Consider the following 135,727-nt stretch of genomic DNA (forward strand, 5'->3'; position numbering starts at 1 on the left):
GCAAATGGTAACCAAAAGAGAGCTGGGATGGCTATACTTATATCAGACAAAATAGACTTTCAGTTGGAATCTGTCACAGAGAATAAAAAAGGTCACTATTATGATGTGGCCAATTCATAAAGAAGATATAATAATTGTAAATATATATGCACCAAACACCTGGGCACTTAAATATATAAGGCAAATATTAACAGAACTGAACGGAGAAATAAACAGTAATACAGTATTAGTAGGGAACTTCAATACCCCATTATCAACAATGGATAGTTCATCCAGACAGAAAACACTACAGAACAAATGAATATAATGGACATACATAGAACATTCCATCCAACAGCAGCAGAATACATATTTTTTCTCAAGCACACACGGAACATTCTCCAGGATAGATCATATGTTATGGCACAAGTCTTAACACATTTAAGAAGACTGAAATCATATCAAGTATCCTTTTGACCACAATATTATGAAAATAAAAATCATTAACAGGAGGAAAATTGGAAAATTCACAAATACATGAAAATTAAACACACTCTTTAACAAGCAATGGATCAGAAATCAAAAGGGAAATCAAAAAGTATCTTGAGAAAAATGAAAATAGAAGCAAAACATACAAAAGCAGATGGGCTAAAGCAAATGCAGTTTCAAGAGGGAAGTTTATAGAGATAAAAGCCTATATTTTTTTTAAAAAAAGAAAGATCTTAAGTAAACTACCTAACTTAATGCCTTAAGAAACTAGAAAAAAGAAGAATGAAGGCCAAAATCTGCAGGTGGAAAAAAGATAACATTAGAGCAGATATAAATGACACAAAGACTAGAAAGACAATAGAAAAGATCAATAAAACTTTTCCTTTGAAAAGATGAAGTTGAAAAACTTTTAGCTAGTCTAATCAAGTAAAAAAAGAAAGATAGGGCTTCCCTAGTGGCGCAGTGGTTGAGTGTCCGCCTGCTGATGCAGGGGACACGGGTTCGTGCCCAGGTCCGGGAAGATCCCACATGCTGCAGAGCGGCTGGGCCTGTGAGCCTTGGCCACTGAGCCTGTGCTCCGCAACGGGAGAGGCCACAACAATGAGAGGCCCGCATACCGCAAAAAAAAAAATAAAAAGATAGGACTCAAATAAATAATGTTATAAACAAGAGAGAAGAGTTCCAATATTGCAGAGCAGGCAATGAAGAATTTGGAGCAGAAAGGCAGTAAATAGTTGGTACAGTATTTATAAATCCCTCTAATACATTAAAATTAAATAAAAGTAGGCTAAAATGTGGACTGATTAGAACATCATGAATCATGGATTATGATTAATCCACTTTTGTCCAAAGAATTTTTAAAATTTAATTCCTGGAAGAATACAGAAGAAGTGACAGCTATAGTTACCCCTGTGTAGGGAAAGCAGATGGTTATAGGACTAGATATTAGGGAAGATTTTATTTTCACGTTATTTTGGGTAATTTTTGAACTTTTATAGTATCTGCTTTTATTTCCCATTTTTTTAAACTACAAAATTAATGTAACAACAGAACAGACACACACTTTCATGGTTGGGAATCTACCAATAGAAACATAAGAATGACAATCTAAGAATGTTTATTGCACGATCATTTCTGGTGAAAAAGAAGTAGAAACAATTTGAATGTCTACAGTAGGGAATGGCTCAAAATACTGGCATACATCCCATAGTAGAAATATTCTGAAACTTTAGAAAGAATGAGTCAGATTTACAGTATTGGCCTGGGAAAATGTCCATGATTATTTAAGTGTAAAGGGCAAAATGCCACGAAATATGTCACTATAGGGGGTAAATCCTTTCACAGACATGCAATAAAGCCTTCATATGTGCAGATATGTTCGAGCACGAAGAAAGAAGCAACACACATACATATTGGTTATTTCAGGGATTTGTGGGAGGGGAAGAAATTGTTTTCATTTTATTTCTGCCCCACTTCACTGGTTTCAGTGAAAACAAATAGTTTTATAAAATTTATTTCCAGTATTGATCATTACAATAATTCAGAAATAGCACTGATACCAGAGCAATTTTTTCCTTTTAATAACTTTTCCATTTTCCCACTTGAAAAAAAAAAGAGTTCAAAGATTACTAAAATAAATTAATACTAATGAAACCCAGTATTTTACCAACATTTTCCTTAAAGAAGAAAAAAGTATATCCCCCAAAATAATTTCATGATACTAGACTAGGATGGGGAGAGAGGAAAACTTACTGAAGTCTCAACAGTATGAAGTGTCTGATGTACATTAAATTGTAAGCCATGGTTAATGGCCTTCCCACATTCATATGGTTTCTTCCCAGAATGAATTCTCTGATGGTGTGAGAAGCTTGAATGGTAGCTAAAGGTCTTTCCACATTCCTTACATTCAAACGGCTTCTCACCAGTATGAATTCTCTGATGTTGAATAAGGTGTGAATGAAGTCTAAAGGCCTTACCACATATACATTCATGAGGTTTCTCACCAGTGTGAATTCTCTGATGTCTTTTGAGGTGTGAGCACTGCCTAAAAGCCTTCCCACATTCCTTACACTCATAGGGTTTCTCACCAGTATGAATCCTCCGATGTACAGTAAGTTGTAAGCCATCACAAAAGGCCTTCCCACATTCACTACATTCATAAGGTTTTTTGCCGGAATGAATTTTCTGATGGTGAGAGAAGCTTGAGTGATAGCTAAAGGCCTTTCCACATTCTCTACATTCATAGGGTTTCTCACCAGTGTGAATTCTCTGGTGTATTGTAAGGTGTGATCGATGTCTGAAAGTCTTTCCACATTCTTTACATTCATAGGGTTTCTCACCAGTATGGAGTCGCAGATGTTCAGTAAGTTGAAAGCCACGAATAAAAGCCTTCCCACATTGCTTACATTCATAGGGTTTTTCACCAGTATGAAGTCTCTGATGTTGAGTAAGCTGTGATCGCTGCCTAAATGCCTTCCCACATTCCTTACATTCATAAGGTTTCTCACCAGTGTGAATTCTCTGATGTAGAATAAGTTCTGAGCCATAATTAAAGGTCTTCCCACATTCTTTACACTCATAGGGTTTCTCATGACTATGAAGTCTCTGACTTATGGTAGGGGATGATTGATGCCTGAAAGTCTTTCCACATTCTTTATATTCAAAGGGTTTCTCACCAGTATGGAGGTGCAGATGTTCAGTAAATTGAAAGCCACAAATAAAAGCCTTCCCACATTGCTTATATTCATAGGGTTTTTCACCAGTATGAAGTCTCTGATGTTGAGTAAATTGTGATAGCTGCATAAAGGCCTTCCCACATTCCTTACATTCATTGGGTTTCTCACCAGTGTGAATTCTCTGATGTAGAATAAGTTCTGAGCCATAATAAAAGGCCTTGCCACATTCTTTACATTCACAGTATTTTTCACCTTTATGAATTCTCAAATGTTGTTTAAGTTGTGAGCAATGAATAAAGGACTTCCAACATTCCTTACATTCATTGCACTTGTTACTATTTTGAATTCTCTGTTGTTTAGTAAGGTATGATGTATCAACAGTTTCTGCACATACCTTACATTCAGAAAGTTTTTCTTTAGAATGAGTTTTGTGAGGACTAAAGAATAAATTGTAACTGAAGTTTTTTCTACATTCTTTACATTCAAAGATTTTCTGTCTATTATAAAATTCCTGAGTGAACAAAATATGTTGGCTAAAAATGGGCATGCGTTCATGGTTGATAATAAACTCCCTGAAATAGCCCTTCTGTTTTCCCTGTTGTCTCTCAAACTGACTTTTGCATGCCCAAATATCTCTGAAAATGGATTTCTCAGGACTATGGCTTTTAAATGGTCCCATGATAGCCCATTGGGATGATTCTGTCTCATAAATGTTTCTTTTTGGAGATAACTTCTTGGCCTCACACTTGGACACCAAGTCTGAAAGATAAGAAACACATTTTAATTGCTAGTTTTGTGTTACAAGAGAATTGAAATACCTCTGGTAGAAAAGAGAGAGAATTGAAAATAAATACCATCATGCAATTGAATGAAAATAGAGTAAGGAGAATGCAAAGAAATGAAAGCTCATGAAAAAAAAGTGAGGGAGTTAATTAACAAGTCAAGTCAGTGGTTCTGAAATTTTGATCCACATCAGAATCGCCTTGGGAATTTGTTGCAATTATGGATGTTTACAAAACATTCTAGATCACCTGAATCAGAGTCTACGAGAGTCTGTATATTTTAACACTCTCCACCAGGCCAAAGGATTATGTGATATCTGCTAGTTGTCCCCAAACATCTATTATTCCCCTTTTGTACACTGATTGAACCCTTGGTTTTTAGTTGAGAACAGGCTGCCCAATATAAACATTGCACTTCCCAGGACCCTTTGCAGCAGAATATGCCATGTAACTGGATTCTGCCAAAAGAAATGCAGAAGTATTATGTAGTAGCTTCTGAGAAGTTTTTTAATTTTTAAAAAATTTTATTTATTTATTTTTGACTGCCTTGGTCTTCGTTACTGCCATGGGCTTTTTCTAGTTGTGGTGAGCAGGGCCTACTCTTTGTTGCAGTGCACAGACTTCTCATTTCGGTGGCTTCTCTTGTTGCAGAGCACAGGCTCTAGGTGTGTGGGCTTCAGTAGTTGTGGAATGCGGGCTCAGCAGTTGTGGCTCACGGGCTCTAGAGCGCAGGCTCAGTAGCTGTGGCGCACGGGCTTAGCTGCTCTGCGGCATGTGGGATCTTCCCAGACCAGGGATCGAACCCGTGTACCCTGCATCGGCAGGTGGATTCTTAACCACTGCACCACCAGGGAAGTCCTGAGAACTTTAAGAGTAAGCTTGCCCACACCCTATATCTGTTATTCTTCTGATTCCTCAGCAAAGACAGCTGCAATGTGCATTTGATGTCATGTCTGTCACAGATGATTTTGCAGAACAGAGTTGCCACTCCAGCCTGGACTTTAATGAAAGAGAAAATTAACCCTCTAAATAGTTTAAACTACAATTATTTGGGGGTCTCTGTCACATACAGCCAAATCTATATCCAAACTAATACAGCCTTCCATTGAACTGTTTGAGACCAACAGCTACATAAAGCATTCTATGCTAATGCAATTTATTTTTCCATTTTCCTAATGATGATCATTTGGGTTGTTTCCAGTTGTTGGCTATTATGGTTAGTACTGCTATCAACATCCATGCACATTTCTTTTGGTGGAAACAGGACTCCTTTCTTCTAGGTGTGAAATTACTGCATCAGATGATATGCATTTGTTCAGCTTCAGTTGACACTATGCAACAGTTTTCTAATTTACAATTCCATCACACTCTAAAAGAGTTCCTGTTCTTCATATCCTCAGCAACACTTGTAATTGTCAATCTTCTTTTAAGCATCCTGGCAGATGTGTTGTGATATTGGATTGTGGTTTAATTTGTAATTTTGCAGGCTGAATACTTTGCCATATGTTTATTGGCCAACTGGATATCTTCTTTAATAAATTGCCTATGCAGGTGTTTTGTCCATTTTTATTAATTTTTGGGGCAATAAAATACATACAAAATCCACCATTTTAACCATTTTGAAGCATACAATTCAGTAACTTATAGTACATTCCCACTGTTGTGCAACCATCCGATCCCTAATTCCAGAATATTTTCATCATGCCAGAAAGAAACCTCACACCCATGATCATGTTCTATTCTCCTCTCTGCCCTGCCCCCAGCAACAACCAATCTGCTTTATGTCTCTGAAATTGTCAAGAAATTTCATAAACACGAAATCATACAATATGTGACCTTTTGTGTCTGTTCTCACTCAGTATGTTTTCAAGGTTCAGTGATGCTGTAGCACATATCAGTACTTCATTTCTTTTTATGGCTGAGTTATATTTTATTGTACAGATAACCATATTTTGTTTATCCATTCTCCAGTTGAGGGACATCTGGGTAGTTTCTGGGTTGTATTTTTCTTTTTGATTTGTAGGAATTCTTAATTTATTCTGGATATAACCAACTACATAATGCGAGTATCTTTTCCCACTCTGGGGCTGGCCCTTTCTCTCTCCTAATACTATGTTTTGATAAAAAGAAATTCTTAATTTTAAGATAGTCTAATCCCAAGTTCATAAAAATATACTCATATAATCTTCCAGAAGCTTTTACTATTTTACCTTTCATATTTAGATCTATAATCCACCTAGTGGATTATAGAAATCACTATGAGGTAGAAATCAAGTGAGGTAGAAATCAAGACTCTTATTTTTCAATAGATATCAGCACCACTTACTGAAAAGACCATCCTTTCCCTGACTCTGTGTTATATCAAATGACTTTGTATGTTAGTCATTTTCTCTGTAATCCACTCCAATAAATATTTCAACTCCCATAGCTCTGTTGAAACATTTCTAGCTAAAGTAACTAACAAAATTACTTTACCAAAATCAGTGCTCAAATGCCAGTCAACACTCTATTTGACTCATTAGTAGCACCTGACACAACTGATCAATCCCTTTGCTTCCTGTATACCATATTCTCCTGGTTATCCTCCTACCTCTCTACTTATATTCAGTTCCCCTTAATGAATTCTCCTCCACTTCCTGACCTCTAAATGTTGGAATGTCCCAGAACTCAGGCTCTGGCCAGCCCTCAATCTACACTCTTTCCCTTAATAGCAGTCTGGCTTAAATACCAATAATATAATGCTAAGTCTTAAATTTATACCTCTAAAAAATTTTTTTTAATTATGATAAAATACACATAACATAAAATTTACTATCTTACCCACTTTTAAGTGTTTAGTGCAGTAGTGTTAATTATGTGCATACTGTTGTGCAACGAATCTCCAGAACTTTTTCACCTTGCAGAACTGAAACTCTGTACCCATTAATAACTCCCCATTCTTCCCTCTTCCAGTTCCTGGCAACCACCATTCTACTTTCTGTTTCTATGGATTTGACTACTCTAGATACCTCATATCACTGGAGTCATACAGTATTTGTTGTTTTTCTGAATGTGACTGACTTATTTCACTTAGCATAATGTCCTCAAGGTTCATTCATGTTGCAGCCTGTGTCAGAATTACACACACACACACGCACACACACACACACACGACCACCACACCACATTTTGTTTCTTCATTTGTTTGTTGATGAAACCTAGATTGCTTCCACCTTTTGGCTACTGTATGTAATGTTGCTAAGAACATGTGTGTACAAGTATCTGTTTAAGTTGGTAATTCTAGTTATAATTTTTTGAGGAACCACCATACTCTTTTCCCACAGTGGCTGAACTATGTTACACTCCCACCAGCACAAGGGTTTCACTTTCTCCACTGCCTCACCAATACTTGTTATACTTGTTTTTTGACTGTAACCATCCTAATGGGTGTGAGGTGATATTTCACTGTGGTTTGGATTTGCATTTCCCCAGTGGCTAGTGATGTTGAGCATAGTTTCATGTGTTTGCTGGTCATTTACATATCTTTTTTGAAGAAATATCTATTCAAATCCTTTTCTCATTTTTAAAATTGAGTTGTTTGTTTTTCTTGTTTTTGGTAGGAGTTCTTTATATATTCTGGATATTAACCCCTTATCAGATATGTGACTTACAAAATATTTTTTCCTATTCCATAGGTTGCATTTTCACTTTATTGTGTCCTTTGATGTCTATACTTCTAGCTTTTATCTTACCCCTAAGCTCCATATTTATCACCTAATTGCCTAGTTGAAATCTTCATGTAAATATATAATAAGTACCTCAACCATAACATGTCCAAAGAGAACTTGCAAATCCCTTTTTTAGATTCATTCATACTCCAGCTTAACCCATCTTAGTAAATGCAACCATCTTTTACCAATAGGTTAAGCCAAAAGCCTAGTTTTTTTCTTCTTACTCAACTTACAGTCTATTAGCAAGCATGGTCAACTTGTTCTTTAATATATATATAATGACATAATCATTTATCAGCACCACTTCTATTACAGTCTAAGCTACCATTGTTATACTACTGCAGTAACTCTCAAATTGGTCTCCTGCTCTCTTTCTTGTTCCACTAAACACATCATATCTTAGTGACAACACATAACTTTTGCTCTCAAATGCCTCTAATAGTTTCCCATCACATTTAGGAAAAAAATATAATGCTCTATAAGGTCCCCTCTTACCAAAACGTGTAGGATACAACTAAAGCCACATTTAGAGGAAAATCTATGGCCTTAAATGCAAATAGAAAAAAGAAATTCTTAAAGTCAATCACCTAAACATCTATTTCAAGAAGTTAGAAGAAGAATAGCAAACTGAGACCTCAAAAAGTAGAATAAAGTAAAAAACAAAGATAGGCAGAATAAATAAAACAGAAACAAATATATAATAGGATTTCTGGCAAGACTGGTCAAGAAAAATAGACTACCTTACAGATTAAATGTTAATTACAAAGAAAAAAAATACAATGGAGTAACCTGGCAAACACCACCCAAACCAAGTGATCAAAGGTAACAACACTAATAATGGGACAGAATGACATTATGTGCCTCCGTAAATAATACACTGAGAAAGATAGGTCACCAGTACAATAATCCTACCAAAAATGTATAGCCTGAGTTTAATCTGGAAGAACCTACAAATATTCTCTAATTGAAGGACATTCTTCAAAAATACCAGCCATAAAATCCAGAGAAAGGCTGAGGAACTTTTCAGATTAAAGTAAAGAGAAATGTAATGTGAGATCCTGAGTCAAGTGAAAAGGACAATATTTGGAAAATTAGTGGAATATAATACAGACAATAAATGAGATAATAGATTTAGATAAATGTAAAATTTCCTGAATTTATGAAATGTAAGAGAATATCCTTGCTCTTAGGGAAGATAACTATTTAGGGTAAAGAGACTTAAATGAAATAATAAGGAAAATATGACAAAAATATTACCAGCTGGTGAATCTAGGTGAACAGCATATGGGAGTTTTTTTAGGTTATTTTGCACCTGTTCCATAAGTTTAAAATTAATCCAAAATAAATTTTTATTTCATAAAAGAGAGAAAAGGTACAAATAACCAATCTTAGGAATGAAAAGGGAAATATCATTACAAACAAATGCATCCTCTTATAGAGTTACATTCTACTGGGATAACATCTAATAAATGATTAGTAAATGAATTAGTAAGTCAGATGGGAAAAAAATGCTATAGAAAAATAAAGAGGAAAAGAGATACAAGGTTATAATGGAAGGTTTGAGATATATGGCAACAATTTTCCTCCAAAAAGAATCGAGACTAAAGGTATCAGCTTTACCTTCTGAGGGGCTGGAAACTAAAGGTCAGCCACATGGGTAGCCAACAAGGAGCCCCAATACAAATTCTGGACAGTAAGGCTCAGGTGAGTTTCTCTATTTGGCAATATGCCCAAATGCATATTGTTACACATAGTTGATGGGAAAAGTTAGCACTGTCCATGACTCCACTGGGAGAGGACAATGGGTAGCTCCACACTTGGCACTCTCCTAGGCTCTGCCCTATGTACTTCTTCCTTTGGCTAATTTTAATCTGTATCCTTTTGCTGTAATAAACTGTAACTGTGAGGATGATAGCTTTCAGTGAGTTCTATGAGTCCTTTTAGTGAATTATCAAACACAAGGGTGGTCTCAGAAACCATTGAAATTGCAATTGATGTCAGAAGTGAGGGAAGACTCCTGTAGACAGCTCCCTCTAATTTTCACATGAGACCATAATAAAATCAAATTATAAAAGAAAGACAACAAGAAAATCTCCAAACACCTCCAAATAACACACTTCTAAATAATCTATGGGTGAAATTACAAGTCTCAAAGAAAAAAAATTTTTGAAGGATTATAAGGACATGTATATCCTTTATATACATGGATATATATATATATATAATTATATATAGATAATCCATCATAATGATACTAAGAACACCACATATAACTTTACACTCATAACTTTGACTTAGAAGAAATATACCAATTCCTTGAAAATCACAAACTACCAAAACTCAGCCAAGATGAAGTAGGTAATCTGAATAGTCCTATAACTATTATAGAAATGGAATTTATAATTTAAAATAGATCCTGAAAAAGAAATATCCAGGTCCAGATGGTTTCACTGGTAAATTTTACCAAACATTCACCTCAATTTCTTCCACGAAAGGATGAAAAGGGAACACTTCCCAACTTACTTTATGAGGCCATTATTATTCTTATACCAAAAGCAGGCAAAGGCAGCATGCACACGCACATGTGTGCACGCACGCACACACACACACACACACACACACACACACACAAAGAGAAAACTACAGGCCAGTATCTCCCATAAACTTAGATGAAAAAATCCTGAATTAAATTTTACCAATCAAATTCAGAAGTGAATAAAAGGAATAATATATCATGACTAAGTGGAATTTTTACAGGTGTGAAAGGCTGGTTCTGCATTCAAAAATCAATGTAATCCATCATACCAAAAACTAAGAAGAAAAATCACATGATCATATTAACATTCATTAAAAAAAAAACTCAGGGCATTAAAAAGAGAGGGGACCTTCCTCAACCTCATAAACATCATATACAAAAAATCTACTGCTAACATCATACTTAATGGCAAAAGACCTTACCCCTGAATGCTTTCCCTCTAAAATTAAGAAAAGAGGCAAGGATGTCCACTGTTACCACTCTTATCCAACACAGAACATATTTCTAGCTAACAAAAAGGCAAGAAAAAGAAAGGGCATAGGTTGGAAAAGGAAAAAAAAAAAGACTCTGCAGATTATATGATTGTCTACAAGAATGAATCTACAAGGAAAAATTAGTACTAGTTAGTATTAGTACTAACTAGTACTAATAAGTGCATTGAGTAATGTCATAGAATACAAGATTAACATACAAAATTGGCCGAATTTCTGTACACTGACAATGACCAAATAGAAACCAAAATAAAAATGCAATATCACTTACAAATGCTCCAAGATTAAAATAAAGAAATACTTAGGTAAAAAATTAACAAAACATGTACAGAAAATATATGATGAAAATTATAAAATGCTAATAAAAGAAATCAAAGGAAAAAATCTTGGAGAAATGCTGTGTTCATGGATTGGAAGACTCAACAGAGTAAAGATGTTAATTCTCTAATTTCATCTATAGGTTTAACATAATTCCTATTTAAATCTCAGCAAGTTTTTTTGTACATAGATACAAGCTTATTCTAAAATTTATATGCAAAGAAAAAGGCCCCAAGGATAGCCAAAATTTTTTTTGGAAAATAGTATAGTGGGAAGAATCACTCTTTCCAATATTAAGGCTTACTATATAACTGCTGTAATCAAAAGTATGGTACTAGCAGAGGAGTAGTTACAAAGATCAATGGTGCAGAACATAGATCTCAGAAATGGAGCCACACAAATGTGCTCAACTAATTTCTGATAACGGTGAAAAAGCAACTCAATGGAGGACGGATAACTTGTTGAAAAAAATGGTGATGGAGAACTAGACATCCATAGGTAAAAAGTTAAACCCTGACCTGAAGTCTCACATCTTCTACAAAAAGGTACTCAAAACGGATTACAGATTTAAATGGAAAATGTAAAACTATAAAAGTTCTAGAAAAAAACATAGAAAACCTTTAGGACCTAGGACTAGGTGGTGTTCTTAGACTTAACACCAAAAAACAAAACCAAACAAAAAAACAACAACAAAACCCCCTAACAATTCATAAGATTTAAAAGATGAATAAAGGCTAGACTTCATCAAAATTAAACTTTTCTCTGCAAAAGACAATGTTAAAAGGATTAAAACACAAATTATAGACTTGGAGAAATTATTTCTTTAAGTCACATATCCAACAGAGGCCTATTGGGTTGGCCAAAAAGTTCCTTAGGTTTTTAAGTAAAAATAAAAGACACAGTTTTCATTTTCATCAAGAACTTTATTGAACAACGTATTCACCGTTTTGTTCCACTACCTTCTGCCATTTTCAGGCAACTTCCTAATTCCATCTTCCCAAAACTTTTTATCTTTTTGAGCAAAGAACTGTTCCAAGTACCTTTTACAGTCTTCCAGGCATTGAAATTTTTTCCATTAAGGGAATTTTGTAAAGACTGAAATCAATGGAAATCCGAAGGTGCAATGTCTGGTGAATACGGTGGATGAATCAGAACTTCCCAGCCAAGCTGTAACAGTTTTTGTCTGGTCATCAAAGAAACGTGCAGGGCTTCCCTGATGGCGCAGTGGTTGAGAGTCCGCCTGCTGATGCAGGGGACATGGGTTCGTGCCCCGGTCCGGGAAGATCCCACATGCCGTGGAGCGGCTGGGCCCGTGAGCCATGGCCGCTGAGCCTGCGCATCCAGAGCCTGTGCTCTGCAACGGGAGAGGCCACAACAGTGAGAGGCCCGCGTACCGCAAAAAAAAAAAAAAAAGAAAAGAAACATGCAGTCTTGCGTTATCCTGATGAAAGATTATACGTTTTCTGTTGACTAATTCCAGACGGTTTTCATTGAGTGATGCTTTCAGTTGGTCTAATTGGGAGCAGCACTTGTTGGAATTAATCGTTTGGTTTTCCGGAAGGAGCTCATAATAGAGGACTCCCTTCCAATCCCACCATATACACAACATCACCTTTTTGGATAAAGACCGGCCTTTGGTGGTTCACTCTGCTTGCCTCATGATCTCTTCCATTCCACATTATTGTACAGTATATATTTTCCATTGCCCGACACAATTTGTTTTAAAAACAGAACGTTTTCATTACGTTTAAGTAGAGAATCGCATGCGGAAATACGGTCAAGAAGGTTTTTTTCGCTATGTGGAACCCAAATATCAAAATGATTAACATACCAAGCTGGTGCAAATGATTTTCAACGCTTGATTTGGATATTTTGAATATGTCGGCTATCTCCCATGTGGTGTAACATTGATTGTTCTCAATTAATGTCTCGATTTGATTGCTATCAATTTTAACTGATCTACCCGACTGTGGAGCATCATCCAGTGTGAAATCTCCAGCACGAAACTTCGCAAACCACTTTTGTCATGTTCGATCAGTCACAGCACCTTCTCTATACACTGCACAAACCTATTTTTGCATTTCAGCTGTGTTTTTACTTTTCTGGAAATAATAAGGCATAATATGCCGAAAATGTTGCTTCTTTTCTTCCATCTTCAGTATCAAAATAGCTACACAAAAATTCACCAATTTTGATTTTTTTTAAAAATGTACTCTGATATGACAGGTATCACAATACAATCTAACAAAACTGTTTTGAATGAAGTTAAAGACAACTAAGTGCACTAGAACCATCTTACAGAAAAAACCGAACTGTTTGGCCAACCCAAAAGAATACATAAAGAACTTTGAAAACTCAACAGCAAAAAACCCCAAACAATCAAATCATAAAATGGGCAAAAGACATGAACAGACATTCACTGAAGAGGATACACAGATGGCAAATAAACATGATTTTCTATTAAGGAAATTCAAATAAAAACTATAATGAAATATCATTACCCACCTATCAGAATGGTTAAAATGAAAAACTGATAACACCAAGTGCTAACTAGGATTCAGTGAAATGCATCATTCATACACTGCTAGTGTTTGGCAGTTCCTTTCAAAACTAAAAATGAGCTTACCTTACACCCAGCAATTGCATACTTGAGCTTTATCCCAGACTTATTTTCAAGTACAAACTTCTACATGAATGTAAGGAACACATACACACACACACACACATATATATATATATACACACATGTGTGTATACATATATATTCCTTACATTCATGTTATACATATATATATGTATGTATATATATATATAAGAAAAAACCAATCTCAAAAGGATACATACTTCAGGATTCCATTTATGTAACTTCATGAAATAACATAGTTATATAGATGTAGAATAGATTAATGGTTACCAAGATTTAGGAATAAGGGAGAAAGGGATGGGTGTAGCTATAAAGAGATAATAGGAGGGAGTCTTGTGGTGATGGTACTATCTATTTCGATTGTTGGAATGGTGATACAAGGCTATATGTGATAAAACTACACAGAGCTATACATACGCACAGAAACACACATACAAATAAGTGTGTATATAAGTAGTGAAATCTGAGTAACTTCTATGGATTATACCAATGTCAATTTTTCAGTATGATATTGTACTATAGTTGTGTAAGATGTTAACACTGGGAGAGGCTGGAGGAAGGGTACATGGAACTTCCCTGTACATTTCTTTGCAACCTCCTGTGAATCTATAACTATTTCAAGGTAAAAGACTTTTAAAAAGAAATCACCACACCATACATGCAAAAGGAAAGGCCTGGCCAGGTATCAAAAATTAGTAAAAAGAATAACATCTTACATGAAAGCAAAACATTTAGGAAAGTATATATCATTTTTCCATGTTTCACCTCTGTATTAGTTTCTTAGAGTCAATGTAACAGTGTACCACAAACTAGGTCGCTTAAAACAACAGAAATATACTCTTTTCATAGCTCTGGAGTACTATGAGTTACAGACATCATCAAAGACCTCTAATTCAGCGGTCCCCAAACTTCTTGGCACCAGAGACTGATTTTGTGGAAGACAATTTTTCCCCGGGGGCGGTGGGGGATGGTTCAGGCAGTAATGCAAGCAATGGGGAGCGGCAGATGAAGCTTTGCTCACTCTCCCGCTGCTCACCTCCTGCTGTGCAGCCTGGTTCCTAACAGGCCGTGGACCAGTACCGGTCCATCAAAAGATGCAATCAACAGAGCTCAACCCCCGCAGCCCAGGGGTTGGGGATCCCTGCTCTAACTTGTGGAATGAACCTGCTCTTAGCCTTCAGGACCCTATACTTTCCTAGGGTCCTACTCCTTCCTTTCTAATCATCCCTCTACCAACTCCATCTCCTCAATGTAGTCATTTCCTTTAATTTTCACAATTTCTAATCAATTAATTTTTCCTAAATATTTTATTAGAAAATATATTCATATGTTCTCGATCCACTACTAGATTAAAAATGTCTTTATAACATTTAAAAAATGTATTCTCATCACCTAGCAAAGCAACTTGTATGAATTTTTTTTAAAAATTAATACTCTGGGCTTCCCTGGTGGCGCAGTGGTTGAGAGCCTGCCTGCCAATGCAGGGGACACAGGTTCGTGCCCCGGTCCGGGAAGATCCCACACGCCGCAGAGCGGCTGGGCCCGTGAGCCATGGCCGCTGAGCCTGTGCGTCCAGAGCCTGTGCTCCTCAACAGGAGGTAGTGAGAGGCCTGCGTACCGCAAAAAAAAAAAAAAAAAAAAAAAAAAAAAAAATTAACACTCTGTTGACTGCATCTTTTTTTTTTTTTTTTTGCGGTACTCGGGCCTCTCACTGTTGTGGCCTCTCCGGCTGCGGAGCACAGGCTCCGGACGCGCAGGCTCAGCGGCCATGGCTCAGGAGCCCAGCCGCTCCGCAGCATGTGGGATCTTCCCAGACTGGGGCACGAACTCTCAACCACTGCGCCACCAGGGAAGCCCTGATTGCATCTTTTGATGAATAGAAGTTTTTTAAGTTTGATGTACTCCTATTTGTCTATTTTTGCTGTGCCTTGGTATCATAGCCCAGAAATTACTGCCAAATCCAATGTCATGAAGTTTTTCCCCTATATTTTCTTCTAGGCATCTTATAGTTTTGGGTCTTAGATTTAGTTCTTTGATCCACTTTGAGTTAATTTTTGTATATGGCATAAGGAATTTTATTCCTTTGCATGTGGGTATCCAGTTTCCCCAACACCATTTGTTAAGAGTACAGTCCTTTCTCCCATAGAATGGTCTTGGCACTCTTATCTAAAATCATTTTGTCATATATCTGAGGGTTTATTTCTAGACTCTCTATTCTATTCCACTCATCTATATGTCTGTCTTTATGCCAGTACCACATTGTTTGATTACTGTAACACTGCAATAAGTTTTGAATTCAGATTTTCCCTAATTATTCAGTCTAATACAACCTTACATTAACCTTATAACCTTAATATAACCAACATTCTTACCAGTTGGCCTACTCCTCACAACAACTTTCTGCTTCCTGATTATAGCTCACTCACCTGGGAACTGTTCTCCTATCACTTCCCTCATAACCATCCAGGGCTCCTTCCCTTGCTCCAATGAGGAGATCACAGCTGGCTTAGAAATAGAAAGTCCTGGTTATAAGAAAAGAAATGGAGATGAGGTGGAAATGAATGTATTCAAATACTGTGTTTCAGAATTTATTTTAAAAAACCTATAGGATAAGATGGTACTCGATAAGGTCTAGAGAAGAAAGAAAAGTGAAATTCTCATATACAGGTAAACTCAGGATCATAAGAAACAAAACAAACAAATAGATGGTAAAATGCTATTTAAGTTATATAAGCTTTCACTCCTTATTTTCCTTTGAGAAAAAAAGGAATTTCCTGAAATACTTATTCTCAGATACTTTTCCATGTTAAAGGTAAAGTTCTTAGAATGTAACTTCCAAATGCAAATTGTTTACATTTGTTGCAGTAAATAGAACAGTGTTCATTTGAGCTGTAAATGTCTCAGTCCATTACTACACTAATTGGGAAGGCTAAAGAGCTTTGCACCCAGGACCCATGTGCTTAGTTTTATCTACACTAGTGCATCTGCACATTAGCACAGTGCGAGTGAAACAAAAGACAAAGCCTGGTTTCTTTGACTATGCTATGCTTTAATGGTACAGAATTTCAATTCTGCTCCTTAATTTTCAAGGAAGAAAGTCAATTATTAGAAAGGACCAGAGTAAGATGTGAGGATAGAGAAAATGAAGGTGCAACTCCACTGGGCTGTGCTCATTTTTACACAAAGAGAAAATCCATCTAGCTATTTGAAAGGTAGCCCTAAAATTCATAGTGGAGAAAGCAGAAATTCCAAGAAACAGATTCTGAATTATTAGAGGCAGATAACTTTACCCAGTGAAACCAAGTTGCTATAGTTCTCCAACATCACATCTTTGTACAAATTCCGCTGTGCAGGGTTCAGGCATTCCCATTCCTCCTGAGAGACATCTATAGCCACATCTTTGAACATCACCAACCCCTAAAATGACAAATCACAGTACTGTTTTTGAAATTATAAGAAACATTTTTCAAAAGGAAGAAGCACTGCTAAAAGAAGGCACTGCAGGAAAGGGATGGTACAGTGAGTATATAGGCTAAGGCTGGAAGCTTGTATGGGTCAAAAATAAATTTAGTGAGACTAAAGCAGAGTGCCCACATACTCTTAAACAATTCAATTTCTGCACACACATCCTCTAGCATAGGGTGGAAAACTTCTGTTAATCACTCATCTAGAAATTTAGAAAATAAATAGAGGTTCCCAACTAAGTTAAATAGTTGTAAATTTTTCCAAAATTTCTTATGAAAGTCTCCAACTTCAGAAAAAGGACCTGATGATATTTCTTCCTCATTATGACTAAGCATTTTTACTTTTAATGCAAATTCTTTAGTAAACACCCAGTGCAGACTATATTTTCCAAAGATGGACAGAGCACATCTCCCTTTCATAACCTTGATATGCCCACTCACTAGCAGGCCAGTAGCAGCGTTCAGCCCTGCAGCAAACCATGTCAGGAACTGGTCCCATCCACCAGCATGCCGACACCAGATATGGGACCCTCAGCCCCACAACCACCCACTCCAGAACCTGGCTCCACCCACCAGTGGACCCCACTGTCAGCAGTCTCGTGATCCAGCTCTGCCAACCAGTGCCCATCGGCCTCTGCATAAGACAGGGCCTGGCAGACAACTGGACCAGGAGCCAGCCACACCAACCAGACTGCCCATAGTAGTCAGCCCACCACAACAGAAGGACCCACGCAGCCCAAATATGGGGCACCCCTAGACTATATAGCTCTAGTGCCCAGAGGGGAGAGTGCTGCTGGGACACAGAGGACGTCTCCTACAAAAGGCCACTTCTCCAAGGTTGGGAAAGGTAACCAATCTATCAGAAACACAGAAATAAAAACAGCCAACTGGGCAAAATGAGGTGACAGAGAAACATCTTCCAAATGAAGGAATAAGATAAAACCCCAGAAGAGGAACTAAGTGAAGTGGAGATAGGCAATCTACCCTATAGAGAGTTCAAGGTAACGATTGTAAAGATGTTCAAAGAATTCAGGAGAAGATTGGATAAACAGTGATAAGCAATAAGTTACATACAAGGGAACTCCCATAAGGCTATCAGCTGACTTTTCAGCAGAAACTCTGCAGTCCAGAAGGGAGTGGCATGATATATTTAAAGTGATGAAAGGAAAAATCTTAACCAAGAGTACTCTACCTGGCAAGGCTTTCATTCAGTTTGATGGAGAGATTAAAAGCTTTACAAACAAAAGCTAAAAGAGTTCGGCACCACCAAACCAGCTTTACAAGAAATGTTTCTCCAAGTGAAAAAGAAAAGGCTACAACTAGAAACATGAAAATTACAGAAGGAAAAATCTCATCTGTAAAGGCAAATATACAGTAAAGGTAGTAAATTAGCCATGAAGCTAGTAGGAAGGTTAAAAGACAAAAGTAGGAAAATAATCTATATCTGCATTAAGTAGTTAAGGGATATATATGCAAAACAAAAAGATGTAAAATATGATAAAAACAGGAAAAGTTGGGGAGGGTGCAAAATATGCAGAGTTGTTAAAATGCATTTGAACTTGAGAGATGAGTAACCTAAAATAATGAGAGAAAGAGAGAGAGAGAGAGAGATGGAGGAAGAAAGAAAGACTGCTATGTACAGTGTGGGGAATATAGTAGATAACTCTGTAATATTCTTCTATGGTGACATACCATAACTAGACTTATCATGGTGATCATTTTGAAATGTATAAAAATATGAAGTCATTATGTTGTGTAACAGAAGCTAACAGTGATGTTAGGTCAGTTATACTTCAAAAACAAACAAATTCATAGAGAAAGAGATCAGATTTGCAGTTAACAGAGGCAGGGGGTGGGGAGGGGGATTGGATAAAGGTGGTTAAAAGATACAAACTTCCAGTTATAAGATAAATAAGTACTAGGGATGTAATGTACAACATGATAAATATAATTAGCACTGCTGAACGTTATTTATGAAAGTTGTTAAGAGAGTGAATCCTAAGAGTTCCCACAAGAAAAAGAATTTTTTTCTATTTCTTTATTTTTGTATCTACATGAGATGAAGGATTTTACTAACTATTGTGATAATCATTTCATGATGTATGTATGTCAAATCATTATGTTGTACACCTTAAACTTAAACAGTGCTGTATGTAAATTATATCTCAATAAAACTGGAAGAAAAAATGCTGAAAGAAAGCTGTCAGGCTATAATTCTATTTCCAATTAAAATCCCTCAAAATGAAGGTGAAATAAAGCTTGGAGTTTTATTTTTGCTGCTGTTGGGTTTTGTTGTTGTTGTTGTTTTTGCGGTATGCGGGCCTTTCACTGTTGTGGCCTCTCCCGTTGAGGAGCACAGGCTCCGGACGCGCAGGCTCAGCAGCCATGGCTCACAGGCCTAGCTGCTCCGCAGTATGTGGGATCTTCCCGGACGGGGGCACGAACCCGTGTCCCTTGCATCGGCAGGCAGACGCTCAACCACTGCGCCACCAGGGAAGCCCGGTTTGTTTTTTTGAGAGTAACAAACGTTGCTACAAAAAATGTTAAAGGAAGTTTTTCAAGGTGGAAAAAATTTATACTAAGTAAAAACTTCTATCCACAGAGAAATGAAGAGTGACAGAAATGATAAATTCGGAGGTAAATAAGAAAGATATTGTTTTCATCTCATAATTTCTTTAAAAGATAATTGACCATTTAAAGAAAAAAAAAACTGGGAATTCCCTGGTTGCCTAGTGGTTAGGATTCTGGGCTTTCACTGCCATGGCCCAGGTTCAATTCCTGGTCAGGGAACTGAGATCCTATAAGCTGAGTGGCACACCACACCCCCACAAAAAAAAGCAAGAAAGAAAAAAAGAAAAAAAGCATGTGTAGTTTAAAAGTATTTAGAAATAAAATATATGATAGCAGTAGTAAAAATGATGGGAAGGGGAAATGGAAATATCCAGTTTTAAGATTTTTGAGTTATGTATGAAGTTGTATAAAATTATTGGAAGATCTAGTAAGATTTTTTTGTTTTTAAAATCACATTGGAAATCTTAGAACAACCCCCAAAACAATAAACAAAACAAAACAAAACAAAAATGGTACAGCTAATAATCCTATAATGGAGATAAATGGAATACAAAAAAATACAGGATCAGTCCAAGAGAAGGCAGGAAAATAGGAAAAAAAAAAGGAAGAAAGGATAGATGATAAGATGATAGATTAAAACATAATCATTACATTTAATTTACATGGTCTATCTAGAAGTCAGCAAAACTTTTCTGAATAGGGTCAGGTAGTAAATATTTTAGGCTCTGTGGATCACATATAGTCCCTATAACATATTCTTTTTTCTTTACTTATTTATAACCCTTCTGAAATGCAAAAACATTCTTAGGTTGAGGGCCAGAGGAAAACAGGTTGTGGGCTGGATTTAGCCAGCATGCCATAGCTTGCTAAACCCTGTGTAGACACTTGAAGGCAGCGACTGTCAGACTGGGTAAAAAAGTAGAACCAAAGTATATGCTGTTATATGAGATACACTTAAAATAGGTTAAAATAAAAGGATGGGGCTTCCCTGGTGGCACAGTGGTTGAGAGTCCGCCTGCCGATGCAGGGGACACGGGTTTGTGCCCCGGTCCGGGAGGACCCCACATGCCATGGAGCGGCTGGGCCCATGAGCCATGGGCGCTGGGGCTGCGCGTCCAGAGCCTGTGCTCTGCAACGGAAGAGGCCACAGCAGTGAAAGGCCCGCGTACCGCAAAAAATTAAAATTAAAATTAAAAAAATAAAAGGATGGAAAAAAGATATGCAATGAAGAAAACGGTAAAAGAAAGCTGAATCAGTTATGTTAATAAAGAGAACAGAATTCAAGACAAAGAATATTACCAAAAGGAACATTTCATGATCAAGGGGTCAATTTGTCAAGAGGATATAGCAATCCTAAATATGTATGCACCTAATAATACAGCTTCAATACCATAAAGCAAAAACTGACAGAACTGTAACAGATCTACCATTGTATCTGGAACTTTCAACTGTCCTCTCTCAGTAATTGATAGACCAAGTGACAAAAAAAATTAGTAAAGATATAGAAATGTTGATCACCACTACAAACATTTGACCTAACTGATAAACACTCTACCCAACAGTATAATGCCCTTTTTTTTTAATTGCACATTGAGCATTCACCAAATTGTCCACATTTTGGACCATAAGACAAATCTCAATAAATTTAAAAGGATAGAAATTACAGAGTATGTTCCTCGACCATCACAGAATTAAATTAAAAATGAACTATCAGTAAGATCTGGAAAAGCTCCCAAATATTTGGAAGTTAAAGAGCACTCTTCTAAATAACCCACGGGTGAAAGAAGAAAGGGAATTTTAAGCTAGAAAAATAAGAGAAAATTAAATCTAAAATATACAGAACAAAGGAAAGAATAAATAAGATCAGTAATCAGTGAAACAGCAAGGGCAAACTAGAGAGAAAAACCAGTAAAACTAAAAGCTGGTTCTTTGAAAAGACCAATAAAATTGACAGGCTGCTAGTATACTGATCAAGAAAAGAAGACATAAATTATCAATATCAGGAATTTAAAAGTGTGCATTACTGTAGATCTGACAGGCATTAAAATGATAATAAGGGAATATTATGAACAACTTTCTGCCAATAAATTTGACATCTAAGTTGAAATAAACTAATTCCCTGAAAGGCACAAATTACTAAACTAATTCAAGAAAAAAAAAAAACCAAAGTCCTTTATCTATTAAAGAAATTAAAGTCTCCCCATGAAGAAAACTCTAAACTCAGATGGTGTATTAGTTTTCTACTGATGCTGCACGTATCACCACAAATGCAGTAGCTTAAAACAACAAATTTATGATCTGTTGGTTAGAAGTCCAACAAGGGTTTTACTAGACTAAATCAAGGTGTTGGCAGGGCTGTGCACCTTTCTGGTAGCTCTAGGAAAGAGTCCATTTCCTCACCTTTTCTAGCTTCTAGAGGTTACTTACGTTCCTTGGCTCATGGCCCACTTCCTCCATCTTCAAAGCCAGTAATGTTGCATTTTTTTAACCGAAGTATGCATATTCCATACGCACATCCTCTTTGGGTTATCTTCAGATAACCCAAGATAATCTCCCCATCTCAAAAGCATTAATTTGGGGGACTTCCCTGGTGGCACAGTGGTTAAGAATCCACCTGCCGGATTCAATGCTGGACACAGGTTCAATCCCTGGTCCAGGAAGATCCCACATGCCGCAGAACAGCTAAGCCCGTGTGCCACAACTACTGAACCTGTGCTCTAGAGCCCGCAAGCCACAACTACTGAGCCCACATGCCACAACTACTGAAGCCTGTGTACCTAGAGCCCGTGCTCTGCAACAAGAGAAGCCACCGCAGTGAGCAGCCCGTGCACCGCAACGAAGAGCAGCCACCGCTCGCTTGCTGCAACTAGAGAAAGCCTGCATGCAGCAACGAAGACCCAACACAGCCAAAAATAAATAGATAAATAAATAAATTTATTTTTTAAAGCATTAATTTAATCATATTTGCAAAGTCTCTTTTGCCACGTAAGGTAACCTATTCACAGGTTCTAGGATTAGCACGTAGACAGTTTTTTTTTGAGGGGGGCTCATTATTCTGCCTACCACAGATGTTTTTTGCTGGTGAGCTCTATCAGACAATTAAGGAATAAATAATACTAATTCTATAAAAAAAACTCTTCCAGAAAATAGAGGAGGAGGATGCAAGTCCTGACTTATTTTATAAATAAAGGAGGAATAAAGACATTTTCACATAAAGAAAGCTGAGAGGATTTGTCACTAGAAGATACAAACTACAGGAAATGCTAAGGAAATGTCTTCAGGCCAAAAAGAAATGATATCAAACAGAAATTCAGATCTCAAGAAGAGAGAGCAATTGAAAATGGTGTATATGTGAATAAATAAAATGTATTTGCAAAGAATCAAATACAGTATTTTTTTCAAGAGTCTATTGAATTTCCTTTGTTTCTGTGGATTTTCCCCTTTTCATTTTGTATATTTGTGCTTTCTCCCTTTTCATTCATGATTCAAAGGTTAGTGATTTAACTTATTGATTTATCTTATTAGTTATAATTTTTTCCTGTTTTGTAACACATGTAATTTTTATCTTGTAAATCCCTTCCAGATTTCTTTCTACTTATTTTTAACTTACAAATTTTCATTATTTTTTGTTAGAAGCATTTAAATCTATGACTTTTCCCTTAGAGTCCTGCTTTAAATTCCATGGGTTCCAATATGTAGTGCTATCACTGACATGAGAAATTTTTCACTTTTTAGATTATATTTCTTCTTTGATTCAGCAGTTACTAAGACAGATTTTATAAACTTCTGGTAAGAATAACAATTTTTCTGATTCTGTAATTAAATTCTAGTTGTATTTCACTGTGTTCAGAGAATACTGTCTACCATTTGTACTTTCTGGGCTTTACTACAGCCTAATATTTTGTCATTTTCTTCTGAATGGTCCATGGATACCTAAAAAAATGCATATTCACTACTATTAGCATTTCATGTATATCAATAAGATAGATTTGATGGAGTATGTGATTTAGTACTTCAATATCCTTAACTAAATTTTGTCCACTTGTCTTGACTTTGACTAAGACGGTTAACTAATATCCCCTACTGCTGGCAAGTATCTATTTCTTCTTCTATCTGCTTTTCTATTTGTTTTAGGAAAGTTGCTGCTGTAATATTTTATATGTAGGTAATTCATAAGTATTTTAGCTTCACTTTGAAATTTACACTTTAGAATTATGTAGTGTCCTTCTTTGCCATGTTTTTTAAAAAAATATATTTATTTATTTATTTTCAACTGTGTCAGATCTTAGTTGCAGCACGTGGGATCTTTCCTTGCAGCGGATGGGCTCCAGAGTGCATGGGCTCTGTAGTTGTGGTGTGCAGGCTGCAGAGAGCATGGGCTCTGTAGTTGCAGCACACGAGCTCTCTAGTTGTGGCATGGGCTTAGTTGCCCCACAGCATGTGGGATCTTAGTTCCCCAACCAGGGATGGAACGCGCATCCCCTGCATTGGAAGACGGATTCTTAACCACTGGACCACCAGGGAAGTCCCTCTTTGCCATGTTTAATTGTGTGATGTGGCCTAAAGTTTAGTATGTTTTCCTTTAGTTTTCATTTGCCTGGTATAATTTGTCCATCCTTTTATTAAACTTTCTGAATCACTGAATCACTTAAGCATCTGATGCAGAGAGTTGAATTTTTCTTTGTGACTCAATCTGAAAGACTTTTTCTCTTAATAGGTATGTTAAAACTCATATCCAGGGACTTCCCTGGTGGTGCAGTGGTTAAGAATCCGCCTGCCAATGAAGGGGACATGGGTTTGAGCCCTGGTCTGGGAAGATCCCACATGCCATGGAGCAACTAAGCCCATGAGCCACAACTACTGAGCCTGCACTCTAGAGCCCATGAGCCACAACTGCTGAGCCCACGTGCCACAACTACTGAAGCCCACGTGCCTAGAGCCCATGTTCCACAACAAGAGAAGCCACTGCAGTGAGAAGCCCGTGCACTGCAATGGAGACTAGCGCCACTTGCTGCAACTAGAGAAAGCCTGAGTGCAGCAACAAAGACCCAACGCACCCAAAAATTAAAATTAAAACAAAACAAACAAACAAAGAGAACTCATATACAGTCACTGATTGATAAGACATATATTTGCTCTTTCGTCTTAGTTTTACCATACAATTATTTTGTTCACTACATATACACAGTCATCCCTTGGTATCCACAGGGGATTAGTTCCAGGACCCCCGCAGATACCAAAAGCTGCAGATGCTCAAGTCCCATGTAAAATGGCATAGTATTTGCGTATAACCTACACACATCCTCCCACATGCTTTAACTCATCTCTAGATTACTTATAATACCTAATATAATGGAAATGCTATGTAAATAGTTGCTTGCATGAAGCAAATTCAAGTTTTGCTTTATGGAACTTTCTGGAATTTTTTTTCTTGAAGATTTTCAATCTACAGTTGGTTGAATCCATAGATGTGGGACCCACAGATATGGAGAGTTGACCATATATATATATATAATGTATATACATACATACATATGCACATATATATGTGTGTCTTAAGTCTTGTACTATATAAGCTGATTATTTACTTTCTGTCTCTTTCATTACAAGTCAAGTTCCACAAGAAATGATTTGTATGTGTCTGATTTTTACCCCCCACTGATTTATTCCTAGTTCTCTAAAAGAATGCCTATCACATAGTAGATATTCAATAAATATTTGTTAAATCAGTTCATCAAACCAAAGTTCTGACAAGAAGAACATCAATATTTCCCTCAAAAGGATACTATTTCTGTTCTTTCCTTATTCTGGCAGAAGACTCAGCATATGGGAAATAAGTAATGATTTACTGAATGAGTATATAAACTGGTTAGAGAGATGAGCAAAAAAGGAAGATCCTATATTTTTGGCACAATCACTTACTCACTCACTGGCAAGTTACTGTGTGATATTCAGTTAGGTAACAATATCAGGATGAAGAATGCAAATATTCACATGACCTATAGGAAAAAAAGAGGACTACTTCAATGAGGAACAAGAAAACAACAACTTACATGGGCCATGGCTTTTTTTTTAGAATTCAATGTATTTATTAGTTGTCTTCTTAGTTCCACTTTAGAAGAAATTCACAGTCCAAAGAAAGTGTTGCTGAATGAGAGGGGTTTAAAAATAAACAAAAACAAACATGAGATGATCTTGCCTCTGAGCTCCCAATGTGCTAACTTAGAATGACATTTCCCCCACTTCACATCTCTTACTCCCAGACCCCATACACACATACATAAAAGATCAGAGAAAAGATGAACCAATCCCAACCTTACTCAAAGCAAGGAGGGAATCCAGCTATGGATTCAAGAAAGACTGGGCCCAGGCTCTTTAGCAGGAGTGATCTAGAGAGGCAAATCAGTGTCCCAACACTATGATAAAATCAAGCCAACTGGCCTGCTCAGACCTACCCTGACCAGATTCTCACTGAATTAAGAGGAAAAAGAAAAGGAAATGGACCTTATGAAAAGGTCAGGGAAAGAGAAAATGACTCAAAAGATGTAACAGATCTTTGGTTATATCTAACATTCTTGTGTAACAGGAACTTCAAAAACAGACACTAAAGCAACACTGAAAAGAAGAAATAGAACAAAGATGTCCGGAGCAAAATAAATACTTGAGTCTGAAGTACCGGTGAGAATTTAAAAAACCACATCCTGGAAAATCTTCTGAAATTCATCCCTAAATACAGGCAAAAAAGACCTAAATATCTTTTAATAAGGAAATACAAAACAATGTGTATTGTGTTCTAATCTTTGGGGAAAAAATACTCATGAACATAAGCATATATGTATGTACACAGAGGGTGAAAACATTTGCAATAAAATGTTCAGAGTGGTTGAAGAATTATAGATAACTTTTACTTTAAATGAAGTAATATAACAAAGGAATTTTGAAGGTTAATGTGAAAATTTCAGGTAAGATGCAGCACCTAATCATCTTAGACACTGTTTTTGGATGTGCAACAGTGCCATTCTTTCCTCCAATTAGAGGTGTTTCTAAGGGGAATGGCAGAAGTAGTGAGGTAGAGAAAAATTATGAGATACTAGGTTTTTCTGGAAGCTCAAATTTTGTGTGACCTTGAGTGTGGTGTGGAGTAGATGTTGTCTGTGACCATGAAGACTATGTTTCTCTGATTCTTGGTGATGTGTGTGAGCTCTTCAGATAACTGTGGAGGACACCGACTAAGTGGGCATACGGTTAGTTGTTTGTTGTTGTTTCCTTTCTTTTTCTTTTTTTTTTTTTTTTACTATATAAGTCACTTTGAGGTCGTATGATGATGATAAACACGGGGGGGATGGTGGGATTATGTGGCTTTGGCTTTATGACGTGTGTATGAATCTATAGGTGCCTACTGGAATGTCTTCCTAACTACCTGATTACGGTGAGCCTGGGTTTAAATGTTTGTGTAAATGTGCTTTTCTTTATATAAGTAAATGGGGCTTACACAAATAGTCACCCGCAATCATGATCATAAACACATACAAACTCCATTTACACACATGGCCAATGCACAAAATTACAACGGTCACAAAAGCACGAATCCAGTTGCTGTCACAACAAACAGCCAAATACCCTTAGTCATGAGACTAATTTCCGTCACGCACGCACAGACTAACCTACTCTCCCTAGGTCTGCTCCCGCACTAAGAGGCCTAACACTCCAGACACTCCTCTTGCCCGGTCCTGGGGCTACAGGATTCCTCACCTTCAGCATCCTCAGGAGGAGCTCTGGTCCAAGTTTTGATTGGACTTCCCGGCGAAGCCGCACGCCGAGCCCTGCCTACTCTACCCGTAAAGGGTAGCCCTCAACTGCCTCTGCGGCCGACCATTCAACCGACGTTCTGACCGGAAGTAGCTTTGGAAAGCCGTGTCCTCTGGGAAACTTAGTCCTAGAGGAAGGAGCCCGGGAGGCTAAAGAGGTAGGTCTTCCGCCCGACTTCCGGCCGCACCTGCGCTGTTTCACTCGGGCTTGGAGTGACGACACAACCACCCAGTTTGCGTGGCTCACACCTGGGTTTGGGGGTCTGAATTCGGAACCTCAGATTTCTCTGAGGACGGATTTCAAACCTGACACGGTGGCTGTCCCGACCCTCCCAATGTGCACGTTCGCGGGCTTAAGAGAACTGTTGTCTGGTGCGGAGAGATCCAGCCTCTGGATGGTTCTCTCCGCGGTTGCGATGCGAGATGTATTCTGTGAGTCCGTTACGTATGCGGGGGTGCGTCTCATCGAGAGGCAGATGATTATGTGACACCGACTGTGAGGGTGTCATGCGTGAGGAAATCTGTATGTGAAAGTGGATGTGCTACATATTCGTGTAGGTTCAAGCAGTGAGCTCGGCCACGTGCAGTGATTGTGAGGTGGCATAATGTGATGTGACTTACCTGTGAGTGGTGCTTTGAGACCGTGTGATTGATTACGCATGCTTGCGGGTGGCGTGGCTGGCTATGCTGGCAGTGACCTCACAACGTTCTGTGGAAGGCTGTCTGTGCTGGGTCCACCTATGACTACCGGGAGGGTTTAGGTGTGGCGAGTGTCCGCGGGTTAATTTCACCAGCGAAGGGAGGAAGCTGGTCTGTTGGAACTAGGAGGGACCCAGTGGATGAATCACAGATCCCTGGGGCAGGCGAGCTGGTCCTGGGCCGTTCGTGGGTGGGTGGGGGGGGGTGTGAGGTGACATTGTGTGTCTAAGTGTGTGTGACAGGCTGGAATTAATCCAGAGGGGTGGAAACTAGTACGATTATCTGCGATAAGGGACACATCTATGGTAAAGCTTTTTAATCTTGCTGAGGCCAGAAGCTCCATCTCTTAAGTGTGAGGAGATATAGTATCTGTGAGAACATGTGGTTTGTGACTGTACCTTAGATGGTTTGCACTTGAGCCTATCACTGGGAGGGGTGTTGAGTGAAATATATAAAGTATGTGAAAGTGGTTTGTGACTGTACCCAAGTCTCTGCATATGGCAGTAAAAGGGCTGGTGATTATAACGTTGTGACTTTGATGTTTTGAGTATGATTGAGTGGGAGGTCATGCAACAGATTTGGTAGAGGTGTTTTTGTGTGTGTTAGAATGCAATTTATGCAAGTTAAGATCTGGATGGAAGACAGTGTGTGGTTGTGATCTGAATTTAGAAACTGTGAGAGACTGCAATATTATGTGTGTGAGATTGAGCAGAGGTGATACCTACTCTGAACCTCACATATCTCTAAAAAGATAATAATGGCTAAGCTTCCTGAAGCATCAGAGTTACTTGAAAATTTAAATTTCCAATGGAAATTCTTTTAAATCTAAGAAGAGTTAAAACATGACTTTAAAAATATAAAATAATTTATTGTGATGAAGAATGCAAAATGACCATGAAAGGTTTTTTAGTTGGTTTGTTTTTTAATTTCTGTTATGTGGTTACTGGGAGTATGGTTGATATTCTTTGGTGGAAGTGAAATAGATGGGAAGTCTACTAAATTCTTAACTTGATCTGTATAAGTGGAAGAGTTCTAAGTCAAGAGAACAAAAGCTTAACTTGAATAATAAAAACAGAGAGTCATGGCCGCTCAATTCCCAGACTTGACCCAGTGTGCAAACTTAGAACCCCTTTAATGAGAGACGCTGCTCCATTGCCAAAAATGTATACTGTTAATTTTTCCCCTAAGCTTTCCCAAAAGAACCTACAGGCTTTACCAGGATAACTGTATGTTGAGGAAAAGGAAATAATCAGACCTTTCAGGGATTACTGGACGATGGCTCTGAATTGACACTAATTTCAGGAGACCCAAAACATCATTGTTGTCCACCAGTCAGAGTAGGCGCTTATGGAAATCAGGTGATCAATGAAGCTTTAGCTCAAGTCCATCTCACAGTGGACCCTGAACCCATCCTGTGGTTTTTCCCCCAAGTTCTGGAATGGATAATTGAGATAGACATACTCAGGAACTGTAAGAATCCCCTCACTGGCTTTCTGCCCTGTTGAGTGAGGGCTATTATGGTGGGAAAGGACAAATGGACAACACTAGAATTGCCTCTACCTAGAAAAATAGTAAACCAAAAGAAACACTGCATTGCAGAGATTAGTGCCACTATTAAGGGCTTGAAAGATGCAAGGGTGGTGATTCCCACCACATCCACATTAAACTTGCTTATTTGGCCTATGCAGAAGACAGATGGATACTGGAGAATGACAATGGATTTCATAAGCTAAACCAGGTAGTGAATCCAATTGTAGCCGCTGTACCAAATGCGGTTTCATTCCTTGAGGGAATTAGCACATTCCCTGGTACCTGGTATGCAACCATTGATCTGGCAAATTTTTTTCCTCTCCATCCCTGTTAATAAAGACAACCAGAAGCAGTTTGCTTTCAGCAGGCAAGGCCAGCATTACATCTTCAGTGTTCTACCTCAGGGCTATACCAACTTTCCAACCCTATGTCGTAATTTAGTTCATAGGGATCTCGATTACCTTTCCCTTCCACAAGATGTCACGCTGGTCCATTTCATTGACGGCAATATGCTGATTGGACCTAGTAGCAAGAAGTGGCAACTACTCCAGACTTACTGGTAAGACATTTATTTGTGTGTCAGAGGGTAGAAAATAAATCCAACAAAAACTCAGGGGCCTTCTACCTCAGTGAAATTCCTAGGGACCCAGTGGTGTGGGGCATGTCAGATACCCCTTCTAAGGTGAAGAAGGATAAGTTGTTCTTATCCTTATCTGGCCCCTCCCATAACCAAAAAAAGAGGCGCAAAGCCTAGGAAGCCTCTGGATTTTGGAGGCAACATATTCCTCATTTGGATGTGTTACTTCCATCCCTTTACTGAGTGACCTGAAAAGTTGCTAGTTTTGAGTAGGTCCCAGAACAAGAGAAGGCTCTGTGACTCTGCAACAGGTCCAGACTACTGTGCAAGTTGCTTTGCCATTTGGGCCATATACCCCAGCAGACCCAATGGTGCTTGAGGTATCAGTAGCAGATAGGGATGCTGTCTGGGGTCTTTGGCAGGACCCTATAGGTGAATCACAGCATAGGGCCTTAGGGTTTTGAATCAAAGCCCTGCCATCCTCTGCAATTAACTACTCTCCTTTGGCGAAACAGCTTTTGGCCTGTTACTGGGCCTTAGTAGCGACTGAATACTTAACCATGGGCCACCAAGTTAACACGCGATCTGAGCTGCCGATCATGAACTGGTTGTAATCTGACCCACCAAGGCATTAAGTTGGGTGTGCACAGCAGCAATCCATCATGAAATGAAAGTGGTATGTTGATCAGGCCAAGCACACCCTGACAGCACATGTAATCCTCCTACTGGGCAGAATTTCAAGCAGTGCACCTGGTTACTTATTTTTCTTGGAAGAAGAAATGGCCAGGTGTACAATTATATATGGATTCATGGGCTGTGGCCAATGATTTGGCTGGATGGTCAGGGACTTGGAAGGAACATGATTGGAAAATTGGTGACAAGGAAGTCTGGGAAAGAGGTATGGACCTCTCTGAATGGGTAAAAATGAAGATATTTGTGTCCCATGTGAATGCTCACCAGAGAGTAACCTCAGCAGAGGAGGATTTCAGTGAAGTGGATAGAATGACCCATTTTGTGGATACCAGTTTCTTTCCTCAGTCATCCTTGTCATCACCCAATGGGCTCATGAACAAAGTGGCCATGGTGGCAGTGATGGAGGTTAGGCATGGGTACAGCAACCTGGTCTTCCATTCACCAAGGCTGACCTGGCTATAGCCACTGCCAAATGACCAATGAGCAGAAGAAACCAACACTGAGTCCCCAATATGGCACCATTCCCTGGTGGCAGGTTGATTACACTAGACTGTTTCCATCGTGGAAGGGGTAGCATTTTGTTCTTACTGGAAGAGACACTCTGGATACAGACTTGCCTTTATTGCACATAATGCTTCTGCCAAAACTACCATCTGTGGACTTGCAGAATGCCTTATCCACTGTCATGGCATTCCACACAGCATTGCTTCTGGTCAAGAAACTCATGTCACAACAAATAAGTGCAGCAATGGTACCATTCCCATGGAATTCACTGGTCTTACCATGTTCCCCACCATCTTGAAGCAGCTGGCTTGAAAGAACAATGGAATGATGTTTTGAAGACTCAGTTACAATGCCAGCTTGGTGGCAGTATCTTGCAGGGCTGAGGCAAGGTTCTCCTGAAGGCTGTATTTGCTCTGGATCAGTGTCCGATATTTGGTGCTGTTTCTTCCATGGCCAGTATTCACAAGGCCAGGAATCAAGTAATGGGAGTGATACCACTCACTATTATCCCTAGTAACCCAATAGTAAAATTTTTGCTTTCTGTCCCCACAACTTCTGTTCTGCTGCCCAGAGGTCTTAGTTCCAAATGGAGGGATGCTTCCACCAGGAGACACAATGATTCCATTGAACTGGAAGTTAAAGACTGCTACCCAGCCATTTTGGGCTCCTTAACCCTCTGAATCAACAGGCAAATAAGGGAGTTACTGTGTTGACTGGGGTGGTTGATCTTGCCTACCAAGAGGAAGTTGGATTGCTACTCCACAAGGGAGGTAAGGAAAAATATGTCTCAAGTACAGGGGAACCTTTCCAGTATCTCTTAGTATTAACAGGCCCTGTGATTAAAGTGAATGGAAAACTACAACACTACTCAGGCAGGACGACTGATGGGCCACATTCTTCAAGAATGAATATTTGGGTCACTCCACCAAGTAAAGAACCATGACAGGCCGAGGTGCTTGCTGAGGGCAAAGGGAATATGGAATGGGTAGGGGAAGAAGGTAGTTATAAAAATGCCAACTATAACTGTGTGATCACTTTCAGAAATGAGGACTGTAGTTGTCATCAGCATTTCTTCCTTATTTTGTTGTATTTGTGTATGTGTGTATAGTAGATATCTTTGTTTTCTTCCCTTTTTTATCCCTTTATCATTGTAACATAAGATGTACTGACCTTTTATCATTGTATTTAAGTATTATTAACTTTACATCATAATATTTAAGTTATGAGATATCAAAGAGAAGAGTAAATATCAACCAAGGACTTTGCAACCTCTTCTGGGCAGAGGATTAATGTGTTTTTTGGTTATCTGCAAGATATTTCTATGATATTAGGTGGAAGTATGACCTTGTTATTGTCTTTATTCGGAGATTAAGTATGGCTTAAGGAGATGCATATACGTGCCAGGTTGTCACAGGGTAGATTTATGATGGCTAATTTTATGTATCAGTTTGGCTGCGCACAATGCGGTCAAACATCATTCTGGATATTTCTGTGAAGATGTTTTTTAGATGAGATTAACATTTAAATCAGTGAACTTTGAGTAGAGCAGATTACCCGCCATAATGTGGGTGGGCCTCCTCGAATTAGTTAAAGGCCTCAACAGAACAAAGACTGACCTCTCCCAAAGCAAGAAGGAACTCTGCCAGCAGAGAGATTTCAGATTTGAACTGCAGTTGTTCCCTGGGTGTTCAACCTGCTGGCCTGGCCTGCCGATTTTGGATTTAACAAGCCTCCACAATCTCATGAGCTGATTGCTTAAAATCTCTCTCTCTCACAACCTTATGAGCCAATTCCTTAAAATCTCTCTTAATCCCCCCCCACACACACACACATACACACACATCTTATTGGTTCGGTTTCTCTGGAGAACACTAACTAATACACTAGTCTAAGTATTTTACATATATTGTCTCATTTAATCCTCATGAGAACCCTGTGAGGGAGGTATCCTTATTATTCCCAGTAAACCGATTTTTCAAGTGAGGCACCAAGAGCTGAAATAACTTGTGAAATGTCAGAGTTCCTGAGAGATAGAAGCAGAATTTAAATTCCAAAGTCCTCAGCTTTTAACTGTTTAACTACTAGATTCTACCATTTTCCAACTCTATATCTTCTGCTCTGTATCCTGATTCCATGTCCTAATTATTGTGAATTCACAGGAATTCTGGGTATAAATGAATTTTTTCTAGTCAAGCTTATAGTTTTGAATCTCTTGATATTGGGTCCAAAAGGAAACTAATGGAGCAAGGTGATTTTCTCACAGGATATAGGGAATTATGGCTAATATTTCAGAAGTGAAATAAATCCCCCATCAAGAAAACAAAAAACAAAGCAGCAAGACCAAGCTGTGAGCCTCTTAGCTCTCCTTCTCTAGGCAGAACACCCACAGGCATGCTTAGAAACCACGTTTGTTGGAAGGAAACATAAATCATTCATATCTGACTGTGTTTAGAATACACTGAGCTGTAAATCTAACCTAAAGACTTACAACAGTGAGTTTTTTTCACCTATTTTTGAAGAAGTTCCCTTTAACAAAATTCCTTAAAGCATATATTCTAAAATCAATACATTGTTCTTATAAAGAAATTATACTTAAGTTTAAATTTCTGTAAGTTATCTCATTGTGAGGAAGTTCTGGAATTTATTAAACTAGTATATCCTTGCTGGACTCAGAAAGCTGAACCATGGGAGAGAAATTCCTTGTATATGCTACCTAGCTCTTGTGTCTGATCCAACCTCCCTTTTTTCCCAGGGTCATGTGGGACTAGGCTTTTTAGAGTTGGAGTGTTTTTGTCATTTGCAGGACTGTTGCTTCTGAAGATGTCCATCAAGTTCTCCCAGGTGGAAAGTAAGTGCCTGAACTCTGCTTGGAGGGATGTAACCACAAGGATGTGATGTTGGAGTCTGGTTTTGCCAGTTTAGAGTATTTCCCCTGATTGTTTATAATCTGCCTGCTGGAAGTATTTTCCTTCTGGAGGAAATCTCTGGAGAGCCTTTGAAGAACTGATCTGACATTTGTATAACTGGAAAGAAATAACTGCGTTTTGTTTTTACTGAGGCTTCATTTTCTTGACACCTAAGGTGATCTTATCTTCCTCTGGCCTTTCTCTTCCTCTTCCTTGATTGACATCACCACCACAGACCCAAGTCCCACACCTTTTTCTATATATAGCACTTTATATCGCTAAGCCAGATGTGATTTCCTCATTGGAGAAAAGGAGATAGCCCTGAATGGTAGAGAAAGCAGTGAGTAAACCAGCTCCAGAAAGAGAGATGCCATTGCAGGTAAAAGTTCAGCTGATATGAAGAATCAGAACTTTAAGCTGAATCTAATGTTGAATTCCTAATTCCCAGTACTTTAGAAAGTGACTGTATTTGAAGATGGGGCCTTTAAGGAGGTAATTAAGTTAAAATGAGGCTGATAGGATAGGTCCTAATCCAATCTAACTAGTGTCCTTATAAGAGGAGATTAGGACATATAGAGAGACATACCATGGATGGGTGTGTAGGAGAAAAGGCCATATGAGGACACAGTGAGAAGGTAGCCATCTGCAACCCAAGAAGATACCTCAGGAGAAACCAGAGCTGCCAACTTGTTGATCTTGGCCCTCCATCCTCCAGAACTGTGAGAAAATTAATTTCCGTTGTTTAAGCCACCCAGTCTGTTGTATTCTGTTTATGGCAGTCCTATTAAACTAATACAGGAGTATTAGCCCTTTATCTGTGATAAAGATATTTATTTGTAAGTTGTCTTTTGATTTTATGTGTTTTTAATTATAGTCAAATCTTTGAATATTTCAAAATTTTCAATATTTTCTTTTTTTTTTTTTTTTTTTTTTGTGGTACACGGGCTTCTCACTGTTGTGGCCTCTCCCGTTGCGGAGCACAGGCTCCAGGCATGCAGGCTCAGTGGCCATGGCTCACGGGCCCAGCCGCTCCGCGGCATGTGGGATCTTCCCGGACTGGGGCACGAACCCATGTCCCCTGCATCGGCAGGCGGACTCTCAACCACTGCACCACCAGGGAAGCCCCTCAATATTTTCTTTTACTGCATTTATTTTCTGAGTCATAATGAGAAAGTTCTTCCTTACCCGGAGGTTAAACTGGAATTCATCAATGCTTTCTTCTAGGACCTATATTGTTTCATATTTTTATGTTTACCTCCCTGATCTATTTAGAGTTTATTCTTGTGACAGGATGTGAGGTATGGATATAATTTTTTTTTCCAAATGGCAAACTGCTTGTCCCAGCTATGTATTCATATTTTAACTTTTTATTTTGAGATCATTGTAGATTTATATGTAGTTGTAAGAAATAATATAGAGAGATCCCACATAAACTTCACCCAGTTTCCCTCAATGTTAACTTCTTGTAAAAAAAAAAAAATCATGACCAGGATATTTATATTGATATAATACACAGTACTTCTTCACATTTTGCCAGTTTTACATGCACTCATTTGTATCTGTGTTTCTGTGTATATTTGGTTCTATGCAATTTTATCACATATGTAGAGTCATGCTATTATAGACACTATATTGAGTAAAAGAGGCCAGACACAAAAGAACCTACTGTATGATTCCACTTATACAAAGTTCAAAAACCAGACAAAACAGGGCTTCCCTGGTGGCGCAGTGGTTGAGAATCCTTCCAATGCAGGGTACGCAGGTTCGATCCCTGGTTGGGGATCCCTGGTCAATCCCACATGCGGTGGGGCAACTAAGCCTGTGTGCCACAACTACTAAGCCCGCCTGCCACAACTAGAGACCCCGCACACTACTACTGAGCCCACACGCTCTGGAGCCCATGCACCACAACTAGAGCGCCTGCGCACCACAACTACAGAGCGCCACAACTAGAGAGAAGACTGCGCGCTGCAACGAAGAGCCCACGAACCACAACAAAAGATCCCGCGGGCCACAACTAAGACTTGAAACAACCAAAAATGTAACCATTTTTTAAATTAAAAAAGAAAGAAATCATTCATGTTCAATAAATGGCAGATCTATGTTTTGAATCCACATTTCTTTAACTACAAAACCAGTTCTCTTTCAATTCTGACTTTTATCCAGAAGCCCAGATTTTGTTACATTGAGTGAAACCTGAGCATGCATAATTTATTTAAACAATTTCCACTAGATTGGTAGATTTAAAAGACTGACGATGCCCTATATTAGTAGACTAGACACTCTCATACTGTGTTGTATATTGGTGAAAGTTTAAGCAGGGCAATTAATAAAGATGTATAAGCAGGTTTTAACTACGAAAGCCTCATTGTCAATATTTCTGAGACTGTCAAAAAGATATAATTACACATGTGCACAAAAAGGAGTGTGCAGTAAAACACTGTAAAATAATGAGGAAAAGCTGGAAAGAACTTAAATATCCTACAATAGGGAAACAGTTTAAAAAGTTATAGTATATCCAAACAGCATACTCAAAAAATTATGACACAGTTTGTCATTTGATGACATGAAAAGCTGTTCACTATATTAGGTTAGATGAAGAAGATAGATGACAAAACAGTATTACAGTATAATTCTGTTTTGAATTTCAAAATCCTATATGGCTATATCCATGTGTTAATTCACAGAGGAATAGGTGAGATGATTTGGAACAAATAAGCTGTTTCTAGATGAGCTTTACTTTAAGCTTTTCTGTATTCTTCAAATTTCTGAATTAAGAATCTAATTTTATAATCAGAAAAAAATAATAGAGCTAATCCCTCCCTCTTTGAGAACAAAAGAAATGATAGGAGATATGAATATAATACATGGAGTGTATTGTTGTAGTTGTTTGAATTCTGTCTTAAGAGGCCTGAACTTTCTTCATAGACATGAAGCCTTTCAAATTAGTGACTCAAATACTACCTTAAAGGTCCTAAATCTTGACTCCCAAGATTTTATACACAATGAATTCCTCTTACTGGTTGCCCCTCAACTAGGCTCAGATTTGCTGGCCGACCTCTCCACTAGCCTTAGAAACTAACAAGGAAACCACATTTGCCTTGGAAATAAATTAATTAATTAATAATAAAACCTGCACATAGGAGAAGAAATGGGATTTAGGCCTGATGTGGTTAATTCAGACCATTCCGTTTATCATCAGGCAGAAAAGGAAGTTGAAAAAGTAACCTGAAGTATTAGGAGGATGACACTTTTGAAACAACACAGCAGAGATGCCCATTTCCATCTCCAGGAATCATACCAATCCTTCAAATAGCTAAGCACCCTAGAGAGTCACATTCCCCAATGAGTCATACTGATGAAAGTTAAGATGACTCCAGAATGCAGATTCTGAATTGGAAAATGGAAAAGAGATATTGTAATCAGGGAGACTCTGTTTATTAGTTAAATAAATGTACATTGGTCCTATATCACACCTATATTGAACAAATTCTTCTGAGTGGGGTGAGTCACCTATACACACTCAGCAGAAGTCAATGCCACATTCTTGAGTCTACATACGCCTGAAATGACAGGAACCCATGTTCCCCTTAAGGTCCTGGAAGGGAATGTAAAGTTGGTGAAGATGTGGGAGTTGGACAGGAAGAAGAAGGAGTTGCTCGGGAAAGTTATTGGTTAAATAAATTATAAAATAACCATGTAATAGAACACTTAGATACACAAATGCAAAGTTGTAGAAAATTTAGGATATGGAATATTTTCAAGGTATAACATCAGTAGAGAAATCACTTAACAAAGCAGGTTGACCAATACAATTGTATCAGTATAGGGTGATAGAAAATGTCTAGAAGTTTAAACAGCAGTTTCAGTTATCTATTGCTATGTAACCACCCCCAAAAGTTTGTGGCTTAAAACAAAACCATTAATTAGCTCATCATTCCGGGGGTTGGCAATTCGGGCTTGGCTTGGCTGAGTGGTGCTTCTGCTGATCTCACTCATGTGACAGCAGCCAGCTGGTGGCTTGGTGGGGGCTGGATGGACCAAATGGTCTCAATGAAACATCTGGCAGTTGTTGTTAGCTTGGCCTCTGTCTCCAAGTGATCTTTTGTCTTCAAGCAAGCTAGTCTTAGCCTTTAGTACCTGGTGGTCTCAAGGCAGGAAGAGGGAAAGAGCAAAAGCTGCAAGACCTCCTAAGGCTTTATCTTGAAAGTCTCACTTCCACCACATTTTATTAGTCAAAGTACATCACAAGGCCCTGCCTAATTGTAACCTAACCATTTCAGGAGAAGGAGAGCAAATACTTCCCTTTTCTGAAAAACTAAAACAAAGAGAATAACAACAACAAAATCCCTGACCTTGAGCTTGGTTTTCAGATATGCTCTGTAACGTTTTCCTTTCCCCAGGGCTTTTCTTTCAGAGAGCTGCACTGCAGGGGAAGGGTGAACAGAAGGGGAGTAAGGACTCATGAGACACCAGACCTTTCTTAGAGCATGAACTGGCTAAACTGGAAGAAATTCTTCAACACCACCCAAGCTCAGTCATCTACCACACACATACTCAGATGCAAGTAAAGGGGAGATGGGAGTACTACTAACCTTTCTTAGTATCAAAGGGAAAGGCCAGGGTCACTGATAACCAGAGCTGAAACTTTCTCTAAGTTCACAGCAAGTTTCCTGGGGAGACAGCTTTGGAAATGATGTGGTTCTGAAACATGGAACTTGACCTCAGCTCCCAAAAGAGATCCTCTGAGGAAGGAATCCTACTCCTAGGCTCTCTACAGGTCTTCCTAGGATTCTGCCTAAGGGACACTCCCAGCCCCAAAACTCATTCCAAAAACAGGTTTGTGCTTTCTTGCTTGTATATAACCTTTATCCCACCACTCAAATATCTGACTCCCCTTTTTGTGACTGTTTCTCTGCAGCTGGTGTCCTGGCTATAAAGTGGGAGAAAAGAGAAAGCAGTGATAAAAGGATACAGATACTAAGAAACAATAGAACCTAAAATTGGCCCCTAGGCAGGCAACACTCACTCCACTGATATCCACTTTTGCGTTAAGCACTGGAGTCTGGGCACTGGAGGTGGAAGTGCTGACAAAAGCAGCTCAGGCCGTGCTTCAGTGCAACTCTGGTTAATACAGGCATCGTCGTCTTGACAGGCACAGATACACTCTCAGGGAGATCTTCAACAGATCGCCTCAGTCCCGACGTTAAATCGGAACTGCAGAAATGAAGCTCTACCCCGTGACACAACCAAACTCCCACCCGGTCACAAAATTAAAAGCCTCTTCCACCATACTAGGTAACAACAGCATCGTCTTCTGAAGGGCGGTCTCAAGCCCCACAGTGTCACCTACCTCAACATCACAGCCGATCACGGTCACCCAAAGGGTCCCGCATCTTGCACCAGACACGGCCTCATCACCGCACACACACCCCGCCTCGTTACTGCCACAAACGCTCACACACTCTTATACACGCCTACACAGTCCTGAGCTCCAGGCTCCACACGCCCTGTGTGCGCCAGAGGGTGGGGGCTTCCTCACCGTGAGTCCCTGCCGTGCCCAGACTCAGGTTACCACTCGGAGCGCGACGACTGAGAGGACCTCAGAAGGGAATCAGAGATGAACCAAATATCAAAGTTCTTTTCAAAAGCAGCCCAGGGGCTGTGGGAAATGTAGTTCAAGGCCGCAAAAACCCGGATGTCGAGAAGGCGCGCCTGAGACGCAGCGGCGAAGAAGGAGCCGCGGAGCCTCTTGGGAGGTAGAGCCCGCGCTGGAGTGCGCAAGCGCAGATGGCTGGCCAGTAGGCGAAGGTGAGCCTGGTGGGTCCTGCTGGCGCTGGGCAGGCTGGTGATTGTGGTACCCGGTGGGGATTGCCGAGCAGGGAGGTGGGAACCAGGACTGGGAAAAGCGAGGAAAGAAGACAGAACCTGGGCTGAGAGAAGGCCGGGGAGGAAAGTGAGGGGGGAAACAAGAACCTAGGCAGGGGAAGGAACTGGGAGCCAGGGCTGGGAACGCCGAGGCGGGTGTGAGCTCGGCCTGGCACACACAGGCGTTCTGTTTGTGTAGCTTTTTGTGCCTGGTCTTGTGTGTGTGTGTGTGTGGAACGTGTGTTACTCTGTGTAACGTTATGGAACCTATTGTTTATGAAAGTGAGAGGGTCTCTGCGTGTGTCTAATTTTTAAATTAGGTGCGAGTAGATTTGTGTTTGAGACTGTATGCGACTTTGGAGAGGCAACAGTAAGGGGTTTGTGAGTAAAATTTTGCAGCTTTGTGTAGAATTATGTAATGGGCTCCGAGAGATTATGCATGAATTGTGTCTATGGGATTGGGATTGTGTAGTGGATGATATAACTGTGAATATGTCAAATTTTGAAGTATTTGTGCACACAAGTAATTGCACAATTCACGGTGACTAGGAATGTGTCAGACTCGTTGTGTGACTGAGATGGAGCATTTGAGATTGAGTATTTGAGAAAGTAGATGCAAGACTAGTTAAGTACTATGTATTGTTTATATTGTCTGAATATTGTCCATTTTATATGCCTGTAGAATTTGACTCTGGCAATTAGACAAGTAGAAAAAAAATAGAGATTTTAAAAACGGAGAGGAGGAGGTAAAATTAAAATAATTTTCAGATGGAACAATTGTATATTGTGAAACCCCATATTGACTAATAACCAGTATGATGACATAAGTAGAACATCATTAGGAGAACACAAAAAACTTTCTCCCATAACTGCTACTCTCAGAATTTCTATTTGGGTGAATTCCTGGACAGTAAAGTTTCAATAATTTCTTCAGTCATTATGAAGATAAAAAATTTGTTGAACATTTAAACACAAGATCAGTCTCATTTAGCTGAATAAAGTATTCACTGTAGAAATCAATACTTCTAAATTTTTTAAATTTAATTTTATTTATTTTTTAAAATAAATTTATTTATTTATTTTTGGCTGCATTGGGTCTTCGTCGCTGTGTGTGGGCTTTCTCTAGTTGCGGCGAGCGGGGGCTACTCTTCGTTGCGGTGCGCGGGCTTCTCATTGTGGTGGCTTCTCTGTGGCAGAGCACGGGCTCTAGGCACACGGGCATCAGTAGCTGTGGCACGCCGGCTCAGTCGTGGCGCTAGAGCTTAGTAGCTCTGCGGCATGTGGGATCTTCCTGGACCAGGGCTCAAACCTATGTCCCCTGCATTGGCAGGTGGATTCTTAACCACTGTGCCACCACGGAAGTCCCACTAACTTGTTTTGTTTTGTTTTTTTTTTTACATCTTTATTGGAGTATAGTTGCTTTACAATGGTGTGTTAGTTTCTGCTTTATAACAAAGTGAATCAGTTATACATATACATATGTTCCTATATCTCTTCCCTCTTGCGTCTCCCTCCCTCCCACACTAACTTGTTTTAAAAGCAAAAGCTCTCCCTCCTGTTGGAAGTCTGCTGCGCTAAAAAAAACATGATCAGTTTCTTCTCTAATTCCTCAACCTCTATTTTGTCCCCTCTTTACTCCCTCTAGATTGATAGTCTGCAGCTGGAATGGATTGGGAGCTGGAAAAGAAAAGTCAGGGACAAGAAGAGGCTAACATGACTGGTACCGTTATAATTTAGTGTAAGTCATATTTACCTTCTGAGAGACCCCACTACTGGGAACTTCCAAATACAGTTCCCTTTTCATGGGCATGGCCACTTCTCTAGATGCCTCCTCTTGGCATGCAGTGGCCCACCTACTCTGGTAGGTCTTGTTCTCTCCCATCAGTCCTCTTGGACAGGATCCAAACCAACCTAGGCATGCTCCATCCGTGGGTTCCATCTGGAGCTCAGGTGATAATTAGCCACTTTAGTCACCACCACCCTGCTCCCCCCGACCACTGCCCAAATCCTGGAAACATGTACGTTTCCCCCCCAAATTCTCTCACCACTTTGATTTATAGTGGCATCAGTGACTGAGGAGCCCCTTGTTTATTATAAGGGAGTGAGAAGCACCTACTTTTCTTACCCCTAGAAAACTATGTTCTAAAAATAATTTGCTCTCTTAAAGAGACATTCCCTTTTCTCAGCCTCTCGAAGTAGGAGGTAAATTAATGGTAGCAAAACGTTACAGTCAGCTACTTTACAAGACTTTATCTTAGAATGAGGGACAATTGAAAGATTGTTTTGCCTATCATCTTTGGGGCATCTGAGTCTGAGGCAGAAAAATTTCTAAGTTACCGTCCTGTTCAAAACAATGACAACAGTTAGAAAACTCAGAGGTTTGCTAGAAAAGACATTAACAAATCAACAGGTTTCATATATGTGTCTGTGTGTATGTGTATATATGCATCAAAAAACTATGGAAAGTTGCCAGTGGCCATCAAAATACAAGATACAAAAGACAGCATGATGTATAAAAAAATTTTTGATGGGACTCAAAAATTAAAGACTTAAATAAAAGGACCAGGGACACATGATAAATTGTCAAAACTCCCTAACATTTCATGGAGTTTCATTAAAATTTCAGTAAAATTTTTAAACTTTCTGAAGTTCTTAGGAGAAAATGAACAAGACAAAAATTGTTAAAGAAAAATAATGAAGGAGGAAGTAAGCCTACCTGATACTAAAACATGTTTGTTTGTTTGCGGTACGCAGACCTCTCACTGTTTTGGCCTGTCCTGTTGCAGAGCACAGGCTCCAAATGTGTAGGCTCAGCGGCCATGGTTCACGGGCCCAGCCACTCCACGGCATGTGGGATCTTCCCAGACCAGGGCATGAACCCGTGTCCCCTGCATTGGCAGGCGGATTCTCAACCACTGCGCCACCAGGGAAGCCCCTAAAATATGTTTTAAAACTGTAATAACTGCAGAGTAATCCTGGCAATTAAATGAACAGATCAGTGGAACTAAATACAAAGTCCAGATACACTCAAATATATAAAGGAAATAAAGTGTATGATAAAGAAAAACTATAAAAAATATTTTAAGTAATTATAGAATTAATTTCCTTCCTTTAAAAAAGATCTAATATCAATCCAGAAAATAAAAATAAGTTAATAGAAAAGTGAAAAAATTGAGACCTTTCACAGACAAGAAACTAAAGATGGATGGCGGTGGTGGCTGCCGTGGGGAATTTGCTGCCTGGCATGGCCTGGCTTTTCTTTAAAAAACAAACAAAAATTAAGGTGCTTTTTAAACATTGTGAATAGAAGTTTATCTTCTCTCATAATAAGAAAAATAAGAACTAGAATCACAGTGTATACCTTGGTAAGCATCAGGAAGTTTGTATCCATGGTACTCATGAGGGTATGGGGTGACAGGAATTTTCACGTATTGCTGGTCATGATGTAAATGGTAGAGCCTTAATGGAGAACAGCTTGGAAGTAGTTAATAATAATAGGCAGGTTAGGAGAGAAAAGATAGTTCTAGAGAGGTGGGGGCTTGCCCAAAATCTAACCCATTACCCCAGGAGCCTGTATCTCTGGCTTTGGGGATAAAATTTTTGTCTAGCTTATTCTCCCCCCATATTGGTGTGGAATATATAGAGTGAACAAGCACCAAAGCAAGGGAAATGGAGTCAATCTTGAGTCGTAAGTCATAAGAGAGCTTAAAGGCATGTGTAGTGGCATGTGGCTTCTTTTCATCTTGCTTTTGCCTTCTTAGGAAGCGCCCCTTTTCTAAAGAGGAGCCCAAAGGAAGACTGGTCATCTCTTGCAGATCTCAGAACCATGGCTCAGGTGAGATGATGGTTCCTTTCTCCTTTCTGAAATAGTTTTTTGTTGTTGTTTTTAAGAATATTTGAGCATTTCCCTTTCTTGTACTAAAATCCTCCTGTTTATCTTCCCCTTCATGAAAGCAGTCCCCACTTGTTCCCATATTGGTCAGATAAGCCTTTACCTTCCACGAGTGCTCCTTCTAATTTTAAGCAGTGTTCACACATTAAGTGGGTATAATCATTCAACATCTTTTCTCAGTGTTCTTCCAGAAGCAGTGCTAGAACAAAAATGCATTTCCTCAAATTAAATAAATGAGAATATATTACTTCATGAACCTGTCTTGCAAAGATAAAAACAGGGGCTTCCCTGGTGGTGCAGTCGTTGGGGGTCCGCCTGCCGATGCAGGGGACGCGGGTTCGTGCCCTGGTCCGGGAGGATCCCACATGGCTCGGAATGGCTGGGACCGTGGGCCATGGCCACTGGGCCTGCGCGTCCGGAGCCTGTGCTCTGCAACGGGAGGGGTCGTGGCGGTGGGAGGCCCGCGTACCGCAAAAAAAAAAAAAAAAAAAAAAAGATAAAAACAGTCAAGATGGAAATGGAATTGATAGATTGCTATTAGTTAAGTGGCAAGAAGTCCTGTCTTGAGGCTTTGAGACTAGAGCTATGCTTTGGCAGATTATGCAAAAACCAAGAATCCTGTATTTCTCCTCCCGGATCCTTGAGTTCTGCTCATAGCTGCTAATAATTCCTAAAAATCTGTGGTATGTGTTATAGATTTATTCCTATTTTTCAGTTTCTTCTAATTTTATGTTCACATGCAAGGAAGTAAATGAATATACTTAGATCACCATACTGAACTAAAAGTGTAACTCATGAAATAGTCTGCTCTTGATTTCAAAGACATTATTCTGGTTCTTTCTTTCAGAAAATTCATCTTTATGCCTGGACCTCTTTTTTTTTTTAATTTTTATTGGAGTATAGTTGATTTACAATGTTGTGTTAGTTTCAGGTGTACAGCAAAGTGAATCAGTTATACATATACATATATATGTCCATTCTTTTTTTAGATTCTTTTCCCATATAGGCCATTACAGAGTACTGAGTAGAGTTCCCTGTTCTATACAGTAGGTTCTTTTTTTTTTTTTTTTTTTTTTTTTTTTTGCGGTACGCGGGCCTCTCACTGTTGTGGCCTCTCCCGTTGCGGAGCACAGGCTCCGGACGCGCAGGCTCAGCAACCATGGCTCACAGGCCCAGCCACTCCGCGGCATGTGGGATCCTTCCGGACCGGGGCACGAACCCGTGTCCCCTGCATCGGCAGGCGGACTCTCAACCAGTGCGCCACCAGGGAAGCCCCAGTAGGTTCTTATTAGTTATTTTATGTATAGTAGTGTGTATATGTCAGTCCTAGTCTCCCAATTTATCCCTCCCCGCTTTATCCCCTGGTAACCATAAGTTTATTTTCTGTATCTGTGACTCTACTTCTGTTTTGTAAATAAGTTCATTTGTACCCTTTTTTTTAGGTTCCACATATAAGCGATATCATATGATACTTGTCTTTCTGTGTCTGACTTCTCTCATTGTGACAATCTTTAGGTTCATCCATGTTGCTGCAAATGGCATTATTTTGTTCTTTTTTATGGCTGAGTAATATTCCACTGTATATATTGGACCTCTTAAATACTGGTGTTCTCCAGATTCTGTATTGGTTCTCTTCACTGTATAGTCTCCTGTTCTTATTCACAATCTACGACTGTTATTCTAATGATGCTCAAATAATTTTAATGCTAAATCTCTGTTGTGGGTGTCAAAACTGTATCCAACCTCCAACTAGATACCACCTCCTGTGTCTTCCACAGATACTTCAGGCACATGCCCAAGATTTACCTCATTATCTCCTACCATTTTAGTCTTCTTTATCTTCCCCTCAACCTGCTTATGGGCCCAGCCCCTACCCACCTGCTAACACAGCTAACTTGAGTTAAGTATCTCTTTTCCACTGCACGACCATTTAGTGGTGAATCTTATTCCTTATATTTCAGTTCCCTTTATCTCCACTGATATCATCATGGGTGTCTCTCTCATACTGGTAACTTATCTTCCCGTTTAACACCTTTGCTCCTTTTCCCATCCTCCAAGTGCTCACCCCAGTGCTCCCTTATGGATGTTTGTGTTGCTTACACTTTTCTGTTTAACTCTGTGTGTGTGTGTGTGTGTGTGTGTGTGTGTGTGTGTGTGTGTGTGTGTGTTTTAAAATATACATGAAATAGGGCTTCCCTGGTGGCGCAGTGGTTGAGAGTCCGCCTGCCAATGCAGGGGACATGGGTTCGTGCCCCAGTCTGGGAAGATCCCACATGCCACAGAGCAGCTGGGCCCGTGAGCCATGGCCACAGAGCCTGCGCGTCCGGAGCCTATGCTCCACAACAGGAGAGGCCACAGCAGTGAGAGGCCCGCATACTGAAAAAAAAAAAAAAATTGTGAGAGCTAAAATATACATGACATAAAATTTTATCATTTTAACCATCATTAAGTATATAATGTAGTTCCATTAAGTACATTCACAATGTTGTATAGCCATCACCAGTATCTATTTCCAGAACTTTTTCACATCCCAAACAGAAACTCTGTACCAATGACATTAAACAATTAACTCTTATCTTACAGTTTTCATAGAATTAGACCCGAAACACATTTGAAGAATGTTTAAGACAATCTATTAGGGGAGAGGAAAATATTAAAATATGCATTAATAGTTTAATTCAAGAATAGTAATCAATAATGATAATATAGTTTTCTAATTCATGAATATGAGGCACATCTCCTTTTATTTAGATCTTTAAATTCTCTGAGTAATGTTTTTTTGTTATCAGTATACCAATCTTGCAAATGTTTGTTACATTAATACCTAGGTTTTATGCTATTGTAAATACTATTCATTTTTATTTCAAATTCCCATTGTTCATTGCTAGTATATGAAAATGCAATTGATTTTTTTATATTAACCTGCATTCTCAACTTATTCTAGTAATTTTTTGGTAGATTCTTTAGGATTTTCTACATAGATAATCATGTCATATGTGAACAGTTACTGTTTTCCTTCTTGCTTTCCAATATGTATTCCTTTTATTTCTGTCTTGCTTTATTTACTACATTGTCTAGAACCTTCAGTGCAATGTTGAATATAAGCGGTGAGAACAAACATTTATGCTTTATTCCTGACTGAGGGGAAAAGCATTTAGTCTTTGACAAAGTGTAACATTAGTGACAATTTTTACTTAGATGCTCTTTATCAGATTTATCAGGTTGAAGAAGTTCTAGTTTGCGGATCATTCTTATCACAAATGGCTGTTGAATTTTGTCAAAAGATTTTTTGTGTCTGTTGGTTTTTCTGCATTATATGGTTTTTACCCTTTTTAAATTAACATGGTGAGTTATATTGATTGATTTTGAAGCGCTAAACCAGCTTATCCCTAGGATAAACCCCACTTGGTCATGATAGATTCTTTTTTCATATATTGCTTGATGAATTTACAAGTTTTTCTTGCAATATCTTTGTCTAGTTTCGGTATCAAGGTAATGCTGTCTTACAGAATGAGTTGGGAAGTAATATCTTATTTTCGGAAAGAATTTGTGTAGAGCTGCTATTATTTCTTCCTTCAATGTTTGTTAGAATTCACCAGTGAAGCCATCTGAGCCTGGAGATTTCTTTGTGGGAAGGTGTTTAACTAGCATTTCAATTTCCTTAATACAATTATGGCTATTCATGTTATCAATTTTTTTTCTCTTCAGTGAGCTTTTATAATTTGTGTCTTTCAAGGAATTGTCCATTTCATCCAAGTTATAAAATTTATTGTCACAAAGTTGTTCAAAAATCTACTCTTTTTATCCTCTTGATGTTTGTACAGTTTGTAGCAATGCCATTGATTCATTCCTGTTATTGGTAATTTGTGACTCATCTTTTTCCTTGGTCAGTTGGCTAGAGGTTTATCAATTTCTCTGATTTTTCAAAGTACCAACTTTTGGTTTCATTGATTTCCTCCATTATTTTTCTGTTTCCTGTTTCTTCATTTCTCCTCTTATATTTTTATTTACTTTCCTTTTCATTACTTTGGGTTTAATTAACTCTTCTTATTTTGTATATGGGAGCTTATATCATTGATATGAGACTTATTTTTTCCGGTAGAACATTTAGTGCTATAAATTTCCCTCTAACAAATTTAGACATGTTGTATTTTCATTTTCATTCAGTTGAAAATATTTTCTAATTTCTCTCACGATTTCCTTTTTGACCCATTTGTTGTTTAGAGGAAGTGTGTTTAATTTTCAAATATTTGGGGATTTTCCAGATAGCTTTCTGTCATTGATTTCTAGTTTAATTTTGTTACAATCAGGGAACATGCTGTATATGATTTCATTCTTCTTAAATTTATGGAGACTTTTTTTGTACCATCTGATGGATGTTCTGTGTGCACTTGTAGAGGATGTATATTCTAGTGTTATTGGATAGAGTATTCTCTAAATAATCAGGTCAAATTGGTTGATTAGGATGGTAAAGTCTTCTGTATCCTTATTGATCTTTCAGTCTATTTGTTATAGCAGTGACAGAGAAGAAAGTCAAAATCTTACATTATAATTGTGGATTTGTCTATTTTTCCTTTTCAGTTCTATCAGTTTTTACTTAATATATTTTGAGGTTCTGTTTTTAGGTGTATTCATATTTAGGATTGTTATATCTTCTCATGAATTGACCCCCTCTATCATTATAAAATACCTTACTTGGGACTTCCTTGATGGTCCGGTGGCTAAGACTCCACGCTTCCAGTGCAGGAGACATGGGTTTGATCCCTGATTGGGGAACTAAGATTCCCACACCCTGCACAGTGCGGACAAAAATAAATAAGTAAATATAAATAAAATAAAATGCCTTGCGTAATCCCTGATAATATTCTTTGTTCTGAAATCTATTTTGTTTGATACTATTGTAACCATTCTGGCGTTCTTATGATTAGTGTTTATTTTTATTTTTTTGTTCGCTGTGTTGGGTCTTTGTTGCTGCGTGTGGGCTTTCTCTAGTCGCGGCCAGCAGGGGCTACTCTTCATTGCAGTGTGCGGGCTTCTTATTGCAGTGGCTTTGCTTGTTGCAGAGCACAGACTTTAAGTGTGCATGCTTCAGTAGTTGCAGAACATGGGCTCACTAGTTGCAGCACACAGGCTCTAGAGCTCAGGCTCAATAGTTGTGGCACACGGGCTTAGTTGCTCCATGACATGTGGGATCTTCCCAGACCAGGGATTGAACCTGTGTCCCCTGCGTTGGCAGGCAGATGGATTCTAAACCACTGTGCCACCAGAGAAGTCCTTATTTTTAATTTTAATTAATATAAAATGAATTAATTTTAATTAATTTCCAAAAAATGTCTTAAATGTCTTTTAATCTAGAGCATCTCCCTCCATTTCTTTCTTGGTTTTTTTTAGTTGCAGTGTAGTTGATTTTACAACATTACATACATTTCAGGTGTACAACGTGGTGATTCACAGTTTTAAAAGGTTAAACTCCATTTATAGTTATTACAAGTATTGGCTATATTCTGTGTGCTATACAATATATCCTTATAGCTTATTTATTTTATACCTAGTAGTTTGTACCTCTTAATCCCCTACCCCTAGCTTGTTCCTCCCTCCTTCCATCTCCCCACTGGTATCCACTAGTTTGTTTTCTATGTCTGTGAGTCTTGTTTCTGTTTTGTTGTATACATTCATTTTATTTTTTAGATTCCACGTATACATGATAATGTACAGTGTTTGTCTTCCTCAGTCTGACTTGCTTCACTGAACATAATACTCTCCAAGTCCATCCATATTGTTGCAAATGGAAAATTTTCATTCTTTTTTATGGCTGAGTAATATTCCTCTCTCTGTGTGTGTGTGTGTGTGTGTGTGTGTGTGTGTGTGTGTGTGTGTGTGTACACACCACATCTTCCTTATCCATTCATCTGCTGATGGGCACCTAGGTTGCTTCCATATCTTAGTTATTGTAAGTAATGTTGCTGTGAACATTGGGGTGCATGTATCTTTTCAAATTACCATTTTTATTTTTTTCAGATACATACTGAGGAGTGGAATTGCTGGGTCATGTGGTAGTTCTATTGATAGTTTTAGTTTTTGTTTTTCCTAGTGGCTGCACCAATTTACATTCCCACCAACAGTGTATAAGGGTTCCCTTTTCTTCACATCCTTGTCAACATTTGTTGTCTGTGGTCATTTTGATGATAGCCATTCTTACAGGTGTGAGGTGATACCTTATTGTGGTTTTGATTTGCATTTCTCTGATGTTAGTGATGGTGAGTATCTTTTCATGTGCCTGTTGGCCATTTCTGTGTTTTCTTTGGAAAAATGTCCATTTAATCTAATGCCCATTGTTTAATTGGTTTTGTTTTTGGGTTTTTTTGATATTGAGTTGTATGAGCTGCTTATATTTTGGATATTAACCCCTTATTGGTCATATCATTTGCAAATATTTTCTCCCATTCTATAGGTTGCCTTTTCATTTTGTTGATGGTTTCCTTTGCTGTGCAAAAGCTTTTAAAGTTTAATTACGTCCTGTTTATTTTTACTTTTGTTTCCTTTGACTTAGAAGACAGATCCAAAATAATATTTCTACAAATTATGTCAGAGTGTTTTTCTGCCTATGTTTTCTTCCAGGAGTTTTATGGTTTTAGTCTTACATGTAGATCTTTAATCTATTTTGAGTTTATTTTTATATATGGTATTAGAAAATATTCTAATTTTATTCTTTTACACATCCAATTGTCCCAGCAACCCTTATTGAAGAGAGTGTCTTTTCTCCATTGTATATTCTTGCCTCCTTTGTCATAGATTAATTGACCATAAGTGCATGGGTTTATTTCTAGGCTCTCTATTCTGTTCCATTGATCTGTGTGTCTGTTCTTATGCCTGTAGCATACTGTTTTGCTTACTGTGTTTTTAGTATAGTCTGAGGTCAGGGAGTGTGATATCTCCAGATCTGTTCTTCTTTCTCAAGATTCTTTTGGCTATTCGAGGTATTTGTGTTTCCATACACTTTTTAAATTATTTATTCTAGTTCTGTGAAAAATGTCATTGGTATTTTTTTTGTTTTCTTTTGGCTGCACCACACAGCATGTGGGATCTTAGTTCCCTGACCAGGGATCAAACCTGCACCCCCCTGCATTGGAAGCACAGAGTCTTAACCACTGGACCACCAGAGAAGTCCCACCATTGATATTTTGATAGGGGATTGCATTGAATATGTAGATTGCCTTGGGTAGTATGGTCATTTTAACAATATTAATTCTCCCAGTCCATGAACGTGGTACGCCTTTCAACCTGTTTCTGTTATCTTCGATTTCTTTCATCAGTGTCTTAATACTTTTTCAAATACAGGTCTTTTACCTCAGGTAAGTTTATTCCTAGGTATTTCATTCTTTTTGATGTGATTGTAAGTGGAATTGTTTCCTTAATTTCTCTTTCTGGTAGTTCATTGTTAGTCTATAAAAATAGAACAGATTTCTGTATATTAATTTTATATCCTGCAACTTTACCAAATTCATTGATTAATTCTAGTAGTTTTTTGGTAGCGTCTTCAGGATTTTCTATGTATAGTTATCATGTCATCAGCAGTGACAGTTTTACTTCTTCCTTTCCAATTTGGATTCCTTTTATTTCTTTTTTTGTCTGATTGCTGTGGCTAGGACTTTCAATACTATGTTGAATAAAAGTGGAGAGAGTGGACACCCTTTTCTTGTTTCTGATCTTAGAGGAAATGCTTTCAACTTTTCACCATTGCGAATGATGTTTGCTGTGGGCTTATCATATATGACTTTATTATGTTGAGGCATGTTCCCTTTATATCCACTTTCTTGAGAGTTTTTTTTATCATAAATGGATATTGAATTTTGTCAAAAGCTTTTTTTGCATCTATTGAAATGATCATATGGTTTTTATTCTTCAGTTTGTTAATGTAGTATATCACATTGATTGATTTACGAATATTGAACCATCCTGGCATCCCTGAGTTAAATCCTACTTGGTTATGGTGTATGATGCTTTTAATGTATTGTTGAATTCAGTTTGCTATTATTTTGTTGAGGATCTTTGTATCTGTGTTCATCAGTGTTATTGGCTTGTAATTTTTTTTGTGATGTCTTTGTATAGTTTTGGTATCGGGGTGACACTGCCTTATAGAATCAGTTTGGAAGTGTTCATTCCTTTGCAATTTTTTGAATAGTTTGTGGAGGATATGTGTTAACTTTTCTTTAAATGTTCATTAGAATTCAGTTGTGAAGCCATCTAGTCTTGGAATTTTGTTTGTTGGGAATTTTCTTATTATTGATTCAGTTTCATTACTGGTAATTGGTCTGTTCATATTTTATATTTCCTGGTTCAGTCTTGGGAGATTGTGCATTTCTAAGAATTTTTCCATTTCTTTTAGGTTGTCCATTTTATTGGCATAGAGTTTTTTGTAGTATTTTCTTATGATTCTTTGTATTTCTGTGATGTCAATTGTAACTTCTTTTTCATTTCTGGTTTTATTGATTTAGACCCCTTCTTTTTTCTTGATGAGTCTGTCTAAAGGTTTATCAATTTTGTTTATCTTTTCAAAGAACCAGATCTTAGTTTCATTGATCTTTTCTATTGTTTTTGTTTGTTTGTTTTTAGTGTCTATTTCATTTATTTCTGCTCTGATCTTTATGGTTTTTTTCCTTCTACTAACTTTGGATTTTGTTTGTTCTTTTTTAGTTCCTTTAGGTGTAAGTTTAGGTTTTTTATTTGAGATTTTTCTTGTTTCCTGAGATAAGCCTGTATTGCTATATACTTCCCACTTAGAACTGTTTTGCTGTGTCCCATAGACTTTGGATCATTGTGTTTTAATTTGTCTCCAGTTATTTTTTTTATTTCCTCTTTGATTTTTTTCACTAATCCATTGGTTGTTTAGTAGTATATTATTTAGTCTCCACGTTTTTGTGTTTTTTGCAGTTTTTTTCCTTGTAGTTGATTCCTAATCTCATAGCATTGTGGTCAGAAAAGATGCTTGACAGGATTTCAGTTTTCTTAAAGTTACCATAACTTGTTTTCTGTCCTATGATGTGGTCTACCCTGGAGAAATGTTCCACGTGCATTTGAAAAGAATGTGTATTCTGCTGCTTTTGGATGGAATGTTCTGTATATATCTATTAAGTCCATGTGGACTAATGTGTCATTTAAAGCCCTTGTTTTCATATTGATTTTCTTTCTTTGTATAGACACATTGATGTATGTTAAAGTACCCTACTATTATTTTGTTACTGTCAATGTCTCCCTTTATATCTTAATATTTGGTTTATATATTTAGGTCTTCCTATTTGGGTGCATGTATTTTTACAATTATTACATCTTCTTGGATTGATCCCTTGATTATTATGTTTTGTCTCTTATAACACCCGTTGTTTAAAAGTCTATTTTGTCTGATATAAGTATTGCCACCTCAGCTTTCTTTTGATTTCCATTTCCATGAATGCCTTTTTCCATCTCATGTTCAGTCTGTGTCTTTATATCTGAAGTGAGTCTCTTGTAGGCAGCATATACACAGGTCTTGTTTTGTATCCATTCAGCCACTCTATCTTTTGATTGGAGTATTTAATCCATTTAAATTTGAACTAATTATTGATATATTCAATATATGTTCTCGTTGCCATTTTGTTAATTGTTTTGGGGTTGCTTTTGTAGTTCTTTTTTTGTGTGTGTGTGGTACGCGGGCCTCTCACTGTTGTGGCCTCTCCCATTGTGGAGCACAGGCTCCGGACACGCAGGCTCAGCGGCCATGGCTCATGGGCCCAGCTGCTCCACAGCATGTGGGATCTTCCCAGACTGGGGCATGAACCCATGTCCCCTGCATCGGCAGGCGGACTCTCAACCACTGCACCACCAGGGAAGCCCTGTACTTCTTTTTTGTTCCTTCTTCTTTTGTTATCTTCTCTTGTGACTTGGTGACTATCTTTAATGTTATGTTTGGATTCCTTCCTCTTTTTTTGTGTGTGTATCTATTATGGATTTTTGTTCGTGGTTACCATGAGGTTTCTGTATAGCAATATATGTACATGTGTGTGTATATGTATATGTATATATGTATATTGATTGTTTTAAGTTGCTGATCTCTTAATTTCAAATGCATTTTAACAACCTTGCATTTGTTCTCTTCTCCCCTCACAATTACTGGTTTTGACATTATATTTTACATTTTTTTTTGTTTTGGATATCCCTTAACTGCTTATTGTGGATATAGATGATTTTACTACTTTTGTTTTAATCTATTAGCTTTGTGCATGGATGATTTAATACCTTTACTGTATGAGAGTTTTCCTTTTGTAATTTTCATGTTTCTAGTTGTGGTCTTTTCTTTTTTGCTTAGAGAAGTCCCTTTAAAATTTCTTGTAAAGCTGTTTTGGTGGTACTGAACTCTTTTATCTTTTCCTTGTCTGTAAAACTTTTGCTCTTTTCACTAAATTTGAACAAGAGCCATGCCAGGTAGAGTATTCTTGGGTTTTTTTCTAGCTTTTTCCTTTTCATCAGTTTAAATATATATTCTGGCCTGTAGAGTTTCTGCTGAAAAGTCAGCTGATAGCCTTATGGGAGTTCCCTTGTGTGTAACTTGTTGCTTTTCCCTTGCTGCTTTTAATATTCTCTCTTTATCTTTAATTTTTGCCATTTTCATTACAGTATGTCTTGGTGTGTTCCTCTTTTGGTTGATCCTGTTTGGGAATCTCTGTGCTTCCTTGATTTGGATGTCTATTTCCTTTCCCAAGTTAGGGTAATTTTCAGCTATTATATCTTCAAATATGTTGTTAGTTCCTTTCTCTATTCTCCTTCTGGGATGCCTGTAATGTGAATATTAGTGTCCTGATGTTGTCTCAGGGGCCTCTTAAACTTTCCTCATTTCTTTTCATTCTTTTTTCTTTTTTCTGTTCAGTGGCACTGATTGCCACTACTCTGCTTATAGCTCACTGATCTGTTCCTCTGTATCATTTAGTTTACTGTTGATTCGTTCTACTGTATTTTAGATTTCATTTATCGTATTCATCATCTCTGTTGGGTCGTTCTTTATATTTTCTAGCACTTTGTTAAAGACTTCTAACTTCTCGCTCTATGCATCCATTCTTCTCCCAAGTTCTTGATCATCTTTATGATCAGTATTTTGAACTCTTTCTCAGGTAAATTGCCTAACTCCCCTTCACTTAATTCTTTTTCTGGGGTTTTATCTTGTTCCTTCATTTGGAACATGTTCCTCTCTCACCTCATTTTACCCAACTTGCTGTTTTTATTTCTGTGTATCTGGTAGTTTGGTTACTTTTTCCCAACCTTGGAGGAGTGGCCTTTTGTAGATGTCCTTTGTGTCCCAGCAGTGCACTCCCATCTTATCACCAGAGCTGTATGCTCTAGGGTGCCCCCTATTGGGTTGCATGGGTCCTTCTATCATGACAGGTTGACAACTGTGGGCGGTCTTGTAGACTTGGTTGGCCTCCGGTTTGGTTGGTTGCTAGGCTTTGCCTTGTGCAGAGACTGCTGGCCGCTGGTTGGTTGGGCAGGTCTTAAGGCAGCTGTCTGGGAAACCCCAGATGAGCCCAGGGCTAGTGCTAGCTCACTGGTGGGCAGAATCCAGGAGACCCTGGGGCTGGTGTCCACTATTGGTGGGTGAAGCCAGGTCCTAGGGTCTGGCAGCTGAGCCCAGGGGTCCCAGAACTGGTGTCTGACCACTGGTGAGAGGGGCCATTTTCTGACACTGCAGCATGAGGCATGTTCCAAAGTTTGAGTTGGCCTGCTAATGGGTGGGGTCAGAGCCCATCCAGTCCCAGGGTAGGTGCTGGCCTGCTGGTGGATGGGCTGAGTCTACAGGCTACAGGCTGTGGTTGTCTGACTGGTGTCCACCTGCTGGTGGTTGAGACTGGTCCCAACTCTAGAACAGGCTCGCTGGTGTGTGGAACCATGGATTCTGGGGCTGGTTCCTGCCCACTGGTGAGTGGAGCAGGGTCTGGTTGCAGGGCCCTGGGGGCCCTGATTCTAGTGCCTACACACTGGTGTGTGGAGCCAGGTCTTGGGACCTCTGGTGGGCAGGACCATGTTCAGGGTCAACTGTGGGGTTAGGAGGTCTTGAGGCAGCCTGTCTGCTAGTGGGTGGGGCTTTGTCCCTACCAAGTTAGTTGCTTGTCTTGAGGCGTCTATGTACTAGGACCTTTGGGCTGTTGGGTGGAGGATGGGTCCTGAGGCTGATAAGCTAGAGGGAGGAATCCAAAATGGAGGTTGCTAGCACAGTGTCTACATTGTAGAACAAGCTCCCCAAAATGGCTGCCACCAGTGTCTTGTCCCTAGAGTGAGCTGTAATTGCCTCTGGCATTTTTGGGAGACTCTCCAAGATGAGAAGATAGGTCTGACCCAGGCTCCTTTCAAATTACCACTTCTGCCCTGGTTCCTGGAGCATGTGAGATTTTTGTCTGTGCCTTTAAGAGTGGAGTCTCTATTTCCCCTAGCCCTCTGGTTCTCCTGAAAGTAAGCCCCACTGGCCTTCAAACCCAAATGTTCTAGGAGCTTGTCTTCCTGGCACAAGACCACTGGGGTGGGGGAGTCTGATAATGGGGCTCAGATCCCTCACTCCTTGGGGAGAGCTTCTGCAATTATAATTAGTCTCCCATTCATGGGTTGCCTACCTGGGGGGCTGGAACTTGACTACATCACAACCTCCTACACATCTTGTCATACCTTCTTTATCTGTAGATCTTTTCTTGTAGGTGCCAGTCATTTTCACTGATCATTGTTCTGTAAATAGTTGTAATTTTGGTGTGCTTGTGAGAGGAGGTGAGCTCAATCAGGGTCTTTCTATTCTGCCATATTGGCTGATCTCTTTCAATTAGTATTTACATAGTATACCTGTTCTCCATTCTTTATACTTTAACCTACCTATGTTTTAATATTTATAATGAATCTGTTACAGAGAGTATATATTTTGGTATTACTTTTGTCTCCAGTCTGATACTCTCCCTTTTCTGGGGTGGGGGGGGCGGGGCTGTGCCGCATGGCTTGTGGGATCTCAGTTCCCCGACCAGGGATTGAACTCAGGCCATGGCAGTGAAAGCCCAGGATCCTAACCAGGTAACTCCTGATACTGTACCTTTTAATTAGAGTTTTTAGTCCATTTTCATTTAATGAGTTATCAATAAATTGTTTAAATATACCATCTTGCTATTTTTTTGTTTTCCCATTTGTTTTTTGATTGTTGTCCCTGTTTTTCTTTTGTTTGTTTGTTTTTTGGCTGCATTGGGTCTTAGTTGTGGCACGCGGGATCTTTGAGGCATGCGGGATCTTTTCTTGTTGTTGTTGTGGCATGTGGGCTCTTTGTTGTGGTGCATGGGCTCCAGGGTGTGTGGGCTCTCTAGTTGTGGTGCACAGGCTCCAGAGTATGTAGGCTCTGTAGTTTGCAGCACGCAGGCTCTCTCATTGAGGTGCGCAAGCTCAATAGTTGTGGCACACACAGGCTTCGTTGCCCCGCAGCATGTGGGATCTTAGTTCCCCAATCAGGGATCAAACTCATGCCCCCTGCATTGGAAGTGGACTTCACTGGACCACCAGGGAAGTCCCTCAGTATCTTTAATAGTTAAGGGTTTTCAGATTTTTTTTCTTTTGGTAACATGTTTTTTAAGTTAAAATATTTGTCCATTTCATCTACATTGTCTAATTTATTGCCTTTAATTTGTTTATAATTCTCTTATCCATTTAATATCTGTAGGATCTGATAATGGCCATGTGTAACATCCCTCTTTATTTCTTAATCCATCTAACTAGAGGTTTTACAGTTTATTGATATTTTCAAGGATTTGGCTTTAGGTTTCATTGATTTTCCCCTATTGCTTATTTATTTTCTATTTTACTGATTTTTCCTTTTTTCCTAACTATTTCCTTTACTTGCTTTGGGGTTAGTTTAACTTATTCTTTTTTAAAGCTTCTTAAGATAAAAGTTTAAATTATTGATATTAAATCTTTCTTGTTTTCTAATATAAGCATTTAAACTTATAACTTTCTCTTTTAGCCTATTCTAATTACATCTTCAAAATTTGATCTATTTGTATTTAGTTTAATATATTTTATGAAAAACAATTTTTAAATTTTCTTTGACCCTAAATTGGTTACTTGGAAGTGTATTGTTTAATTTCCAAACATTTGGGGCTTTTCTAGATATGCCATTTTTATTGATATCTAATTTAGTTCATGTGTGGTCAGAAAACATACTTTGTATGATTTGTCTTAAATCTGTTGAGACTTGTTTGTGTTCTATCTTGGTGCATAGTCCATTTACTCTTGAATAAAATGTGTTGTGAAATTATTGAAAGTGGTGGTCTATAAATATCAAATGCGTTAGGTGTCAGTATTCTTTAGAGATTCTAAATCTCTACAGGTTTTCCCCCTTTTGTCTAGTTCTCTCAGTTACTGACAAACATTAACACCAACTATGATTTTAGACTTTTTAAAATCTCATTTTACTTTTGTCAATTTTTGCCTCATGTTTTGAAACTGTTATTTAAGTACATATACATTTGTAGTTGCTATATTTTTCTCATGTATTTACTCTTTTATTATCAGGAAATGTTCTTTTTTGTCTGTAGTGGTAATACTCCTCAGCTTCTTTTACTATAGCCCCATCAGCTTTCCCATGTTTAATGTTTTTATGTTTTTTTCCTATCCGTTTATTTTAAACCTATTTGTGTCTATGGTATTTAAAGTATGTCTCTTGAAGACAGAATATATTTTGAGTCTTGGTTTTTTACACATTTTAATAATCTCAGTCTTTTTGTTGGAGTGTTTAGTCTTGTTGGAGTTAGGGCTGCCATTTCACTCTTTGTTTTCTGATTACCTAACCTGTTTTATTTTAATCTTTTAACCGTACTTTATATTTTAGTGCAGTTTTAGGTTCAGACAAAATTAAGCAGAAAGTACAGAGAGTTTCCATTTATGCCCTTACCCCCTGACACATGCATAGCTTTCCCTACTATCAATATCTTACACCAGAGTGGTATGTTGTTAAAATCAATGAACCTACAATGATACATCATTATCATCCAAAGTCCATAGTTTACATTAGGGTTCATTCTTGGTGTTATATATTCTATGGATTTTGACAAATATATAGTGACATGTATCTACCATTATAGTATTATACAGACTAATTTCACTGCTCTAAAAATCCTCTGTGCTCTGCCTATTCATCTCTCCCTCTCCTCTATAATATGTGGCAATGGCAACCACTGATTTTTTTAAATTTTTTTTTATTTTATTTTAATTTTTGGCTGCATTGGGTCTTCGTTGCTGAGCTCAGGCTTTCTCTAGTTACAGCAAGCAGGGGCAACTCTTTGTTGCGGTGCATGGGTTTCTCATTGCGGTGGCTTCTCTTGTTGCAGAGCACAGGCTCTAGGTGCATGGGCTTCAGTAGTTGTGGTGCACGGGCTCAGTAGTTGTGGTGTGCAGGCTCAGTAGTTGTGGTGCACGGGCTTAGTTGCTGCATGGCATGTGCGATCTTCTTAGACCAGGGCTCGAACCCATGTCCCCTGCATTGGCAGGTGGATTCTTAACCACTGCACCACCAGGGAAGTCCCACCACTGATCTATCTCCATAGTTTTGCCTTTTCCAGAATGTTATATAGTTAAAATCATATATTATGTAGCCTTTTCAGATTGGGCTTCTTACATTTAATAATATGCATTTAAAATTACTCCTGGGCTTCCCTGGTGGCGCAGTGGTTGAGAGTCCACCTGCCGATGCAGGGGACATGGGTTCGTGTCCCGGTCCGGGAAGATCCCACATGCCATGGAGCAGCTGGGCCCGTGAGCCATGGCCACTGAGCCTGTGCGTCCGGAGGCTGTGCTCCACAATGGGAGAGGCCACAACAGTGAGAGGCCCGCATACCAAAAAAAAAAAAAAAAAAGATTACTTCTAACCTGTTTTTGTGCATCTGTTCCTATATCCTGTTTTATTTTGTGTCAAGCAGTACATTTTCATAATTAATTTTTATTTCTCTTTTGAGTTTGTAGTTATATCAGTTTGCATTATTTTTTTTGTTGTTGCTTTAGGGATTACAGTGTGTATCTTTAACTTAATCATGTTTTACTTAGAGATAGTACTGAATTACTTAAGGTAAAATATGTCAACTTGCAACATTGTATTTTCATTTATTGTCTTCCCCATGGTTTGTTTTTTTGTTCACCGTGTGTGTGATATTTATATTTGTAATAAATGGTGTTAGAATGCCTACTTTAAACCAAGGGTCTACAGCCCAGAGGCTAAAAACAGTCTGCTATGTGTTTTTGTACAGATTGTGAGTTTAAAATAGTTATACTTTAAATGTTTGAAAAAGTGCAAAATCAAAATATTTCTGACCTACATAATCAATATATTTCTCACCTACATAACTTATGAAATTTAAATCTCAGTGTCCATACATGAAGTTTTATTGAAACACAACTTTGCTCATTCATTTTATATACTGTCCATGGTTGCGTTCATACTAAAACAGCAGAAAGTGTTCACCAACCCCTGCTTGAAACACTCATGTTTTTTAAATAAGGAAGGAAATGAATATTTATAGTCTTTTATATACAATTTTTCTCAACCTCTTCATTCTTTTCTAAAGACCTTGTTTACCATCTGATGTCATTTTTACCTTCAGCCTGAAAACCTTTCTTTACCATTTTTGATAGTACAGTTTTGCTAGTGATGAATTCTCTCAGATTTCTTCTGAAAGTAGCTTTATGTTGACTTTATTTTCAATAGGTAATTTTGCTCAGTACAGGATTCTTGGTTGATGTTCTCTTTGGCTTTTAGCAGTTTGATTAGGATTTACTGAGTGTGGTTTTCTTTTGTTTTTATCCTTTTGGGGTTCATTAAGCTTTTTCAATATGTAAGTTAAGTTTTGCTTACTTTGAATGTGTTAAGCCATTATTTCCTTAAAAATTATTCAGACCCTTTTTTTCCCCCTATTTTTCTGGGACTCCAATTACACTTCTGTTGGATTACTTTGAAATTGACCCACTGCTCTCTGTGTGTCTATTCATTTTTTCTTTTTCTTTCCTTTTCTATTCAGATTGATTAATTTCTGTTGATCTAGTTATATATAGGCATACCTAATTTTATTATGCTTTTATTTCACTTTGCAGATATTTCATCTTTTACAAATTGAAGGTTTGTAGCAATGCTGAGTTTAACGCAAGTCTATTGGTGCCATTTTTCCAACAGCATTTGCTCACTTCATTTCTGTCACATTGGCTATTCTTCAGTATTTCAAACTTTTTCGTTATATTTGTTATCGTCTGTGATCAGTGATCTTTGATGTTAGTATTGCAAAAAGATTACAACTCACTAAAAGCTCCGGTGATGATTAGCACATTTTAGCCATAAAGTATTTTTTAATTAAGGCATGTTCTTTGTTTTTTAGACATAATGTCATTGCATTTAATAGACTACAGTAGAATGTAAATGTAACTTTTATATGCACTGGGTAACCAAAAAATTCGTGTGACTCACTTTATTGCAATAATCGTTTTATTACAGTGGTCTAGAACTGAATCTGCAATATCTCTGAGGTATGCCTGTATTTACAAGGTTACTGATTGCTCCTTTTTCTATTTCTAGTCTGCTACCTACATAGTGAAATTTTCATTTCAGTTACTGTACTCTAGAATTTTCACTTCGTGCTTTTTTAGCAGTTTATGTTTCAAGATTCCATGCCAGGTTTTTCATTACTTCTTTAGATACATTTAGAACAGCTGTTTTGAAGCCTTTGGGGCAAAATCCAATACCTGGGTCCACTAGGAATTAGTTTCCATGAACTTTTTCTGAATATGGGTCATATTCCCTCTCTTCTTTTTCTGTTTTGTTTTGTTTACATGTCTAATTTTTGCTAGAAACCAGAACGTCATGAGTAATATATTATAGTAATCTGAATTCTGTATGTCTGTTTTTCTGAGGATTATTGTTTTTTGTTGTTGTTCTAGCAGACGATTAACTTGCTTGGAATCAAACTTCAAACTCTGCCCTCCCTGCCCCTCCACCTCCACCCCAAGTATGAAGCAGCTGATAGCTAGGTCCCTTAAGCTCCCACCTGCTGCTTTTTACCCTAGTCCCATGATGGGAGGTAGATTCCCACTGTGTTCATGTACTTTAGCTCTCAAAGAATTTGGTATATATTTATACTTAGATTTGGGGCCTGACTTTCTACATTCTCTTTCTTTCAGTGTTTCACCCCTTATACTTCCTGCTGCTTTTTGTTAACTCCAGCTTCTGACACCTCAGTCCATTAAGGCTTCAGTTTTCTTCTGCTTAAGCTATGAGCAGGTTGTGGAATGCTGTTAATCAAAAATGCAGAAATCTCCAAATCTCACTAGGTACACTTCTGTTTTTCAAAACTCTTTGCTGGTGTCTTTCTGTTTGCTCTTTGCTAAGCCTCCTGTTATCTCTCTAACAATTGCTTAGTTTAACTATCAACCTGGAGTTATGGCAGAGTTTATACTCAGATTTGGGGTCTCATTTTTCCTGTAGTTCTCTCACTTCCAGAATTTATCACTAAATCTCCAGCTCATCTGCCAGCCCTCAATTCTGTCCCCTGTCACCTTTGAGGAAGCTCTTCACCTGAAGAGCTATGGGCTTTGGGGTACCTTCATGCAAAAAAGCCACAAACCGGGCTTCCCTGGTGGCGCAGTGGTTGAGAGTCCACCTGCTGATGCAGAGGACACGGGTTCGTGCCCCAATTCGGGAAGATCCCACATGCCGCGGAGTGGCTGGGCCCGTGAGCCATGGCCACTGAGCCTGCGCGTCCGGAGCCTGTGCTCTGCAACAGGAGAGGCCACAACAGTGAGAGGCCCACGTAACGCAGAAAGAAAAAAAAAAAGCCACAAACCTAACAATTCTTACTCATTGCTGCCTTTTAAGGATAAACTCTCCTCCAATTTTTGCTTGACCAATTCACTCTATTATTACTGGATGCCCAAAGTCACTCCTATGCATTTTAAAACTATATTCTTCCTGCATAACACATTAATCTTGAAGAGGAAAAAATTTACCTCCTCAGTGAAGCCTGAAAAATTGTTCTGCCCTTGTAATACATTGTTATCTTGTACATACTTCTGTTACAGTACCCATAACACCTTCTTGTAGATTTGTGTTGATACATACTTTCTTGAAGGTATGTGTTACATGCTTTGAGGTTGTAACTTCTTGTGAACAGGGACAGCATTTTGTATATCTTGGCACCCTAGTAAACAAGTCCAATTTGGGGTTACAAAGTGACTTCACAATAAACATTTTTAGAATGAGTTATTAAATAAATTTGGTGGCAACTACTTCTACCTTGATTTTTGTTTCCCTTACTACTTAAATCACAAAACAAGAAAAATGGTAGGCATTCTTTACAAGTTTTCATAAGAATGCCACAAAGGAACAGGATCAAAACTAGTCTCCAATTTCTCGTCAATTTGTTCTGATCACAGTCCCAAACCATTACAGGGATCAGTGTCATTCAAAGATGTGACTGTGGACTTTAGTCAGGAGGAGTGGCAGCACCTGGATCCTGCTCAGAAGATGCTATACATGGATGTGATGTTGGAAAACTATTGCCACCTCGTTTCTGTGGGTAAGAAAAACTCTCTTTGAAACTTTCAGTAGCATGCATTTCCTTTCAAGATGCCTAAAATATGTGTGATCTTGATTTCAGGGATAAGAGGTGATGCATTCTTTTTGGTTGACAGAAAGGATTATTGTGTCTTCACTTGCATAGTGCAAGGTGTTAAATTTACTGTTATACGAAGGAGTATCTTAATTTGCAGTACTGAAAATTCACCTTATTGATTTTTCAAAGGTATTAACGCCTAAGCAACTTAATCCAAATCTTCCCTTAATCAGGGTGTCACATGACCAAGCCTGACGTGATCCTCAAGTTGGAACGAGGAGAAGAGCCATGGACATCATTTACAGGTCATACCTGTTTAGGTGAGTTTCTGACTTGCAGGCAGATGAAATCTGTGGAAAATAAATTTAAAGTGGTCTTGTGTTGGGTGACACTTTTGAAATATTTTGGTAGTGTCTTTTTAAAGGTTCCTAACCGTTGAAATGACTGTTGTGCCTGCAAAAAAATTAAATCACTTTCAAATGTCACTCTCCCTATATAATAGACTTCCTTAGTTTGCTTGGTGTTATCAAAGATAGTTGCCACTCTTAATCAAAATTAAGCCTTCCTTCTTTTAGATCTTTTTCCTTCCTTCTTATAGATCTTTTTTCTTGATTTGTATCCTTTTTTAGCTTTCTCGGTCCCTTATCTTTTAGCCATTGAATAGATTTCTTTTAGGCATTTTTAAATCTATCTTTAAGAAAGAAAAAATTCTTGGCTAATATTTCTCTTCTTAGTTGCTTTTTCTTTTCCTTTCTTTTATAGTATTTCAGATTTGTTTGCTATGCTAACTCTAAGTTCCCATTCTCACCAAGAGTCTAGCTATTAATTTTAAAGCTCACTCACCTTGGCCCAGACTGATAATTCCATGGTTACCATTTTCTTCCATTAAACTTTCATGGTTCGTTGTTATATGGCTGATCATCTTTCCTGAAATCATCCCTTGGTTTGGGTAAAACACTGAATCATTCTTATCCTGATTCTCTAAGTGATCATTTATTTCCAACTTACTCTGTTTTTTTTTTACCACTCTGGCCATATTGACTGGAACAGTGCCTCATACATAATAGTCACAGAACTTCTTTTTTTTAAGGTATATTGTTTCATTGGACTCTCAGTCTTATTTCTCTAATTTGTCCTCAAGAGATCTACCTTTCAATTATATTAGTCTCATCCACTCTCAGAACTTAAGCTCCTTGTTTTATGTGGAGAACCTCTAATACCAACATACTCGGCACAGTCCTCCCACCTTCACTCCAGTCCTTCACAAGTTCTGCACTATGATGCCTCACCCCTTTTGTGACAATAAGTTGAAAATGAAAATCACCAACTTTCCTAGCTCTTAAATTCATTCCCATTTAACTCTTTCCAAATTATTTTATTACTGCCTTGATACCAGCTTGATTGTCTCTGTCATAATCTCTTGTGGATCTCTTCACAATTTGTGTTTATCAGCCCGTGAAATATATTTACATCCTCCCATATTTTCATTTTTTACTCACATCATACAAAATGACTACCTTATTTAATGTCTTGCATATGGTAATTACAATTTGTTTTTGCTATAATTTTTGTCCTAATTTTTTCAATTTATATTGTTAACTTTCCTGACAAGCTATATCATCACTTGTTCCCCACTACTTATTATTATAGGAAATTGAAATTCTTCTTCATACAAGGACTACTATAATAAGCCCTCATCTGGTCTTTTCAACTTTATTTCTCTCTTTTGTGGAAAATGCTTGCTAATTTCCTCTTTATCTAGTCTCCTAAATGTTCTCTATACATGTAGGGTCTGTCATGATGTCTGTACTTTTCATTGTGTTCACCCTTCTGTATAGTGTATATCTTTGAAGTCTTGAGATTTCTTCTCCTTTCTATTCCTTGACTACTCCCCAACATATCCACCTTTCCTTTTCCTGAATTTCCATGCTGCTTACTAACTGTAACACACACAGCTCTTGGATGTTATATAATTTGATACTTGATTGTACATTGTTTATGCTTAAGGATTCTTTCTTTCAAAGACAAGATCCTCTGTATCTTCTTTGCCATAGTATACAACATTTTAAGTAGTCAGTAGTTGCTTCATTTTCTGTTTATGGAGCTGTACAGGGGAGATCTCTTTTTCCTCCATTCATAAAGTATGTACTGATAAGTCCTTTCAGAAGTACTTGCTCAGGCCATGGTTCTGTACATTGTGATTCAAATGGTTGGATTCTAACAAACACTACCTATCTATGATGTGCAGTGTTAATGTAAACTCAGAAGAGTACAAAGGCGATAACCAATAAAGTATTCCTTTATGAGAAAGGATTACTGTCAAAGTCTGCATTTTTCATGAAATATTTATGACACAGTGTAAGCTTGTAAAAAGATTTGTTAAAATTTTTTTTCTAGACCATAATTATTTTCAAGTTATAAAGAAGTAATGAATAAAGTGGTGGTGGGATATATGTGAAGGGTTTTGATATCATGGAGTAGTAACATTTTCTTGAAGATTATCTAAATATGATTAGAAATAAGACTGGAAGGCAAGTCAACTGATTAAAAGAACATGAGCAAAAGCATGTGATTAGGGATAAGGGAGGTATTTATAGGGCAGTAAATATTAGGCTTTGATTGTTATGGGTGAAATTATTCAGATATGTGGACAACCCTGAAAACTTGTTTGAATATAAAAAGTAAGTCTAAGTAATGTAAAGTTTTGTTTACAGGAGAAATTCCTTGTGTGTTAGTATTGTGGGTAATGGACTCAAGGAAGAAATAGATTTTTGAACCTAGATTTAACATTGTTTCACTAGATGTGGATGATTGCAAAGCAAAAGAGTCAAATATAGTTCTAAATTTATAAGAGAAATAAAGGTTAAGATTAATGAGTGATTTAGAACCAGAGTGAACAATCTTTCTGGTCCCCCATATGGAAAACTAGGGTTAAGAATGTTACCGTATTGGGGAAAGACTTGAATCTTTCTTTAAACCTCTAAGTTAGCACTTAAAAAGAAGAATAGTTATAATTAATGATCATGAGAGTTTTGTTATTGAACAATTCTGAAAGAAAATAATAACAACAGCAACCTGAATACACTAGTGAACATACCCCTAGTCTGTTTTAAAGTTCCTGTTGGAAGTGTTTTCCTAGTATTTCCCTCACAAGAAAAAATGATCCCCAGCTATATAGAGGATTATAAACACTAGGAAAATAGTTGATGCTTAGAAAGATTCATTGGTGGGTGTGTGGAAAGAGGGTGGTGGAACAACTGGAAGTATTTTACCTTACAGTCTAGGGATGAATATTTAAAAGTATAGGCTCAGGGGGATTCCCTGGTGATCCAGTGGTTAGGAATCCACACTTCCGCTGCAGGGGGCATGGGTTCAGTCCCTGGTCAGGGAACTAAGATCCCACATGCCACGTGGTACGGCATAAAGAAATAAAAGTATAGGCTCTGATCTGTGTCCTCCAAATGCCTTCCTCTAAAATTCTCCCTGAACAAACTTTTCTGCTAATTTTTCTTGTTCATCCTACTTAAATCTTAATGCTCTTGAAAGGTTCACTTCATTGCCTCTGAATCCACCTATCCAAGCATAAATTCCTCTTCCACTATTCTTTTGTCTCTTCTCCTTACTGCTTCGTGTGTTTGTTTCACTTTCTGTATGAAGTTCTGGTGCAAAATGCAAATGTTACTAGTGTTCATTACTTATTTTTCATCTTTTTCCACACTGAGGCAGAGTTTTTAATTTAGGTTCCATGTCTTTTCCCAGGCAAGGAATAATTTGTCCTTGGTCTTTTTTGGCCTCATGTACTAGACCCTATTACAATTCCTTTCGATAGCAAATATGTGAAGATTCACAAGTTGTTATTAATTATATTCTTTCCTAGAAGAAAAGTGGAAAGCTGAAGACTTTTTAGTGAAATTCAAGGAACAACAAGATAAATTTTCTAGATCAGTTGTATTAATCAACCACAAAAAACTGATTAAGGAGAACAGTAGTGCATATGAAAAGACATTTACTTTAAGCAAAAACCCTATTAATTCAAAAAACCTACCTCCTGAATATGACACTCATGGAAAGATTTTTAAAAATGTTTCAGAATTAATCATCAGTAATCTAAGTCCTACAAGAAAGAGACTTAGTGAGCATAATGGATATGGGAAATCACTCCTCAATACTAAGCCAGAGACAGCTCACTCTGGAGGCAAATCCCATAATCAGTGTGGTAGGACTGTCAGTCATAATGAAATGATTATGCAATATCATGAGATGGAAACTTCAGCACAGTCATTTGGATATAATGACTGTGAGAAATCCTTCCTTAAAAAAGGAGGCCTAATTACACATAATAGAGCTTACAGAAGGGAAAAACCATCTGAATATAATAAAAGGAGAAGAACAACCAATATTGAAAAAAAGCATATATGCACTGAATGTGGGAAGTCCTTCTGCAGGAAATCAGTATTGATTCTGCATCAGGGAATTCACACAGAGGAAAAACCCTACCAATGTCATCAATGTGGAAATTCATTTAGAAGGAAATCATATCTCATTGATCATCAGAGAACTCACACTGGAGAGAAACCCTTTGTTTGTAATGAATGTGGTAAGTCCTTCCGCCTAAAGACAGCCCTCACTGATCATCAGAGAACACATACAGGGGAGAAATCATATGAATGTCCACAATGTAGGAATGCCTTCAGATTGAAGTCACACCTCATTCGTCATCAGAGAACTCACACAGGAGAAAAACCATATGAGTGTAATGACTGTGGGAAGTCTTTCCGCCAGAAGACAACACTCTCCCTACATCAGAGAATTCATACAGGAGAGAAACCCTATATTTGTAAAGAATGTGGGAAGTCCTTTCACCAGAAGGCAAATCTTACTGTACATCAGAGAACTCATACAGGGGAAAAGCCCTATATTTGTAATGAATGTGGGAAATCCTTCTCTCAGAAGACAACCCTCGCTCTTCATGAGAAGACTCATAATGAAGAGAAACCTTATATTTGTAATGAGTGTGGAAAATCCTTCCGCCAGAAGACAACCCTTGTGGCACATCAGAGAACACATACAGGGGAAAAATCCTATGAATGTCCTCACTGTGGGAAGGCTTTTAGAATGAAGTCGTACCTCATTGATCATCACAGAACTCACACAGGAGAGAAACCATATGAATGTAATGAATGTGGGAAATCCTTCAGTCAGAAGACAAATCTCAATCTACATCAGAGAATTCATACAGGAGAGAAGCCCTATATTTGTAATGAGTGTGGGAAGTCTTTTCGCCAGAAAGCAACCCTCACTGTACATCAGAAAATACATACAGGGCAGAAATCCTATGAATGCCCTCAGTGTGGGAAAGCCTTTAGCAGGAAGTCATATCTCATTCATCATCAAAGAACTCATACAGGAGAGAAACCATACAAGTGTAATGAATGTGGGAAGTGCTTCCGCCAGAAGACAAATCTCATTGTACATCAGAGAACTCATACAGGGGAGAAGCCTTATATTTGTAATGAGTGTGGTAAGTCCTTCAGTTATAAGAGAAACCTTATTGTCCATCAAAGAACTCACAAGGGAGAAAACATGGTAATGCAGTAATAAATGATGTGATTTCTTTGTGAAGCCTTTCTAAGTTATTGTAAAACTTTAGTTTTTTAAAAAAGCATGCTTAACATGTGAATAAGGTAATTTTAATCACAAATGTAATATTATTAACTTAATGTACTATACCACATAACTATTTATCTACTGTTTACTAGCATATGAAATGGATATGATCATTGATATTGAACTCTTATCAGCAATGAAGCTAATTTTTTACGTTTTCAAGTTCTCCTACTGACTCAGTTTATTTTTTTTAATTCTTATATAATACATGCAGAAGCAAGATACAAAGTGGTTTTAAGTATCAGTCTCCATAAGAGGAAGAAATTATGAAGTATATTTCTCATTGCACTCTGCGGAATAAAAGTTAGTTGTTACTTCCCCAAAGATTACCACTTCCCTGGCTTTTAACATGAAATAGTTTTTGCATGTCTTTAAACTTTATATTTTATTATACATTACAAATTTTTTGTCTTGTTTCACTCAACATATTAAAGATTCATACATTATTGCATGTGGCAGTAGTGTATTCATTTTCATTCTGTATACTCTTCCATTTTAAGAATATACTGCTATTTATCCTCTTGATGGATATTTGTATTTTTTATAATTTTGTGTTGTAATAAAAATACTACTATAAATATTCTTGTATATGTGTGTGTGTGTATTTCTGTTGATTTTATATGAAGACTGGGATTACTCAGTCCCAGGGTGTACGTAAAGTTTTTTCAGTTATGTTAGATACTGCCAAACATCTCTCAGACCTTTCTCAATGTGAGATGATTCAATTTGGAGAGTAACAGCTCTGTAATTCAAGTGGAGAAATGTCATTCAACTGGAGAATTCCTACTAAAAAGAAATCCTTATAATGTTATAATTGTGAGAAGGCTGTTAGTCATGAATATATGAATGTAATAAATGTAGAAAGACCTTAGCTGTGGCTTAAACCTTACACAAAATCAGAGAATTCATATTGGAGGGCATCCTACAGTTGTCGTGATTATAGGGGTACTTTTAGCAATAGCTTATGTCTTTCACCATCAAAGAATTTATACTAAAGAAAGGTTAAGAAGGAACATAGATGAATAAAATTTGGGAGTATAGGAGTCTATTCCCTTTAATAGAATTATGAAAAATATATATAAGTAAGCCTATGTATAATATAATAAGCCTATGTAAAGTAAGCCTTTTATACCTTGATTTATCTCACAGGAAATGTGGGTCTCGAAAATCCCAAATGAAAAATCCCTGGAGATTTTGATGTGTGAGAGTTGGAAATCTAAGATAATACCATCTATAGCATCTTTTCTGTGAAAATAGTAAGCTCAACAGCAATTTGAACAGTGTTACTAAAGGCCTTTCTTGAGGGGGATTATTCATAACCAATATTCATAACCATACATGAAGTTATTGTAATAAAATTCAGTAGAAATTTAAATAAACTGTTTTTCCCCCCAATTCAGTAGAACTGTAAACTGTATCTAAGTAAGTAGGAAAATAATTGATAGTTCAAGTATCTTACATTAAAAATGTACACACAACAGGCCATCTGGCCTATAGAAAGGGGCACCAACTGCCAGTGGATTGTAAATGGAAACATGCTTGTCATTCCAGGTCTTGCAGATGATTTCAGAGCAGAAAAAGAACAGTGGGTGATGAAGCAAATCAGACATGAAAAAAATTTAGACTTGAAAGAGACGTACGATAAAAGATAAAATGCCATGTCTGACTGGACAGAACTTTGAGAAATATAGCCTTAACTAATAGTTATTATTTATGTTTAGAGTTTTTTTTTTCTAGTGTGTAGGCAGGATGAACATATTAGAATAAAATACCTACAACAAGTAAGATTACAGGATCTATATTCAGAGTTATGAGAACCTAGAAATTATTTCATTTGAATAAATCTGTGTTTGTAGATGAGTAAAAATATATGCTAACGATGACGACTACCAAAAGAACTGCATTCACAACCAAGGATGCAAGCCTACCTCTTTTTCCTGAGTATGTAGTGAGTTGGAAGCAAAACCCTCCACCAGCAAAAAGATTTTTGACTCACTGAAGGCTAGGATGATGGTTAGCATTTTTTAGCAATAAAGTATTTTAAAATTAAGGTATGTACATTGCTTTTTTAGACAATGCTATTGCACACTTACTGTAGACTACAGTATAGTATAAACATAACTTTTATAGTATAAACATGACATACTGGGAAACCACAAAATGCATGTGACTCACTTTATTGTGATATTTGCTTTACTGTGGTGGTCTGGAGCCAAACCCACTATATATATGTGTATTATATATGTATATTAAGGCCACGTTATGACGGACAACATATAGTTGGGGTTTTTAAGAAATTCCAGTTGGACAATGTCTTAATACTGGTTTTAAACCATTTGCATTTAATGTATATATACTGATATCGTTGGGCTTTAACTCTAACATTCTTTCCTGTATCCCCCCTCTATTTTTAATTCCTCTGTTTCCCTTTCTTGCTCTCTTTTTCATTTGAATATATTTTATTATTCCATTTTAATTTATCTATTTAGCTTTTTACTATTTGTTTATTTTCTTTAGTGGTTCCTCTGGGGATTATAATACACATAATATATATAATTCACAATATACTTTGAGTTAACATTTTAGTACTGCATGTTGAATATGGAAACATTACCACCATATTTGTCCCTTTTAGCCTCCCCTCTTTATATTATGATTATCATATTTACTATATCTACATCCATTACAAACTTCATCAGAAAGTGTTATATTCCTTGCTTTTTATCACAGTAAATTTTTAAATTATTTTTAAAAACCAATAATTTTATTATTTATTCAGCAATTTGCCATTTCTGTTGCTCTTTACTTATTTCTGAAGTTTCAGGTTTTTCTTTGATATCATTTCCCTTGCATCTAAAGAGCTTCATGTAGCATTTCTTTTACAGCAAGCCTGCAAGTAACAAATCCTCTTTGTTTCCCTTTACCTAAGAATATCTTTTATTTACCCTTCATTCCTGATAATTTTCACGGATAAAGTTTGGGGTTGACATGTCTTTCCTTAAAGCACTTAAAAAATGTTGTTGCACTATCCTTTGGCCTTCATACTTTCTAATGGGAATTAAGGGATTGTTCTCCTATATGTAATGCATCAATGTTCTCTGGAAGCTTTTGAGATTTTTTTCTTTGATTTTCAGCAGTTTGGTTATGATGTGTCTCAGCAAAGGTTTCTTTTAGTTTATCCTTTTTGTGGTATGCTATATTTATTGAATCTGTAATTTTAAGGTCTTTTACCAAACTCGGTAGGTTTTCAACCATTGATTCTTTAAATACTTTTTTCTTCCTGGCACTCCATTTTGTTGCTGAGCCCATCAAGTAAGTTCTAATTTTCACTTTTTCAGTTCTAAAATTTCCTTTTATATATCCGAGAATTATATAATAAAAAATTTAAATGTTTAATTTCCTTTTGGTTCTTTTTTTATAGCTTCTGTTTCTCTGCTTAGATATTCACTCAAGAGTTCACCTTTACATCTTGGAACACGGTTCTAATTCTAATGTGGATCATGTCAGTATTGGTGTCTTTTTCTTTTCCATTGTGAGTTTTAAAATTGTCCTGTTTGTTTGTATGTGGAGTACATTTTTATTGTTTCCTAGACATTTTGAATAATTTGATTCTCTGAGTCTAGTTTAAATTCTATGAGAAACATAATTTAGGTTTGTTTGTCTTAGCAGGCAGTTTATTTAGATTCAGTATGCAAGTTCCAAACTACTTTCTGTGCCCTGGGGTTCCAATGTCATTTCAGTTTTCAAAGAATTTGAAAATTGGAATTCAGTGTGCATTATCTTTTATGTGCTTCACCCAGTACCCACTCTGAGACCTGGTTGATGGTCCACCTGGTTCAGTTCTCAAGGTCTTTGGTATGCTGCCTAGTGTCAGATCTACACATATGCACCCTCGAGTTCATATAATACTTTAAGGGATCCCTAACTTGAGTTGCTCCTCTCCCCTATCTCACTAGAACTCTTTAGTTCCCAGAGGACCACTTCCTGGATCTAGTTAGAGCAACAGGGCTTTATTTAGCCTTCCCATTCTGCTGTGGCCTTCCCACAGCTAGGGCTTCTTCCAGTGCCAATGAGTGAGAGAATAAAGAGGAAAAAAGCAATGGGATTTCCTCCACCTTCTTTAGAACAGACTTCCACTAGTAAGATAGGATTCCCTTTCCTCAGGGTTTAAGTATTTGCTGGCAGCTGCTGCTACCACCACCTACCCAATCCAGGACTGCAGCTTTCAGGACTAGTGTTTGCCTGCAGTGAGACCAGAAAGAAAAGAAAAACAACATGGATTTCTTCTACCTTCTCTGCTCCACAAAAACCCCTTCTCCCACTCTTCCAACTATAGAGAGTTTCTTATGGAGCTCTTTCCATCCAAGTTTGGCTCACAGTTTTGGGATTCAGGTTGTTTCAGTTCAGACCAGCACACCACCAGATCAAACTTTCAACTTCTTGTTTCCTTCTCAGTCTGTCTGCTAACATTTACTTTTCAGTTTTCTCAGCTGCCTCATCCATTCTGTCTATGATTTTAGTTGTGTTCAGTGGGAGAGGCAGGGTGGAACATGCTAACTATCTTAACTGGTACTGCTGCTTCTTTTTTTTTTTCCTTTTAAATTCTTGAGTTTGGATGCATCTTGCTTAAAGAGCTGGAAATAGAGTGCAATCATGTGGTACGATTATGTCAAATTCTGAATGGTGACTGATAGGCAAAACAAAAGTTCTGCCTCTCAAGTCATGATTTCCTCCGTGTTTGGTTTCATTTTGTTAATATTTTCCTTAGAATATTTGCATTAATATTCATAAGCTCATCTAGATCTTTTAGAAACTATCTTGATCCAGTGTTTAGACTTCTAGTATGAGCTTGTAAAATTCTTTTAGAGATTATCCGTAGTTTTTACCTGATATTTAAGTATTGTTGTGTGTGTGTGTGTGTGTGTGTGTGTGTGTGTGTGTGTGTGTGTGTGGTACGTGGGCCTCTCACTGTTGTGGCCTCTCCCGTTGCGGAGCACAGGCTCCAGACGTGCAGGCTTAGCAGCCATGGCTCACGGCCCCAGCTGCTCCGCGACATATGGGATTTTCCCGGACCGGGACACAAACCCGTGTCCCCTGCATTGGCAGGCAGACTCTCAACCACTGCGCCACCAGGGAAGCCCTAAATATTGTTTTAAAGAGAGGTTTTGGACCAGATTTTCATTTTCCTGCTATGTGTATTGGACTATGCAGATTTCTACCTCATCTTGAGTCAATTTTAAAGAAAATACTTTCTGTATATAATATTACTGATATTTTTAAACTCTCCATAAATATATGTGTGCTACCTTATTAGTGCTGTCATATTTCTCACCTTTACATTGATCAAATTTATAAGTCTAGTTTAGATCAGTGTTTTTTCCACAAAAATAAATTAAGGAGGTTTTATTGCTTCTTCCACTGATTTCCAATTTTAACTGTATGAACTGTTTTCTTCTGTAGTTAGGTTAATTTGTTCTTTTTCTGGTTTCTTAGGTTTGATTACATCATCAGTTTTATCAAGTGTCCACTATGTGACAGACACTGTTTCAGAACTAGGATTATAATAGTATAGTCACGTGGGGCAATGATGTTAATCGTTGAATGATGATGCAAAAACAGTTCTGGCCCTATGTCTTGATTTCCCACATTTGTTAAAGGGTATTAGTGTTCTTCTAAGATGATTTTGGTCACCTCATACAGGTTTTGTTATGTAGCAACTCATTATCACTCATATCTGAGTGGTATCCTGTTTTAATACTGGTTTTCTCTTTGAATCAAACAAATAAAATATAAATTTCCAAGAGGAGGTTAGAATCACTCCACACTTTCTAATTGTAAGAATAAAAAAGAACCTTTAAAATGGAGAGAGTTGACAGTCACCACCTTAACCATATGATCAAATTTAGCCTCATTTTATCAATATGTACCTTGATATACAATACAAAATACTTTACATCATTTATGAAATAGTCTTGCAAAATTGTTTGATCCAAACTTAATCTTCTCTCTATACTTAGTTTCCAATGTAAATGGCAGAATTAATTAAATGACAACATTAGGAAACGAGAACAACAATCGAAAATATGGAACATCCTACAAGACTACTGCATGGACTCTAAGAAGAAAAAGTAATGGAAAAAAAAAAGTGAAGAACTAAACTAGCCTAAAAGAGACATATCAACTAAATGCAATTTCTGAACCTAGAGTTGACTCTAGATAAAAAACGAAAGCAAACAACTGTAAAGTCAATCTTGGGACAGCTGGGAAAACCTGAATGTGTGTCACATGATATATTTTAGAAGATGTGGTTATAGTATGGTTATGTTGAAAATTATAGGAAGATAAACCAAATATGACAAACTTTTAGCTATTAAACTAGGTGGGGGGGCAGGGTGGTAAATACATGTCCATTGTACTTTTCTAACTTTCCTGTTTGTTTGAAAGTTTTCATAATGGCAACTTGGAAGGTTTACTAATGGACGGTTTTCTCTTTGTTATCCTTTTGATAATTTCTAATAAACTTTGAATTGTGAGAGGAGAGTGTAGATTATGGGGTATCTGTTATTAGGAATTTATTAACAGAATACTGCTTCATACCCTTTTCTACTTAAGCAACTAGCTATATTCTCAATATATATTTACAGCCACTAGTTCCAGAGTATTTATTCCAGCATTAGTTTCCTGATGCAGCTCAGCAGGAATGAAATTGTCTCACATGTTCTCTATATTTTACTGGACTTTATTCAAAATCAGTCATCTGAGGTTGAATAGGAGAATGGGGGTGATTGGAGGCTCTTCTAAGTTCATTACCAACATAGTGTCTTTCTCTAAGAATTTGCTAATGATAATGCTATTAATTATCATCAGAACAACAGTAGTTAATATATTTGTCAAATAGTCTTATAAGGGTTTACACGTATTAATCCTCACAAAAACACAGGTATTGTCTTCACCATTTTACAACTGAGGCACAGAAGTAATATATTGGTATATTGCTGAATATCTTGAAGATGATGATAGGCTAGGTATGTGATGTGACCAAAGGCTTTCTTTCAGTTCCACAACTGATAGATTAAGAGATTCTCCTCTAGTATAAGTTTGCTGGTATCCAACAGGAATTGAGTGGTTTTGATCTCAGGTGACCTCAGCCTGCAGCAGCTTGAAGCAGGATCTCAGTTCCCCAGCCAGAGATTGAAGTCAGGCCGTGGCAGTGAGAGTGTTGAATCCTAGCCACTAGACCATGAGGACCAGTGGCCAGTGACAAGGCCCTGGCTTATCTGCTTTGTAGAAATGAATTTCAACAAAGAGACGGAAAGTAGTGAAACAAGTAAAGTATTTATTTGGGGGGAAAAAAAGTACGTGTGAATAGACACACAGGAGGCCTCAGAAAGAGAGCTGCGCCTTCATGGTAGTTTAAATCACTTAGGTGGGGCATCTCTTTCGGGTTTCCTCTGGCCAATCATCTTGCTTTGCCAGGTTCTGAGTCCGTATTTGGTATAATTCAGGGTCCTCCCCTGAGGTGCACATGCAACTCTTAGCCAAGATGGATTCCAGCCCAGAGGTCTATGGATAGGTTGGCATCACCTACTATGGGATGGTGCCCCCCCCCTTTTTGGCCAAATGTGCACATGTAGTCAGGAAGGTCTTCTTGACCTCAGAATCGAAATATGTGGTCTCTTTATCTTTTATCTGGACAGGACTCAGCTCCTCTTCACTTCTGCCATTATCTCTATCTTGGAGTATCTACTCCACAGGGGACAGACTCCAGCTGCTCAGCCTGGGGCCCGTCTATCTCCTGCCTCAGGTTTGGAAGTATTTTATATATTCATTAGATTAAGATACCTGGCAAGAGATCTTTTACGCTAAATAAGTTGTAAGAATGACCAAAAAAAAAAAAAGGTTTCCTAAACATTTCCCCTAGTGTTAATATTCTATAAAGAGTTGAGTCAAAGAAAAAGTACCTTTGAATTAACACTATAAGGTTATGAATTCTCAGGTGTTCATAGAGACATGAATATTTGGCCTTCACACATTTCTTACATTTTTAGAGTCTTTTGCCATTATTAATTCTCTGGTGTTCAGTAAAACATGAACAAAATCTAAAAGCATTCCCACATTCCTCACATTCAGGGTTTCTACTTAATGTACATTCACTGATGTTCATTCTATCTAAAGGCCTTCCCACATCATCGTGCACATTCATAGGTTTGGTTTCTCACCATTATGAATTATCTAATGATCTGTAAGGATTAAATGAAGTTCAAAGGCCCTTCCATAAATCTTAAATTCACACAGTTTCTCCTTAGTGTGCATTTTTTGATGTTGAATAAGTGTTGAACTCCATCTATAGGCCTTCCCACATTCATAGGGTTTCTCACCAATATGAATTCTTTAATGTTGAATCAGATGTGTCCTCTGCCTAAAGGCCTTCCTACATTCTTGGCATTCATAGGTTTCTCATTAGTATGAATACTCTGATGACCTATAAGGTGTGAATGAAGTCTAAAGGTTTTCCCACATTCCTTACATTCATAAGATTTCTCATCTGTGTGAATTTTTTTATGTTGACCAACTTGTGCACGTAATCTAAAGGATTTTTCGCATTCCTTACATTCATAGGGTTTTTCATCAGTATGAATTTTTTGGTGTACTCTAAAGTATCTGGAAGAACTGAAAGTCTTCCCACAGGCCTGACAGTCATAGGGTTTCTCCCCAGAATGGATATTCTGGTGTACTTTAAGGTTTTTGCCAAAACAACAGTTTCCCCACATTCTTTACATGTATAGGGTTTCACGCCACTATGAATTTTTAGAGTTGTTGACATATTCTAAATGCCTTCCCACATTCCTTACATTCTTAGGGTTTCTCCCCTGAGTGAATATTTTGGTGTACTCCAAGGTCTCTGCAAAAAAAACTAAAAGCCTTCCCACATACGAGACCTTTACAGGGTTTCACTCCATTATGAATTTTCAAATGTCAAGTTGGTTGTTCACGAATTCTAAAGGCCTTCGCACATCCCTTACATGCATAAGGCTTCTCAGCAGTATGAATTCTCTCATGTTTGATTAGATCTGAGCTATAATTAAAGGTCTTCCCACATTCTTTACATTAATAAATGTTTACTAGGAATTCTGTGATGTAGGGTAAGAGATGTGTCTTTTCTGTGAATAGATATATTTTCATAGATGATTTTCATTTGGCTAAAATATTCTTTTTGAGGTTCTTGTTTCTTAATCTTGACTTTGTTCTGCCAGCTATTTTGGATAATGGAACCCTCAAGGTCAAGCATTTCACTTCTTTATCTTACATTTAGATAAATTTATTTCAAAAATGTTTTTGAAATAAATAAAGTCTTTGTATTATATCTGGTCTCCAAACGTGGAAAAATAAAGCAAGAAAACTAACAAATGTTGTTTTCCTGTACTGGGGTACAGAAGGGGGGCACAGGGGGACAGCAGAGATAAGTGATAAACTGAAAATACATTAGCAATGAATTTCGATAGTTATTATGCAGTTTGAAGAAGGCAAACAGTTTAGAGAATAATGAAAGCATATGTTGTGAGATCTGTTAACAATGAAAATAGATTAAATCATTGATTCTAAAATGTAAGTGTTCAATTAGAATCACCTCAGGAGCCTGTTGCAAGTATTAATTTCAGAGACCAACCCAGACCAAGTGAATCAGAATCTATAAGGGTAGGTCTTAGGCATCTATATTTTTAACCACTCCATCAGATGTATCAGAGGCAGATCAATGTTTGACATTCTCCGTTTTTTGTTTGTTTGTTTTGGTTTTCTTGGCCACGCTGTGTGACTTATGGGATCTCAGTTCCCCTGACCAGGGATTGAACACAGGCCACGGCAGTGAAGGCCCAGAATCCTAACCACTAGGCCACTAGGGAACTCCCTGACATTCTCTACTTACAGATTTTTTTCCAGTGGTTTCTCACTGCAGTTAGAACATTATATGACAAGTTAAAGATGGAAAACAAGGCCGTTCTTATAAGAACTCATCTCAACCACTGCCCTTTTAACCTACCTTAAAAATTCCTTGAAGGCACTAAATCTGACACATTATTTCCCATCTTTTGGAACTTCGCATTATGTTGTTTCATCCCCATGAATTCCCCTGACACAGCTCTTTATAGGCCTGACTCCTCATTCTTCAGGCCCCAGATTAAAAGTCGTTTCTTCAGAGAGGCTGTATGATCAGAACCTACCAATTCCATGTTCATTATTCTCTATTCTAATATCTTGTGTTTTGATCTACTTTCACTGTTTTCAATTACATATTCTTTAATTTCTCATTTCTTAATTTATTTCCAGGTATTTTTATAGCCCTAAAACTCATGATGGGTAGATCTAATTCTACTTTATTTACTATTAAGAAACAAGAGCTAGGATACAGTAGTTTTTAAATAATTAATTTTAGAATAACGGAACCACTGAATTTAAGAATGAAAAATAAGAATAAAGGTAAATAATACAAAGATAAGCCATTGGGAAAGATAATTTGATGCCTATCAAAATACAGTTTACCATAATTACACAACAGTTACTATATATGACTCATTGCCTATAATCTCTCACATCTTCCATATACTTGTCTCACACTTTTCCTACAGTGATCAAATATTATGTTTTCCTTCATCACTTTCCTTTCTGATGGGTGGAAATGAATTTGATCCAAACAAGCTCAGTTAAATGCACAAACAAAAAAGGTGACTGCATTCTTCTATCATCTTTACCCTTAAATATACAGGTATCTCACCACAGTCGACCATTCTGCCAGTGGCTACTCTTCTTTGTCCCCCATTTCAGTAAGGCAATAGGATGTTTAACTTACGATTCATTTTTAGTATTACACATCTATCCAAAGGTGATTACTAATCTCTCTTGTTCATTGAAGCTTTCTGTCAGGTCCTCCAATCTATTCCTTCATCATCAAGGCTAACCAGTAGCATACTTCCCAGCAAAGTATCTCAATGATTATTCAGGTATTATAATAGGTAATATATTATAGTAGGTATATCCAAAATTGGATACTGTGCTAAGATCAAAGTGTTGACAAGGCTGTCTTCCTTCTGGAAGCTGTAGGGGAGAATCTATTTCCGTGTCTTTTCTAGCTTTTAGTGCCTGCCTTCATTTCCTGGCTCATGGCCCCTTCCTATGTCTTCAAAGCCAGAGCATAGCATCTTCAAATCTCCTTCTATGACTCTCCTGCTTCCCTCTTTCTTTTATAGGAGCCCTTTGATTACACTGGGCCCACGAGGGTAATAATCTAGGATAATTTCCCCATCTCAGGGTCCTTAATTTAGTCATACCTGCAGAGTCTCTTTTGCATATAAGTTAACATATTCACAGGTTCTGGGGATTAGGACATGGACATTTTGGGGACATTAGTGTGTCCACTTGGATTTATTTGAAATGAAGGGATGGTCAATACTAGATAATCTGTTAATATGACTGGTTGTAATATTAGATCTAATGGGGAAATTCACATAATTCTCTCCTTAGAAGCTCAAAAAGCATGTGATAATTCAAAACCCAATCTTGTTTTTTAAAGTTCCATAAAATAGGAATTGATATATAGATATATTGCAGCTTAAAAACCAGGGACTTAAGGAGGAAACACTGGAGGCATTCCTGCTACATTCAGAAAAAAACAAAGGTACTCACCATCAACCCTACTATTCACTGACACAGAAGGAAGTTAGATATGTAAAATTTGGGGAAAAGGGCTAAAAAACTAACAATGTACAGATATGATTGTATCTCCGGGAAACTCAAGAAAATCAAGTAAAAATCTGCCACAAACAACCAGAGAATTCAGTTTGGTAGTGGGATATAAAATTAATATACTGAAATTACTAGTCTTCATATATAAAAATAATAGTTTCATATTAGAATTAGGGAATGTATTTTTAAAGCAAAAACTTAAGGTGAAATTAGCAAAATTTATGAAGGACACAGTAAACACTCCTAAATGAAAAATGCATTTGAACCTTGGGAAACATATCCTATTCTTGGATGAGAACATTCAACTGCATAAAAAGACATCGATAATTCTCTTAATTCAGTACAAACTTCATGTGATCCCCCATAAAAAAGCCAGCATGTTTTTTCTCTCAAGAACTAGACATGTTAAATTTAAAGTTCAGTGCTCGCTTCGGCAGCACATATACTAAAATTGGAATGATACAGAGAAGATTAGCATGGCCCCTGCACAAGGATGACACACAAATTCGTGAAGCATTCCATATTTTTTTTTAATTTAAAGTTCACATGGAGGGACTTGCCTGGTGGCGCAGTGATTAAGAATCCACCTGCCAATGCAGAGGACGTGGGTTCGAGCCCTGGTCTGGGAAGATCCCACATGCCATGGAGCAACTAAGCCCATGTGCTAAAACTACTGACCCTGCGCTCAGAGCCTGTGAGCCACAACTACTGAGCCCACATGCGCAACTACTGAAACTCGTGTACCCTAGAGCCCACGCACCGCAACTACTGAAGCCCACACTCTCTAGGGCCCACATGCCACAACTACTGAGCCCACGTACTGCAATTACTGAAGCCCACGTGCCTAGAGCCCATGCTGCACAAAAAGTGAAGCCACCACAATGAGAAGCCCGCGCACCACAACGAAGAGTAGCCCCCACTAACCACAATTAGAGAAAACCTGTGCACAGCGACGAAGACCCAATGCAGCCAAACATAAAATAAAATAAAAAATAAAGTTCATTTGGAAAAATAAGGAAGAATAACATGAAAATGTTTGAAAAAGAACAAGAATGGAAGAATAATCATACCAGATGTTGTTTGTGTTATGTTAAAGACTGAATAATGAAAACATTGTAGTACTGGTGAATAATTATACAGGCAATATGAATGGAACAGAATGCAAAGTTCAGAAGCATTGCAGATATTTTACAAAGTGTAGTGTATATTAAAGTGAACTTCAACTCAGTAGGACAAAGAGATTTTTACATATATGGTAAACTGAAACTATTTTACATACACACATGAACAAAAAAAACAGTTATTACCTAAGGAAACCACAAGCCAAAACACAAAACAGCACTGCTACAAAAGGTGAGAGTGACTCACCAATGGTGTTCCAAGCTCAACATTTGTCAGAATAAGAAGTAGGAAGGAAGACATAATAAACAACTGGTGTTTATTTGTTGGGGGAAGGGTACTAAGCCAAAAGCAGCAAATAGACTGAACCTGCACAGCATGTCTACATGACTACAACTGTTTGCCTTCAGAAGAAAGCAATAGGTGCGGGAACTTGGACATGATTCATAGGCCAGTTGCTGGTAATGCCCAAGAAGGAAAGGAAAGCACCCACATTCACAGTACTAACCAGTAAGGTAAACTGATACCCCATAACATGAAAATATATCTCCCCTTTATCTTTCTCTTTTTTTTTTTTTTTTTTTTTTTTTTTGGCTACATTGGGTCTTCATTGCTGCACCTGGGCTTTCTCTAATTGTGGCGAGCTGGGGCTACTCTTCATTGCAGTGCATGGGCTTCTCACTGCAGTGGCTTCTCATTGCAGAGGGCTCTAGGCACAGGGCTTCAGTAGTTGCAGCACACATTCTCAGTAGTTGTGGCACATGGGCCCTAGAGGGCGCAGGCTTCAGTAGTTGCGGGGCACAGGTTCAGTAGTTGTGATGCACGGGCTCTAGGGTGCATGGGCTTCAGGAATTGTGGCTCGTGGGCTCTAGAGCACAGGCTCAGGTGTTGTGCACGGGCTTAGTCGCTCCACAGCATGTGGGATCTTCTCAGACCAGGGATTGAACCTGTGTCCCCTGCATTGGCAGGCAGATTTTAACTACTGCGCCACCAGGGAAGCCCTCTCCCCTTTATCTCACAAAAGCAGGTCAGCTGCAAATCCATTTTTCCACTCAAGCTGACTACAAAGAAATCAAGCTGAATGAATGGAAGACTGCCTCCAAAAAATGGTTAGAGAACAAAGAAAACCAGAATTTTAGAATAAGTTTAAATAGCATCCTCAATAGATATAAGGAACTAACAAATCTAGAAAGTGGAATCACTTAGATTATACAAAATTTTAATTTGTACTCATTGAATTAAAAGTTCAGTAGTTGGCTTGAATAGCAATAAGTACATAGTGAAAAAGTAAATCAGGACACAAAAAATAGAGAAACGAGCACCAGAATGCAGCAGAAAGGAATATAGACGTATAATGTGTATATAAACTTGACATTCAGCAATTTAAAAATTTTTGGAGTGATAGGTCACATATCTATTTGAAGATCATATTCACTATGACCCTTTACTCAGAAAAACGTACACATCTACATATACTCATGTGCTGTTATGGGCAATAGCAGGGACTTACTTAACCTCCAGCAGGACTTACTTAACCTCCAAAATTCACAAATGGACCACACCTCCTGAATGATAATAGCCATCTAACAGAATGTCCAGGAGACAAGAACAGAGAGAATTGTGGGGAGGTCATGTTCTTCACAGGAAGATGGAGATTTCCAAAAATAAAGATGGATAAGAATGCTCAGATTAAATTAGAACCATCATGTGGTTAGCAGGAAAACATCTATATCCCCAGTTTTGATTTGCACATTTCTTCACATTTTAACATCTCTGAAATTGAGTTTAACAAACTACATAGCCTAGTTTAATTAGCAGTGATTTTTAAGTGATAAATAAAATAAGTGGAATTACAACCCATGGCTTCTTAAATTCAATCACATGCATTAAATAAAAATACAAAAAATAAATAATACCAAGAAAGCTCTTAGAAAAAATTCAGAAACTGAATGATTAACACAAAAATTCTGAATGTTTCAAAGAGAGAAAAAACTGTGTACTTACAAAAGAACAAGAATCATATTAATATCAGACTTTAATCAGTGACAAATATTTCAGGAAAACTGTCTAAATATTTAAATTAAAAGGAAAATAATTTTGTATTTAGAATGCCATACTCTGCAAAACAGAGAAGGAGAGTCTAAGCAGAACAAAGAAATCTCTGTGCTGACAGCAAATGAATATCCAACTTCCAATCAAGAATTATAGACATTTGAAGAAGCAGAGAAACATCAGTTCATAGAAACAGATGCAGAAATGACAGAGACAATAAAAACACCAAGGATGTTAAAACAGTTATTATAAATAAGATCCAATGCACAGGAAAATATGGACATGATAAGGAGAGAAATTTAAGATAAAAAAAAACAAGTGGCCTTTCTGGAGGTGAAACTATAACATCTGAAATGATATTATATGAAATTAACAGCAGGTTAGACATTAGAAAAAGTCTAGTGAACTTATGCACATAGCAAAAGAAAGTATCTAGAAAAAAGCTCAGAGGGAAAACAAACAAAATCTGGGGGGAAAAAAACCAAAACACAGCAATAATGACCTGTGGGATAATACTAAGAGGTCCAACATATGTATAATTGTAGTTCTAAACTACAAGAAGCAAAACCAGATACAACTGAAAAATAAAGAAATCTATAATTACAGTTGGAGATTTCCACACTTCTCTTTCATTGATAGGACAAGTAGACACAAAATAAAAATAAAGACTTGACCAACTGTTTGTATCAATCAACTTTACATTTATAGAGCACTTCATTCAACAACAGCAGAATACATATTCTTTTCAACTGCATATAAAATATTCATCATAATAGACCATATTTGGGGCCATAAAATAAGTCCCTATAAATTTGAAAGGCTTGAAATATATGATGTGACCACAATAGAATTAAGCTAGAAATCAAAAGTAAAGATACTTGGAAAATCTGAAAAATAATATTTAAACAGCATATTTCTAAAGAATCCATAAGTCAAGAAGAAATCGTGGAAAATGTAAAACTTTTAACCTGGTGATAAAGAAAATATACTGAAATTTGTGAGAGGAAACTGAATAAAACTACACAGAGAGGAGGGAAATTTCTAGCTCCAAATACTTGTATTACAAAAGAAAAAAGTTATCAAAATCAATGATCTAAGAAACTATTAAAATGTGTAAATTAAACCCAAAGCAAACAAAATAATAAAGAATGGAAATCAATGACAGAGAAAAAGAAAGATATAGAGAAAATCAATTAAAATTTAATAGGTTCTGTGAAAAGATCAATAAAATTGACAAACTTATACCAGAGGTGATCAAGAGAAAAGAGAGAACACACACGTTATCAATACCAGAAATTAAAATTCTGGACATCAAAATCTCAAATAAACAACCTAACTTTACACCTAAAGGAACTAGAAAAAGAACAAACAAAATGAAAAGTTAGTAGAAGGAAAGAAATCATAAAGATCAGACCAGAAATAAAATAGACACTAAAAAAAAAATAGAAAAAAATCAATGAAACTAAGAGCTGGTTCTTTGAAAATGTAAGCAAAATTCATAAACCTTTAACCAGACTCATCAAGGAAAAAAGAGAGAGCCTAAATTAATAAAATCAGAAATAAAAAAGAAGTTAAAACTGACAACACAAAAATATAAAAAGGATCATAAGAGATTACTACAAAGAAATATGCAATAGGGCTTCCCTGGTGGCGCAGTGGTTGAGAGTCTGCCTGCCGATGCAGGGGACACGGGTTCGTGCCCTGGTCCGGGAAGATCCCACATGCCGCGAAGCGGCTGGGCCCGTGAGCCATGGCCGCTGAGCCTGCGCGTCCGGAGCCTGTGCTCCGCAACGGGAGAGGTCGCAGCAGTGAGAGGTCCGCGTACCGCAAAAAAAAAAAAAAAAAAAAAGAGAAATATGCAATAAAATGGACAACCTAGAAAAAAATGGGCAAATTCCTAGAAATGAACACTCTCCCAGGACTGAACCAGGAAGAAACAGAAAATATGAACAGACCAATTATCAGTACTGAAATTGAATCAGTTATTTTTAAAAGCTCCCAACAAACAAAAGTCCAGAACCAGACGGCTTCACAGGTAAATTCTAACAAACTTTTAGAGAACAACTAACACCAATCCTTCACAAATTATTCCCAAAAAATTGCAGAGGAAGAAATGCCCCAGACTCCAGGGCCGTCAAGCCCGCAGGAGCACGCACGCACAGCCAGGTGCAGCCTATTGAGCGAGGACACCAGAGCCTGACCCAGAGCTGCAAAAGCCCAGGAGGAAGCTGGGAGCTTCAGACCTACGTGTGTTGAGCACCTTACTTTTGTTCTGGGTAGGAATGCTGATGTCCACCATGGGTGTGACCTGGAACGATGTCTGGCGGGGGCGGGGGGGCGTGGCGGATTTTGTGTTTTGTCCCTGTGGAAGCCCAAGCGCCTGGAGCCGGGCCTGGCACGTAGCAGGTGTGACGTGTGTTTGTGTGTAGGTGTATGTCCCGAATTGGGATGGCCCTCTGTACCTGACCTGATGCTGGTCACCTCGAGCTACTCTGCAGCCAGTTGTAGAAGTGGGTGGAGTCGTGTTGCCGCGTGGTGTTTCCTCTGGTGTATCTATTTTTGGATTAAGTGTGAGTCGTGTTTGAGCTTGTAAGTGACTGGAGGAGACATTAACAGGAAGTGGTTTGTGAGTGTGATTTTTCTGTGTAGAATTACTTATATGAGGTAGAGAATGATGTGATGCCTTAGGATTTTGGTTTTGTTGAGTGGATGAGATAGTAGGTAACTGAATGTGTCTGTTTTTATAGATGTGTTAGTATTTATATGATGGTTACAGAAGGGATGTGGTTCTCTTGCATATGTTCTATGGTGGCAGACTGCTGAGCGACTCATAAACAGTGCCTGACTGTGACTAGCTGGATATCTGATACCTGCTTTTATTTGAGCCTACAGAATTGTGCTGGCAGTTAGGTAAGTGAAATAATTATAGGTGTAACAATTGAAAAGGAGATTTAGACTATCATAATTTCCAGATATCATTGTATATCTGGAAACTCAATGTCAACTAATAACAATATATTGAATTGAGTAAGACTCCACGCATTGCTTGCAAACAAAATATTTTATTAACTACTACTTTAAACACTTCTGTGTGTTTTTTCATGCTCCTAAATGAAGTCTTGGCAGATTCGATAGCTTCTTCAGTCACTGTAAGATGATAAAACTGAGGTCACTCTCAATAAGTATAATCATTTTTGCTAATTAAAATATTCTCTGGAAAAATCATTACTTCAAACTTCATTTAAAGCAAAAACTTTCCACCTCCTGCAACTTGGAATTTCTTCTCTAATATCCCAGTCTGTAATTTGACTACTTTACTTTACCTCTCTCTGTACGTGGTCTCTGGCTCTTCTGGGATTGAACCAGGGGACAAGAGAAATAAGGAGCAAGAAAAATATCACTTGATTGGTATTGCAGTAATCTAACTAAGGTTATGTCTTGCCTCGGTGGCATTCAAAGCTGACTTTTAAAAATCTCTTTATTTTACAATATTTTAATTATGAAAAACTTCAAACCTACAGCCAACTTGAGGGAGTTTTACACTGAATATTTATATACTCACCACCTAGATTCTATCCTTAACGTTTTATTATACTAGCTTTGTCATGTATCTATCCATCTCTCTATACATCCAGTAATCCATCTAATTATTATATGCACTTCAAAGTAAATTGCAGACATCAGTACACTACCTCCTAAATACTTCAGGAAGCATATTAATAAGAGTTCAATCTTTGTTTGCCTTTCTGTTTTGATGTACATACAGGAAAAAATGCAGAAATTTTGAGTGTACTTTCTTGGTTTTGACCAATGTGTATATGTAATCCAAACCCTTATCAAGATATAGAACTTTACAATCACCCGAAGAAGTGCCTTTATGCCTCATGGTGTCAAAACTCACAACCAACCATCCAGAGGCAAATATTGTTCTTTTTGGGGGTAGGGAGCTGCAGGTTAACTTTGCCTCTTTCAGAATTTCATATAAATGAAATCTTACAAAATATACTTGTTTGTGTAAGTGTTCTTTCAATGAGAATGTTTTTGAGATTTTGTATATATATTATATATAACATATATATAATATTGTTGGGACTATCAGTAATTCATTCCTTTTTATTGCTAAGCAGTGTTTTATTGTATGAATAATGTATGGTTTATCAGTTCTTACAGAGATGTACACTTGGGTTGTTTTGGCTAAAAGCTTCTAATAACATTCTTTTACAAGTCTTTCTGTGATTATAGTTTTCATCCTCTTGGGTAAATAGCCAGGAGTGGAATTGTTGAGTCATAGGGTGGGTATATGTTTAGTTTTATAAGAAACTTTCCAGATCTTTCTCCATTGTCAAGCCCCACCAACAAGGTCTGAGAATTCCAGTTGTTCCACAAAATCCAGGTTTAGGAGTTATTAACCTTTTTCACTTTAACCATTCTGGTGAGCGTGCAGTGGTATCTTAGTGGTTTTAATTTGCATTTCCCTGATAATTAATAATGTTGAGTTCTCTTACATAAGATTTTTGGCTATTTGTATATTTTTATAAAATGTCCAAAAATTATTGATTTGCAGAGTTCTCTATGTATCCTGGATACCAGTCCTTTGTCAGATATATGTTTTATGAATATTTTCTCCTACTCTGTTCCTTGCCTGTTTGTTTTTGTAAAGATGTCTTTTGGTGAGAAGTTTTTAAGTTTGATGAACTCTGAATTTATTACTTTAACCTTTAATGGTTTTTGTCTTCTGTGACCTAAGAAACATTTGCCTGTCCCTAAATCACAAAATCGTATGTTTTCCAATAATCACTCTTTTGTTTTAGCTTTTATGTTTAGGTGTATGACCAAACTCTTATTATTAATTATTATTATTATTTGGTATGATGGTTAGATAGGGTAAGTAATCATGTCCTCTGCAAAAAGATAGTTTTACTTCTTTCTGATCTATATGCCTTTTAAAAAACAAATAACTCAATTGAAAGATGAGCAGAAGACCTTAATAGACTTTTCTCCAAAGAAGACATACAGATGACCAGTAGGCACATGAAAAGATGCTCAGCATCACTTATTATTAGAGAAATGCAAATCAAAACCACAATGAGACATCACCCCACACCTGTCAGAATGGCCATCATTAAAAAGTCTACAAATAACAAATGTTGGAGAGGATGTGCAGAAAAGGGAACCCTCGTACACTGTTGGTGGGAATGTAAGTTGGTACAGCCACTATGGAAAACAGTATGAAGGTTCCTCAGAAAACTAAAAATAGAATTACCATATGATCCAGCAATCCCACTCCTGGGAATATACCCAGACAAAACTATAATTCAGAAAGATACATGCACCCCTATGTTCATAGCAGCACTGTTCACAATATCCAAAACATGGAAACAACCTAAATGTCCATTGACAGATGAATGGATAAAGAAGATGTGGTACATATATACAATGGAATACTACTCAGCCATAAAAAAGAACGAAATAATGCCATTTGCAGCAACATGGATGCAACTAGAGATTATCATACTAAGTGAAATAAGTCAGAAAGAGAAAGACAAATACCATATGATATCACTTATATGTGGAATCTAAAATATGGCACAAGTGAACTTATCTATGAAACAGAAACAGACTCATAGACATAGAGAATAGACTTGTGGTTGCCAAGCAGGGAGGGAGAGAGAGGGAGGACTGGGAGTTTGGGGTTAGTAGCTCCAAACTATTACGTTTAGAATGGATAAATAACAAGGTCCTAATGTATAGCGCAGGGAACTATATTCAATAACCTGTGATAAACCATAATAGAAAAGAATATTTAAAAAAAGAATGCATATATGTGTATAACTGAGTCACTTTGCTGTACAGCAGAGATAGGGCACAACATTGTAAACCAACTATACTTCAATTTTTTAAAAAATTTTAAAAAAGAACATAAGGACACAAATGTGATATGGTTAGACCATCTATTAAATATGTACTTGAAGTCCCAGAAAGAGGACTGAGACAATAGGACAGATGTAATATCTGAAAAGAGAGTAGCTGTTAATTTTCCAAAACTGATTTTTTTTAGAAAATCAAGAAGCCCTACAAATCCCAAACAGGAAAAATCACATATATGCCAAAAAACAAAACAAAATCTAAAAACACTGAGAGAAGAAAGGCTATATTGCTTTCAAAGAAACAAACATAACATAATGGAAGTCAGAAGTAAGTTAACAGAAGTGCTAACCAAAAATAACTGCCTTCCTAGAATTCAAAATCCAGTGAAAATCCTTCAGAAATTAAGATGAAACAATGGTACTTTCATATAAAAGTATTGAGAGAATTTGTCACCAGTGGACCAACACTAAAGGAAACTCTAAATGATGTTTTTTTTAAAAAAGATTTTTTTTAGGTGGTCCATTTTTTTAACTCTTTATTGAATTTGTTACAATATTGCTTCTGTTTTATGCTTTGGGTTTTTGGCCATGAGGCATGTGGGATCTTAACTCCCCAACCAGGGATTGAAGCCACACCCCCTGCATTGGAAGGCAAAGTCTTAACCACTGGGCCACCAGGGAAGTCCCAGTGTTTTTTAATAGATAGAAGAAAAACAATCTCAGATGGCAGCTTGGAGATGCAGGAAGTAATAAATAGCAACATCAGAGTGTAAAATGGTGTTGAAATTCCAAAATCCATAAACAGCAGTCAGACATATTGGGTCAAATAAGGTGACACCCGCTCCAATAAAAAAAAGTAAATGCCATGAATAACTTGTGGTAGGGAAATTTTTCATAAACAAGACATTAAAAGCACAAAACATAAATAGTTGAAAATGCCATTACATCAAAATTAAGAAATTTTATCAAAAGACTTCATAAAAATAAAAAAACAAGCCATAAACTAGGAAAAATAATTACAACATATCATATAGCGAACAAATGACTAGTATCCAGAATATATTAAAGCTCCTATGAATCAATAACACAAGGAGCAATACCTGAGGAGTGCAGATCTTGGTTAAAAACCTGTGAGTGACTTTTCAGGCCTGACTATAGGCTGTTAAAAATGGCTTTATGTGTCGCAAAAAAAAAAAAATGGCTTTATGTGGCAGGCCTACAGGGGTAAGCTGCCCTCCCCATACCAGACTTGGTACACTGCCAGTGCACTGCAGTTTCTGAAGGGAGTTGCAGTGAAGGACTCAGGCCCCCCTGGACAGTTATGTTCTTCACATATTTGCATTCCTACCCTTGGTGCCTTCTTTCCCAAGTCTCTGTATCTGAGACCTTGAGCAGAGGTCTTCTTCAGATATCTCTGCTGATAATTCCTTGTTAGGAGAAAACTTGAAAATACTTTTCCCCACTCTGACTCAGTACCCAGTACTTTCCCATTCCTAGGGGAATCCAAGAGGGATCCCTTGTCCGCTATCTGATCCCAAGGTCCATAAAAGTGCCAGAGCCTTTTGTTCAGGACTCCCTCAACAGTGAGAAGATTCCCACATCTGCACTGATCCACCTGACCCTCAACTGGTGCAACTGATCTCTTCCTGGATCCTAGAAAAGACAGCCCATAGATATTCAGACACCTTCCTAGGCTGGGCTTATTCTCATGGACTGCCACAAGTCATCATAAGATGCCAAAACCACATGGAAAAACTGTCCTGCCTGCCAGACCCTGCCCATGACTAAGAACAATGCCCAGGGATAGATTTCCCAGCCAGTGGGCCAGGATATTCTTGGCAGAGAAACCAAATTGGGCCTCTTCCTATCCAGAGTTTTGCTGGATCCTGACTGCAATTGACACTCTCTGGGTTTGGCCTAGCCATCTACGTGAATTCCACTGACTCAGACCACATAACCCAGGCCCTACAAAACCACATTTGCTTCTTTGGATTTCCTGAACATATTGCTTCTGATGACGGCCCCTGATTTGTGGCCCAAGGCACACATCAGTGCACCCAATCACAGGGTGTATGGACTCTCCATGCTCCATATCACCCCCAAGCTGAAGGGATGATTGAGCATTTGGATGGACAATTAAAGGACAGGATTAGGGACTTCCCTGGTGGCACAGTGGTTAAGAATCCGCCGGCCAATGCAGGGGACACATGTTCGATCCCTGGTCCAGGAAGATTCCACATGCCACGGAGCAACTAAGCCCGTGTGCCACAAATACAGAGCCTGCGCTCTACAGCCTGTGAGCCACAACTGCTGAGCCCGCATGCTGCAACTACTGAAGCCCATGCGCCTACAACCCGTGCTCTGCAACAGGAGAAACCACAGCAATAAGGCACTGCAATGAAGAGTAGCCCCTGCCCACCACAACTAGAGAAAGCTCGCACACAGCAACTAAGACCCAATGTAGCCAAAAATCAATCAATCGATAAAAAATTTTAATAAATAAATAAAGTATACAATTTAAAAAAAAAAAGCACAGTATTAAGTGGCTAATGGGAGGAGACAAGATAACCCCAACATTGACTACACATCTCAGGTAAGCAGTCTGGGGTCTCAATGCAGCAATTTCCCCATAAGGATACTTCTCATTTGTGCCATATGTTTGGTCAGAATGTTGTTACTGAACAACATTCTGCATTTTGGGGAAAATATAACCTTTCGGTCTGTCCCTAAACAAACCTTAAGTGTCCCCTTATCTGCACACAGTAAAGCCAATCTACTGACACCTGGTTGTGGTGAAGGAAAGTGCAGCATTTATTGCAGGGTGCCAAGCAAGGAGCCCATGTAGCTAGTGCCTGAAAGACCCGAACTCCCTGAAGGCTTTCAGGGAAAGGTTTATAAAGACAGGGTGAGGGAGAGGGGTTGTGAGTTATATGATCAGCTTGTGGACATTCTTCTGATTGGTTGGTAGTGAGGTAATCGAGAGTCAGCATCATCAACCTTCTAGATCCAACCAGCCTGTGGTCTGTGTGCTTGTAGGCAGCATATAGTTAACTTCTTCCACATGGTAGGGGTTTCAGTATCTACAAAATAGCTCTAAAGGATATGGTTCAGAATATTATCTGTAGCCCTTGACTTTCTTAAGTGACTAAACTGTTATTGTCCTGCTTGACTGTTTTCCTTTCTGCATTTTCTCACTTCTCTGATTACTATTCAGAACTCAGGGAAGGCCTAGAAGGCTAAAGTTTTTCTATAGACAGAGGACACTGGGGCCGGACGAGGGGGTGGAATCTGTCTTGGGAAGACCCCATAGGGTCCTGCTCGGTTACCTGGTCTGCTCCCTTCCTTCAATTGTACATCCTTCTTTTATAGTTATTGACACCTTAGTCTCCATTGGGGACCCTTCAAGGAGCTTCCGTCTCCTTTGACCACTTTCTGGAAAGTCAGATAGATGGAAAATTAAGATGGCTATTAAACAGTAAGGGATGGGGGATTATATAAACCCGTTTTGGGGTATTTTAAAAATTCAAATTTTTGTGCTAACCAATTTTTAAACATAATGTGTCATTCTGGTTAAATTATAAATTCTTTCTATGAAAATGCTTTTGTTCCTCTTGCATGCAACCCTTCCAGAAGAAAGATCTATTGGTATTAAACAAGAAGGCAGAAAGACAGTAACCTGTGTGCCCCTGGATTTTTGCCTACAAGGACTTTAAAGATAATAACCATCAATCTGAGGTTTCTAGGTCAATATTTTCCTTAAGGTGACCCTGCTGTTTTGTCCCAGGTAGCCTCCTGGGATGGATATCAATATATAGAATAGAAACTTTTCTTGAGCCACAAGAGAATCTAAGCCCAAAGATTTGGATTCATTTTTCTGGCAGGGGCGGGGGGTGTGGTGGTGGTGGTGGATGAAAGGTGCTATGCTTGCTCATGGTATAAGACACATCACAGTCGATGGGGAAAAATTCTCCTGGTAGGACAGGAGCACCTTTGGCCCAGTGAGCCCAGGAACGGGGGAGGGAGGGAATGGAGATCTAACATCTCTCCTCTCTCTCTTACAGAGTACCCTGTGTGACCTCTACCTGGAAGTGGAGGCCTGTTTATTTATCCCCATGCAGCAAGAAGTACCATTAAGGGAAAAAATGTCTATTTGGCTGGCCAGTAGATAGCCCAACACTAGGTGGTGGTTTGCAACCATGGCTGCCAGAGAGCACCGCCCTTCTTTTAGGGCTTTGAGGGCTGCTAAGTTTTAATTATATATTTGGTTATTGTCTTGGACATTTCCTGATTGGCATCAATTATTTTGTTTTGTTGTATAGTATTGTGGGCTTCTAAGGCAGCACCAGTGACTCCCAAAGTGGTCAGCTGAATAGGGCAGTTGGCAAGAATACAGTACGCTTGGTGCATGGGAGTAAGACTGATGCGGTTTGTTTAGGGACAGACCAAAAGGTTATATTTTCCCCAAAATGCAGATAGCACAAGTCAAATTATTTTGTAATGTTATATTAGGGAGTGGGGCTAGAAGAGCTGAGTTCTGGGAACCAGAAAGCAAAAGGGTTAAAGGAGAAGGGAGAATAGTTTGTTGTGGCTGCGGCTGAATTGGGAAAGTAAGAGAAGTGGAGAGAGCAGCAAGGGGTCTTGGGGTAGAGGAGACCTTTGACAGCAAGGTATAATGAGGGCTTGGTGTCAGGGAAGATTCCATCTAGGATGAGTCCAGCTGCGGGGCTGAGGTTATCTGATGGTCCATCAGGCTGTCACAGAGTTGGTTAAGGGTGAGGCCATGGCCTTAACTAAGTTTGTAATAATCTTTAGCCAAATTCAGGACCTTGCAGCATAAACTTTGTTGGTTGGGAGCCACAGAAATTTATGTGGTTGGATAATGAGAGGCACAATGAATAGAAAAGAGGTTACTATCTTGGCATCATATTGGGGATATAAAAATCCCCAAGAAGGGACTTCCCTGGTGGCACAGTGATTAAGAATCCACCTGCCAATGCAGGGGACACCGGTTTGAGCCCTGGTCCAGGAAGATCCCACATGCCACAGACCAACTAAGCCCGTGAGCCACAACTACTGAGCCTGCACTCTAGAGACCGCGAGCCGCAACTACTGAGCCCATGCACCACAACTGCAGAAGCCCACGCACCTAGAGCGCATGCTCCACAACGAGAAGACTCCGCAGTGGAAAGCCCGTGCACCGCAACAAAGAGTAGCCCCCTCTCGTCGCAACTAGAGAAAGCCCGCGCACAGCAACGAAGACCCAACGCAGCCAAAAAAAGAAAAAAAAAATCCCAAAGAAGCCTCATTGCATACATCCCCATGTGAAGCTTTCCGTTGCCCTTTCAGTAACAGTCTGACTTGTATTTTGAGAGGCCAGGCCTGGGCATAGGGATATTAATTCAAGAGCCTTAACAGTGGGGGTATGGAACAAGTATAAACGCTGCCTCCTATGTGGCTCCCTTGTAAATTTAAAATAGCTAATAGGGGCTGCTTAAAACTAAACTTTTGCCAGCAAGGTGGAAATGAAATTATGGTGCCATCTAGTGGTTGGCTGTGGCAGTGCTGAAGAGCTCTAGTGAGTATGGGTGACAGTATGGGCAGCTCCAAAACCCACTGGCTGTCACATTGCCAGCTGGGGCCTGCTTAATGGCCTGCAATGTCCCAGGCCCACGTCATTACCCAAAGTATGAATGCTATGATGTCAGGCAAGTTCTGAGCTGCGGATAAAGGCTTTCCCACATTCTTTGCAATTATAGGGCTTCTTGGCAGTATGAATTCACTGATGTAGAGTAAGTTGTGAGGCACAAATAAAGGTCTTCCCACATTCTTTACATTCATAGTGTTTCACAGCAGGATGAATTCTCTGGTGTTCAGTAAGTTGTGAGCCACGAAGAAAGGCCTTCCCACATTCCCTACATTGATAAGGTTTCTCACCAGTATGAAGTCGCTGATGTTGATAAGTTGTGAATGCAGTCTAAAGGCCTTCCCACATTCCTTATAACCATAGGGTTTCTCACCAGTATGAATTCTCTGACGTCAAGTGAGTTCTGAGCCACAAATAAAAGCTTTCCCACATTCCTTACATTTATAAAAGGTTTGTCACCAGTATGAATTCTCTGATGTCGAGTAAGGTGTGCAGATTGTCTGAAGGCCTTCCCACATTCCTAACATTCATAGGGTTTCTCATCTATATGAATTCTCTGATGTTGAATAAGATGTGAGCCACGAATAAAGGCTTTTCCACGTTCCTTACATTCATAGTGTTTCTCACCAGTATGAGTTCTCTGATGTTCAGTAAGATAGGAAAAATGACTAAAGACCTTCCCACATTCCTTACATTTATTGGGTTTCTCACCAATATGAATTCCATGCCATCCCGTAAGTCCTGAGCCATAAATAAAGGCTTTCCCACATTCTTTGAATTTATAGAATTTCTCTCCAGGATAAATTTGCTGATGTAGGATAAGAGATGTTTGTAGGCTGAAAGTTGGCATTTTTTTTGTAAGTCATTAATGCTTGCCCCAAATATCCCTCCTGATTTATCTGTCGCCTTTCAAATTGGCCTTTGCATTCCCAGACATCTCTGATACTGGAGCCCACAAGTCTATGACTTGTTTCCATTATCATCCATTGGGATGATGTTACTTCATAAATTTCTTTCTGCAAACACAATTCCTTGGTTTTGCATCTGAACTCCAAGTCTGAAAGATAATCAGAAAGTAAACATACGGTGTTTCCTCCTTGGGGGGAAATAAAATTTCTGTGGTAGAAATGGGGGAAAAACTGAAAATAATGTCCTTAAGAAGTGAAGATGGTATACAAGGCCTTCAATTTGAAAAAGAAGTCAAAAGCATAAACACTTAAGAAAGATGAGAGAGGCTGTTAGGAAAACAGGTTAAGTCAGTACTTTCCAAATTCAGGTGTAGATTAGAATCACATAAATAGTCTACTAAAAGACTGGATATCAGTGTACCACCTCAAATCAAGTAAATAAGAATTTACACCAATAGGTCTTAGGTTTCCTATGTTTAATACATTCAACCAGCCAATTCTGATGTTGCACAAAATTTAACAATCCCACCTAGAATTTTTCAGTGGTTTCCAACTGCACTTAGAATAAAATCCAAATTCCCTTACCACAGCTTATGAGATCCTCCATAATCTTATCTTTGACATATCTCAACCAAAATCCTATCCAACACCTTCTCAACCCACTTTTCCCCAGTGTTCATTATGTACCAAATATTCATCACTTCTGAGCATCTGAAATAAGTACTTTACCTTCTCAAAATTTTCCACAGACTGTTCAATTTGTTAGAAATTCTCTAAACGTAGCTCTTTTCACAGCTGACTTCAAGTCTCAGGTGAAAAGTCACTTCCTTAGAAAGTTTGAGCTAGACAACCCTATTTAAATTCACTTCTTCATTCTCTATCTCATCATAGTATTTTCTCACCGCAATGTTCTGGATTTTATAATTATACAATCGCTTACTTATTCATATGTAATCTTTTATTTTCTTTATGTTAAAGCTCTTAAGGGGCAGGAACAATGGCTGTTTCACCCAACACAGAATAACCAACATTTTAGTCATAAAAGGTGTTCCATAGATAATTGTTTAATGAATGAATCACTGGATGAATGAAAGGGGATTATTGTAGGGATAAAAGGAAATACTGTGCAGATATGGAAGTAGGGAAGAATTTAAGGATTATAACAATCATTTATACTTATACTTAATTACAGAATAGTTCTAAACATCTATCCCTGATTTTAATCTCTCTCACATCACTGAAAGGATAATATAAGCTCTTTACTTCATAAGCTCTTTACTTCACTACTTCCCTCAGAAACTAAAACAAAATCACAACCAAAACTAGGTTATTAAATGATGCAAATAGAAAAATGATATTATATATACCTAACCACCTATCTATCCAATTGTTTCTCCCTTTACTTCTACCAGTGCTCATTGCCATTTATGTGTAGTTATGACTATCTATACCATACTATACTGAGGTGCCTTTTCTTTTACCCTTCACTTGAATTTGTAGTATTACTCAACCTTCCATCCAATATACAATCTATTTTGTTCCTCCAGGCCCTTTCTCTGGGCTTCCCTTCCCTCCTTTATGTCCAAAACCACTATATTTGTACTTCCCAGAAAACTATTTCTTCCCAGGCATTATAACAGGTTTGAAGCATATTAAGCAAAGAGGCTTGAGAATTTTGGGAGACTAGGATCACTATTTGGTAGAATGAGGTGGGTAGACTGGACGACTAGAAACTCTATAACAAAGGGTATGCTGAATGTAAGCTGAAGGAAATGATGGAGAATGGAAATCTAGATAATGGAACAGACAGAATATTCTAAAATGCTGAGTGAGTATAGAAAGTTTACAACACAAATATTCCTCTGACTACAGTATGGTATGTTTTGTGACTCTAATAAAACTATTATTTGGTGCTAATGCTATAAAGATTGTCCTTGAAATAATATAGAAGAGAACTCAGGCAGTCTCTAGCAATGAGTGATTTGACAGTAAAAGCTGAGAAATAGTTCAGAGTAAAAGAAAGAGTAATGATGAGATTTAGTGAGGATTTAGTGAGAACACAGGATTCAGACAGACCAGGATCTCAGACCCTAGCTCTGCTGATGATTACCTTTCTGTGTAGACAAAGTACTTTTACCTATCTCAGTCACCATTTCTTCATATAACAATAGATATAGAAATATCTATTCCGTGGGCTTGTAAAGATTAGGAATAATGCATGTAAAGTGCCTGGCATAAAGAGTTCAAGATGTGGTTCTAAGATGAACTGGTTTGCAGGGCAAAAATTGAGACACAGATGTAGGGAACAAACGTATGGACACCAAGGGGGGAAAGTGGCGGGGGTAGGGTTGTGGTGGTGGTGGGATGAATTGGGAGATTGGGATTGACATATGTACACGAATATGTATAAAATGGATAACTAATAAGAACCTGCTGTATAAAAAAATAATTTTTTTAAAGTGGTTCTATCATTCTTATTACTATGGAAGAAGATTCAGGGGAAAAAAAGGCGGTGGGGGGGGCAAGGACTGAGCAAGGAAAATGATATTAAGTTTTCCTGCACCTGAACTATATGCTTTTCATAAAATCAATGTAAATTTCATAATGTGAATGTGGAAAATTTCATTAAAATTTTCTGTCATAAAGGAGACGAATGTGAAAGGGGTGAGGCATGAAGACAAACAAAAAGACTTCCAAAACTCAAGGAATAGGGTGGAAATTATTCTAGATTCACCCTCTTGTTCATGCCCTCAATCATCTGCAATGTTAATTTTCACTATTATATCCCTGATGGCCTTACCTAGCTTAAATTCCACAGTCCATCATTGTAACTATTGTCTTGCATTTATGTCCCCAACCTGATTAAATCCAATTCTGCCTATTGTTCTTCTCTACCTGAGTAGCTGAACATGGCTGATAAGGAACACACAACCACATTGACTATTCTCACTATACATTTATAACCACACAACTCAAATGGACCCTCAGCATTTCCCCTCACCTCTGCTACATTTCTCATTTTCTCACTCTCTGAAAAATTTCCCCCACCTCTTTTCTCTCCTAAGATCTCAGAACTATCTCCTGGCTGATGTCCAGATTAATAATTTCACAAAGAAGGCGGGGAAAAAAGTAAGAATGAGAGAATTTTCTCTCATGCAATCAAATCAACCAACCTGTACATAAACTCCAATAATCTGTTTCCCCTGCTGATAAAATGCTTCTGTCCAAGGCCAATACCTTAACTGGATCCTGAAGACTATCTTCTCTGACATAACCTTTTCTTGCATATGCTTCTGCAATCCCCATCCTCTCTCCTTCACAAATAGTTTTCCTGCTCTCATGTTTTGGTCCTATCAGCACAAAAGACACTCCTTAAAATCTCCTTTAAAGTATGTACACACAAACAACTTCCTTGACTCTAGGACCCCCGGCAGCTACCAATCATTTCCTTGTCCTCTGTTTTACAAAATTTCACACTATCTACACATTGTCTCACCATCCACACATTGTCTCACTTCCTATTTTTTTGTGTGTTAAAATAGTTTGCCATAGAAAAATGTAAGCTTTTGAAAGTGGAAAAAACCCAATATAACAATCACTCAGCTTCAACAACTGTCAACTTATAGACACTCTTATTTATCCATTCACTTCTCACAGCCAATCCATAAATTAATTTGAAGCAAATTCCAGGCATCTTATTTCATCTGTAAATATTTCAGCATGAATCTCTAAGACAAGAACATTTTTGCAAAAGCATATTAATATAGTAATCAAACCTAAAGTTTACAGTAATTCTTTAAGATCAAATATCCAGTTAGTCTTCCTATTTCCCCAGTTGTCTAATTATAAATGTGTATTTTTCAGTTTGTTTGAATCAAGATCCATGTGAGGTCTGTAAATGAGACTGGTTGCTAGCTCTAAGTGTCTTTTAGTCTTTAAGATATGTAATTAAAGATAAAATATAGCCTGAGTTCAAAATAATCCTTCCAATTCATATTCAGGACTACAGGGTTTCTATTTAATGTTATCAATCTTACATCTGTATTTCCTTTCTCCTGTACTGACAGTCTCAGTTTTCAAAGACTCCAACTAAATTGCTCATTTATTTTATTCCACAGAACCTAACAATATCAGCACTGCTACCACTAGTATGAGTACTAAAAACATTATGGTGGGGTTTTTAGATAGTGTCTTTTCTTCTTAGGGTATATAACCAATGGATACACATTTAGATTGAATTGTTTCCTTTCTCTTTTGGTTTCAGGGGTTTTTCTAAAGTTAATTTTGTTTTATAATTGTGTAAGATGTTTATTATAGTTCCCAACTCAAATCTACAAAATAAAGTATAATGAAAGAAGTCCTCTTCATCCCATTATTTTCCCTCCCCTTGTATAAAGTAACAACTAAAAAACACTTTATTTTTTTCCTCTTTGATCTTTATTATTTCCTTCCTTCTGTTGACTTTAAGTTTTATTTGTTCTTCTTTTTCTATTCTTTTAGGTGGTAGGTTAGGTTGTTTATTTGAGATTTTTCTTGGTTTTTTTTTTTTTTTCTTGAGGAAGGCCTGTATCACTATGAACTTCCTTCTTAGGACTGCTTTTGCTTCATCCCATAGATTTTTGTATGGTTGTATCTTCATTGTCATTTGTCTTGAGGTATTTTTTGATTTCCTCTTTGAGTTTCTCATTGACCCATTGGTTTTTTTAGTAGCATGTTGTTTAGTCTCTGTCTAATAGGTGTTTGTTGTTGTTGTTTTTCATTTTTCTTTCTGTAGTTGATTTCTACTTTCATGACATTGTGGTCAGAAAAGATGCTTGAAATAAGTTATATTCTCTTAAATTTGTTGAGGCTTGTTTTGTGTCGTACTAGTGGTCTATCCTAGAGAATGTTCCATGCACCTTGAAAAGAATGTGTATTCTGGAGGCGGGGGTGGTTTGGATGTAGTGTTCTATATATATCAATTAAGTCCAACTGTTCTATTGTGTCGTTTGGGATCTCTGTTGTCTTATTCTAAAAAACACTTTAAAAATACAATATCCTTCCTGTTTTAGATAAATAACAACATGTTTTAGTATAATCACTGTTTGGCCTTAGTTCTATCATTTTGATTTATGATATACATAAACACTCGAACATGCACACATACATATCTTTTATCTATACAGTCTTTATATATACCATTTTACTTATTCTCTATTTTGAGGCATATCTTTTCATATTTAGTCAAGTTTACATTTTTGATTACAAAGCTTATTTTTATCCTGATAAATTTATATAATAACTGTTGTCCTCCTACTCTCTCTGCTATTACCTACTGGTTTCCTAATACGAGACATATTGAAAATAATTATTAACTTCTTATCCCTTCCCTGGGCTCTGATTTGAAATACTTACTTCCTCTGTTAATATCTATAAGGTAATTTACAAGCTTGTTGTACTTTTCATATACCCCTCACATTCTCACCCTACTTCTTAGATAATTATAACGATATATATCTACTATACCTAAGCAATAATACTATACTCTCTCCCTTAATACCACCACTTAGTATTACATATACAGGTTATTATATACTTAATGCTCAACCCAGTCCTTAGGTTGATGTCTCTCTATTTCTGTTTTCTGAAGTTCATTTTTGGCTTGATCCCTTGGGAAGGGTTTAGAGGAATAATACTCCTTGAGCTTCTGCATATATATATATAACAATTTGGCTAGGTAAAAAATTCTTAGCTCAAAATTTATGTCTTTGTATAACTTAAATAGAAAAATAGACGTTGTCTTCTGGAATAAATCTTTGCTGTAGAAAGGCCAGATGATAATCTGATTTTCCTTTCAAGTGACTTGGTCTTTTTGTCTGGATGCCAAAGTTATGATCTTCCTGGATACATGGTGTAATTTTTCAAAACATGGCTTCAGTCCTTTTGTTCTTAATTTTAGTTATCTTGAGTCATTTTTGGCAATTGTTTGTTCCATTAAACTCTTATTGGAACTCTTAATGAAGATGTTAGATTCTCACTGCCTATCTTCTATATCATTTTCTCTCTAATCCTTTTTCTCTCCTTCTTAATTTCTTTATTTTTTAGGAGTTAATTAATTAATTGATTTATTTTTGCTGTGTTGGGTCTTCATTTCTGCACGAGGGCTTCCTCTAGTTGTGGCAAGTGGGGGCCACTCTTCATCACGGTGCATGGGCCTCTCACTATCGTGGCCTCTCTTGTTATGGAGCACAGGCTCCAGACGTGCAGGCTCAGTAGTTGTGGCTCATGGGCCCAGTTGCTCCGTGGCATGTGGGATCCTCCCAGACCAGGACTCAAACCCGTGTCCCCTGCATTAGCAGGCAGATTCTCAACCACTGCGCCACCAGGGAAGCCCTTAATTTCTTCTTGATTTTGAAATTTTTTCTCCTTTCCATCTCCTGTTTCTCCCAAGGCATTATTGGTTGCACATTTTCATTTTTATTTCCCTTCTAGTTTGGTCTTCACCTCTGAAATGATTTTTTATTTTATTTCTAATTCTTTCCTGAGTCTGTCACCATCTTTAACTTTTTTTTCTCCAGTTGCCTCATATCTGAGTTTTTCTAATTCTGTTTTATTGTTCTTTCAGAGTGTCTATCATTTTCTGACATTTTTAGCTAGTTTTGAAACATTATGACTGTTTGTACATATGACGTGCTGGTGTGCCTCTCATTGTCTATAGGAATGTTGTTTTATCCTTTAATCCCTTTTATAGCAATTTTATGCAAGGTTAAACCAGAATCTTTTCCTATTGCTTTTATTTAAATTTTTAAAATTTAAATTAACATAGCAAAGCTTTCTTGTGTATAGTTCTATGAATTTTAATACATGTAGAGATTCATATAACCACAATAATTATACAGAATAGTTCGATCACCCCTAAAACTCCCTCAAGCTATCACTTTATACTCCCTCCCTCCCCTAGTCCCTAATCTCTGGCAAACACTGATCTGTTCTCCATCTTTACGATTTTTTTTCATTTCCAGATTGTTATATAAATGGAATCATACAGTATGTAATGTTTAGAGATTTTTTTCCTATTCAGCATAATGCTGTTGAGATCCATGCAAGTACCTTTATGTACTTAGAGCTCATTCCTTTTTACTGCTGAGTACTATTCCATTGTATGGATGTGTCATTCACATGCTGAAGGACATTTAGGCTGTTTTCAGTTTGGGGCAATTATGAACAGAGCTACTACAAATAACCCTGTATAGGCTTTTGTGTGAATGCAAGTTTCCATTTCTCTAGGGTAAATACTCAGGAGTAGGATTGCTGGGTTGTGTATGTGTAAATTCATAAGAAATTGCTAAACTCTTTTCCAAAGTTACTGTACCATTTTGCATCCCTTCCAGCAAAGTATGAAAGTCCCAGTTGCTCAGTATCCTCGCCAGTACCTAGTAATTGCAATATATTTTATTTTAGCCATTCTAATAGGTGTTTAGTTTCTCATCATGGTTTTAATATGCATTTTCCCAATGGCTAATGATGTTGAACATCTTTTCATGTGTTTATTTGCTATCCATATATCCTCTTTGATGAAGTGTCTGTTCAAGTCTTCTTCTTTGATTCATAGGCTATTTAGAGGTGTCTTGTTTCATTTCTAAGTGTTTGGAGGTTTGCCTCTTATCTTTGTTATTGATTTCTCATTTAATCCCGTTATGTCAAAGGACATAAGATGTATGGTTTCAATTCTTTTAAAGTTTGCTTTATGATCCAAGATATGTTCTATGCACACTTGAAAAGAGTGTGTATGCTAATATTGTTGGGTAAAGTATACTATATTCATTTGCATGATTGCATTATTTAGTTTTTCCATATACTTGCTGATTTTCTGTCTACTAGTTCTATCAATTACTTAGAAAGGCATGTTGGAGTCTATATAAAATTGTGGATTTAATTATTTCTCCTTTCAGTTCTGTCAGTTTTTATTTCATATATTTTGGAGCTCTCTTGTTAGGTATACACATTGAGAATTATTATGTCTTCTCAGTGAATTGACCCTTTTATCATTATGTAATGTCCCTCTTTATCCCTGGTGATTTTCTTTGCTCTCTAGTCTTTGTTTCCTGTTAATATTACCATTCCAGTTCTTTTTTATTAGTGTTTGCTTAATGTATCTTTTTCTATCCTTTTAATCTACCTATATTTGAAGTGAGTTTCTCAAAAATAGCACACACTTCAGTCATGAATTTTTGTCCATTTGGACATTCTCTGTCTTTTAATTGGTGTATTTAGTCCATTGGCATTTAATGTAATTATTGATGTGTTTGGATTCAGGTCTACTATTTTATTATTTGTCTTCTATGTGCAACCTGTTTTTCATTCCTCTGTTTCCAATTTTATGCCTTCATTTGTATTGACACTTATTTTGGCCCATCATCCTTTTCTTTTTAATGGTGGTAAAATATACATAACATAAAATTTACCATCTTAACCATTAAGTGTACAGTTCACTAGTGTTAAGTATATTCACATTGTTGTGCAACCAATCTTGAGAATTTTTTTTATCTTGCAAAACTGAAACTCTCACATTGTTGTGCAACCAATCTTGAGAAATTTTTTATCTTGCAAAACTGAAACTCTGTGCCCACTAAACAAAGTCTCTCTCCAAGTCTGTACTCTAGATACCTTAGAAAATTAAATCAGTTTGTCTTTTTGTTACTGGCTTATTTCACTTAGCATAATGTCCTCAAGCTTCATCCATGTTGTGGTATGTGTCAGTATTCCTTCCTTTTTAAGGCTGAATAATATTTCATTGTCTGTTTATACTACATTTTTGTTTATCCATTCATTTGTTGATGGACATCTTGGTTGCTCCCTCATGTTAGCTATTGTGAATAATGCTGCTATGAACATAGGTGTACAAATATCTGTTTGGGCCCCTCCTTTCAATTCTTTTGGGTATATGCCCAGAAATGGTATTGCTGGATAATATGGTAACTGAATACTTTTTAATATTCCATTTTAATTCTTACTCATTTTTAATTGAGATGGGTGTTATTCTACATTTAGGAGAAAAAATTGGACCAGGGTAGAGTTTATAGCTTTGTAGCATTGAAGGTCCCTCTTCGTGGTTTTCTATGAGTGCTCAAAACTGTAGTCTTAAACACTTCCTGAAATATGCCTCCTCTGCTCCCCTCCCCAACTTTTATCTAGACCACCTTCTTCCTTTGCCACTATCATCCCTGTCCTGTTGTTTAATTTGGATTCTACTACCAGAAATGTCTCCTGAGTAGTAGATGTTGTCCTGAAAGGCATCTGTAGTTTGGATTCTAGAGTTTAAGAGGCCCAGACTTTAGCTGTGCTGTATTTACCTTTCACATACCTGCCTATAGAAGGATGACTTCCAGTTTCAGCTGCTGCTGTACTTTCTAGTGAGTAAATTTATGATTTGAGGGTTCTCTTCTTCTCAGAGCTGTCAGATATTCCCTTGCTTTTATTTCTACTTCATCCCATAAAAACTGCAGACACCAAAAGGATCTTAGGGCTGTCAGTTTATTCCCAGTTAATCTTCTTATAGGGTTTGAGGGGGTGACTTGTCACTTAGCTTTGATGTAGATGTTACCTGTGGATTTGTATTTTGCTCTTTTAGTTTCTCTCTTATTTGGTTTGTTTGTTTTGTTTGGTGGGAGATGGGGAGGATTCAGGAAAGCAAAAACATTACATATTCACAGCCACCATTTTCCCAGAATTCTCTTCCACTTTTTTTAAAGCCATTTCAATCAGGAATGATTTTTGTTTCATAACTCCACTGAAAAAACACTCTTTCTAAGACCACCAAAACCCTCCCTTTTGTTAACTCTAGTGGTCAGTTACTGTTCTTCCAGTAATGTGTGACAGTTTATCTACTGGTACATCCATACTTACCTTGGTCATTTTCTACTTTGCTCACCAGTCTTTCTCATTCTTCTTTTAGATACCATCTAAGGTAATCAACCATCTCAGTTTGCCTGGGATTGTCCTGGTTTTAGCACTGAAAAGTCCCACATTCTGGAAAACTCCATAATTGGGAAAACCAGGACCATCCTCCTTTCCTGACTTCTAAGTGGAAGAATGGCTCAGAGAACAGTCTTTGATACTCTTCTCCTCTCAATATTTCACTCATTTATCAAGTGATCTCTTTCAGTCTTATTGCTTAATAAATTATCCATCTGCTGGTGATTCCCAGCTCTACCCTCTCCACTCTGCCAGAAGCTCACATAGCCAGCTACTATTGATCCTTCTGGCTTAACCTTAAAAATAAATCCTGAATCTAATCATTTTCTCAACATTTCTACTGTTAACATCATAAGCATCAGCAAATTTTCTCTTTAAGGGCCAGAGAGTAAATATTTTAGGCCTGCAAGCCACAGTCCCCATTGCAACTACTCAACTTGGCCACTGTAGTGCAAAAATAGCCAAAGACAACACATAAGTGAAAAGGTGTGGCTATGTTCTGATAAAACTTTATTTACAAAAAATAGGCAGCTGGCTCACAGGCCATACATAGTTTGCTGACCCCTAGTCTAACCTATCATCATCTTATGTGTGAATTACTAACACAGCATCCCAATTAGTCACCTTATTCCTCTCCTTTTAGCTTCATTAGTCAGAAAGTATTTTTTGTTAAGAAATACATACAAATGAGAGTGTTTTGTGCATTTGTATATACACATATTTAAAAGGTACAAAGAATAATGAAATGAATACTATGTATCCATTACTAAGCTTAAAAAATAAAACATTACAAATATTATTGATGCTTCTTGAATATCCCTCCCAAAGCAAATTGTTCTCGCTTTCCTGTACCCTACAGGTAACCACTATTTCGAAATTTGTATTTCTCATTCTCTTTCCTTTTATTATTGTTTTACTATATATATGTGAATTCTTATTTAAGATACTGTGCAGTATGACAACATTTGAACACTATATATAAATAGCCTCATACTTCTGGTATTCTGTGACTGTTTTTATGATTAACCTGATATATTAGCTATAATTCATTCATTTCATGGCAGTATGGTTTTATTTAGCATACAATAGAAACAGGATGATTTACTGATCTATTCTGATGCTGAGAGACATTTAGATTGTTTCTAGTATTTTGCAAACACTGCGGGTACTGACATTCTTCCTCATCTCTCCCACTGCAACCTCTGCTTTTAGCAGTATGGTACACTTTATCTATCATGAAAAGTAGTCTTATGTTGCAAAACTGCTAAATGCTGGATATATCAAAATAAAGCTATCTTTAAACTTGCCACTGAGCGCTCAAGAAAGTAAAGGAAATTCCTAAAAGCAAAAACAATATAAACATACTAAACACAGAAAAGAAAACTGAAACTGGAGTGGCAAAGCAAACCCGAGAACTGAAACCACCTTGCTGTGGGGCATCCCAACAGAAACCAAGAGCTTTTGTGGATTGATGTCCATGTGAAGGAACAAGGTTAAGTCTCAAACTACGCAAAGTGAAGAACGAAACCTGAGACTACAGCATAAAACGCAGGTCTTCAAAGAAGCCACACCCAGAGTTAAAGGGTGGGCTAGGAAAAAGTCTCCTGCCAGTTAAGGGACTAACAGGTAAATCTGCTCTCCTCCGCTGTGGTTCTAGATTTCACCACCACTACCACCATCAAAAAAAAAAAAAGAGAGAGCTTCCCTGGTGGCGCAGCGGTTGAGAGTCCGCCTGCCGATGCAGGGGACACGGGTTCGTGCCCCGGTCTGGGAAGATCCCACATGCCGCGGAGCGGCTGAGCCCATAAGCCATGGCCGCTGAGCCTGCGCGTCCGGAGCCTGTGCTCCGGAACGGGAGAGGCCACAGCGGTGAGAAGCCCGCGTACCGCAAAAGAAGAAAAAAAGAGTCTCACCTGAGAATTAATCATTAACATCCATCCTCACATAAGATTGGAGTTCAAATTTACACTACCTGTCATGGACACCTCAAGCTGAGAAATTAATTAAAGAATAGACCTGGTCTCTGGTATAAACGAGTAAATAATCTCCTAGAGTAATGCTTTGAACCCAGATCCTTCAAGATTCCCACTTTTCAAACTGAGGCGCGTAGGAAGTCACAATCAAAAGTAAGACTAGGGCGGGATTCCCTGGTGGCGCAGCGGTTGAGAGTCCGCCTGCCGATGCAGGGGACACTGGTTTGTGCCCTGGTCCGGGAAGATCCCACATGGCGCGGAGCGGCTGGGCCCGTGAGCCATGGCCGCTGAGCCTGCGCGTCTCGAGCCTGTGCTCCGCAACGGGAGAGGCCACAACAGTGAGTGGCCCGCGTACCACAAAAAAAAAAAAAAAAAAGAATATAACAAGTGTTGTCAAGGATGTAGAGAAAAGGGAGCCCTTGTCATTACTGATGGGAATGTAAATTGATGCAGCCACTATGGAAAACATATGGCGGTTCCTCAAAAAATTAAAAATATAACTACATATGATCCAACAATTCTTCTTCTGGGTATTTTTCCAAGGAAAACGAAAACACTAATTTGAAAAGATATATGTACCCCCACAGTCACCGCAGCATTAACCAAGACATGGAAACAGCCTAAGTGTTCATCAATGGATGAATGGATAAAGAAAATGTGTGTGTGTGTGTATGTATACACAAAATTAAACAGACAATTACCATACGATCCAGCAATTTCACTTCTGTGTACATACCCAAACAATTGAAAGCAGGGACTCAAACAGGTATTTGTACACCCATGTTCCTAGAAGTATTATTCCCAATAGCCAAAAGATGGAAGCAACCCAAATGTCTGCTGATGGATGAATCGATAAACAAAACGTGGTAAATACATACAACAGAATTCAGCCTTAAAAAGGAAATTCTGACACATACCAGAACATGGATGAAACTTGAGGACATGGTACTAAGTGAAATAAGCCATACACAAAAAGACAAACATTGTATGATTCAACTCATATGAGATATCTAGAATAGTGAAATTCATAAAGACAGAAAGTAGAATGGTGGTTGCCAGGCCCTGGTGGGGAAGAGGAATTGGAATTATTATTTAATGAGTACATAGTTTCATTCTGGGAAGATGAAAAAGTTGTGGAAATGAATACAGTGATGGTTGCAAGAGAATGTGAATGTACTTAATGCCACTGAATTTACACTCAAAAAAGGTGAAAATGGAATACATTTGTTATTCATTGTTTTAACACAATTTTAAGTAAGTAAATAAATAACTCCTGAAAATTAATTAATTATTAAGAAAATAAACCTAAACAATCTAGTGGAAAAGATGGCAAAATTTTACATAAAAAGAAAGTATATTTATACTTTTATTTATATATTTATAAATAAAAGTATAAATTTATATAAAATTTATATAAATAAAATTAAAAAGTCAGCTTCCCTGGATCATGCATTTCTGTGCTAGAATATCAGGAGCTTTAAAGGGTTTAAACTTTTTTGGCCCAGGAATCTCATATCTGATCATCAAATATGAAAATATCCATCTAAATAAAGATGCATCAGAGTAGTAATTTTAAATAGAAGAAACTGTGAAAAGCAACATATATTTAATAGTATTTAAACGTATGATATCTGGGTCTTGCTTTAAAATACTTCAAGGGTGGGGGATGCAGAGGTCAATGAGGATAGATGAAATAAGATTGAAAACATGTTAATAACTGCTGAAGCTCGGGCACGAATTCATGGGACGTCCATTCCTCTGTCCGTAATAAAGTAAAAAAGAAAAAAATTTAAACACATTTGTAATGTTCTGTGAAAAAAAATGAAATCATCTCTATCTTACAATTAGAACATTATTTTAAGTCAATAAATGTTGATTAAAAGTAAATGAATATCTTTTAATGCATGGAATTGCTGCATCAAAGCAAAACTAGTCAGAGGGGGCTTCCCTGGTGGCGCAGTGGTTGAGAGTCTGCCTGCCGATGCAGGGAACATGGGTTCGTGCCCTGGTCCGGGAAGATCCCACGTGCCGTGGAGCGGCTGGGCCAGTGAGCCATGGCCACTGGGCCTGCGCATCTGGAGCCTGTGTTCCGCAACGGGAGAGGCCACAACAGTGAGAGGCCCGCCTACCGCAAAAAAAAAAAAACTAGTCAGAGGGAAAAAAATTCAAAGATCAGTAGGAAAAATGAACAGTAGGGCTTAAAAATGCATTTCAGAAGATTTTTTTCAAAAACACATGAGTTTAAAAAAGGGAAAGAAGTGGATCTAAGTTATATGATATAAAATGGCTCTTAAAGAAAAAGGGCTTTAAAATTGGAGGGAATTATGACAGATGAATAGCACAGAGAGCACAGGTGGGGGTAAAAGGGAAGGACTTTACATTTTTCCACGTGTTTTAGGGCTTTTCTTCACAACCCTTGGATAGGCCTTCAAGGAAGAGATTCCTCAATCTATACTTTTAAGGTGCTGCCTCCCTCACCAGCTGGGTTCTTTTTTTTAATATTTATTTATTTATTTTGGCTGTGCCGGGTCTTAGTTGCACCATGTAGGATCTTCTTGGTGGTATGCAGGATCTTTAGTTGCAGCATGCAAGATTTTTAGTTGCAGCATGCAGACTTCTTAGCTGCAGCATGCATGTGGGATCTAACTCCCCAACCAGGGATCGAACCTGGGCCCCATGCATTGGGAGAGCGGAGTCTTACCCACTGGACCACCAAGGAAGTCCCACCAGCTGGGTTCCTAACTGCAGTGCCTTTCCCTACCTATTCAATCTAATCACCTGGGCACCATCCTCCCACCATGTTCCTTGAAACCATCCAGGGCTCCTTCCCTTCCTCTAATAAGAAAATCACATCAAGCTTAGGAATAGAGAGTCCTGTTTGTAAGAAAAAATAAGAAGACATAATCATGCTGTTCCTGAATTCAAACCCAGTCCTTAAGAAAACAGGCAACAACATGAAGGACAAGAGGAATGTGTAAAGCAAGGAGAAGATAAAGGTACCACAAAGTGCTGCTCATCTCCGAATCTACAATGTACAAAATAATTCCCAAGGAAATAGGTAGAAACCCACCCAGACAATTGAAAATACACCCAAAATTCACAAGTTATTTGGGAATAGAAATCCTTACCTAGGACTTCCCTGGTGGCACAGTGGTTGAGAATCCACTTGCCAATGTAGGGGACACGGGTTCGATCCCTGGTCCGGGAAGATCCCACATGCCGCGGGACAACTAAGCCCGTGCATCATAAATACTGAGCCTGTGCTCTAGAGCCCGTGCGCCACAACTACTGAGCCTGCGTGCCACAGCTACTGAAGCCCGCGCACCTAGAGCCCATGCTCCGCAACAAGGGAAGCCACCGCAATGAGAAGCCCGTGCACCACAACGAAGAGTAGCCCCTGCTCACCACTAGAGAGAGCCCACAACACAGCAACGAAGACCCAGGGCAGCCAAAAGTAAATTAAATTAAACTAATAAATAAATAAAAGAAATCCTTACCTAGTAAGACCAGGTTGCTGTAATTCTCCATCATTACATCTCTATATAAATCCCTCTGCGTAGAGTCCAGGCATTCCCACTCCTCCTGAGAGAAGTCTACAGCCACATCCCTGAACATCACCAACCCCTAAAATGACAAAACCACGTAGTACTGTTAAAATTAAAGGAAATGTCTTTCAGATCAAAGAAGAGATGGAAAAGGACACTGAGGGATGGAGAAAATACACTGAGCAAATGGGTTAAGCCAAAGATAGGGTAGAGTAAAAAAATTAGTGTAATTAGAACAAAATGCCTCCATCTTCTTGAATATTCCTATTGCTGTAGACACACCTCCTTCATACAGTGAGGCATTCCCATTATCCCACGGCTAGGGCTAGGAATGAACAAAACACACATTTATTTACAGTTTCCCAAATAATGAAATAGAGTAGAAAAACACACAGTAACCTGTAGGCCTGGAAAATTACTATTTATTTTAATGATCATCCCTGACTTACCAATATTTTTATTGTGGAAACTTTCAAACATACAGAAAGTTGAAAGAATTGTATAGTGAACATCTGACATGCTAATTACTACTTACAATAAACTCTTAAATATGAGCTCCTCCTTTCCCTTTTTTTCTTCTTACTTCTTAAAGGAAAAAGTCAGAATCTTTCTAAAATATTTACCAAACAAGCAAAACCTCTGTTGCACATAATAGGACTTTGATCTAATTAAAGTGTACACCAAATACTAAGAATCATCATTTTCAGAAAGTATCATAAGTATTTTTCCTTATAATGCAAGTTCTTTAATAAACTCTTTTTAACTGGATATATCTTTCATCTTAGGAAGGCAAGGCATAACCATTCCATTATTTTGGATATTGAGATCGAACAAGATCTCTAAGTTCCTTTACAGCTTTGAAAGTCTAAAATTCTCAAAAACTTATGCATCTGGCTAGTCTTACTTGTTAAAAAGTTCAAAACTATAGAAAAGCTAACAGTATATTGTTTAGGGATAAATAGTAAAACAATTGTGAAAAGCAAGAGAATGATGACTACAAAATTTTCTTTACAGGTTACATGTTGAGAGGGAGGGCAGTGTACAAAAGGGTCTTCAATAGGCCTTCCTATTCTATGTGTTAAGTACATGAGTGTTCTATTATTCTTTTGTAGTAAGAAATACTTCATATTTTTTTAAAGGGGAACTCAAAAATTAACGAAAAATAAACAGGCCTGTAAAGATGAGTTATCCCATTCAACAATCATTTCAACTTCATTAAACCACAATTCTGAATCTGAAAAAAAAAAAAAACCACAATTCTGATATGGGAGGCCCAGTGGAATGTATTTAGGCTCCATCATAGAGCATTGCACACAAATGGGAACACTGTTAGAAAAGAATGGGATGCTAGAATAGAAAAAAGAGTGCACACATTTATGGTCAATTAATCTGTGACACAGGAGGCAAGAATATACGATGGAGAAAAGACAGTCTCTTCAATAAATGGTGATGGGAAAACTGGACAGCTCCATGTAAAAGAATGAATTTACAACATTCTCCTATACTATTTACAAATATAAACTCAAAATGGATTAAGACCTAAATGTAAGACCAAAAACAATAAAACTCCTAGAGGAAAACATAGGCAGAATGCTCTTTGACATAAATCACAGCAGTATTTTTTTGGATCTGTCTCCTAAAGCAAAGGAAATAAAAGCAAAAATAAACAAATGTGACCTAATTAAATTTAAAAGCTTTTGCACAGCAAAGGAAACCATCAACAAAACGAAAAGACAACCTACAGAATGGGAGAAAATATTTGCAAATGATATGAGGAATAAGGAGTAAATATCCAAAATATATAGACAGCTCATAGAACTCAACGTTTAAAAAAAAAAGCCGATTAAAAAATGATCAGAAGAACTGAATAGACGTTTATCCAAAGACGTGAAGATGACCAACAGGCACATGAAAAGATGCTCAACATCGGCTAACCATAGGGGAAATGCAAATCAAAACCACAATGAGATACAAAATGGCTAAGTCTTAAATATAAGACGGGACACCATAAAACTCCTAGAAGAGAACACAGGCAAAACATTCTCTGACATAAATTGTACCAATGTTTTCTTAGGTCAATCTCCCAAGGCAATAAAAATAAAACCAAAAATAAATAAATGGGACCTAATCAAACTTACAAGTTTTTGTACGGTAAAGGAAACCACAAACTAAATGATAAAACCAGCGTACAGACTGTGAGAAAATATTTGCAAATGATGCAACCAACAAGGGCTTAATTTCCAAAATACACAAACAGTTCACACAACTCAACAACAACAACAACAAAAACCCAGTCAAAAAATGGACAGAAGACCTAAATAGACATTTTTCCAAAGAAGACATACAGATGGCCAACAGGCACATGAAAAGATGCTCAACATTGCTAATTATTAGAGAAATGCAAATCAAAACTACAATGAGGAATCACCTCACACCATAATTTTAAAAATCTACAAATAACAAATGCTGGAAAGGGTGTGGAGAAAAGGGAACCCTCCTACATTGTTGGTGGGAATGTAAACTGGTGCAGCCACTATGGAAAACAGTATGGAGGTTCCTCAAAAAACTAAAAATAGAATGGCCATAGGATCCAGCAGTCCCACTCCTGGGCATATATCTGGAAAAGATGAAAACTCTAATTCGAAAATATACATGTACCCCAGTGTTCATAGCAACACAATTATATACATATATACACATACTTCATCTTCTTTATCCATTCATCTGTCGTGGACACACACACACACACACAATGGAATACTATTCAGCCATAAAAAAGAGTGAAATCTTACCATTTGCAACAACATGGATGAACTTGGAGGGTATTATGCTAAGTGAAATAAGTTGGACAGAGAAAGACAAATACTGTAGGATATCACTCATATGTGGAATCTAAAAAATACAACAAACTAGTGAATATAATTTTTAAAAAAAGCAGCAGACTTACAGATATACAGAACAAATTAGTGGTTATCAGTGGGGGAGAGGGAAGGGAGGAAGGATAATATAGGGGTAGGGGATTAAGAGGTACAAACTATTATGTGTAAAATAAGCTACAAGGCTATATTGTACAACACAGGAAATATAGCCAATATTAATAACTATAAATGGAGTATAACCTTTAAAAATTGTGAATCATGTTGTACACCTGTAACTTATATTGTACATCAACTATACTTCAATAAAGAAAAAAAAAGAAAAGCGTGGGATACTAAGGGACAAGACCCTGCTGCTGGGTGCCATCACTCTCTCCCTGACAGAATGGGAGGACCTGAGATGGGTTCATAGATGAAGCTCAGTTAGGCAAGGAAGTTTCTAGATAAAGAGATGTTGGGACTTCCCTCGTGGAGCAGTGGTTAAGAATCCGCCTGCCAAAGCCGGGGACACGGCTTTGAGCCCTCGTCCGGGAAGATCCCACGTGCCACAGAGCGACTAAGCCCGTGCACGACAACTACTGAGCCTGTGCTCTAGAGCCTGCGAGCCACAACTGCTGAGCCCGCGTGCCACAACTACTGAAGCCTACGTGCCTAGAGCCTGTGCTCCGTAACAAGAGAAGCCACTGCAATGAGAAGCCCGCACACCGCAACGAAGAGTAGCCTCCGCTCGCCGCAACTAGAGAAAGCCCGTGCACAGCAACGAAGACCCAGCACAGCCTAAATAAATAAATAAATTTAAATGCTTTATTTAAAAAAATGAGATTTCACCTCACACACCTATTAGAATGGCTACTGTTAAAAAAACAAAAAATGTTGGTGAGGATGTGGAGAAAAGGGAGCCCTTGTGCATCATTGATGAGAATGTAAATTGGCACAGCCATTATGGAAAACAGTATGGAGGTTCCTCAAAAAAAATTTTTTTTTAAATTACCATATGATCAAGCAATTCCACTTCTGGGTATTTATTTGAAGAAAACAGAAACACTAACTTGAAAAAATACATGCATCCACATGTTCATAGCAGCATTACTTAGAATAGCCAAGATATGGAAGCAACCTAAGTGTCCATCAGTGAATCAACAGATAAAGAAATTGTGATATATATATATACATATATATACACACACACACAATGGAATGTTATTCAGCCATAAAAAAGAATGAAATTTCGCCATTTGCAACAACATGGATGGACCTTGAGGGCATTACATTAAGTGAAACAAGAGAAAGACAAATACCATATGATCTCACTTATATGTGGAATCTAAAAACAAAACAAAAAACCAAATTCATAGATGCAGAGACTAGACTGGTGGTTGCCAGAGATGGGGGGGAAGCAAAAATGGGTGAAACTGGTCAGAAAGTACAAACTTCCAGTTATAAAGTAAGTCCTGGGGATGTAATGTACAACATGGTGACTATAGTTAATAGTATTATATTATATATTGAAAGTTGCTAAGAGATTAGATATTAAAAGTTCCCATCACAAGAAAAACGTTTGTAACTATCTGCAGTGATGGATGTTAACTAGACTTTTTGAGGTGATCATTTCATAATATATACATATATTGAATCATTATGTTTTACACCTGAAACTAATATGTTTTACATCAATTATATCTCAGTTAAAAAAATGGTAATAAGAGCTATGAAAAAATAAAACAGTATAAGGGAGATAGGAAGTGCACTTGTTGAGATGCTATTTTATGTAGGGTGGTCAAAGAAGGGTTCTCCAATTTGGTGACAGGTGAGCAAAGTCTTGAAGAAGTGAAAGAGTAATGATGCAGATATCAGGAGCAAGAAAATGCCAGGCAGGGGAATCAGCAAGTTCAAAAGCAGAGGGGGCAGAATTAAGTTACCTAAAAATATATAGAAAATCAAGTCAGAGAGGCAGCCGAGAGCCAGATTACATTGGGCTGTGTAAGCCATTGTAGAAACTTTGGTTTTTACTCTGAGTGAGATGGGCAGCCACGGAAAGTTTTAAGCCAGGTAGTGATGACTTACATTTTGGAAGAATCACCCTGGCCGCTGTGTTAAGAAGGAATGTTAGGCAGGCAATGAAAGAAGTAGGGGGATCAGTTAATAGGCTGTTGCAACATCAAAGGAGAGATGCCTGTGGCCTAGATGAGGACCAGCTGAACTTGTACATGCAAGGCTTTCAAGTTCCGAGTCGCCCTCACTCAGCTGGGCACAGGCCTATCACCTTTCTCTCCACTATGTGGAACTGCCCCCCTTGCTCCCAAGAATAAATTAAGTCTAGCTAGAATTCCAAACTGTGGATGTTTGATAATCTAATTAAATGCTACGTGAAGTTTAAAATGTCCAGCATTGCCTAAGCAATTTGATACATGCTGTCCACCTACAATGTTTTGATCATCTTATATCCCCTCTTTGCCCCTTCATGGCCACCCCCACCAGGGCACTACGGGGGCACAGGCCTCTGGAGAAGAAAAAAGTTTTTGTCATTTCAGAAGAAGGAAGTATTCATGGATGTGGTCAAATCCATGAGTGGCTGTGGAGGACAAATGGATAAATCCTGTCCAGAGGAACTTCTTCAAGGATGTGATAATAGAGAAGTAAGGAAACATAGTTCTACTAATTGAGAAGTTTCCCCTATTATTCATAATCTTCCCTTTAAGACATCTATTTTCCTTCATGTGTATCTCCAGGGAGCTTCTGAAGAGCTTGACTCTAGCTAAGAATTGGTTTGGTATTTACTGAGCTTCAACTGACAGCTCTAAAGCTTCTTCATTTTGAGGACCTCACATTCCTTTGGCCCTTTTACAAATAACTTCTGTTCCTAAAAAAATAGGGAGGAGATTTAACTATACAATTTCTTGAGTACTTTCTATTTATTTTATTTTTAAATTTTATTTATTTATTTTTGGCCGTGTGGGGTCTTCGTTGCTGTGCGCAGGCTTTCTCTAGTTGCAGCGAGTGGGGGCTACTCTTCGTTGCGGTGCGCAGCCTTCTCACTGCGTTGGCTTCTCTTGTTGCGGAGCACGGGCTCTAGGCATGCGGGCTTCAGTAGTTGTGGCTTGCAGGCTCTAGAGTGCAGGCTCAGTAGTTGTGGCACATGGACTTAGTTGCTCCGCGGCATGTGGGATCTTCCCAGACCAGGGCTCGAACCCGTGTCCCCTGCATTGGCAGGCAGATTCTTAACCACTGTGCCACCAGGGAAGCCCTTCTATTTATTTTAAATTGCTTAATGTTAGTCATAATAATGAAAATGGATATGTTCTATCTCAAACATATTTTTACTTAGCTGCATAAAATGCCACCTTATATTGGGATTTACTTAAAATTTCCCTATTTGTGAAAAGTAATTTTGGATTTTATTATCTCAAAGGTTGTCCCAAAGTGTTGTAGTCTCTGCTTTTAGATCTATCCGTGGTTCTACCATTTTTGTAACCCTTAGTGAATTTCATTCCAGTCCTCCTTCCCTTTAGATATCTGGTGATGGAGTCCATGGATTCCAGATTGAGAACTCCAACGAGGACCATTTGAGAATTTAATTCAAAATAGACCTGGAAACTGGTCCAAGTATTTACTCACAAATTACCTGGCAAATCCCTTGTCCTATTGGTATAGAACTCTTTGATCAAGCCCCCATGTCATTCCTACTCCAAAAATATTGGCAAAGTGAAAGATCTTATCACCTGTTTGGACTGAGACTAACCAAAACCAACCCATAAGCTGCATGGCTTTTGCTTGGTGTGTGGTATGGTGTGTGCCACATATGCACTCATCTTATTTTCAACAATTCAGTTGTTATGATGAAGCCTCTGTATTTGCCTCACTAGGCCAGCAGAGATCTTAGAGGAGATATGGCACACAGGAGAAACTGCCGAATTAATACTAAGACGGAGGGGACATATAGGAAACTGGGTCTCTGGGTCTAACCCCAAGGCCTCCATTATGTATCCAAATGGGAAGTACTAAGGACAAGGTCTCTTGAATGGGCTTTTGGTAGTCAGGAATTGTCAGAAGAGGAAAAAATGTATATACCTTGAAAAACAAAGATTTCAGGGAAGAAAGAAAAAATCCCAAAGCACTTTGATCTTGACTTTTGGATGTTCAGAAACCATTCTTTCCTCTTAGTGAGGTAACTGAGGAAAAAAGAAGAAACTGATGAGACACTTAGCTTTTCTTGGGATCCCACACTTTCTCCAGCTTTTCTTGGCATCCCACACTTTCTCCAGCCCCTCTCCACCCACACACACATACAGAGGAAGGTCAGGGAAGACTGAAGAATCCAGCCCAATGCAGTTACAGGAAAAGAGCTACAATCTATCATGGGCTCACAAATGACTCCTAGGTATGGAGTGGTGAAGCCACACTTGCACCATCACAACCCACTCACCATGGCACACATAGTGCTATACAAGGTCACCTGGTTACATATAATCCCACATACATACCTAAGGGACACACAAGGTCTCTATCGCACAGCCACAGGACTCCCCGCACCCACACACTAAGGTCATATTAGTTGCACCTGCACAGTCACAGGCGCCTGACACCACAGTCTCAGACCTCCAAATCCTAGGCACACGGTGTTGCACACATTCAAACAATCACACACCCATTACCGGTACACACAGTTCCAAATGCACAGTCACCTGCCCTCTACATCCCCCACAATGGCGCACAATGTAGTAACAATCACATACCCTTTCTGGGAACACGTACAGTCACAAGCACCCCACTCCATCACCCAGAGTGATCACCACATACTGTCTCCATCACACACTGCGAAGACACACTGTAACAATTACACACACACACACACACACACACACACGATCTCCTCTCTTCTGCTCGCTCCGGACACGAAAGGCCGGGGGCCCAACTCCTCACCCTAGTCCTTCCCTAGTTCCGGTCTGGTCCAAAGTAGCTAAGTTGCACCGGGTTCCAAACGCCCCTCAGCAGCTAACTCCGCGGAGCCAACGGCCCCACCACTGTGCAAAACTCAGCAGCGAAATACCGCGGGACATAGCGTGGGCCTGCGGATTTCTCTGGGAAATGTAGTCCAGAGGCTGAAAACGGGCCCCCGATTCCTCTCAGCGCGGAAGCTAGGTTTGCGCTCATCCACCGCCTCTCTGCACCAATCAGAACCGCAAGCCCCGGACGCCAAGCAGTTCGCAGATGGAGCCGGCATACCTGCTGGAGTTGCCAGTCCTACCCATCTCTGTCAGCTCAGTTATCGCCCGTAAGCAAAAGGCGAGACCGCAAATTCTCCTCTTAAGCAGCTCCGAGTCGCAGAGCCTCTGGGAAACGTAGTTCACGCCAGAAAAGCAGCCAATCGGCCAGGGTGCAAGCGAACTGATTCTTTTCAGCTGGTCCTGACCCCCGTGACCCAACCCGCCGGGCCCGGGAGATTTCTGGAGGTTCTAGTTCGCCCTCGGAATGCAGAGGGGATGACACACTTTTCATCTTTGTCCGTCGGGTGAGTCCAGGCCTCGGTCCGCGCAGCGCTCAGGGTAAGAGTGAAGGTGGGACCTAATCTTCTCTTTCTGGACTGTATTGAAGAGGCGACAGAGAAGAAATCACGATCTTGAAGAGTGTGTGTGAGCGCGTGCGTCTCTGCACTCAGGTGAGGAAGAGGGCGGGGCAGAGCTTGCTGAAGATGCTGAGTTGTGACCGCAGGTGTGACTGGGTGTTGTGTATATGTGAATGTGTGTCACCTGTTTGGGAGACCAGGCTTGTATCTGCGTAACAGAAATTAACCTCTGTTAGGCTTTTGTAAAATGATAAAAGAGGGTATCTTTATGGGGCATCAATTTTATTTGAAGGTTGACAGAATTTTTTTTAATCTACTATATGCTAAACAACATTAACGGGTTATGTTAAAATAGGCACTTTTACTATGGTTTAGAATGCAAGTTCAACATGTTTTTAAAGCAAGAAGGAAGATTGCAAAGTAATTTATTACGAGATGCTTGGTTTTATCTGTCCCAGACCCTCAAGTATAGACACTCTCCTCTACAGTGAAACTACTAAAATATTTGGGTTTAAATCTGCCACCTTACTATTTGTTTTCTGTTTATTCCACCTGTTCACAATCTTAACATTTTCAAAGAGTACAGATTAGTTATTTTGTATAATGTTCTTCAATTTGGGTTTACCTGATGTGTCCTGATCATTTATACATTTTGGGGAGGAAAATCCCATAAATGATGCTACGCTCTTCTTGGTTTATTTTATCAGGAGACACGCAATGTCAATATGTTCCATTACTGGTAATGTTAACTTCCTCCCCCCACCCCCCGCCCGCCAGATCTTAGTTCCCGGACCAGGGATGGAACCAGTGCCCCCTGCATTGGGAGCGCAGAGTCTTAAACACTGGACCACCAGGAAAGTCCCAGGTTTTATTACTTATAGTTTAAATGGTGTCCATAAGATTTCTCCACTGTAGAGTTAATTAATGAGTATGTTCGATTTATCAGTGAATAAATAAAAAGAAGCCAGCTGACAAAGGAGCCTGGGAATTGTAGTGTGCAGAGTCCCAATCCCAGCATTACAGAGAACCATATAGAAGGTTCAGTGTGGGACTGAAACACAGTAAATGAATAACCAGCACATGACCATCTTGGGAATTTCCTTCACCTCTTATGTTGGATTACGGGTTTCCTGGAGCTTATGTCTTCTTTTTTTCTTTATTTAGTCTCACATTTTAATTTTTAAAAAAATCCTCCATTAGCACCTTGAGAGAGATTAATTTGGAATAAAATTTGGGGGCCCTTACAAGTCTAAAACGTCTTTATTCTAACCTCTTTGGGATGATAGCTTAACTAGGTTTGGAATTTTAGGTTGGATATAATTTTCCCTTAGAATTTTGAGAGAATTATACCATTGTCTTCTAGCTTACAGTTTTTATCTTAAAGTATGATGACAATTTGATTTGTATTTTGTTGTTCTTTCTCTTTAGAAGCATTCTTAAATGGTTCTCTTCACACCTAGTTTTCTGAAACTTCACAAAGGTGTGCTCTGGTATGAGTCTTTTTGGTTCATTGTATGGGGTATTCAGTGGACCCCTTTATGTCAAAGAATCGTGACCTATATTTCTAGAAATCTTAAATTTTCTGAAATTTTCCTCCATTCAGTTTTCTACTCTCTCTTTCTGGAACCCTTCTCTTTCTGGATGTTGAAATTCCTGATTTTATCTGTTATCTTTCTCATCCTTTATTACCTTATTTTTTAACTTTTTTTCCCCCTACAACTGAGTGATTTCCACAGCTCTTTCCCATATCAGCTATTAAATCTTTAATAATAGGTATTTTATTTTTAATTTCCAAGAGCAGTTTTTATATACATGTTAATTGTTTCCTGGATATAAGATCTCCTCTTACCTCTTGGTGCTATTGTAGGGGGATTTTGGGTGGCTTTTTCCTGTTTGTGTATTTTTCTGTTCCTTAACTGTATTCATTTCCTTACTTCTTTTTTTTTATTGTTTTCATCTGTCTTTCATATTACTAGGTTTACATTTACATAGTGCTAGGCTTTCCCTAGTTTGTTGATTAATACTGTCCATTCATCATTTATTAATAATGCGCTAAAAAGATGACTGTTGCTGGGCCTCAAAACAGGCCACCCCAAGAAATGCCACAATGGCATGTTGATTGTTTTGAATTAAAGTTACTTGAGAAACAGCTAGTGGGGAAAAATGATATAGAAAATACTCTGACCCCCTTCTTTCCCCAGAAAGCAGGAAATAAATCTCCCATGTAAAATTATCCTCCCTATACCAAGAGAATAAAAACCATCTTTATCACCAGAGTTAGGGAATTCAAGGCTAAGAAAGCTGTATAAACGAACTTTTTTACTGCTTCGTTAGTCTGCTCCGCCAAGCACAAGGCCCTTTGTTAAATCTTCACAAATAATTGTTCCTTTGTCAGGGGTTCCATTTCTATGAGACCTTCATGCATATAAATTAAATTGGGTTTTTTTTTCTCCTGTTAACCTGTCTTGAGTCAATTAAATTATTAGACCAGCCAAAAGAATTCAAGAGGGGTGGGGGGGATTTAATGTAGTAACAATAGGTAGATAGATAGGGCTTGTCAACTTGTGAACTTCAGTATAGATTTCAGACATTTCTTTGTCAGCCCCAAAATGTTAGCATTATAGCTTTTCTCCTAGGCTATTCCATTTCTCCAGAGAAGAGCCTTCTCACCTCTTGACTGCCAGAATATTGAGGGTCCAATAGTGATGAGGTCCCACCATTTATTTTTTATTTATTTATTTTTAAAATTTTATTTATTTTTGGCTGCATTGGGTCTTCGTTGCTTCGCGTGGGCATTCTCTAGTTGCGGCGAGTGGGGGCTACTCTTCGTTGCAGTGCTGATGGCTTCTCTTGTTGCGGAGCACAGGCTCTAGGTGCGTAGGCTTCAGTAGTTGTGGCACACGGGCTCAGTAGTTGTGGCTCGCAGGCTCTAGAGTGCAGGCTCAGTAGTTGTGGTGCACCGGCTTAGTTGCTCTGTGAGATCTTCCTGGATCAGGACTCGAACCCGTGTCCCCTGCCTGCATTGGCAGGCGGATTCTTAACCATTGCGCCACCAGGGAAGTCCCCCGTTTATTTTTTATTATGATTTTTTATTAAAGTATAGTTGATTTACATTCCACTATTTTTTTAATCCCCTGATTTCAGCATGGTGCCTCTGCCATCTGCTTTTCTTCATAGCCTTGTGTCTAAAGCTTCCCTGATTCACTTTCTCTAGGGAATAAATATTCTATTCTTTGCCAGGATGGTGTGGTAGTGTATTATCTATTTCTGCATAACAAATTGCCTTACAATGTAGCAGCTTAAAACAACAGACATCTATTCTCTGAAACAGTTTCTGAGGGTCACAAATCTGGAAATAGCTTAGCTGGGTGATTCCAGCTCAGGGTCTCTTGTGAGGTTGCAGTCAACCTGCTGGCCAGACTTGACTGGGACTGGGACATTTGCTTCCAAGGTAGATGGCTCATTCACATGGTTTCTAGTAGTTCCTTGCTGGCTATTGTCAGAAAGCTTCAGTTCCTTGTTACCTGGGCCTCACAGGGCTGCCTGAGTGCCCTAACGACTGGCTTAATAGATTACCCCAACGACTGGCTTAATAGATTACCCTAAGAGCAAGTGATACAAGAAAGACCACAGTGCCTTTTATGATCTGGGTTCAGAGGTCTCATCCCATCACTTCCACCATAATCTGTTCATTACAAATCCAAAGTCATGAAGATTTACCCTTATGTTTTCTTCTGGATTTTATAGTTTTAGCTCTTATGTTTAGGTCTTTGATCCATTATGAGCTAATTTTTGTATATGGTGTGAGGCAAAGGTCTGACATCATTCTTTTGCATTGATTTTCCCAGCACAGCACCATTTGTTTAAGAGACTATTCTTTCCCCATTGAATGGCCTTGGCACTCTGGTTGAAAATCAATTGACCATAGATGTATGGGTTTATTTGGGGACTCATTCTATTCCATTGATCTATCTCTGTCATTATTCCAGTAACACACTGTTTTGCTTTGTAGTAAATATTGAAATGTATCTCTTCCCCAGTCTCTTGCTTCCTAGGCTTTTCAGTCTGTCTGCTGCTTGCTCTATTTTTTTTTTTTTTCATGGATAGCTGTGTGTATTATATGCCTTTGAATACTTTTGACAAAAGCCTCCCAGGGGGCCACTCCAACCCTTACAGAGTTCTGAGAGGGGAGAGGAGAAACAAAGGCAAGTCCCTGTGCTGATCACTCAGGGAGCCACCAAACAGGTCAAAATAAGCACAATTCTTTGGGAACAAGTCTGTATTGTCCACTATGGCACCAACAAGCTGCACGAGGAATGCAGACCACCATACCCACAGCCACCTCTGAGGTGCGAGATAGTAGGTTGGTATGCCAAATGCCACAATTCCTTCTACTGAAATTTAGCAGCTTCTTTCTTCGTTAAGTACTCCCTTCGTTTTTGTAAATTTTAAATTAGATTCAATAGTTATGAAAAGTTGATTCTGACAATTTTTGCCAGCTTAATCATTGCTTCATTGGAGGGATGGATCCATGGAGCCCCCTACTCCACCATTCTCAGTGACATCACACCCATTTCTACAAGTTATGCTTTACATATTCTACAGCTCTGTTGTTTGGTACATACACATTTAGTATTTATACATTTGAATAAACATTCCTAAAGGATATTTTCACTAGGTAGAGAACTCTGGGTTGGACAGTTTTGCTTTTTCTTTCACCACTTGAAAAATGCTGTGCCACTTCCTCCATTTCTGATGAAAAATTTGTTGTCATTCAAATTGTTTCCTCCTATAGATAAGGTGTCATTTCTCTTTTTGCTTTCAAGATTTTTTCTTTAGTTTTCAGAAGTTTGATTATAATGTGTCTTGGCTGGGATCTTTTTTTTTTTTTTTTTTAACACTGTTTGAGTTTTTCTCAGCTTCTTGAATCTGTATGTATGTCTTTTGCCATACTGGGGACATTTTCAGCCATTATTTCTTCAACTATTTATTTAGCCCTGCCCTCTTTTTCCCCCTCCCTGTGGGACCCCTGTGACACAAATATTAGATCTGTTTTTGTTTTCAGTTCATTTTCTCTTTGCTTTCAAACTGAATGATTTCCATTGTCTGTCTTCAAATTCACTGAGTCTTTCCTCTGTACCTTTCACACTGCTATTGAACCCATCCACTGAGTTTTGTTTTGTTTTTTATATTTTCAATTATTGTATCTTTTTTTTTAGAAGATGTTGGGGGTATGGGTTTATTAATTTATTTTTATTTATTTTTGCTGTGTTGGGTCTTCGTTTCTGTGCAATGGCTTTCTCTAGTTGTGGCAAGCGGGGGCCACTCTTCATCGTGGTGCACAGGCCTCTCACTATCGCGGCCTCTCTTGTTGTGGAGCACAGGCTCCAGACGCACAGACTCAGTAGTTATGGCTCACGGGCCTAGTTGCTCCGCGGCATGTGGGATCCTCCCAGACCAGGGTTCGAACCCATGTCCCCTGCATTAGCAGGCAGACTCTCAACCACTGCGCCACCAGGGAAGCCCTCAATTATTGTATCTTTCAATTCTAAAATTTCCATTTGGTTCTTCTTTATGTTTTCTATTTCTTTTTTTTTTTAAAGGGAATTTTTTTTTAAATAAATGTATTTATTTTATTTATTTATTTTTGGCTGGGTTGGGTCTTCATTGCTGTGTGCAGGCTTTCTCTAGTTGTGGAGAGCGGGGGCTACTCTTTGTTGCAGTGCACAGGCTTAACATTGCGGTGGCTTCTCTTGTTGCAGAGCATAGGTTCTAGGCATACGGGCTTCAGTAGTTGTGGCACCCAGGCTCATTAGTTGTGGCTCGCAGGCTCTAGAGCGCAGGCTCAGTAGTTGTGGTGCACAGGCTTAGTTGCTCCGTGGCACGTGGAATCTTCCAGGACCAGGGCTTGAACCCATGTCCCCTGCATTGGCAGGCGGATTCTTAACCACTACACCACCAGGAAAGCCCCATGTTTTCTATTTCTTGCTCAAACTTTCTATTTCTCATTTGTTTCAAATGTGCTTTTAATTGCTCATTAAAGCATATTTATGATGATTGCTTTACAATCTTCATCAGATCATTCTAACCTGTCATCTGTGTTGGCATCTATTGATATTTTAATAGAATTTATTTTTTAGAGCAGTTTTAGGTTCAAAGCAAAACATCTTCATTTTATTGGACTTCACTTTATTGTGCTTCACAGATATCACATTCTTTACAAATTGAATGTCTGTAGCAACCCTGCCTTGAGCCAGTCTATCAATGCCATTTTTCCAACAGCATTTGCTCACTTTGAGTCTCTGTGTCACATTTTGATAATTCTTGCAATATTTCAAACATTTGCATTAATATTGTATTTGTTATGATGATCTGTGATCAGTGATCTTTGATGTTACTACTACAACTTGCTGATGGCTCAGATGACAGCATTTTTTAACTAAGGTATGTACATTTTTTAGGCATAATTCTGTTGCACACTTAGCAGACTACAGTATGGTGTAAACATAACTTTTATATGAACTGAGAAACCAAAAAATTCGTGTGACTCACTTTAAAATTCGTGTGACTCAAAAAATTTCGTGTGATATTTGCTTTATTGCTGTGGTCTAGAACTGAACTCACAATATCTCCAAGGGATGCCTATATTGATTTTTATTCAAGTTGAGATTTTCCCCATTTTGTGAAATTTTCTAGTTTTCCTGTAATTTTCTATTGAAGTGTGGACATTTGGGGCATTATGAGACTAGATCTTATTTAAACCTTCAGTTTGGGCTGGCTTCCTCTGATACTGTCATAGCTGAGAGAGCTGGAGACAAGACCTTGTTTCTGCCAGCTGTGGGTAGAAGTCTAGGTTCCCAATTCAGCCTTCTTTGACACCTGAGGAGGGGAAGGCCTCCTTGTTATTGCTGAACAGGGATGGAAGTTCCAACTCCCCTTTAGGCATCCACTGGTAATCACCATTTCTGGGATGGATAAGACTATATATTATAACCGTCCCCCAGGTGGTCCGCTGACACTACAGGGGTTTGTGTGGTCTCATTAACACTGGGCAGTGGTTAAAGTACTGACTTTCCAGTAGGTCTCCCTGAGACCACCCAGTAGAGAGGTTGAGGGATGCAGGTGCCTCATTACTGCTGGGTAGAAGTCCTAGCTCCCCAAAGGGTCTACACTGACACCATGGGTGCGAGTGCTGTCTCATTACCACCCAGTGGGGATAAAAGTCCCAACTCCTTAGTCGTCCTTTTCTGAAACCACCCCTGTGAAGGAGAGGTAGGGTTGGAGCACCTTTACAGCCTGGTGAGGCTTTATACGGCCTTTGCTGGTATGGGTGGGGCCCCTCTTTTCTGTGGTGTTTGGCTTGAGTAGAGCAGCTATTATCTAAAATTTTTTTGTCTTATTAGGCTGTCCCTTTCCTTGTTCTTTGGTTAGAGAACAGGCTTTTTTCTGAGGCTTTTTCTTTCTACATCAATTGGCATTCCAGGGTTGCCAGCTTCTTCAGCTCCAAGAGTCTCAGATGTACAAGGCAAAAAGAAAACCCAGAAAACTAACCACGATTTTATTCCTTAGGTCCCATGGTTCCAACCATGCCCACCTTTCAACGTCTTGTTTGTTTTCTGTAAATATTCAGAGTTTTTATTTGTTCTCAGCAAGAGAAATAAGGAAAAGTACACCTACTCAATCTTCCTGAAGCAGAAGGCCCTCTTCTATTATTTTTAAATGACTACTTAATCTTATACTGTTTTTTTTTTTTTTTTTCTGGCTGCATTGGGTCTTCATTGCTGTGCGTAGGCTTTCTCTAGTTGCAGCGAGCGGGGGCTACTCTTCATTGCGGTACATGGGCTTCTCATTGTGGTAGTTTCTCTTGTGGAGCACAGGCTCTAGGCGCACAGGCTTCAGTAGTTGTGGCTCGCAGGCTCAGTAGTTGTGGCACACAGGCTTAGTTGCTCTGTGACACGTGGGGTCTCCCCCGACCAGGGCTTGAACCCGTGTGCCCTGCACTGGCAGACGAATTTCTAACCACTGCGCCACCAGGGAAGCCCAATATACTGTTCTTTTCTGGCTCTTTTAAATGTCTATTATACATATAGAGCATATTCTGGATGTATTTTTATGTTTTTCCTTTTATAATCTGTGTCATTTTTCTCAGTCCTTATCAAGCTGTTAAGATTGACTGATTTGGTACTCTGCCATATCCATCCTGCTAATTATAGTTGCTGAGTCCAATTGCTTCATTTTATTGGCCTCTGTTCACTTGTAAAGGGATTGGAATAAATAGCCTTTAGCTTCCCAATTTATCTCTAAAGATGCTCTGTTACAATAATGGTTTGAGAACTAATGGTTAATTCCTAACTGTGTAAACTTCTATTTCCTCATCTGTAAAAAAAAAAAAAATGAAAATGGTTAACTACTAGCTATGTAAATTCTATTTCCTCATCTGTAAAATGGAAATAAGTGACTACACTTCATAAACTTGATGTGAATATTGACACATTATAAAAGACTCAGTGACTGGTAGTTATTATACAAAAACCTATGATTCCTGAGAGGAAAAAGGCAGAGAAGAATAGGAAAGGCTCAGTGGAAGAGTGACAACTGATCTTTGCCTTTGATGAATGTATTTTGATAGCTGGTAATTGACAATTATAATGGATGGACATTCCAAACAGAGGAAAAGGTACAAGAAATGTTGCTAATGTGGAAAAGAGCAAAGCAAGTTCTGGGACCATTAAGCAATCTATGTTTAGTTGACATATAAAGTACATGCTCTAAATTAGTGAGATCAAATTAGAAAACTAGAAAATAAATAAAATATGAAAGACCTTGAATAATGTGGTAAGGAGTTCAGTTTTCTTTTCAAGAATTGAAGAATGATAGACATTTATTCTTCATATAGCAATGAGATAAAGTTGTCTTTCAGATTTCTCTGGGAGATAAATGGAGATTGCATGTTTACCCAAAGACCACATTCTGCATAGCTCTATCATCTCAAAAAATTTGCTTCTCTGGCAATTTCCTTCCTGGATTATGTATCAGACTGGAATCTCCCAATTAACTCAGCAACCCAGGGAATCATTTCACTGTTTCCACTAAATGAAGTTAGGAAGAATAAAAATTGGTTCTGGTTACATGTGAAAAGGATGGATGACTGTCTGCAATGGTCCAGAGTCCTTACACCAGAAAGCCAAACAGAACTGTGAGACCTCTTAAGCCCCACTTTCCGGTCCTGTCAGCACAACGTTTACAGTCAACCATATTAACCTGCACTTCCGCTGTAATACTGTCTGTGCCTACATTTCATTTTCCCCTTGGAAATGCCAGTTGTATCACAAACACTGCAAATGTGCTAAACCTCAACAGTAAAGGTTTTACCTCCATTTTCTGCCTTAATTTAGCCATACTTTTTCTAAGGATTTCTCTTCCTCTTTAGGCCTCTAGAGTTGATGTTGCTCATTTCCCATGCTTCACATCCCACGGATCCCAGAAAAAGGGTGGGTGTTATTTTTTATTGCCTACACATTTGTATCCCTCATTCTCATATAAAAGTCCTTCAGTGAGAGCTATGTCATATGCTTATATCCCTTCCTGTAAGGTCGGATCTTAACAAACAGCACAGCGAAAGAGGAAAGCTTCAAGTGAGCTTTATTAGGGAGCGCTCCCGGGCGAGGTTCACTGGTCCGAGAGAAAGGGGCCAAAGAAGTCGCACCCGGGGGCGAGGGTCGGGCAAGATTTTACAGGGGAAGAAGGGAAAGGGGTGTGGTGAATCTGGGAGGGCGCAGGGTATTCCTTATTTGGTGGTCTTTTCGGGTATCCTGGGGGACCGTTAGTCCCGCCCCTCGAAAGGCGGTAAGGCTGGGCTGGGTTCCAGGTCAGTTCCTGGAACTGGGTGGTCCGAAATGTCTCCAGGGCAGTTTCTGGAACTGGGTGGTCTTCGGTCTGATGCAACCTGTGAATATTGTGTTCCCCTGCCTCGGGCCAGTTGGCCTTACACTTCCTATACTTCAAACTACTGTAACCTGTTCAAAACTCATTCTGGGAATATAGTTTTGAGAAAAACTTATGGATCTAAGCTTTTTTTTTTTTTTTTTAATTGTTGCATTTCAGCTAGACTTGCTGTAACTCATGCTGGTAGTTTTAAGGACTTATGTATCTATGCTTATTTTCACTGAAACTGCTGTTTCAACTAGGTTTACTGATTTCCAGGTTGTGGGTTATATTATGCTTCCCAAAAAGATATGTTTAAGTCCTAACCCCAATACCTATGAATGTGACTTTATTCGGAAATAGGGTCTTTGCAGATGTAGTCAAGCTAAGATGAGATCACACTGGATTTAGGTGGGCCCTAAATCCAATAATTTGTCATAAAGAGAAGTTTTGGACATACAGAGGAGACAAGGGGAATAGGATCATGTGAAGAGATTGGAGTGATGCAACTACAAGCCAAGGAATGCCTGGGGCTACAAAAGTTGTAAGAGGCAAGGAAGGATTCTTCCCTAGAACCTTCAGAGGGAGCATGGCCCTGATCACACCTGTGGGTTTTGGACTTCTAGCCTCCATAATTGTGAGAGAAGAACAAAATACCACAAACTTGGTGGCTTATCAAAATATCTGGTGGCTTGTTTTAAGCTTTGTGGTACTTTGCTATGGCAGCCCTAAGAAACAAACATTCCTCAGTGACTGAAAACTTCAACAGCAGTTTTTGAATTTTCTCTCTCTCTAGTTCCATTATCATTATCTGCATGGAAAACTTACCCAATTGGCTTGTCCGCCTCTTCTGTCATATACTTTCACAATGGTAGAGAATAGTAACGAAGGAGCACATATCATGTGCATTATAAACTTAAGTTTAAAAAGGGAAAGTATATGTCACTTTCATTTATGCAATCAGATTTGAAAGCTTAAAATACTACCAAACTTATTCCAGTAGGACTCCAAATTGGCCAAACAGGAATTCTACAAGGAATGCCATAAATGGACTTTTGTTGTTCACTTTTGGTACACAATAAAAGATAGAAAAAATAAAGACACATTTTTTAAAAGATACAAAAAAATAAAAGGAAAAAACTCAAAATCATCCATAATCCCAGCTATTCAGGATTACCACTCTAACATTTGCTAACCATCCTTCTTCATATTTTATTCTGAACGTGTACAGAAAGTATATTTGTATAGAAATGGTTACTTATTTTACATCTTGTTTTGTTGCCTTCCCTATCACACTGTAGAAAATTATGTATTTCTATTGCACTGTAAAAACACGAGGGCAGTGGAGAAAGTGACCTGAGGGTAATAAAATGTGCAACTTACACATAGCCCTCTGAGAAGGCCAGGCCCGAATGGTTATATATAATTGATGGGTGAGGAAATAGTGCCCTGAGTAGGAAAAGCCAGGTCTAGGGCATGACACAATTTGGGCCAGCTCCCATCTCTTTCAAAGAACTCCATCTCCCATCATTTTAGGCATTCAATAATAAGGGATTAAAAAATGATGGAAATGATCATGAGTTTCTCTTGCGTTGGCTTTGCTCCTGATAGTTTTAAAATACCTGGTTAATTTGTCAATTTCTCTCTGTAGTTCTTTTAATTTGTTTAATATTCTCAGGCTATATTATTTAGCAACATACATGATTAGAATTATATCTTCCTTAGTGAATTGAAATGTTTACTGTTCTCTAGTGACTTTATCTCTAGTAATGTTTTCCTTCAAGACTACTTTGTCTGTTATTTAAATACGACAGCTTTCTTTTAGATACCATTTGCCTGGCATATCTTTTTCTGTATTTTTCACCTTTCTGTTCTTATCTTTTTAGAGATACACTTTGTAAAATGGCTTATAGCTGCTTTTACAAAAGAATCCTATTTCATGATCTTTACTTTTAACTGAAAAGTTGAGCCTATTTACATTTCCTTGATTAATGATGTACTTAGATTTATTTCTACTATTCATTATATGGTTTCTACTTATCTCCCATTTTTGTTGTTTCCTCCTCATTTTCCTGCCTTTCTTTGGGTTGGTTTTTTTCTCACTCCATTATGTTCTTCTACTTTAGAAGTTTTCTCTCCCTGCCACCCCTCCTTCCCTTTCTTAGTGGCTACCCTGGTTATTTCAGCACATACACTTAAATCAGTACATCTGCCATCTTCCTGAAATAAAAGGATCTTACAATTCTTTAACCCAGAAACTCATTCACAAAAGTTTGCATCTCAATACTTTAGTTTTGTTAACGCCACAAAACAGACATTATCATGGTTTTATAGTCACTATTACTTAATAAAAACATTTATATTAAACATCCTTTTGTATAAATATTCAACCCTTGGTATATTTTAGTCTGGTCTCCGGTATTTTCTGTTTTACATATCAACCTATTTTCTACAAAATTCCTGATGTAGCATTGCTAGGAATTCCCTGGCTGCATATGCTAATTAACACAGCTAATGCAGATGTGCCCTAAAGTTCACTCCTCTAACCATCTGCATTTTCAGTTCTGTAGGATGACAATCTCATTATATAGAACTTTCATTCAATAACATACTCTCAAAATTTCATGTGTGATACTCGTATGTGAATAAATGTCTCTCAAGTCTGATATTCATCTTAGGGTAGAAAAATAATCATTAGAGAAAAGCCATCATTAGTATGTTCTGGGTCAATTCCACAATACCCTCCTTCCCTGCCCCAGGGCACGCAGTTCAAATTGGACACATCTTAGGAATGTCTGAAATGAGGGGTGACTGTTGAGGAAAAAGGAATTTTTACTGAAAAGTTCGAGACTTAATTAAGATATATTTCATTGGGGACCTATGAGCATGCTTCAACACTTCAGTATGAGAGACCTCCTTTATCTCCTCAAATCTTGCACATTCCTTCCTCCGCTTTCGTTCTAACCAATTTCATCTTTCACTGAGAAAATACAATTAACCAAACAGAAACTTCCTTTTATTCTCCCCACCACCAAATTCTCAGATCTGCTTCCACCGACACTTATATTCTCTTCCCTCCTGTTCAGGGAAAGTAACCCAGTTCCTATCAACCACTAACTGGGTCATCTCTGCAACAGCTCATCTTCTCCCGGCCTCCCAAATACTTTTGTCCTGACGTGTTACCTTACAGTTTACAAATATACTCTACCCAGCTTTAATAACAAACCAAAACCAAAGAATCAAAACTCCCTTCCTTTATCTCACATCTGCCTCAAACTAACTTACCTCTGGGCTTCTAGTGAAACACTTAAAGGGTAGTCTACTCGTGCTGCCACTCTTCCTATCTTTACGTTCACCCTTTAACTCTAAGAATGATAAACATTTATCGAGCACTTAACGTGCTGAGTACTAAGATTTTTTTTAAATGTTAATTATTTCTTAATCCTTACAACTCTATGAGAAGATGATGTACTGGAGATAAGGCAACTGAGGCACAAATGCTACAAAACTTGCAGAAAGCCTCAGAAATAGTGGCAGGAACAGTTTTCAAACCTGAGAGCAGAGCCAAGTTCTTATCAATTTACCCTGTGCTAAAGCAATGTGGTTTATGATCTCCGCAGTCCACCAAAAAGGCTTCTGAACAGGTTTACAGTGGCCTACATACTGCCAAATTTAAAGGACACTGGCTCATCATTTAATTTTGTAGTAAAATCAACAGAATGACCATTTCTATCTTCATATACTTAGTTTCCTTGGCTTCTAAGACACCATACTCTAAATAGGCTCCTGCCTCATTAGCATAGGAGATCAGCTGCTTTTCTTTCCTCTGCGTGACTTCTAAACATTGGAGAGTAACAAGGCTCAAACCTAGGCCTTCTTATTTCCTCTAAAGACTGTACTTTACCTCAGGAATCTTATCCTATCACCTGTCTTTAATACTATCTGAAGGCTTATGATTCCAAATTCTCTGATTCCCACTTAGTGTCAAACAAGCTTTTCAAATCTAACAAACACACCTCAAACCAATTCTTTTTTTTTCTTAAAGGAAACTTCTTTTTTTGATGTGGACCATTTTTTAAGTCCTTATTGAATTTTTGTTACAATATTGGTTCTGTTTTATGTTTGGTTTCTTGGCCGCGAAGCATGTGGGATCTTAAGCTTCCCAGCTGCATTGGAAGTCTTAACCACTGGACGGCCAGGGAAGTCCCTCTCAAACCAATTCCTGATTCTATTTCCTCCCAAACTGTTTCTCCATGGCCCCTAATATCTTAATCAGCTAGCTGTAGAAGTTAAAAGTTGGCATTGTACTTGATGTCTTCCTGTTATCATGTACTTCATAAGTCCTGTCAGCTCGCCTCCAAGTAAATCTCACAACTACCCATTTCCATCCATCTCCAATGCAACATCTCTATCCTAACCTCTGTTACCTTGCTTCAGTGATTGATTACTCAGCCTCTAAAATGGCCACTCTGCCTCTCTACTCTTGCTCCCATTTCAACCCACTCTTCACAAAACATCAAATGATCTTGTCAAAATGTCAATCATACTGCCACACTCAAGTCTCCTTTGGCAGATTCTCATGGTGCTTAATAAATCAAGTCTTTGACGCAATGGCCTATGACCCTTACATTATATGCTACATGGCTGTATCTTCAGCCACATCGTACACTTCCCCTGCCTCCCCAGCACACACAAGAGCACTAGTTAGATCTTAAGACGGCAGCAGCATGTTGTTTTGATATTCATTATGTATCTACTAAATGGCATGCAACAGGTAAGTAGGCAAATTATTCGCCGAAGTTTGCAAGCGCCATCTCTCCCATCTATTACACTGAAGTTGTCACAAAAAGCCGTTAACTTGCTTTATAGTCTTAGCTCACCACTAAATAGATATAAAACACTAAGCTTGTCACTTACCTCTCATTTTTTCTAGATATAAAATGGAGAAATAATACTCTACTACCCAGTGGAGCTGCTGTGAAGACCATCAGTTCTCAAAGTGTGGCCCCTGGCACAGCAGCAACCTGGGAACCTGTTAGAAATTCAAATTCTCAGCCCCCATCATGCCAGATTTACTGAATCAGGAACTCTTGAAATGGGACCCAGCAATAAACCCTCTAGATGAT

At 38.2% G+C, this 135,727-nt stretch overlaps 2 protein-coding genes, 1 long non-coding RNA gene, 1 other non-coding gene and 1 pseudogene across 10 annotated transcripts; 2 read left to right on the top strand and 3 right to left on the bottom strand.

Moving 5' to 3' along the window:
* Positions 1-2,072: 2,072 nt before the first annotated feature.
* On the bottom strand, positions 2,073-40,061 carry ZNF461 (zinc finger protein 461). 5 transcript variants are annotated; one of them, XM_060132317.1, is made up of 5 exons: positions 39,919-40,061; positions 25,713-25,806; positions 16,915-17,041; positions 16,051-16,146; positions 2,073-3,902 (listed from the first exon to the last, which is right to left on the bottom strand). In XM_060132317.1, exons 2-5 carry the CDS (start codon positions 25,719-25,721, stop codon positions 2,194-2,196), a joined length of 1,941 nt encoding a protein of 646 aa, XP_059988300.1. In that variant the 5' UTR covers positions 25,722-25,806; positions 39,919-40,061; the 3' UTR covers positions 2,073-2,193. The 5 variants fall into 5 exon arrangements, with proteins under 5 accessions (XP_059988300.1, XP_059988301.1, XP_059988299.1 ...); XM_060132318.1 differs by lacking the exon at positions 25,713-25,806 and adding an exon at positions 38,732-38,802; XM_060132316.1 differs by lacking the exon at positions 39,919-40,061 and adding an exon at positions 27,412-27,660.
* Positions 40,062-40,134: 73 nt separating this feature from the next.
* On the top strand, positions 40,135-69,642 carry ZNF567 (zinc finger protein 567). Of its 3 annotated transcripts, none has more exons than XM_060132337.1 (6): positions 40,135-40,187; positions 41,890-41,982; positions 44,006-44,079; positions 63,608-63,734; positions 64,004-64,090; positions 67,648-69,642. In XM_060132337.1, the coding sequence occupies exons 3-6, from the start codon at positions 44,071-44,073 to the stop codon at positions 69,366-69,368; spliced, it is 1,944 nt and encodes a 647-aa protein (XP_059988320.1). In that variant the 5' UTR covers positions 40,135-40,187; positions 41,890-41,982; positions 44,006-44,070; the 3' UTR covers positions 69,369-69,642. The 3 variants fall into 3 exon arrangements, with proteins under 3 accessions (XP_059988320.1, XP_059988322.1, XP_059988323.1); XM_060132339.1 differs by having other exon boundaries at positions 40,180-40,196; XM_060132340.1 differs by lacking the exons at positions 40,135-40,187; positions 41,890-41,982; positions 44,006-44,079 and adding an exon at positions 62,412-62,490.
* Positions 69,643-77,839: 8,197 nt separating this feature from the next.
* LOC132510277 (zinc finger protein 565-like) lies at positions 77,840-112,547 on the bottom strand (annotated as a pseudogene).
* Positions 81,598-81,704, top strand: LOC132510537 (U6 spliceosomal RNA). The gene has a single exon (XR_009537342.1). It is a non-coding gene; the product is annotated as a U6 spliceosomal RNA (small nuclear RNA).
* Positions 112,548-118,067: 5,520 nt separating the features above from the next.
* On the bottom strand, positions 118,068-120,128 carry LOC132510393 (uncharacterized). Its single transcript, XR_009537296.1, has 3 exons — positions 120,035-120,128; positions 119,183-119,283; positions 118,068-118,312 (listed from the first exon to the last, which is right to left on the bottom strand). It is a non-coding gene; the product is annotated as an uncharacterized LOC132510393 (long non-coding RNA).
* Between the last annotated feature and the right edge of the window lie 15,599 nt (positions 120,129-135,727).

This window comes from Lagenorhynchus albirostris, chromosome 19, assembly GCF_949774975.1.
Source record: "Lagenorhynchus albirostris chromosome 19, mLagAlb1.1, whole genome shotgun sequence".
Classification (NCBI taxonomy): domain Eukaryota; kingdom Metazoa; phylum Chordata; class Mammalia; order Artiodactyla; family Delphinidae; genus Lagenorhynchus; species Lagenorhynchus albirostris.

Bases quoted from the DNA above. Each gene is read 5' to 3' on its own strand.
- ZNF461 (XM_060132315.1), bottom strand. From the start codon at position 22,116: ATGGAGGAAGTGGGCCATGAGCCAAGGAAC. The intron at 16,147-16,914 runs GTAAAGTTATCT...TCTTATAACCAG, and splicing joins TAGCAACTTGGTTTCACTGG to GACTTTCTATTTCTAAGCCA. The intron at 3,903-16,050 runs GTGAGTGAGCTA...CTTATCTTTCAG, and splicing joins GATAGGAGAACAGTTCCCAG to ACTTGGTGTCCAAGTGTGAG.
- ZNF567 (XM_060132337.1), top strand. The intron at 63,735-64,003 runs GTAAGAAAAACT...TCCCTTAATCAG, and splicing joins TTGCCACCTCGTTTCTGTGG to GGTGTCACATGACCAAGCCT. The intron at 64,091-67,647 runs GTGAGTTTCTGA...ATTCTTTCCTAG, and splicing joins TACAGGTCATACCTGTTTAG to AAGAAAAGTGGAAAGCTGAA.